The 144,179-nt window shown below is 29.6% G+C and overlaps 2 protein-coding genes and 1 long non-coding RNA gene across 4 annotated transcripts; 1 reads left to right on the forward strand and 2 right to left on the reverse strand.

Moving 5' to 3' along the window:
* Positions 1 to 2,587: 2,587 nt before the first annotated feature.
* LOC129989858 (uncharacterized) lies at positions 2,588 to 72,694 on the reverse strand. The gene is made up of 3 exons (XR_008785824.1): positions 72,564 to 72,694; positions 42,685 to 42,849; positions 2,588 to 2,693 (listed from the first exon to the last, which is right to left on the reverse strand). It is a non-coding gene; the product is annotated as an uncharacterized LOC129989858 (long non-coding RNA).
* A 4,862-nt stretch (positions 72,695 to 77,556) lies between these two features.
* Positions 77,557 to 88,676, reverse strand: LOC129959485 (glyoxylate reductase/hydroxypyruvate reductase-like). The gene is made up of 10 exons (XM_056072340.1): positions 88,642 to 88,676; positions 88,267 to 88,341; positions 87,951 to 88,081; positions 87,287 to 87,359; positions 84,003 to 84,119; positions 82,784 to 82,878; positions 80,438 to 80,515; positions 80,162 to 80,324; positions 79,049 to 79,179; positions 77,557 to 77,780 (listed from the first exon to the last, which is right to left on the reverse strand). The coding sequence occupies exons 2-10, from the start codon at positions 88,338 to 88,340 to the stop codon at positions 77,665 to 77,667; spliced, it is 978 nt and encodes a 325-aa protein (XP_055928315.1). The 5' UTR covers position 88,341; positions 88,642 to 88,676; the 3' UTR covers positions 77,557 to 77,664.
* Positions 88,677 to 88,734: 58 nt separating this feature from the next.
* On the forward strand, positions 88,735 to 102,349 carry LOC129959473 (glyoxylate reductase/hydroxypyruvate reductase-like). 2 transcript variants are annotated; one of them, XM_056072322.1, is made up of 10 exons: positions 88,735 to 89,022; positions 89,299 to 89,391; positions 89,587 to 89,717; positions 92,414 to 92,486; positions 94,162 to 94,278; positions 96,266 to 96,360; positions 98,605 to 98,682; positions 98,899 to 99,061; positions 99,562 to 99,692; positions 100,903 to 102,349. In XM_056072322.1, exons 1-10 carry the CDS (start codon positions 88,982 to 88,984, stop codon positions 101,016 to 101,018), a joined length of 1,038 nt encoding a protein of 345 aa, XP_055928297.1. In that variant the 5' UTR covers positions 88,735 to 88,981; the 3' UTR covers positions 101,019 to 102,349. The 2 variants fall into 2 exon arrangements, with proteins under 2 accessions (XP_055928297.1, XP_055928304.1); XM_056072329.1 differs by having other exon boundaries at positions 88,740 to 89,111.
* The last annotated feature ends 41,830 nt before the right edge of the window (positions 102,350 to 144,179 follow it).

A 144,179-nucleotide genomic window follows, 5' to 3' on the forward strand; every position in this document is an offset into this window, starting at 1 on the left:
GTGGAAACAGTTAACTCGTTAAGAGGAATATACAAGAAAAATTCTTCCAAATTTGTGCATGATTCGAATGAAGTCATTCTTATTTGGATGAATATTTTGACGAGAACTTTCTTTAGACAAACTAGATTAACAATTAATAAGTTCATTTGCTTATTTGCTTTTCTAAGAAAACCTGGAATAGCTATTTTAAATGAAAGATGATTTGCTCATACTTTTTGATATTGTAAAAAGAATTGGAACAGATTAAGATATTTTAGGTAGATTTCGCGTATTATCAACCCAAATTGATAATATATCAATTAAAATTTTGATATATTATCGATGAGGATCATATAAATTGATGAAGAGCAGGAATTAAAAGTATCAGTTCCAGAAAAATTGCCTGATATCACAATTTTTTTTTCTTTACATAGGCATTCTACAGAAAAGTTATAACAAAATTAAAAACTGTTTTACTTTTAGTCACTGCTTTCCCTTTATGCCTGTCTGTTCAATGCAATAACAAAAAATAAATAGGGAAAACTAAAGATAAATATGAAGCTTCACAGAACTATAATAAACAACAAAATAACGCAGAGAAATCGAACTTAGTCTTTGGCGTAATATTGTCTATCAAAATAAAAGCTTATAAAAAACAGATAATTGCTCAGATGCTCGAAAATTTCAATGGAATAAATTAATGTTGATATGAACGGAGCTAAAATTTGCAAAACATAAACCATTGTTCATTACGGAAATGGAATAAAAATGTGAAGTCACGTCATAATAAGACAATGTGCAACTAGATTACTTGCGCTACAACATTTGTCAGAAGTGTATAATTACTCAACCTTTAAAAGTAATAAAAAAAAAGCTATGATATTTCATTAATTGCCAAATACATTTTTTTAAACAAAATTCAGTAGAAAAATCTATGTCTCATTGATATTGTATTACAAAATAATGGAAGCAAATAATAAAATGAAAAATAATTTACATATATTTGTAAAAATTTTCGAAAAAACGAGCCATTTTCAATAATTATTTTATGAATGTTACGATTTGTGTTACGTAATCTACTTTCATTTTCTTCAACCTAATGCTATGAGATAATTATTTCTGACAAATACTTAAAGATATATGCTATCTACTTATTCAATAAAAAATGGAAAAATATACAGCAAGAACTCTTTTATCATATACACTGAGTGTAATTATTAACTCAAAGCACGCAACTATTATAATATATATATATATATACAAAAATTTATTAAATTACCTGCGAATTTTTCGGAAGTTATTTTATTTTATATGTATTAAACATTATATAATGCCTTTTTGTAATACAAAAATATTCAGTATGAAATAAAAGTATGAAAAATGATATTAAAATTACATAAAATATAATATTTGAATTCGTGCTCCCAAACCAATCTGAAATCATAAAATATCGTAAATTAAATTACATTAGACCTACTTTCGACCTAACTGCAATAGAAATAAAAAGCAATACTTTAACACACCTCAGGAAGTTATTATTTCAAATAAAATTACTAACTTCAGACAAAATGGTCACTTTAATAGCTTAAAGTTAAAGCGTCCAATAAAGACATTATTTTTATATAAACTTGTGCATATTTTATGCCAATAATCAATATAAAACATACAAAATATTCAGTAATTTTTTTTTTCTCTGTCTTAATTTCAAGTTATTAAAAGCAATTTAGTCGTAATATTATGCATAACTTCTGCAACTATATCAAGCATATATTATTAACAACCAAAAAAAAATACTTATAAAATTATTAAATAAAATATATTATATAAATTTCAGTTCAAAACAAATTCAAGGACTTATAGTAAATTAGTATAAAATGTTGCTAAACTGTCTCTTAAATGTTCAGAGCTACTTTGATCTATCATCTACAAACTGCCCCTTTAAAATTAAAAAATTGCCCCTTTTCTTACTCCAGATTGAAAAGATTTTAAAATTGCTAATTTAAACATTTAAAGAATTCTAACTTGCTTTTTATTAACAACGGGAGTAGAAAATATGTCAAGGCAAAAATTTAATATATGGCTGTAATATTTTGGAAACGCTCAGAATCGTTACATTACATCTCGCAAAAAATTGAAAGAAGAATTAATAGCAGTTAAACTTCCTCTACCCGAGTTGGGAGAAAATGTAATATTTCTAACTTCGACTTTAATAATAACATGAAAACAGTATAATAATTCTGAAACCATAAGAAATCACACTTTATGAACAATGAATTTTTCTAATTCAAAATTCAAATCCAAAGAACCAGTTTAAAGTAGAAACATATTTTAAAACTAGAATGTTCGACTGGAATGACTGCACATAAAAATAAACATGTGCATATTTTATGTGAATGATTAGCACATGACATTCACAATGTCAGTGAAATAAATAGGTCGCTTATTGACCCAATTAAAAATAAAGAATAAAAAAAAACTAATGCAACAAAACATAATTTAACATAAACAAGCAACCAAGCATACGAAACAACAACGAAAATCAAGATAGTAAAAAAAAGCAAAAAATGGGAGATAACTTACTTTTCAAATCATCAATTTCAAACCCCATCTCATCTCCGGGTCGTTCTCCTCATCCAGCGGAGAAGGCTTTCCTTGCCCATCCAGTGGCTATGCCGTGGAAACAACTTCATCATTGCTCGTACCCAGAGATCAATCTGAAAAACGAAAAAAAGGAGGTTCCGATTCGCTGAGAGAGTAACGGGGAGTGTCGCAACTGGAAATAGAAGGGGTTTTCAGATCGTTCGTACAGAAGATTGGAAGAGTTGAAAAGGAAAATGAAGTAAAGAGTGCGAAACGTAAAGCGGGGAACGGATGAAGCTCTCGCTCTCCGTACGAGGAGAACATTTTTTGTTGCGAGACGCCGTGGTTCCAGTGCCGATGGCGATAGCGCCATCTATCGGAAAGGCTACCGGACTTCAAAAGGGGCAAGTGGGTAGCAAAAACATTTTCATTTAACAAGGAGAAAGATTAAAGGTTATTCGAGAATTATATTATTTTTTGACAATGTTGACTCGCGGAATTTTCACAAGCGTAGCAAAAATTATTGCAATAATAAAAGTAACAAGTAATATTTCGATATTGTATGGCTATATGAATGTTACACATATTTATGAATTTCACGAATTTCAACTATTTTGTAAGATTTATTAATTTATTCTGCTATAATAAAAAATGGCATCAAAAACATTTTTAGAAAAAAAGAAAAAGAAATGATAGTATAAGCGATAACGTTAAATTTAAAAAAAAAAAAAAAAGGATCCAAAATAAATAATGCTTTTCATCAAACTTCAAAAGAGTATATAAGTTAATGCAATTTTCAAAATTATATGTTACTCGAATGTTTGGTATATTTTAAAGTCTCCATAAACAACTGTTCACGGGCCTTCATTTTTACCAGTCCAGTTGAATTTTTATAATCAATAATTAAATTTAAAAGTCATGCCACATGTCATCATGATTTTGAATACCTTTTTATTTAGCGTTTTTGAAAATAGACATGAATTACCATATAATGATTATAAGTAATTTCGAAATCTTACACAACATTTCAGAATATCTATATATAGACTTTATTTTACTAAATTTTAGTTACACACCTATGTAATATTCAAAAATTGATTACTGAATCTAGCAAGAAATACTGAGTTAATTGTGTATATATATATATATATATATATATATATATATATATATATATATATATATATATATATATATATATATATAGCAATAAAAACCAAGTTAATAGGAAAGAATCAAAATAAAAGCAAATAAAAAATGCTATGGTGCTTTTTCTGTTCCTTTTTTGGTTTTAGTTTGAATAAGAAATAATTTTTAGTTGCGATTCCGAACTTATTTAGTTTCGTTTCCAAAAAATTTTTTTAATTTTAGATATGGTTACTTATATATCATTTTTTTTTTTATTTTATCCTAATATTTCTAAGAAAACAACTGTTTCAATGAAATTGGAAACAGAACTCATCTGATTATTAGTTGACAAAAATAGGTTTCTATACATCAATTTTTTTCAGAAAAACATTTATTTATTTTTTTTAATTCTTCTTCATTTTCACATTTTCATACTTAGAACAATATTTGTCAGATCCGTTAAAGATTTCCAAAAATATTTAATTTACTAATTTTTATAAATTACTTTTCAGGACAATTGCAACCATTTTATTGCCAACATTTCACCTTAAAAATAAATATATATAGCAAATACCACACACACACAAACACACACAAAAAAAAAAAACTGCAGGTCCATATAAATGTTATGAAATATAGTATCAGTAAGTTACTACACGGAAAAAAAATCAATAAATTAGAATAAATTAGGCCGGAGGCTATACTTCTTCAGTGATTGTTTTGCAACAAAACAATCAGTTACTGAAATTTGTTAATGAGAGGCGTTCAACTTATTAAGTTTCAAAGATTACTTTCCCAAATAATGACAACAATTTATCTTCAATATTCCAACTTGGGAAAAAAAATCAAACCTATAGCAGGTAGGTTATATATATTTTACTGGAAACAAAAAATCAATTACTACAAGATCGTCATAAATATACAACTTATTGAAATTATAATGACGATCTATTGAACCGATTCACTGCCAATATTCTATAAAGGAAATATAGACAGCACACATCACATAACCAAATTCTATAAAGGAAATATAGACAGCACACATCACATAACCAAATTCTATCAATTACATAGACAGCATACAAATTTCATCAGTTACATATAGACAGCACATACCATAGTTGAAATGGATTTCCCAATGCTTCCTCGCATGTTTTCTAATAAATATGCAACGACCCCCCTCCTTCCTCCCCCGCATAAAAGCGGCGAATACCTTGCACGGTATTGGCAGACAATTTTTTCAAAATATTGAGCTTTCAGTAATTCTAGTATTTTTTTTACTGAATCTATATAGTAATTAATCCTTGGCATTCAAAAATACATACCAGAAGATAGAATTTGTGTTTGTTTCAAATTCATTCATTAATTCATTGTTTCAAATCAATTGAAATCAAAATGTGACAATTACAATTGTAGTCACAAAATCACATACTAATAATTGTATACAGATACTATATAATGTAGTCACTAATCATATACTAAATATTTAAATCAGCACATTTATGAATTATTATTGCATTTACATGCAGGCGAAAGTACAGAACAACAGACGGTCAGCACTATAACGAAAATGGCTCCAAATGTCAAAAGTATCTACATTTTAGATTCTAAATCTACGTATCAAATTTCATCTATCTAGCTCTTTTCGTCTTATATTCATCGAGTTAACTTATATTCAGATAACCGGATAAATTTTCTCCGAATGGATTTATTTAAAATTTGTCAGAAATCCACAAATTTGGTGTACAGACCATATGCCAAATTTCATCAATCTAGCTCAAAATGTTTTTGATTTATCTTTGTCACAAACAAATAAACGGATAGACACGCCAATGACGATATTTTCTCCATATTCCCTATACAAGAAAGTGTAAAATGTGTAGCTTTATACATATGACGTGAAATATCCTGACATAAAATATGGTATCAGTAAATTACAAGGGGGGAAAAAAAGCTAACAAACCAGGCCGATGGGTTATAAATTCTTCAATGATTATTTAACTACAATAAAAAAAAAATCTAAATCGAGGTCAGAAATCAGACGCCTCCGAGTATAAATGTGTGGTAGATGTCAGTAACATCATTCAAGACGCATAAAAAGATAAATGGCCAGCTCCATACAATTACATTGACTTGCTGGCAGAAGTAAAGCCAGTTACGTTAGAAAGATTAATGATAAAAGAAACGCAAGAGAGACTATAGGAATTTACTTCGCATTAAAAAAAAAAAAGAATGAAAGAAAGAAAGAATATAAATCTGACCACTGTATTGGAACGGATTTGCTCTTAAAATATCATCGGATTTAAGAAGTCAGTAACGTCGCAGCTCCGACGCATTAATCGAATTTCATTCGATTTTAGAAACGATAAAAGAAGATGGTGAGTTTAAAGAACATTTCTACTTTTGATCTACGCGATAAATTCAGTTGAATAAATAAAACGTTACATGAAATATTCTTTCGTAACATATGTTCTTTTCTGACTTTATTATCTTTAAGATCCCTTCAGAAATTAAGTCGGCAATATATATTTCAGATTTGTATTCTTTACATTTGTGAATGTGGTTGTCCAATTGGTTCCTATTTTGCTCCAAATCGTTGTATTTGAAACCGGCAGGAATCATTCTAGAATTTTTTTTCTCGTATTCTCAAACAAGAAATGACTAAACTAGCTTTGTGCATATTGTTATTAAAACATGGGAAGTCAACCAACTGACTCTCCGACCCGCCACGAAGGCACACGGATTTAAACCATATGGCTGAATGACCGGACAGCCGCAACAGCAACACTGGCGAGAACTGTGGTTGAGTCCTAAGGGCCATCACCAGTAACGGTACAACCCTCCCCGAAGGAAGTACGTCCCGTCATCGATGGGAGAAGTCAGATCCCCCCACCTATTTATGTACCCTCCAGGATGGCGAGATCCAACCACCATGCCGGATGCATCTCATCCTCATTTCGAGGTGCCCCCTCCCGGGAACAAAAGTCGTTTTCTATGAATTATCAACTTAGTGGAAAGGCTATACCTATTTTGGGTAGAAGTAATTACGCGCGAGAAATTCCAAAAAATTCGCTCCCTATACGAAGAGGGAATATTCACAAAAGATGTGTTAAATTATGTGATTAGGTTCATGTTTCCAATTACGTCTACAATTGGATTTCTCCCCATTCATTGATTTTGTCCGCAATTTGATGCAAATTCACAATTTAAGCAACAACTTTCATTTAACTGTATTTTTAATTTCTCGTATACATAATTTTAAAAAAGTATTGACATTGTTAAAAAAATTTTTCTCCAGATTTTAATGAATGTTCCCGAGTTAGGAAAACATTCTTAGCATTAAGTCTGTATGCCAATCCATCTGTGACGAAGATAAAAATGTTTTGAGCTAAAGGGATGAAATTTAGTAAAAAAAAAAAATGTGTGGATTTCTTCTATCAAATTTCGAGCAGAATTCAGACAAAGTCCGCCTGTTCGGGTATGGAATATAAGTTAACACGATAACAACAAAAAGAAGAGAGCTAGATAGATGAAATTTGGTACACAGATTTAACATTTATTACAGACACTTATCAAATTTTCAGCCAAATCCAGGAAGAAATTAAACGTCTGTCTGCCTGTATTTTCAGAAGCATGTAAATGCGATAACTCAAGAATGTAATGACTTAAATGTATCAAAATTGGCACAGGATTTTATGACAACAAGTGTAGTTCTATGTTAAGTTTTTGATTCGTCGGTTGAGAAAAATATATATAAAACTCGAAACTCAACTTTCGAATACAATTAACCGCCAGCCAAGCATTAATCGCCAAAAAACACTCGTCAAGAATCACACGATAGATTCGATAAAAATGCTAAAAGGTTAATATTTCATAACTATTGCATGTTAATGTCACGCCATGCCTTCTCTGGGATAAGACCTTTATTAAAGAAGTTTTGGGGAGGCCCCTCCAGCTGATTAAATAATCACTTTCACAGACACACGAACATACAAATAAATAGAACAAGAGGTTGTAGCGTGTTAATAAATCCCTCAACAAATTTGATCCATTATTTGAACTAATCTACAACTCTGGAGATAAAACGCAACTGCAAATCTCATTTATCCAACAAATTTCATTTTTGAATGACCTTATTCAAATGCATTCAAGGCGAAGAAAAAGAATGGATTTTCTTCACTTTGTTCTTCAGGCCTGTTCTATTTTATAATTATTATTATTAACGCATACACTGAGAAATAGGCATAATTATTTTTTAAAAAATCGGACTCGCAAGAGTTTAAAATGTAGAATATATCAAATCTCGAGAATGGATTTTTTATGATCACAATACTTTGTATATTCTGAATATGAATATACATTTGAGCTTATTCACGTGCATTCAAGATGAATAAAATGAATGAATATATAACAATAAAATAAAATAAAATAAATAAAAATTGATGTTAAGACTCAGATATCAAATTTCATTCATCAGGCTTCTTCCGTTTATTATTATTATTATTATTATTATTATTTAATACACTGAGAAATAGGCATAATTATTTTTTAAAAAATCGGACTCGCAAGAGTCTAAAATGTAGAATATATCAAATCTCGAGAATGGATTTTTTATGATCACAATACTTTGTATATTCTGAATATGAATATACATTTGAGCTTATTCACGTGCATTCAAGATGAATAAAATGAATGAATATATAACAATAAAATAAAATAAAATAAATAAAAATTGATGTTAAGACTCAGATATCAAATTTCATTCATCAGGCTTCTTCCGTTTATTATTATTATTATTATTATTATTTAATACACTGAGAAATAGGCATAATTATTTTTTTAAAAATCGGACTCGCAAGAGTCTAAAATGTAGAATATATCAAATCTCGAGAATGGATTTTTTATGATCACAATACTTTGTATATTCTGAATATGAATATACATTTGAGCTTATTCACGTGCATTCAAGATGAATAAAATGAATGAATATATAACAATAAAATAAAATAAAATAAAATAAAAATTGATGTTAAGACTCAGATATCAAATTTCATTCATCAGGCTTCTTCCGTTTATTATTATTATTATTATTATTATTATTTAATACACTGAGAAATAGGCATAATTATTTTTTAAAAAATCGGACTCGCAAGAGTCTAAAATGTAGAATATATCAAATCTCGAGAATGGATTTTTTATGATCACAATACTTTGTATATTCTGAATATGAATATACATTTGAGCTTATTCACGTGCATTCAAGATGAATAAAATGAATGAATATATAACAATAAAATAAAATAAAATAAATAAAAATTGATGTTAAGACTCAGATATCAAATTTCATTCATCAGGCTTCTTCCGTTTATTATTATTATTATTATTATTATTATTATTATTTAATACACTGAGAAATAGGCATAATTATTTTTTAAAAAATCGGACTCGCAAGAGTCTAAAATGTAGAATATATCAAATCTCGAGAATGGATTTTTTATGATCACAATACTTTGTATATTCTGAATATGAATATACATTTGAGCTTATTCACGTGCATTCAAGATGAATAAAATGAATGAATATATAACAATAAAATAAAATAAATAAAAACTGATGTTAAGACTCAGATATCAAATTTCATTCATCAGGCTTCTTACGTTTATTATTATTATTATTATTATTATTTAATACACTGAGAAATAGGCATAATTATTTTTTAAAAAATCGGACTCGCAAGAGTTTAAAATGTAGAATATATCAAATCTCGAGAATGGATTTTTTATGATCACAATACTTTGTATATTCTGAATATGAATATACATTTGAGCTTATTCACGTGCATTCAAGATGAATAAAATGAATGAATATATAACAATAAAATAAAATAAAATAAATAAAAATTGATGTTAAGACTCAGATATCAAATTTCATTCATCAGGCTTCTTCCGTTTATTATTATTATTATTATTTAATACACTGAGAAATAGGCATAATTATTTTTTTTAAAAATCGGACTCGCAAGAGTCTAAAATGTAGAATATATCAAATCTCGAGAATGGATTTTTTATGATCACAATACTTTGTATATTCTGAATATGAATATACAATTGAGCTTATTCACGTGCATTCAAGATGAATAAAATGAATGAATATATAACAATAAAATAAAATAAAATAAATAAAAATTGATGTTAAGACTCAGATATCAAATTTCATTCATCAGGCTTCTTCCGTTTATTATTATTATTATTATTTAATACACTAAGAAATAGGCATAATTATTTTTTTTAAAAAATCGGACTCGCAAGACTATTTAGAGTATTATCAAATTCTGAATATGAATATACACCTGAGCTTATTCATGTGCATTCAAGGCAAAGAAAATGAATGAATATATATCAACTAAATAAAATAAAAATGATGTTAAGACTCAGATACCAAATTTCATTCATCAAGCTTCTTCCGTTTATTATTATTATGGAGTACAAGGAGAAACAGGCACAATTATGAAAATGCTTTTTTTTTTTTCTTGTCGCACTTAGAAGATTCTAAAATGTATAATATAATGAAATCTCAAGATTGCCTTTCTTTTAATGAACACAATAATTTCTCTTTGTATATTCTGAATACGGAAAAATAATTATAATATTCAAATATACAAGCGATGGGACGGGAATGGGTAATTTTTTTTGATAATACTAATTGAAAAATCAGTTTGTTTTTATCACCTTTTATCTTTAGAAATAAACTATAGCAATCCAGAAAACAGCAAGATGATATAACTGCAGAAATTTATTTCGGTATCAACAAATAGCACTTCTTATTAAGAGTTACCAATCGTGAACTAAGCAAAAACAAATTACAGAAATGAAAATTACTGAGTAACAAAGACAATACTAAACTTCCTTTAAGCAAACAAATTGATGTAATAGAAAATTCATACTTTCATTATCTCGTGCTCTCTATAACAAATGAAATGAAATGAAATCTCCCCGGAAAGTCACTAGAAGCTATAAACGGTCGAGAAAACTCCAATGGGTAATGAAAAAAAATGAGTGCAATGCCATTTTTATAATGTTTCTGCATTGTCAAAAAATAATTCTATTTCTGCACTTCAAATTCTTTATAAAATCTTTAAATCACATTTCTTTTTAGTGCTTTCTTTTAGTTCTATTTATTGTTCTTTTTTTTTATTATTATTATTATTAACATTTTTGCAATTACATTTTATTATGTGAGTTTTATATATTCGATGGTAACAATAAAACTAAGCATGATAAGCCAGATATCGAAAATGATAAGCCAGACATAGGAAGAAGAAAATGAATGCTTTGTTACTCAATAAATTTTTCTTATTATATACTGGAGAAATAAAACACGTAAACAAAAGAAAGAAACATTCTTTTTAACACAAACATCCCATAAAAAATTTCGTAGTATTAGATAAAATAATATTTTCTTCGGCAGGAATGAACTTTTTCTCTCACAGCAGCACTTTCTACTAGAAAAATCAATCTTCTAGCAAATGCTAAGCGTTTTGATTATTTTTGAAAAGAGGAAAGGAACTATTCATTGAAAACAACAAACTCAAAGAAAATTTACAAATAAAGATTTTGAACTCAAATTGTTATTTTTGTTTTCAGTCATTTTTTAAATTTTGCAACGATTCTCGCTTTTATTAAAATATTTTTTCCCTTGGACTGAAAGAAATATTACAGAAAATACAGAGTGATTTTTTTTTTCTCTCCGATAGCAAGAGAATATTTCAATATGCACATTTTTATTCCTCGCATTGTCCACTTTTACGATTATTTGTATAATTTTTTTACCGCTATGATTGAAAAATTATGCACTTCGCTCCTCAATAAGACAGAAAAAGTGCCTCTATTTACAGTGGACTCTGGTATCACACATTCTAATAAACCGAGAATTCAAAGAAATCAACAAGAAAGAAAATTCTCGTCATTGAGATGAACAGTCTCATACTTCTCATATTACTCTCATTTTTAAAAAATCTGAATACAAGCTAATGCAAGTTGTAACTGAATTTACACAAATTCAGTCGACAGAAATTGTCCCGTATTACAAACTATAACGGGGAACGTATTACTGCGTTTTAAAGAGAATCCGCAGTGCAATTTATATTTCAAAAGTCAAAATACGATCACAAAGCATTTCTCTAGTCATATCGATATCTTAATCATTAACCGAAATAGGTCGATCACTTCTCTAGTCATATCGATATCTTAATCATTAATCGAAATAGGTCGATCACATATTTTGTACGATGAACACTTCTTAAAGCATTTCAAATGCTTTTGTAGCAGAAATTTCATTGCGAAAACAAAATTTAATGCATGTCCTTTGCTCAATATTTGGGAAAATGAATGAATGAAAAAGTGTGTGTGTGCGTGCGTGTGTGCGTGTGCGTGTGTGTGTGTGTGTGTGCGTGTGCGTGTGAGGGGAGGGTGGGGGCGTCTTATAAATTGTTTCTTTTTAATTATCTATTTTTTTAAAGGAATGTATACTTTCAAAATCCACTCCATGATAATAAGAGAGTTATAAAATGTATTTCATTTGCTAAATGAAAAGAAAACATTTTTTTTAAATTTATAATCTTCTTCTCAACAAAGAGAAAAAGATGCAGAATTTCTATATGCATGCTTAAATAATAAATATCTGTTTCAATTACAGCACAGGTTTACGCATATTTTGATACGGGGGATTTTTTAATTGATTTTAAGTGCATATCATAAAATATAATTTATGCATATGTCTGTAAAATCTAGTTTATAAGATATGACGGTAGTATAGTTTAAATTAACCGTATAAATTAAACTTAGGGTATAGGCTTAATAAAAAAATTTTCTTCATAATAAATTATGTAAAAGAATTAAACTGATTGAAAAAGCATAAGACTCTTGTAAATCAATAATAATTTAATTAAACTAGAGAGTTTCACCCTCTCCCCGCTCCACCCGTTCGTGATATAATTATATATTTCTGTTAGTAATAAGACATTAAAAATAGATTCGTTACTAAAAATACAATTAAATTATTTCTATAGCATGAATTTTTAACATTAATTTTTGGTCATTTAACTAAAAATTAAATCGTCGATTTCTAAAATCAAACTTTTATAATAGCTATCTGAGATATTTGTAAAAGCTACAAAGTAAAAATATATCATTCTAATATGCTTAAAAATCAAAATTGAATTAATTTTTTCTCTTATTTTGATTAGATGTATTTCACCAAAATTGGCCAATTTAATGTTAATAATATTGAAATACTCACCTAAGATGGCGAGTATTAATAAGATCAGCTTTGTCACGTCAATCGACTTTTATGAATTACATGGTATCACAAAAAGATACCATAATTTTTTAATCATTACTAGCCGCCTTTGGCGACCAGCCGGTTTGCCAATCTTAAGATTTGTTAAAATTTTAATGATTAAATATTTTAAGCAATTCCTATTTCTTAATTCAATATATTCATATATATTCAATAATAGCTCCTTCATCAAAATATTTTTTAAATTCAAATTTTGATAGTCATATAATTCACTCATAATATTATAAACGCCTTCAGTAATAACGTAATATGTATTTCTCTAATTTTCTGTTAGTTCCCGTAGAATTTATACTATAAATTAAAGTGGAAAGGATGAATCTGCAATTAATATAATAATATTTTTTTACTGAAACAAAGTATTTTTTTGTAATATGATTACTGAAAACAGTCACTGAGCGTTTAAACTTTATGGGCACTAAATAATATCTTTCCTAATTTATGTAATATTTCAAGAATTTGTCAACAAAATATTCTCAGATTCATCATGACCAGAACGATTAATTAACAATGTTTAATTTTAAATGCATCAAACACTAAGAAAATAAAACGAATCGTTTAAAATAATCGGTTGAAAACAGGTTTAAAAAAAACTAAGAAAGCGATGTACTTAAAACTATAAGCGTATACAAAAAATACATAACTAACATAAATACAATTTAATTACAAAAGCATGCAACTAACCTAAAAATAATTTAAATCAAAAATCATCCGTTGATAATATTGTCAACAATCAGAACACAATGCGCATGCGTGAATTTTCAACGCCAGTTACGGTAACGCAAATGCGTGAGTTTTTCTACGCCAGTTGGGGTAACGCTATGCAGATTAGAAATTTTTAATTTTCTTTATTCTGTTTTATTTTATTTCAAAAGTACTTCAGAATGAATCTGAAAGATCGATTCATTAACAATGTTTAATTTTAAATGTATCAAACATTACGAAAATAAATAGAATCGTTTCAAATAATCAGCCGAAAAATCTTAAGCCTAGTCTCATGACTGTTGGGGGAAAAAAACTGAAGCCGTACTCATTTGGCTGTGGGGAAAATGAAAAGATTTTTTTGGCGGGAAAGTTAGTTTTTAATTAATAATTAAAATTCTAATTAAAAATTCAAAAAAAGGGCTATCCTATCTTTTAAGTTAGATCAAACTGCACACGGTGTGCAAATTTGATTAAAATCGGTAAAGTAGTTTAGGAATCCATCGCGGACAAACAACGTGACACGTAATTTATATATATTAAGATAAGATTAAGCAACAATTATGAGCAATCTAAATGTTTATCTGTAAATCAAACTGACGAAATTAATTGGCGATGCTTCTGTAGCTCCGAAATTTCGCCAAGTACACCGAAACGCTTTATTTCTTTCATTCCAATTGAATTTTCTTATGATTGATTCTTAAACACTTTGATTTTCCTTAACTTCTCGGTTTGAACGATTTCAATTTATAATCAAAACTGCTCGACTTAAACTCGTTTTCCCGTAATATCCTGTTAAAAAAAATATCGCACTGTCTCTATACTGTCCGCCGAGGTAAGCCTGTAAACAATCCGAACGTGCGAGCTTTTGCCAAATGAAAGCTAACAAATTCGAACTGATTTTGTGTACACATAAATGTTCTATATTATATAAACATTGCTTTTTATTCGCTTTGTGACTATTAGATGGCGAGTTACCTGACCCATGGCATTTGTTGTTTGTTTTGTCAGCATTCTTTGAAATATTAAATGAAAATGATCCTTACGTCCTAATTAGTATTTATATTACACTTGACAGGGAAATGGTGTCAAAAGCTTTAAAGTAAAGCTTCATTTAATACCAAATCAAAAGCAAATTAATTTAAAACAATATTATTTATTAATTCTATTTTTATACATAGTGATTGGTGGAAACACTAATGAGTAGCTTTCCGGTGGGTTTATTTTTTTCGAATAACTGAAATTTTTTGTCTCGTTACTAGCAAAGGTCTGAATCTTAAGCAATAAATGTATCAACTCTGTGTTGTTTTTTAAAATATTAATGGAGCGTCCAGCGATATCAGATGAAGAAAAAATACGAAGAAAGGCCTAGGGAGAATCCGGCAATTTGAAAAAAAAGAAAAGCTGATCATGAAATTACTTATTTGGCGGCAAAATATAAAAAAAATTCATTTCCTTCCATCCTAAAAGAAAATATATTATCTATTACCTTGTTCACCTGTCAGTCTTTTTTTAACGGAGTTTAGTTTAGTTATATTAACGTCCCGTTTTTTTAAAGCAAATTAGGGCTATTTTGGGACGAACCTCGTCATTTTGAACTGCGGCCAGATGACGAGGACGACTCCTGAGCTGGTACCCCCCTCTCAACCTTCCACACCACACCACCGGGAGGACATTCAGCCCCGACGGATTTAGCGTGCACCAGATCCGCTTGCAAGACGGTTCTTCGATGGAATCGGGCCTCAAACCTGAAACCCACCGGTTTCGAATTCAAGACCGTACCACAAGCCACTGTGGCCTTTTTTTTTTTTTTTTTTTTTTAAATAGAAGTGATTGAAAGACTATAAAAATGACCAATAATAATCAATCCATTCTCTTTTCTTTACATAAAGTAGTAACATTTAATAATTAAATAATAACTATTTTAGTTACTATAATGGTTAATAATAACTTTTTCTCTCTGAAAAAGCATGTGTGCTTCATAACTTACTCTTCCATAACGATATATAATGCTTTCCTTAGGGTATTTAACGATAAATGTTTCCTAAAATGCATTTTATGTATTTCAAAATAAATATTTAAATATAATTAATAATTTTTAAGTAGATAAACACCAGACGAAAATATTTTTCTGTCGAGGGAATTAATTCACCTCCAACTTGGCATATTCCAGAAATGTTGTTTAATAATGCAAATAATAATTTTACGTCCCTCGTTCATTCAACAACTTGTATTTCCGATATTTAGTTGTGAAGCTTTGCTGATAAATTCGAATAAGAAGATTTCATTAGCAAATAAAATTCTTCATTCTCCATCTGCATTCTAAAAAAGCAAATGTTTACATTTGTATGCAAACATTTTCCTTATTTAGATGTCAAAATCAGAAAATCTATACTATGGGCTGTAGAAAAATTACAGTGAAATAATGTTCAGCCAAATATAGCAAATAAAGAGAATTTTCGGTTATTAAAAAATAATTATTTATATTCAAATGCTAGAGAGAATAACAATACAACGGTGAAGATTGGGAAGATTAAGAGACAATAAAACTTACCAAACACTATCAGAAGTAAATCTTGGATAAAGCACTGAAGCTAAAACATCTAAATAAAAACCGGAAGATACGATATTGCTCAACTCGAAGCTCACTAAAGGAAATTTTTAAAGGAATTGTCCATCCGTCACAATCACCAAACATTGAATGAGATTTTGTGGGCAATTGATTGGATGATTTTTTGAATCATCATTTTTTTTTAATTTATGTAAAACGTGAACTGCAGCAAGTATAATAAGAATTCTTCATAAATATGGCCATATATATTTAATAGTTCGAAGGAAAAAAATCGAATATCGAATTTAGTATTGTAATCATCAAAACATTCGAATTCAAGATGTTAACGAATTTTCTCGTTTCAGACCTCCCCAATTTCGAAATACACAGTCTATCTGTGAATACGAGAATTAAGACCTTCAGTTAAACACATGAAATTTGGTATATGACCCTCACATCAAATTTATAGATTACTAGCAAATTAAGTGCTAAATCCGTTCAGATGAAGTCTTCCTGTCCGGCTGTCCGATACGATAGATACAAAACGATAAGAGATAGATAAATTTGATGAATAAATTTACTATTTAAATTGTAAATACCAATCAAGGTTCAAGCTTAATTTGCCAAGGTGCAAATTAATTGACAGTCAACTGATGTGCATTTTCATAAGCATGTAAATGGGAAATTTCAAAAACACAGTAACTTAACTATATCAGAGAAGGTATGTGATTCTGTGACTTTAAGTATAGTTCTGCGTCAAATTTTTGATTCAATCGATTGGTAAAAACGCATCTAAAACAAAAGGTCGGTTACTGTTAACGCATGTCAAAGATTAATCGCTAATAAAGTCGCCAAGTATCAAGCAATAAATTCAGCAAAAATACGAAATTCAAGCTAAGATCAATATTTCGGAACTTTTGTCCAAATATTAACACAAGGTTCACAATTTTATCCCGGAGGAAAAAGGATAACGCCTTTATTAGAGAATAGGCAAAATGGTTCTGGGATTGCAACTCTGGCCGGTTAGGTAATTCATGTCCACAGACACACGAAAAGGCAGATACAATTTCAGTCAGTGGAAATTTCTCCCCTCCACTTCTTCATATTATTACATAATATGTCCTTGCCATACAGTAAAGAAAATTGAATATGTATTTGGGACCACTTGCCTATGACTAAATGGATCTAAAAATGTGCAAATCAATACAATCTCCCAAATTCCAATTCATCTTGCTTGCTGTACTTGTAAAATATTGAATTCAAATTCGCATAGATAGACTACCAAACAATCTGTCTATCCGTAGACCAACTTAATTCAAAATTAAATACAGATTTACAATATTAGTGAAAAAAAAAATCAGTTGCTTAAATTCACTAATCGTATTTGTTGCATTTTTAACTGATTGCGAATAACATAAATAGGCAACTCTTTCGCGTATTTAATCCAAAATTTAATGCACTTTAACAGTTTGACATATGTTGTCACGATTGCATTTGGCGAGAAATCACTCCAAATTTTTTTCAATTTTGGCGACTGTATTTTTTTTTTTTTTTTTTTTAGTCTAGCCATAATCTTTATGACTTGCCTACGGAAATTAATATTCATATCTTCCTAAATAATTATCATATAAAAATGCTCTTAGTGTCATCTTAAGATTATCATTTAGTATCATCTAAAAATTATCTTTTTAAAGGTATAAATTTCTCGGCCGTACAATTTTTCATTTAACTACAATAATATTTTTAATTCAATTTTATATATTATCTGAAACAATTTTTTTAAATGCTTTGATGGAATTCAAATTCTCCATCAAAACATCCAAGCACGCACTTTTGTCAATTACAGTACACTCCCGATTATCCGCGGAATTGGGTGGCGCGGCCGCGGCGGAAAACAGTCATTCCAACTTTGAAAAATCGTTTTATGTACAATAAAATGTAAAATAAAGAGCAGGAAATGTTTAACTAACGCTTAATATTTTAGTATATCACTCAAAACTAACCTAAAATGCATTTTGTTAATGAAAACAGAAAAGTGCTTTGTACTTACGAGAGGCGTCAAGGATACACAGAAAAATTAATAAATATGTACTGTTTTAATACAGTAATGTATTATGTAATTACAAAAGCGTAACTGTAAAACTGCACCTTTTTGCAGAAATCAGTCAAAAAAAAAAAAAACTTTGTGCGGCAGGCGCGGATAATCGGGAGTTTACTGTACTCAATCCATAGTAGAATTTTCACTTCTACTTTTATTTCGTAAAATTATATTCTGCTGTAAACAGTTTTAGCCGTATCAAATTAGTAGGTGAAGCATTTGAAAAGATGAAGCATTTGATAAAGAAATGCATCTTATATTAATAACTAACAGCTAAAAAAAAACAATAATCTTTGCGAACAAACTAGTCGCCAAAGGCGGCTAGCATTCACGAAAACACGGAGTAGCAAATCGACTTACTGTAGATGAATTTCATCCGATATTTGATAGAAATCTATAATTCCATTTTTAAGATCGAATACCAAATTTCATTCATATAGTTAATTTTAAGTGCTATTCAAAAGCAGATGGAAATAATAACAAATAGACTCGGGCATGTGTGAAATATAGAAATCCAGCGGAATCCTTCGATGGTTACAAAATCTTTATCTGCGCATACTTTGCAAAACAATACCGTGAAAACCAAAAACATAAAAAGGAATATCGTCATTTATTTACCGGTTCGAAAAAAGGGAGATTAAAAGCTGCACTTCCATTATCAACATTAAAAGCTTTCAGTCTAATAAACACGGTTGCTAAAGGATTAATCGCTTCCGCTCTTTAAGATCTAACGTCGAGCTTTCATTTTCTGAAAATTATAGAACGAATAAATGTAGAAAGAATGAATAATGCTTGGACAGCAAAGAGTCAGACAGAGGGAAAAATTATACAAAAATTAGCATTTTAAATAACTTTTTTTAAGGAAAGTAATCCAAATAATGAATATAATTTATGTTTAAAAAATTTACATGAATAAATCTTTATAAAAACTTAACTAGAGGCATTTCCTTGAGAATAATTAGAAAAAGGATAATAAGACGTATTGATTTTTCGTCACACAATAAAGTTTTTGTATATTAATAAAATAACTAGTTATCGAAGGAGACAGAATGTTAAATAAACTGCCACAAGCTACCATTAATTTTTGAAGCACAAGGAGAAAAAAAATTGTATTCTTTTCATATGCCAATAAGAACTTTTTTCGCCAAAAGAATTGGATAATCAAAATTAAATTTCATCATAAAAAGACTTTTAAGAAATGTGAGTATATTAGCGAGCTAAAATGTAGAATTATTTCTTTCATTTCATTTTTGGTTTTTGAACTTCAATTTATAGTTCATTATTATAAATTTGGCTTGAATTTACAAGGACTGAATCCATTACCTGATGGCGCTACGTGCATGGAATCAAAATTTAATTTAATTAATCAATTAGTTGATAACTAAGCTCTAAAGATATTAAAATCCGAATGATCAGCAAGAATACATAATATCGTAAAGCACAGTGCAACCTCACTTAATGAACATAATTCGATCCTAAATCTTACTCGTAATGCAAAACACTCATTAATCGAAATAATTTTCTTTTCCAACGGAATCAATGCATCCCATTTCGAAAAACAAAATCAAACAGATTTATAACAATAAACTTTATTATCTACAATGCATCCTTTATTTATTTATTACCAAGAAGTTATCTGTAAATATTTGACTTTGGCTACGCTTCAAAATTTGGTGAAAGGGGGATACAGCTTAGTTTAGTTTAATTTAGTTATATTAACGTCCTGTTTGAAGCAACACTAGGGCTATTTTGGAACGGACCTCGTAATTTTGAACCACGGTCAGATGACGAGGACGACAACTGAGCTGACACCCCCCTCTCCACACCACACCAGCGGAGGTCAGGGCGGATTAAACGTCCTCCCGCTGATACAGCATTATCGTTAAAAGAATTTGCAGAGCACATAGCAATGCCCGAATAGGGTGTTACATCTCAGCGCACGCTGAAATAATTTCCCATGTTTTCAGCAACTCCCTTATTTTACTGCAAGGTTGTTGCTGTACTGAGACTATTATCACCTCCTCTTATGAGCAAATCTTCTCCGCAATTTTTTTGCAGTGACTAAGAATACAGATGTATAAATTATTTAGTAGTTCTGGCTAAGTAGTTCCAACAGCTCATCGATGTCGTTGCTTCCACCATCAGTCTTATCATATTGGGCCGCGGTGGCCTGGTGGTAAGGTCTCGGCTTCGGAACCGGAGGGTTTCAGGTTCGAGACCCGATTCCACCGAAGAACCGTCGTGTAAGGGGGTCTGTTGCACGTTAAATCCGTCCTGACCAAACGTCCTCCCGTTGGTGTGGTGTGGTGTGGAGAGGGGGGTGCCAGCTCAGGTGTCGTCCTCGTCATCTGACCGCGGTTCAAAATTACGAGGTCCGTCCTAAAATAGCCCAAGTGTTGCTTCAAACGGGACATGAATATAACCAAACCCATCATATTGCCAGAGACACAATTCCGTCGATTTCAGGTTGCAGAGACGTTTGGTTAAAGCTCTGGCAAATGGCGTTTGACAACGCTATCCGTCCATACAGAAATCAACATTAAACAAGGATTCAGCACAGATTGGTACCCGAAATACAGACCAATCCAGCATGTGACATCCCTATATGTCATTGTTGTTCATTGAATGAATCAACGCTCGTTAACTTTTTTTTTCTTTATGCGAATCATTCATTATGAAAGGTACTTGTTAAGCCAGATATGACAGTACACCCCTATAAAATTTCCAGACTGTAGCACGTCATAAAAAGGGAGGAAAATCGATTTGAAAAATTATATTTGCACACACATGGAAAAAAACGAATTAAATAAAAGTATACGAAAAAAAATCAACGATTTGATAGAAAAGAAAATTCTTGCAAGAAGCGTACCAACAAAAAGGCATGCTTCATCGCGATCTTTTCATATTACAATATCTAAAATCAAGAATAAGCTGCGTCCTTGATACACCCACATGTACTTTATCTTTGTGGATATGAAAGTAGTTGTAGATGCATTTATGAGTTAATATACTTTTTATAAAATCAATTCCAACTATAATCCTATTTCCATGATTCTATTCTATTTTACCTCTGCGAATTTTATTGTTCCTAATATTTCCTTATCGAAGGTCCAATAAAGTTTATAAATATTTACGAATGATTAAACTTAAAATGATCTAATACGATAAATAAAGTATTAATTAGTTTAATAGCAATAATACTTGAAATAATGATATATATCACTTAGTGCAAATAAAAATTAATTTAAAAGAAGTCCCCTCCCCTTCCCACTCTGTGTTTCTTCGATTCAATTTGTGCCTTTCTATCAAGGCATTATTAAATCACTAAACAGATGGTCAAAGGATACAATTCCTTTAATTCCTTAATTAATTCCTTTAATTCTCCTTCTTTGTAAAAACCCTCTTTTGAGTTTGCTAAACCTTCCAGATAATCTGAGCGATTTCTTTTTCACTAATCCCATTACAAATAGAAAAGATCATTTAAAACGACACCAAAAGACTTTTTTGCGTATGTAGTATCTTAGGGTATACCTTGTGTGTTGTGATTGAAATTTCCTTTTAAGATGATCTTTAAAAAAAATCAATCCATATCTTTCAGATAATATTTCTTACACTCTGAACAATAAAAGTACTAAACGAATTTAAGTTCACTAAAGAGAAGAATTTGAACTAAACGAATTTAAGTTCAAACTAAGAGAGAGAAAAGAAATACTAAGCTGAAAGCCAATTCTTGCATTTTCTTTCACTATGTCTGCTGGTCGGTAGATTAGCAGGTGTCGGTCTACGAACATATCTCAAAAATGCAAAAAATGTTAACTAAGTTAAATTTATATACAAAATGAATAGCTCTAGAAAATTTTAAATACGATCATTTAACGGGAAAAGGCAGACTTGATTTTCTTTAAAAATTTAAGACGAAGCTAAACAAAAAATGCTCCATATTGTAAGAATATATAACAGAGGAAATCACACCCATTGTTTTTCTTAAACATTTAATAGATATTTATAAATTGAAGTGAATAAAGCGTGTGTGTGTGTGTGTGTGTGTGTGTGTGTGTGTGTGTGTGTGTGTGTGTGTGTGTGTGTGTGTGTGTGCGCGCGCGCGCTTGATTCTATAATGATTTGAGTGAATGTAAACAATTTATCAATTATGTATGTAGTTGTAATTAAGACGGAAGAAAATTTATTTTATTGATGAAATAATACTTCTTACCCAACAATTTTGATTTAATTTAAATAAGTGTAAAATCTATTTTAATTACAAGGAGTGAATTTTTTTTAAGAATACCTTTATCATAACTTAATGTAGGATTATGGTTTTATACAGTTTTATTTAATTTGACTTGTTTCAATCTTGAAATCGAATTTTCGCTCACTTCCTGAGTTTTGAAAGTTTGTACTGTCTTTTATGTTGCAGTAGTTGAAAGTAACAAATAGGTAATAGTAAATAATTCGTTCACAAGTTAGCTATTACTGAAATGTTCTGGAAGCTATTGCATGTGTAGTAAACTCCACTGAATATAATAAAGCTTGATTTTTAAATTATATTCTAATATTTACAACATATTTACAGATTCTTTAAAGAACAAAATTCGTAAGAGCGCAGTTAAAGTGATAAAAGTGTGGTTATGAAGAAAACAAAAGGTGGTTAAAGTATAAACATAAGTTACGTTAAGAGTGCGATAATTAAATTGCAAATAAGTTCGAAACTACTAAACATATTCTGGCAAATTTTTTGAAGTGTGAGATTAATTAATTAAAAATAAGAAACCAAACGATAAATTAGTAGCGCCATTTCACTTCACTGAAACGCCGAGCATGTATATAGTTGTATAATTTTGCTGACGATATATTATTTAAATATTTTTTTTAAATTTCATTACAAATCAATATATTATTTTGAAATATATATAAATTAATATATAAATTTTGTGTATAATTTATATATTAATTAAACATTTTATAAATTTTGTATATAAATTAATACAAAGTTTATACATTATTCATAATTAATATTATTAATATATAATTTTGATTATTTCGATGTATAAATTTTGTTTTTATACAAAAAACATTGTCTGGTTATTAAATTTAAAACGAATATGATAAGATTCCATAATATTGATATCATAAAATAAAGGTTAAAAAGTAGAAAATAATTAAAAATATTAATATAAAACATGCTTTTTATTAGAAAGAAAAAGAATTATATTATATATTTTTGCCTAAAATAATGTTCTGAGTTTCAAAACAAAAGCTCAAAAGGATGACAAGCTAAAACTATACAATAAGGATGCAATCAACAATCTAGGATAAATATCATAAGAAAAAAAATTCCTAGGCATTCATTAAAAATTAAAATATTATATCAATGTGATTAAAATTAAAATATACTCAGAGCTTTTCTATCAGTTTGTTATGCTTTTACATTCTTGTCCTGATTCTGAGAGTTTCTGATTAAAAAAACATAATTCGATTTCTTAGCAAACTAATAAAATCGTATTTTTATAATTTTTTTATAATTTTAGTTTTACTTAATAAAAACCAACAAGGATAAGATTTAAAAAGTAATTTAATCCAATTCTGCATAGCGAAGTAATAAAACAAATAAAATTTATACAGACCGAAATGTGCATATTCAATTTTCATAAAATTTAATGGATTTTTTTTCTCCCGCTGTTCTAAATGAGAAGAGATAGCAATTCTAAAGGGTCTACGCAACGTTCTCCTCTTCATGCTCCTATCAATTTTTATTTGTTCGAAATGTCTGAAGATAAAATCGATAGGAAAAAAACTACCAAATATAAGATCCTAGTAAAAATAAATAATACATTCCTGAATTAATTTAAATTCTAATAGTTGTAATATTGTTTTCACTCCGAGAAAAACAGGATGTAACTTAGTGAAGATAAATTTGTGAATATATTAATTTTAAAATCACATATTTGCTTCCAAAACCATGCTTTATTTACTGTTTTAACTGTTGAACGCCGTCTACATTTTTTTTCAACGGCCTATAAAATAAAGATTAGTTTTACACAATGGAAAAAGGAATACTAACCTAAAGTGTTACATGTTTTTGCATATGCTTTAAAAAAAATATTTATTCCATGGCATATAAACACACGATAAGGCCTTTTAATACAATAGTCTATCTTTTAATAAAATAGCCTATATAGGTCGGCATTTCAACATATTTTAAAACATGATATAATTTTTTTAAGTTTTTTATTTTAGTAAATTTCCGAGAATGCATATGCTATTATTTTTCAACGGCCTATAAAGAAAGATTAATTTTACACAATGGAAAAAAGAATACTAACCTAAAGTGTTACATGTTTTTGCATATGCTTTAAAAAAATATTTATTTCATGGCATATAAACACACGATAAGGCCTTTTAATACAATAGTCTATCTTTTAATAAAATAGCCTATATAGGTCGGCATTTCAACATATTTTAAAACATGATATAATTTTTTAAGTTTTTTATTTTAGTAAATTTCCGAGAATGCATATGCTATTATTAAAAACTAAGGAAACGGGGGAAAATAAAAAAAAATTAAGGAAGCATCGTAACAATCAAATGTTTAATAAAACATAATCAGCTTTTGAATATTTCAAGTACTTTTCAAATTATTTTTATTTAAAAGTAAATCCATACCTAATAATAATAATAAAAAAAAAGAAAAAGAAAACATTAAAAGCAGTTGCTCATCAGCATAAGAAAATTTCTGAAACAGGATAAAAGTTCTGAAGAACCTGGAAGAATATTCAAACTTCTTTTAACCCTTTAAAGGGCCATTTTTTTCTAGTCATATTATGTTAAAATATTTTTATGCTTGAAATTAGAATAATAAAAGGGATTCATTTAACTTATTAGATAAATTTAATGTGATTAATTAATTAATTTGGTTGATTAATAATTAAGTGACAAACCAAGACACATCATTTTGTGTGAGATAAAGAACTCAAGCATCTAAGTTTCTGTCTTTCTAAAAAAATTTATCAGAATCTATGCCAACCTACATAATTTCATACAAAGATTGATACATTTGGTGGGAAGCATACTTTCCACGGCCTTAAAAGGGTTAACTAAGCTCTTACATGAAAACTGAACTGCGTTTTTCAGTTTTACAAATAATGTTAAAGAATTTTTCAGAAAAAAAAATGTCAAAGTTGACATTAAATAACAAGGCTTAAGAAATATCGTTATAGGTGGTGTGTTTCTATAATTTAAAACTAAATAACTTGTATCAAACAAATACTGATAAAAGTTATTTTGAAAAAACAATTTTAACCCTTTGCACTGGGATGGTGCCTCTCATTCACCATTCAAGACGGTGCATTTTTTGACATTTTATCTATTTATTTTTCAATTCCAATTGTGAAAAACGACTCCATAATGATAATATAATGTAAATTAAATTTTCAAAGAAATTCGACATAAAAAAATAACGTATTTATTTTTCAGAGCAATAAACAAATCGTTGTATTAGGTGAATAATTATGCATCGAATTACTTTTCCGAGAGCAAAGGGTTAATCGAAGTCCCATTTTTAAGCACTTCAATAGTGAAATAGCAATGTCTATGCATTTTCATAATAGCAAATTGCTGTAAATGTCTCAGAAAATTAAAAAATTGTTAAGTGAGGAAAAATATTCTTTAGAAAGTCCTTAAAGAATCTTCGAGGAAATGCAAAGGAAATAAGTAACAGTACGCAAATATTCTTATCAGTGATTGATGTTTTAACTTTTCTTATCAGAAGTGGATCTTTTAAAGATCTTTCTAATAGCCACGCTCAAGAATTGCTCGAACAAAACCTCGACTAATACGTGATAATGCTTACGAAGTTATTTTTTGTAGTTCCGAATACACAATTTGAGAAAACTTCATTGAAAGAAAAAAAAGTTAATGATTAAAGATTTAATCTCAGTCAATCGAGCTTTTGATCATCTAAGGTGTTTACGGTTTTAACTAAATCAGATAATTGAGGTTATATTATATTTTATAAATCTAAATGCAACTTGAAAAAAAGTTATTTTCGAAACCTATATATATATATATATATATATATATAAAATAATTATATATTTTCAAAATATTTATAATATTTAAGATAAATCTCTAAACCAAAGAAACAGTTACCAAGCTCAAATCACTGGACAGATTTCGCCACTTTTTATTTTATGTGACTTCTAAATATCATCAATGGTTGATATCTAGCCATCCACATCACCATTTTTGTGAGAAATATTAATAACAATACTTCACTGAATATACTCCGTGACTAAAACTATTGCACATATTCTTACTCAATGTCCTAATTTTACTTCTGATCGTTTAACTCACTTTCATTCGCATACTTTAAATTTACAGGACCTGGTGGGTGAGAAACCTCACTTAAAACTTTTTGACTTTTTAAAAGCCATTGGTTTCTTTCATAGCATTTAAAATTTGAGATTTATTTTTATTTTTGTGCCAAATCATTATAAATCACTGACCTTTTAAACTTTTGACGTTTTACAATGTATCCTTGTTTTGTTTACACATTTTACACTTTTATGATGGAACTATTTAAATATCCTTGTGGATGACGCAGCTTGTCCTAAATTGGTCCTTGTTCCAGAAAACCTTAACTATACTATACCATACCATACCGTGACTAAAAACCGCGACAGAGTCTCCCTGTGCCAATCACAGTATGATTATAAGCTGGGAATATCTTCATCATCTTCGAGTTCATTCTGCCTAATCTGAAGCTCACACACATAAGGTTTCTAATGTTCTCTATTCTAAAGTATTAGCATGTCCCAAAAGTTTCTTTCTCATCGCGACCTTATCTGGCTCTGCTTGTGTAAACATACAGGCTTTTCTATTAGCCGTCTATGTCAACGAAGCTTAACGAAGTTGTCCCAAAGCTCTAACTGTCACAAAGCCGGGACTACACTCCAAAAAAGGTCTTTTATCCATTTGGTGACATTGGAAAGGTGTCATTTTCTACGAGCACCTTCCTCAAGGTGAAAGAATAAATTCTACGAAATACTGAGATCAACTGGCTCAACTGAAAGCTACCATAGCAAAAAAACGGCCAGAATTAATGAACTGACGAACCGTTGTTTTCCATCATGACAACGCGAGACTACATATTGCATTTGATGGAACTATTTAAATATCCTTGTGGATGACGCAGTTTGTCCTAAATTGGTCCTTGTTCCAGAAAACCTTAACTATACCATACCATACCATACCATACCATACCGTGACTAAAAACCACGACAGAGTCTCGCTGTGCCAATCACAGTATGATTATAAGCTGGGAATATCTTCATCATCTTCGAGTTCATTATGCCTAATCTGAAGCTCACACACATAAAGTTTCTAATGTTCTCTATTCTAAAGTATTAGCATGTCCCAAAAGTTTCTTTCTCATCGCGACCTTATCTGGCTCTGCTTGTGTAAACATACAGGCTTATCTATTAGCCGTCTATGTCAACGAAGCTTAACGAAGTTGTCCCAAAGCTCTAACTGTCACAAAGCCGGGACTACACTCCAAAAAAGCTCTTTTATCCATTTGGTGACATTGGAAAGGTGTCATTTTCTACGAGCACCTTCCTCAAGGTGAAAGAATAAATTCTACGAAATACTGAGATCAACTGGCTCAACTGAAAGCTACCATAGCAAAAAAACGGCCAGAATTAATGAACTGATGAACCGTTGTTTTCCATCATGACAACGCGAGACTACATATTGCATTTCATGGAACTATTTAAATATCCTTGTGGATGACGCAGTTTGTCCTAAATTGGTCCTTGTTCCAGAAAACCTTAACTATACCATACCATACCGTGACTAAAAACCACGACAGAGTCTCGCTGTGCCAATCACAGTATGATTATAAGCTGGAAATATCTTCATCTTCGAGTTCATTATGCCTAATCTGAAGCTCACACACATAAAGTTTCTAATGTTCTCTATTCTAAAGTATTAGCATGTCCAAAAGTTTCTTTCTCATCGTGGCCTTATCTGGCTCTGCTTGTGCAAACATACAGGCTTATCTATTAGCCGTCTATGTCAACGAAGCGTAACGAAGTTGTCCCAAAGTTCTAACTGTCACAAAGCCGGGACTACACTCCAAAAAAGCTCTTTTATCCATTTGGTGACATTGGAAAGGTGTCATTTTCTACGAGCACCTTCCTCAAGGTGAAAGAATAAATTCTACGAAATACTGAGATCAACTGGCTCAACTGAAAGCTACCATAGCAAAAAAACGGCCAGAATTAATGAACTGACGAACCGTTGTTTTCCATCATGACAACGCGAGACTACATATTGCATTTGATGGAACTATTTAAATATCCTTGTGGATGACGCAGTTTGTCCTAAATTGGTCCTTGTTCCAGAAAACCTTAACTATACCATACCATACCGTGACTAAAAACCACGACAGAGTCTCGCTGTGCCAATCACAGTATGATTATAAACTGGGAATATCTTCTTCATCTTCGAGTTCATTATGCCTAATCTGAAGCTCACACACATAAAGTTTCTAATGTTCTCTATTCTAAAGTATTAGCATGTCCAAAAGTTTCTTTCTCATCGTGGCCTTATCTGGCTCTGCTTGTGCAAACATACAGGCTTATCAATTAGCCGTCTATGTCAACGAAGCGTAACGAAGTTGTCCCAAAGCTCTAACTGTCACAAAGCCGGGACTACACTCCAAAAAAGCTCTTTTATCCATTTGGTGACATTGGAAAGGTGTCATTTTCTACGAGCACCTTCCTCAAGGTGAAAGAATAAATTCTACGAAATACTGTGATCAACTGGCTCAACTGAAAGCTACCATAGGGAAAAAACGGCCAGAATTAATGAAATGACGAACCGTTGTTTTCCATCATGACAACGCGAGACCACATATTGCATTGGTTTTAAGAGAAAAGCTTTTACAGGGCGTTTACTTTTTTTTTTTTTTTTTTTTTTTGATTGGGATGTTTTACCGCATTCTCTATACTCTCCAGATCTCGCTCCATCTGATTATTATTTCTTTCTACCTTTAAAAAATTATCTTCGTGATAAGCGCTTTAAACCCATCAGCGAAATAAAAGCGCACCTCGAGGATTATTTCTTGTCCAAAACACAACAATTTTGTAAAGAAGGCATAATGAGGCTTCCTGAGAGATGGAAGAAGGTAATAGAGCAAAAGGGGTTCTTATATAACAAAATAAATAATATCTTAAACAGTAATATTGTGTATTCATTTCATATTAGAAATAGGAAAGAAACTTATGGGACACCCTAATACATTGAACGTAATTACATTACTCCAGTTAATACAAGCTGCGTTTTCTCTTACGATTTTATCGAATATTGAGTTCAATAAAACGGGAAATGTGTTTATAAATTGAAAGAAAAGGCAGGAATGTAAGGACCATACTAGAGCTATACCCACTGAGTGCAAAGAAAAACATACAAGCGCTAGCAATTAAAAAAAAAACATTTTCTAATTAAAAAATAAAAATAATAAATTATTTTACGTTCAAGATTTATCATACGAAATTTATGTTTGTACGATCATTAGCTCTAGAGCGAATGGCTTATGACACGAAACGAGTGAAATACACGAGATAAATCCGAAAAGCAGACATGAAAACAAAACGCACAAGTCGACATAGATAAAAACTTCGCGTGACGACACTAGTAGCAGATTCAATTACCTGTCACGATAATGGATAAAATCGAGAAGGAAATCACTCATATGTCAAATTTGTGATTTCTTTAGTGATTTTCGTTGGATTTTTAGTATAAAAAATGGATTTAATTAAAATTTTAGTACATTTTTTTCAACATCTCCCTCACTAAAAATCTGCTAGTAGCCCAAAGTAATAAATGTTAATTGTTTTTAAACAATAGCTTTACAAATAAATTTATTTAGCTAGATTAATGTCTCGTTTTAAATTTATGCGAGCTTCATCGTTATTACTAATCATTTTCACATTCTAAAACCCTCCGCGTTTTTGCTCATGCGTCAGGATGATTTTATTTAGTCAAAAGAAGGGTGAGAGAAAAGGTGAAGTATAATTTAATTTAGTTATATTAACACCCTGTTTTAAAGAAGCACTAGGGCTATTTAGTGACGGACCTCGTAATTCTGAACCGCGGTCAGATGACGAGGAGGATACCTGAGCTGGAACCTCCTCTCCAAACTTCCACACGACACCAGCGGGAGGACGTTTGGTTCCAACGAATTTACTGTGACCCAGGCCCGCTTACACGACGATTTTTCGGTGAAATCGGGTCTCAAACCTGAAACCCTCTGGCTCCAAAGCCGAAACCGTGTCACAGCGGTCCAGGCAAGATGAAAAGAAGATATATTGTTCACGCATTAACAATAAAAGTGAACTCAGATTATACGCGGTCTTAGGAGACTCAAAAACTGCAGATAACTCATGATATTGTCAGTAAAAGATACTAACTCACAATAAAATACTTTAGAGCAATTTTTATTTACTGAGAGGGCTCTAAACATAACATTACGATAAATAAATAGAAGATTTCCGTTCATAAAATTTGGTAATTTACATTTTTACAAAGTAATTTATTTATTTTTTTAGGTTAAAACACTTTTTTATTTGTTCAGATTAACAACGTAAATAATAATTTCAGTTACATTTAATGATATTATATCAAATATATTCGTGCCACTTCTGAAATTTTTTTGATGAAAGTTTAAAATTAGCCACATAATCAATCAATACGCAATTCTGCATTACAGCAAAATAGTACCATCAGAAACGACAAGACACCCGCATATATGTAGAAAAAAGAAAAATGGATTCGAAAAATATCCAATAGGGCGGAATTCAAAGCCAAATAATGAAGAACTCCGGAAATGAATACATCCTTTAACATCTCACCCCTTAACGATGTAGAAACTTGCCTATACATCACCGAAATAACGTAAGCCAGACCCGCGTATATGGTGGACCTCTGGTGGAATCAATTTTTCCAAACCTCAAACCTTTCTTATATTATATTATAAATCTACAGTTTATATTCGATCTTAATGAAATTTGGATGCATACTCTTCAAGATCAGAGGAAAGTCACTGACATTTTTTTTTTCAGAATTCGAAATTTATTTAAATTATTAATGAACAAAGAATAAAGCAAATTTTCAGTGCTTGCAGAATTATCTTCGAAAAATAATAGCTCGCGCAAATTGATTTTTACACTGTCTCAAACTTTAAAAAAAAAAAAAAAAAAAAATGCCTATTTTATTTAAGCACAAATTTTCTCTAATTTTAACACAGTTTTAAATTTCGATTGATACACAATCTGTCACAATATTTTTAATGCTGTGATGAAATTCTACCGATTTCACTGTTTTATATAACCATTCGATCAAGTGCTTTAGCCAATGTTAAAATTAAGGTAAGAAAACGCATAATTTGACATTAACTATGAAAGAACATTCTCACTTTATTAATTTTGCAGAATATGCAGCTTTCAATTTGCATGTGCAATAATCTGTAGTATACTGATTCCTAACATTCATAATTTTCGATCTTGTCAAATAACAAGATTAAATTTCAAACACATGCATTCCGTGTTAATAATTTAACAGCCTGCAATGCAAAACTTGGGGCGAACAAACTAGTCTCCAAAGGCGACTAGTATCAAATAAATTTCATTAAAAAAAGAGTTAAGCGAAGCATACAAAGATTTTGCAAGCATTGAGATTTTATAGCAAAAGCATAAACTATAACAAATTTACTGGAAAAAGAAAAATTAAACGTAAATATATCTGAATTCCGTAGTAATTGTCTCATTGAAATTTTGCAGCATCAGTTCATCCTTAAATCAAGGAGAATAAACAATTCAAAGTATCAGTTAAAATTAATGTCCTTTTTTAAAGGTCATTCTGGGACAGACTGCTATTTGATCCTTAATCAGAAGGGGGAAAAACTTTAGTAGCACCTCTTTTTCCCCTTGAGCAGAGAGCGCCCCCTTGTGGCATTTTACAGAAGCCCCTTGTGCCGTTGACAGACAAGCAGTTGAACGGGAGACCTGCATCCCGAGGTCGATTTTTTTTTTCTATGCGCAATCCTTGCGCTAATGCCGAATGCTTTCGGTTGGAAACGGTGGAATCCCTCCACCATACTGTTTACTTTAACTTATTTGTTTATGTGTTTTTTTGTAAATTAGTGTAGCTGTAGCTGTGCTTGTGTAGATTAAAAATATTATATTTAAAACCGGGCGGTTCAGTAGAAAATCGCAACACTCACTATACTTTTCAAATTTTCTCATCACACCAGAAGAAGAAAGCTTAAATTTAATGAGCCTAAAATCCACTGGTAAAACATTAATGCAATTTGATTCTTAAAAAAATAAAAACCCTAGATTTTACAAAAGTTTTACACAGAAAATTGTATTGCAATATTTTATAAATCGAACTTCCATGCGGTTCAGCCAATAGCAAAGCCTTAGTTGTCAATCCTTTCCTCGGATATCTATACAAACGATTATCTATTGCCTTTTATCATTCTTATTATTTTAACATAATAATATTCTAAAAAAGCAGACGAAAGAAGTCCATACGATGAAACTGCGCCAAGACTGTAATCTTGCCCTTTGTCAAAAGCCAATAAATACTCATAAGATCAACATAAACTGATCATTTCTGACATTTGAACGAAATCACATAAAATCACTGATAACAAAAACACATTAACACTAACGGGAAATCGAAGCTATTAAGCACCATCCAAGCCAGTAAACAAGATAATGTTGCCTGTTGCCATGACACTTACAAAACAAGATATTTTATTTGCAAAACTACATAAATGCTTCACATTGTACATCAGATAAAATAGAAAATATGAAATGCAATTTATATGATTCATATATTTAATTGCAGTGAATATAGTTTATCCACGAAATATAAATTGATCAAACATATAATAAGACAAAGCGCGGGGGGGGGGGCATCTCCATTAAAAAGAAAATTTCAAGCCTAACTTTCTTTATCTTTTCTTGGCAATATTTTAGATTTAAAAGATTGGATTTTGATATCTATTTCCACAAAAAAAGATTGTTTTTCTTAATGCAGAAACTGTCGAAGATTGAGCTTTACGCTGAAACATGCTTGAGAAAAATCAATCCATCAGAAATTCTAACCTCCAGAAGGATTGCATCTGAAAAGAAAAACTGTTTTTTCTGTCGGAAGAAACGTACTGATCGTTTCTTTCATTCCATCATTTAAATTTCGGTGTGTTTCGTCCCCGACATCGTAATTCAATTCCCATTCTTTAGGAATAAAAGCAAATCGAAATCGTCTGGTCAAGAATTAGATGAAATCGTCCATGAAAAAGAATCGTATAACTAAACTATTAAATTTCTTTTAACCATAAAACATGGTTTGTCAAGTTATTTAGAAAGAAAAATAATAAAAAGAAAAAGTTGTAGTGATGTTTTTCAAACTGCAATATAATCAATCAAACAAAAGTTTCCGAATTCGTTAATGTTATGAAATAAATGTTTTATATAAGCATTATTTTATAAGAATTTCAAATTAGCTATGATTAAAAATAATTTTCCAATCACTTCGGTTCACAGTAATTTAACTTCGATGTTGCGCGGGTTTATTCATTTTTCCGCGGAATCAAAACGCTGATTCGACAGATTCCCTTCTAAAACTATACAAGTTCAGAATATTTTCTCACGGTGGCTCTTTTCTGTTTTCTGCCTTCTTATTCATTGCTCGCACCATGGTATCTACAAATACATATTGACCAAACATTAAAAAACGGATTATTCCTTTAATGTTATGAAAAATACAAAGCTGTGAGTGCGAGCAAGAGAGGTTGCATGCGTGTACATGGGGACAAAAGCGAAACACTTCTGTTCGCAGCAGAACCCAAGAGCGACAAAGTGAGAAAGTTTTCTCTTAATGCTTTTACTAAGAGATTCTTATAAAGATTTTTTTTTTTTTTTTTTTTTTTTTTTGAGATTTGCTGATTTAGGAAAGGGAATCCTTGGAAGTTACGCCGTGTATGTTAAGGATTTTAATCCCTTCTCTTGTAGCGTGAGAATTAGCAATTGTTTAGACCACGTATTAGAAATAATTAAATATAAAAGTGAGATTTCGATCAGGAAACTAAATATACATATAAAAATGGTTGAAATTTGAATGAAATTCAAATGATGAGAAATGCAAGATAAATGATTCCTTAATGAGCAGTCACTTATTATTTTTGGTATTTAAATCAATGATTGCTGCATGGTAATAAAGCATAGGACAGAGCATAGCTAAGCATGCATTATCCTGTAGAAAATAAGTGCGCAAAATAATATATCTGCAATTATTCAGAAAAATTGTTTTTCTTTGAAAAAGAAAGAAAATTTCATTTACTGTTAGAACGTTTTCAACTCTTCACGCTTTTTTTAACTCACTGAAACCCAATTTTATGATAAAAATGATTTATTCTCTTTCTTTTAATATATTAATAAAACTGCGCTTTCAAACACTTTTTATTTTTGTAATATCCAATTTTTTTTCTAATATATACCCTAATTTATTATCAAAATTACTATGAAATCTTACAATCAAAATCAAATTAAAATGAATCAGCTAATTGATAATTAAATTTTGAAACAATTGAAATATTGTATCATCATCGAAAACACACAACTGTACCAGTGTAAATTGAACCTTTAAAAACATGAAAGAAGCTAAATAAAAGTATGTAATAAATCGATTAATAAGCAAAAATATCGATTGTACGTTTAAAGAAAATGTATATCTTTCCTGTAAATAAATGTTTAATTCGACCGAATAACTAGAAGAGGCACTGATTCAAGTCGCATAGAAGGATAAGAGGCGCCAACAGAACTGAGGTTGGATGACAGCGTAGGACATTGCTTCCAATGTATGATTAATTTTCCATCTTTGGTCCTGAGACGCTATCAAACTCTCAAAACTGAGGACAGTTTAATCAAATAGAGTTAAGTAGTTGGCTCATAGTCAAATTAGTTATGCCTCAATATCATTTCGAATTTTGACACATATTTTTAGTTACAATAAATAATTGTGTTGATGATGTTTCACCGTGGAATTTGTGTAAGGTCACAAATACCTTACATCGTTTGTGTCTAGAAGTGCTGTTCTTGCATATGCCTCAACCGCTACCTGAGTTTTGTTTCCGCTACCTGAGTTTTCCGTTACCTGAGTTTTTGTTTTCCATGGAATAAACCGTCTTCATCCATCATCGAGCTATTCGGATTTCTTGCTTCATACACGTAATCGGCGATTTCTGTAGCAACATTTTCTTCTACAAATTAGTTATTAGCAAACGAAAAAATGGATTACCCAATTAGCAAATCAAACATATGACACAAAAATTTAATCTATTGAGGGTCAATTCTATTCCAAGAAATTAATCTATTTCTCCTCCTGTCTTATTAAACACATTGATATTCAAAGGAATCATAATTCGTGCGATGTCATAGTCATATGACAAACATAATAGCAATCTCATCTGTATAGGTAACTATATATTGCACTGTATGGCACAGTGAGATACATAGATGAAATCTAATGCAGGAGAAATTGAAATTCTTAGTATTCAAAAATTGTGTGTGTGTGTGTGTGTGTGTGTGTGTGTGTGTGTGTGTGTGTGTGTGTGTGTGTGTGTGTGTGTGTGTGTGTGTGTGTGTGTGTGTGCGTGCGTGCGTGTGTGTGTGTGCGTGCGTGTGCGTGCGTGCGTGCGCATAAGTTATTCAATCCAAAAAAAATACGACACTTTTCACACTTTTCAAATTATCACGCAAAAAGAAGACAATTGTTCTAGAAAAACGCTACTATTTAACTAGCATGCATTATAAGCAAATTTATTATTATTCTAAAAGTTCAGTTTATTATTATTCTTTTAAAAGGTAGAATTTCTCCATGTTAAATAATTTATGTTTTTTGGTTATTAATTATTATAAATAGTATGGAATCCCCAAGTTCGCTGTCTCTCGAAAATAGTGGATGAAAGCGGACAGGTGACAACTGATGACACTTCTAAATGTCATGAACTTTCAAATGAAATAAAATTCGACAAAACTGGTACAATTATTGAGGCCAGCAGACTTATAATGGGGAGGAATTTTATTAATTCGCGTTCTGTTCTGTGTCTTAGATACAAATTTTGAAATCAATTTTAAACTAACTTCCTGATGAACCTGAAACGTGAAACATAGTTCAGAACTGGATGGCAATGCATTATTAACTCGCTTTCTTGTCGTTTCTATCTGTTTATTGTTTGTTTAAAAATGTTCATCATCGACAGATGGCGCCATGCTAAATCGTTAATTCATCGGAAAGTTAGTTTAAAATCGAAAGGAATGTATACATATACACGCATCATGTTTTTAAAACAAACTAAAAAGTATTAAATAATTTCTCCTATTTCTATTACAATTTTTAACATCATACAGATTTCTAATCCATGCAAATTGTCCTGAAATTTTTTGAATTTTTAAAATTCATGGTCATAAATTTTAAAGACAGTCTGCATGGGGTTAGGAATTTGTATGGTGTTATAAACATATATATGGGGCTAGGAAAATTTTAAATGTTTAGTTCGTGGTATATCAATATATTTTTAAAACGTGGTGTGTGAAATAATTATTTAGATATTCTTTACGGAATACATTAAAAAAATTGTGTTTTTGAGATTTTTGTCAAAAATGGCAGGTCACAAATAATCAATGATGATTTTTCTAAGGATCATAAGTTTTCATTGAAATAAAAATTGGCAAAATCGGTATAGAGGTTGGGTAGAGGGACTAGTTCTTTGATTATTCTAATTAATTTATATATAGATCTGGTAGAAATAAAAAAAAAGTTGTTATTTCCCACTCATAAACACACTTAAGTGGTAATATGCAGCTTAATTTTTAACTGATTTCAATTGAAAAAATAATTTTATTATGGTTTTGCTTTAAAACTGATTTACTGGGTGCGTTTCTATTTCACACTGAGATGATTATTTGATTAATTAGCAGGTCTTAAGTTTGATCTTAGATACATCTATGAAAAGGGATTGAAAATCGTAACTGCTGATTTCATTACTTTGTTTTTGTTAAATAATTATTTTAATTGAATAGTCAGTGAGCCTAAGTATCTGAATAATAAATTTCTAGATAGAATGAAGCGTTATTTCCAACTTTATTCGACTCCTCTTCTTAATTAGAAATTCCTATTAAGTTGTTTCCAAGAGATCGCAATTCACCATACAAGTATTCCCCCAGTAAAAACAGAATAAAAGATAACATTTCTCAGATGCGATTTTCTAAGGCCCTAATGAGATAAAAATTCTTATCTTCATTAGAAGTCAAAGACAACAACACATTCCAATAATCGGTGTAACCACTCAAATCTGGTCGCTTCAATGAAACAAACAGAAATGCCGCGAATATTTCAAAGATTTCTTGAAAACTCCTCGCCTATCTTATTTTGAAACGGAATTAATTTGGAAAGAGAAAAACCCACGCAAAGCGAAACTAAATTACAAATTAATGCACACACGATGCATGTAGGCGTAAATTCGACATTCACACAAATTAAATCTCTAGATACCAAAAACAGCGAAAAGAATATTGATACTGAAAGACGATGTTTTTTAAATAAAGAAGAAGGGAATAAAATCATTTAAATGAGTTCACAATTCAATTAGTATATATATTTCAATTAATAGAAATATCCTTTCAGGTTGATAGGAGAAGATATGGGAGATTTATTTTCATAAAAAAATAAAATACTCTTTAATGAGTTTTTGATATTTGAACTACATAATAAGAATTCAAACTCAAACAATTTACGACAATACGATAAAAGACAAGAACAATTTTTACTATTAGGCTTGTTTGTGGGACCTTTTAAATAAACCTGTTAATATATATGCAAATTAAAAGAGATTTACATAAAAGCATATAAAAAATATTGAACTGGTTTACCTTTTTCAGATGATTTGTAAATGTTGTTTTCTAGCTTTGAAATACAAAAATGATAATGGGATAAATTTATGTGACAATATCAGATGACGAATCTAATTGAATGCGTCGTCTAAATATGAAATTGCGTCGCTTAAAGAGGTTATGTCAGTGATTTGCATTTCAATTTTTGTATGCATTTTGAGCAACCTTTTTCAGAAGAAAAATATTGGATTATGTTCAATCTTTGGCTATAATGATGGCTATAATATTATATATATATATATACCAAACGTACCATGGAAAAAATTTTAAAAGTAAGATCTCATCTCTCTCAATAGATTGAGAACTATGCACGCACGTTTCGTGGCAAACGATTATCCTTTATGCTAAAATTTGTCAAAAAAATTGATGCCAAATATAGTTCGCCATTATAATTTTTTTGTATATTTATAAAGAATTTAATAACATAATAAACAATTGTTAAAATTGAAATGCTTTATCTGATGACTGCATCAAAACCAGCCAAACCAGTGATATGCATAATTATTAAATAGCTTATTAACAAGTAATATAAAACAAAATTTTTAAGCCAATTCCTACTTCCGCAAGAACTGAACTCGCATTCTTCCCCTTCATGTAAAAAATACTGAAATCATTGCATTTTACCGATTGAGCTACTGCCTGTTGATTTCAATTTTCATTGCAAACTGCTAAAACTCTTTTTAAAGTATTAAAAATTAGTTAAATTTAATAATTAATGAATTAATATTTGAAAAAATTGTATAAACGTCACGTGTCATCCACTACAAGTTTTAAAAAAATTATTTGAATTTGAGTAGATGAATAAAAAGTATTTTATTATCGATTGAAAATTTGAACTAGATATATAAATATGTATAGGGAGAGTGTGAACTAATAGTAGGAATTGAAAAATAAAAAAATAATAAATAAAATCTTACTTAATCTATTATAAATCCTAAAAGGAGATCAATATATTTTAAGAAAGTATTTTTAACAATACAAAAATAATCTTAATGTAAAAAGATAAACAATATTTAGTAAATTAAATAGAAAGAAAAAACAAAAAATACTATGTGCTAAATTTAAATCGAAAATTTGCAAATTGGAATTACATTACTGAAGAAAATATAAAGCAAATAAATAAAAAGCAATTATTTCAATCACAATCGTGTATCTGAAATGGAGGGAATCATTTTACGTTTATAATGTAAACATGAATTGATCCTATTCACATATTAAAAGTATTCTTCATACTTAATATCCCATATAGTCATGTTGGAGTCATGTTGCTTTTCATTAAACCAGATAGTCTGCCTTCAATCTGTTAACTAGGAATTCTAACCGATTCATTAATATGAATCCAACAAATATATAATAAATAAAAAAAAAAATTTCGAAAAGTCGTAAAATAAGATTTCAGGAGGAATCATGAATAGGATTAATTCACGACTTAATTGCACCGATTATTGCATGACGTGGAAAATTATTTTCGCCTCACGCAGTTAAAGAAAAAATAACAATCCAAAAAAAAAAAACATTCACTAAAAAAGCAATTTTTTTTATTTAAATTGTGTTAATATTTTATTAAAACTGTCACAAATTTAAAATTCTTGTGCAATTACGCCCATCTGATTTTGAAAGTTTCTTTTTTCTTTTTTTTTTTTTTTTTTTTTTTTTTCAGCTATATGTTATTTGCAAAAACTTAGTTTCAACTACAATAAAGGTAATGCCAAGCAAAAAAAAATTATATATAAATAAAATAAAAAATATTTTATAAAATATTTTTAGTTAATAGAAAGTGGGAAAAAATTATACGTTAATAAAACTGCTAATCAATGAAAAGGAACTTTTTTAAATGATTTTTGAACAATAATACATTTTGAAGTTCTTGAGGGAAAACGCTAACATTTTCAATTAATTTTTAGACAAAAAAAATCTAATAAATTAACTTCTCCAATAATTGAGAAGACAATCATTGAGACTCTCCAATAATTGAGACTCTTCTCTAATAAATTGAGAATCTACTACTACGAATCAAATTTGATAGCTCCATAACTAACAGATTGGCCTATAGAATATTTTGAAAGATTTTTGCATCACAGATCGCATGATGCAAGTCACCAATATACCTGCTATATTATATTATCCTGTTAAAATATCATAATTTCAATACGGTATTTATCTCAGCCTTAATAATATATAAAACTATTTTCAACTTCATTACAAACCATCTACAGCAAATGATCCTACAGACCATTTTTACCATTCGGAACTATAAACTTAAACTAACACAAATACCATAAATACTTCGAGGCCCTCCTGAAAACTCCACGAGCCAGCGATATTAATTTAGAAGGGAAATGTGACACAAGAAAACAAAATTGAATTCCGCTCTAATACCTAGCACAAATACACAACAAACATGTACGGTGTAAACTCTACGCGTACCCAAATAGGCTCTCCAAATAAATAAACATAAAAAAAAAATTGAGAGCAGCAGCGTCTATTGAAAATGGAAGAAAGGGCTGCTTCAAATATTTGTAAAGGAATGGCACAGCGCGCAATTTGTGAGGCGTATAACATGCATCCAATTCCTCAGATAGCATTAACAAAGGCAAGAGATGAGAAATTGATATGATGAATTCCAAGACCATTTTCCCGAAATAAGAATCTAAAAATGGAAGTGAGCACGCTCGTTTGAAGAATGAGTTCTGTATGAGATACGTCTGCCGCTTGAATCAGCACGATCTCGGTGAGGGCAGATAGGGCTCTTCTGGGATAGGGCACGTTCCACTTTTTTGTGGAACAGACACTTGTGATTGCTGTCCCTAGCAATAAAAAGGGCACTTCGATGACAAGTTTTTACTCTCTTTCCGATGAAATAGTCTTTAAGGTTCCTTTTATTAAGCGAACTAATAACAGAAGTGCCGAATACTTAAAATAATGAGAAAGAAGGGAATTCGACAATTCGGAAACCGAGTACTGCATTTTATATGTAATGACTTTCGGTTTGATCTCTTCATTTTTAAAAAAAAAACTGTTGGGAGATATGTCTCAATGGAATTTAAACATAGATGTTAACTAATTAGGAATTAAAAATCATTGATTTTTGTTTAATTATGAATGGGTCATTATTAATTTAAGAAAATGTAATCTATATTTCTGCTTTGTTTGTTTAAATTGTGTTTTTTATAATTTGTTTGTCTATTTTAATGTATTCTGTTCTTTTTTTGTTTTTGTTTTTGTTCGTATACCTCGTAAGGTTTCTTTTTTTATATATTATCTATTAAATTATTTAGAGATTTATGATACTTTAAGGGTGAAAAATAATTGCTTTATTTTATATCAAAAGCATCTCTACTTTAGAATTGACAAATCTTCACTGTCTTGATTTTTTGATTTTTCAATAAATGTTAATCTATGGGGCGCTTCTTCCCATCGAAAATCCCATAGCTCTATAATGGTGAGCTGGTCCATAGAGTCTTAAATTTTTTAAAGATTATGGATCATCTTCCAAAAGTGGTTATAATAAAAGTGGCTAAATAAGTCTGAATATTTCTGAATATTTTAATATGATTATGTTTATAGGCAAGCAAACTATCTGCAAATTATGTTACATCATGTTACGTTAATTAATATGACAGACATTATGAAAAAACAATTCGAATTATACAAAACAGACCGTGGGGCCTAGAACACCAAACTGGCACGAAGTTCCTTTTTAAATACACTCTTAACGAAAGATTTCTGAAAATTTTAATTAAAAATCAATTAATTAAATAGTTCAAATTAGTTAATTTAACAAATCAATTAGTTCATTTAATTCAAAAATTCTTCGTTTGTCGTTAGCAACTTCGAGGCATATAACAATACAAATGTCATTTTTATATTAATTTAAAATTTTTAAAAATTATCTTTTCAGAGATAATATTATTTCCGAACAATTTTTTTTACTAATTTTAATAAATGATTTAGAGAGTTTCAATTACGTGTGTGTGCGTACGTGCATGTGTGTAATGTGCGTTCATGTATGTGTGTGAGATTTAAAACATTAACATGCTACGATATTTCAGATTAGATGATTGAATCTCCTGAAATTTTCAAATAACGAATTCAAACTTTTTAATTTTTCATGCCAATAAAAAGCTAAAGATTCTAAATTATAAGTTCGCACTAAAGTAGCAAAGAAAAGTTTTTGAGTTTTATCCTTTTATAAGGATTGAATTTTTCATTTAATATGTTAGCAAGGTAAATTAACTATTTTGCTTTTAAAAAGAAATAAATGCAATTACCTGCTTTCCTCCGTACAGGACTCATTAAATTTTCACCAGATCCTTCTTATCCCTTGGAGCTTTGTCACTGTAACATTACTAATCCAACAGTCTCAAACAGATGTTAAAGTACGGAACATAGATGATGAAAAATGAAGTGACTTTCAAATTCAAGTTCAGAACAACCTATAAAGAAAAAGCAGTTTCCACGCTTTAAAAAAAGACAGCGCTAAGCAAAAACACATTTCAAATATTTTTGGAAAAAGAAAAATTGCTGGAATGAGACAAGCCGTTTCGCCGCGTGGAGAATGGGGGTCAGTCGTGTGTTAAAAATTCTGTTATAAAAACTCACTGCACTTCTCCGATTGAAAGTAATGTGAAAGCTAAATAATAATAATAATAATAATAACTTCAGAAAAAAAAGAGATGAGTTAATCATCTAAGTTTAAGCCTCCATCAATACAGACTTCACTTCTAACACCACTGCATGCCCCTGATAAAGAATCATGAAGATTCCCAATCAGTGGGAAAACTGACTCCACTAACATTTCTGATACTCCACTTCTTCAAGTGAAAGGTATATTAACACATTGCATACCGGTGACGAGACTTCTCGTTTTTAGCAGGTCGGATGTTGTAACCGGCTCACGAGATATCTCGTTTTTAGCAGGTCGGATGTTGTAACCGGCTCACGAGATATCTCGTTTTCATGTTTTTTTCAGCTAAATCAATGCATAACCAACCAGATGCAAATAGTTAACACATTAAGGACTACAAAGAAATCTGTAAGGCGTACGCATTGTTTGTGTTACTTACGTTCTTATATCATATATATTGATTTTTTATAAGGTAAATTCCTATTTCATAAATTAGATTTGATTTTTAAACAAAAAAGTGGACAATTATTATATCAACTGCAGAGAACACAATAAAAATAAATTATACTTTATCCAACTGAATAACAGTATAATAAAGCAAATGAAAATTCTAATGATTCTAGCAAAAAGAAAAATGCATAATTAAAATTACAATGAATTTTTGTTAATCGCATATTTAAACCGAACTATAAAAAGATCTGGAATCTTACAAAAATGCTTCCAAAGACAATATTTGAAATTCGAAAATGATTTCTTACATGAAATTAAAATCATTGAATATTTCTTGTTTTTTAATACCGACATTTTTAAAATTCCAGTTATTTCGCCGCTCCTTTTAAAAACATTCAAATCTAAAGGAAGGAAAATAAAATATTTTAAGCACTGAATATTTAGCCACAAAAAAGAAATATATATATATATTCGAATTCGTTCTACCTAATTATCTACTTTCAATGGACCTCAACGTTTTTGTTAAGATTTTACTGGAGCATTTCTCAGCAAAACTATTTTTTAAGCAATTAAATCGAATTCCATTTAGCCGCAACAAAGAAAAACAAGTGAAATATTATGTCTGAAAGTATCTTGTCGAAACATTTATTCTAAACGCAAATGAAAGATGAAAAAGTATCACAAAAGATTTTGAAAGGTGTCCAAATGTTTTTATGCACGATTTTACATCTGTAAATTACATTCCTTATTATTGAGCTGTCTGGAACTAAATGGACCGTATCAGCTACTGTCTATTATGCATTTCATTTACTGAGTTTATTAATTTTAATAAGTTCCTTTATTTATTTTTATTTTTTCAAATACACGTATGTGCATTGAAGCAAATGGAAATGTGATTATATAGTTTTTGAATAACTTCTTATTTTTGAAAATATAGCAATGCATTGAATGGTGGTCATACGAGAGTAAAAGAAAGGAGGAAAATATGGAGATAAATAAATAATAAAAATTGCTTTGAAAGGAATGCAAGTATATGACTTCTTTTTCGTTCTATTGGTACTTAAAGCATTTACGTCAAAACCAGAACAAATATACATTAGTTAAATCGACAAACCAAATAAAAAAGACGTTTAAAAAAATGAGTAGAATTATATTTAATTGATTTAAACCGATAGAAAAATAATGTTTTGAATACCTGAATGAGGAAAGACTTCAAAACTCAGTTTCAGATATGAATTTCATTCATAACTTCTTGGCGAAGAGAGAGTTTGCATTTCAGTTCTTTCATAATTTTGCAGAATAGGTAATAAGACATTGACATCCAAATTAATTACACTACGCTATTGTATGAGAGAGAGAGAGAGAGAGAGTGTGTATATATATATATATATATATATAACATATTTTAACAGTTAAGTGGCCGAGAAGAAAAAACTTTTGAAATTTCAAAATTTCGTTTCATTTCATTACGGAGAGCATATCACGTACAAAGAAGAAGCGTTCAGTTACGTCAGTCTACATTGCGACACATGAGCAGAAGAGACCGAAATTTTCCCTTCAGTGGATTTTACTATCAGATTCAGTTCAGTTAATAGGACTAAATTAAGATAAAAATTAGAAAAATAATTAGGATTTAAATTAGATTAAGAGATATCATTGCATGCATATTATATATATATATACATATATTAATCTAGTTTAAATCTTAGTTAAGTTCTTAATTTTTATCTTAAATAAGTCCATGTTACTTTATTTTTAATTTTTCTTTTATTTCTTGGTCCAAATTTCTTGAACTTATTTCCTGATCCTTTTTTTTATTATTATTATTATTTAATTATTTCTAAAACGCGCTCCAGGAAAAAAAAATTTCCAATTTGTCAGGCTCCAAACGAAGGGATAAAAATTCCTAACACCTAAGCATTCCTTTCAGAGATATTTCAGATTCCCTTTACTAAGTTTACGCATGACAAAGAAATTCCTGTCAGAATATCATAGCGAAATGACTAAGGCGAAAATTGTCTGTCACTACTTTTGCATCGCGATGTAAACTGACTCATCTCTTTATCATCGATTTTCTTCTTCGTGTACAAATTATGTCTCCTGTGTAAAATAAATTGAATTTTACTCAAAAGTTTCTTCTTTTCGCCCATGGATCTGCAAAATCATGCTTACAGTCCCTTAATCCCTTTCAGCACAAAAGTATTTGGAACCATTTACATATGGCATTTAAATAACGATTAAATAGAACCAAACGCAGAAGATTTAAAATAATGAATTGTAATCATTTAATTTAAAATTTTATTTAAAGAAAAATATTATTTGCAAATAATGTTCTAAAAAAACACGTTATTTGCAGATGCTGTATCTATGGATAAAATGATATTTGCAGATAATGTGCCTATGGATAGAACGCTATTTGAAGTTACTTATCAAATTAAAAATTGTTTACTTAAGAGTTCTGAATTTTTCCTTTTGTGTGAGATAATTAATGAGATTATTAAATAAACATGCGTCACAAAATATGTTGCAGGGTTTTTTTCGTTCGATTTCTATAGTTTCCATTAAATTAATTTTTGAATTCTAGAGTCCAATTCAAGCAACGGCTTACGAAGGCATCAACATTTCCTTCCTAAGCAAATTATCGATAATAATTTCGATTATTTGTAGGTTATCTATTTTTGCGCAACTACAATTTGAATTTTTTCTTACAGATTACTGATTTATATTTTCAGTTGGATTAAATATTAGGGTTCTAAAGGAAATACGAATAATATATAGTAGAACAGATTTTATATCCACGAGATATACTGTGAAAATATCTGTTAGTGGCTATCATTTTAAATTATTTAGATTTACAGATTATTCATTTATATTTTCGTTCAGATTAAATATTAGAGTTATAAAGGAAATGCGAATAATACGTAGTAGAATAGATTTTATATTCACGAGCTATATTGTGAAGATGTCTGTTAATCGCTATTTTAACCCTTTCTAGGGCCGGGGTAAGTATGCTTCCCACCAAATTTATCAATCTTTGTATGAAATTATGTAGGTTGGCATAAGTTCTGACAAATTTTTTTAGTAAAACAGAAACTAAGATGCTTCAGTTCTTTATCTCACACAAAATGATGTCTTGATTTGTCACTTAATTATTAATTGGCCAAATTAATTAATTAATCAAAGTAAATTTATCTAATAAACTGCATGAATCTCTTTTCTTATTCTAATTTCAAGCCTAAAAGTATTTTAACATAATTTAACTAGAAAAAAAATGGCTCTTTAAAGGGTTAAAATGAAATTAGCAGACATACCATGGCGGCTAACAGATAGTCATGGTATGTCTGCAATTCCACTGCAAGAAGCGTTTTCTAAGAAAGATAAAAATTCTAAACTTAAAGAGTTACAACAAAATTCAACTATCACGTGCTCTCGTATCTTGAATATCAAATTTACATAAACTAAAATAAATTCTGCTCTCAAATGTAGTAGTAAATTAGCCTTCTAAATGCAGAAATACAAACTGACATGCTTGAGATGCAAAGAGTTTTCAAAGCTTAAATTCGATCTTCGTATAAAGGAAAGAATTTCGTTAGACACATAAAAGTGCATCACCGTACTCAGCGGAAATAGACAAGTTGTAATCCGAGGTTTGGAACGGGTAGAAATGGATTACAACTTTTTGTTTGGTTAAACAAACGTTGTAGCAATTTAAAAGAAAGAAAGAAAAAAAACGTGGATTTGTCTTAACCAGTGGGAAAATCGTGCGTTGTCGTTATGGGAGTGTTGTAATTTATAGTGATGGTTTCTGCAACGTTAAATTACATATTTTTAATTAATTTTCAGTTAATTGGTAATTAATTTACAAAAATTATTACCATATTTTCATAAAGAAAATAATGATTATTATTATATTTTCATGGATAATATATCTACTATAATGTAGGAAATCGGTAAAATTTTAAATAAAGAAATTTTAATTAAACTGTTACTTATCTACAATTAGTTTTAATTACGAATTTAACTTTACTACCAGTTTTCTCTATTATTTTTGCTGCCTTTATTAACCGTTGTTCACGATAATGCAGACAATTTTGGATGACCATTCATGAACTGCAAAGTGAAAATAAATATGCTTGTAGAGATAAAAATATTATTTGTTAATAATAATAAAGTATCTAAAAAATAAAATCTATTTCGAATGAAAAAAAAAATAAATAACATATAAATATCAAATCACACTAAAATGCACACGAAGAAACAGACAGGCTTGTTCTTAAACAATTTAAATATATTTCGTCAAAAATGTCATACAAATTCACAATATTTATACACATTTTTTTTTAGATAGGGACATTTAATTATAGCCAACTATCCAGTTACCACAGAACTTAGCCATATAATCGGGATTTATTGTGACTAACTGTTAGTATATTCAGTATCTGTCTATGCCGGCGGCTAATGCTCTAGCCTGACAATCTCTCTGGAGATGTCGGACCCCTTACCCTTCTCCATATAGACACACTATGTCGAAATAATCCTGTGCTCGAAGTCACTAATCTCTAATAGCCACTTTCTTGTTTGTGGAGGCTAACCCAGCCACAAGCGTCATGCATAACCCGACTTCATCTCCTTGACTACTAGCATCCCGGAGAACCGAGACTCAGGCCCTGCTTATCTTCTATTTATTTACGTCGTAGGGTAGATGTTCCCAGTAATTAACTTACTCAAACCAGTTATAACATTTTTTGGCTTAATTATCCAAATCATTAAACTCATCAAACAAAACTGTCTTAAATTTCACCTTTTTCAGTTATCTCGTTTTACCCACCTTGTTTGGTGGGTAAAACGAGTTTGTTTTCTCAATTTTACCCTACCTATTGAAGTACAGGGCTCTTACTTCTTATCGCCCTCACCACCCACAACTTTCAACACTGCTTTACACAAGAAACTCACACCAAAGTTGAAACCAACCTTTTAATTCCCTTTCCACTTAAGTGGCAAAAATATTCCTTACCTATCGTCATAGGTCTTTGCATCCTTTTCTCTGTGGATGTACTTACTACTTTACCAGAAAGATCACAAGCTTCAAGCAACATTCCTTACTGTCGCAGCAATATATAACTTTCTTTCTGACTCGTAGAGCTATAATACACCTTTTGTTCCAAAGCTAGAATCAAACTTGGCACTCATCACCCATTCCAAACTTCCCGTAGTTATACCATACCGAGGACCTACAATATACTTCACACCTTAGTACATGGCCGGAATTCACCTTCCCCATTAATATGAGCCTTTAGAATATTTTCGAAAGGGTGGCTCTTACCCAAACACCATCCAAAATAGAGAAGGAGAAGAAAAAAAAAGACAATAGTATTCTTTTTTATAAAACTCGATTACTGATAAGACTTATGAATTTCAGAATGACTAGGAAATACGAGTAATACAGAAAACAGTGTCTAGTAACGGAAATGCCAGTAGACAAAAATAATTACACCAAGAAAGAAAATGAAATTTGGCAAGAGATGACCCACCCTATCTTAATCATTCATCAAACATAATTAGAATCGACGAAGTGCTATCAATTATGCAAAGAAATGCACGTTCAGTCGCAAAGTAATAAATATGCAGACAGAGTAATAAGGAAGGCGATTTTCATGATGCACAGCTTCGTTTTTGTTATTTTCCTCTTCTAAACAGTATCTCTACATCGGAATTACGCTCTTCGACTCAAGAGATTACATAGAATACAAACCAGAGTGGTAGAAATTTTTACAGCACCATTTCAAGAAACCTATCAAGACCTTTTTAAAAATTTAATCAATGTTTCTATTTAAAATACGTTTTTATAAATATCAAAACTATGAAAGACATTGAAACAAAATACTAAAAAATAGTTATTCATCAGAATCGGCCAATTCTCGGCAACTGCTCGATATAAATCAAACGATAAAATCGGCATATAAAATAAATAATTATTTATAACTCATTTTTTTTTCACTTTCAAACCTAAGTTTAGTTTAATTACATTAACGTCCAGTTTAAAGCAACAGTAGGGCTATTTTGGGATGGACCTCTTAATTTTGAACCACGGTCAGAAGACGAAGACGACACCTGAGGTGGCACCCCCTCTCCACACCACACCAAAGGGAGGACGTTTGGCCCTGACGGAATTATCGCGCAACAGACCCCCTTACAGGACGGTTCTTCGGTGGAATGGGGTCTCGAACTTGAAACCCTACGACTCACAAGCCGAGACCTTACCACCAGACCACCACGGGCCCCTTTCCAACCTAAAAATTGTTAAATATATTTTGAAAAAGATGTTTAACACATAAAATTCATTATTCAATCTTGCTATTAACCAATTAGTTCTTCGAATTTACATTGTAAGCCTAATAATTTCTGGAAGTTACAGTGCTTTGTCAGTCATCAATGACTGACACAGAACTTTCCGTTCAGGCAGCATCAGTCATTGGTGACTGACAATGTCCTTTCATTTTGTACCTCATCAGATACTGGTGACTGATTTTGTACTTTGCGTTCAAGTCACATCAGTCACTGTTATCTGATGGTATAATTTTCGATCAAACTGTGTTAGTCACTGTTGTCTGATAGTATAATTTTCAATCTAACTGTGTTAGTCACTGTTGTCTGATAGTATAATTTTCGATCAAACTGTGTTAGTCACTGTTATCTGATAGTATAATTTTCGATCAAACTGTGTTAGTCACTGTTGTCTGATAGTATAATTTTCGATCAAACTGTGTTAGTCACTGTTGACTGATAGTACACATTTTTAAAAAATGGTGTTCCCTCGAAGAATGTTAATCTGGAGATCACAAAATAATACGCCTAATTGGACGCAATCTTATCACAGATCTCTGATCGTCAGCATATAAAAAAAAATCGTACATCGCAGGCTGGATGGAAACGACGCTTGGTGCTTAATGTGTCAAGAAAAATCAAATTCAAGCATTTCATTTAAATCCCAGCACAACATCCATGTCCCAATCTTTACAGATAAACTGAAATATAAAAGACCGTAACTAAACACTAGCATAATTGATTCAAAGAAAATATTCAGTTGAAATCAGTGAACAACGAAGTGAATTTTCTTAAATGCCAGAAATATGAAATTAAGAAGATTAGCCCTTTGTACAAAAGCGGTTCTTCTCAACGGCCATTCTAGTCTAGAAACCATTTTGACATTTTTTTATTTTGGTATTTAAAAATAATATCTACATACATTAAGAAGCAACTAATCAATTTTTCCGAGAAAAATAATTAATAGAATTTATTTTTTAAGTCTCACAACAATAGAATGGACCTTTGTATGCTGTGAATAATAATGCATCCAATTATTATACATCCGAATGCAAAGGGTTAAAACGCTAATTTATCATAGAAAAGAAAACAAAGATAAAATTCATTTTGTAAAAATCGGTATCCTTATCCTAAAGCCTAATAGCAGTCATATTAACCCGCTAACATAATGGTCGCTCGAAGATCTACAGAATTATTTTCGCATAGCTCCTTCGGCATTGGTTGTGTGAAAATTAAATAGTTCTTTCAACCACGGCAGAGACACTTTAAGCCGCCATAAAAGTGGTATTGAAAATCAACTTGATGTATATTTATAAGAAATTATATCCTCATATAGGAAATAACTTCGAATAATTCAGAATGATAATGCAATGAGCATGTAATGAATTTATAAAATATTGTAAAGCTTGTTCCATCAATATTTTTTTTTCCGATGAATGATTCGATTTAATACCTTAAATCAAATTATTGTTTTTGTTTTTTCTTCTCGATTTCGTGGCATCCTGCTCCAGGATAATATCGCCAACTTAAAGTTAGCTTTATATTTATTATTCCCGATTTTAATATGAAACAATAAATTAGTGGGTGGTTCCTACATACACTATCTAATCTATATATCATAAGTTAAGTACTCAAAGTATGGAATCGATTTGTGTCGCAGAAACAATGTCAGTTGTACAGAACAATGTATCACTTAATGTACTTCGAAAGTAATCAACATCTTTCACGAAAATTAATGTCTCACTCTCTAAGTCGTTTCACTTTAGAGTGAGACGAGTTAAAAGCATTCATCATAACTAGTAATCCGAATGACACTCAACTGTCTTCATTATACTAGTTAAACATCGTAACTGGTTCTAATTTACATTAAAATATTAAAATTTAAAAGCATTCTTTTTTAATTTACAATACTAAATGTTTGTATTAATTTCCTGCCAATATGTCTCTTATCGTAATAAATTTCTTTTAAAAAAACCATGCTTATTTTTTTTTTCTTTTTCTTTTTTGCTGTACAGTAGACTCCCGATTATCCGCGCCTGCCGCACAAAGTTTTTTTTTTTTTTTTTTGACTGATTTTTTCAAAAAGGTGTAGTTTTACAGTTATGCTTTTGTAATTACATAATACATTACAGTATTAAAACAGTACATATGTATTAATTTTTCTGTGTATCCTTGACGCCTCTCGTAAGTACAAAGCACTTTTCTGTTTTCACTCACAAAATGTATTTTAGGTTAGTTTTGAGTGATATATTAAAATATTAAGCGTTAGTTAAACATTTCCTGCTGTTTATTTTACGTTTTATTGTACATAAAACAATTTTTCAAAGTTGGAATGACTGTTTTCTTTTTTGCTATACCCGTTTTTAGCTTTTTTCGGATTATCCGCGATTTATGTTATCCGCGGCGGCCGCGCCACCCAATTCCGCGGATAATCGGGAGTGTACTGTAGTTGGATAGAAACATTTTTTCCTCCACCAGATGGCAGTCAAATAATAGTATGTAGTTTCACATTATATTGTTCCGAAAATTAAATTTTATATCCATTTATTATTAAAATTCTGAAAATACTCGTTTAAAAAAAAAGTAAACAATTGCAATGTATGTAATGTTTAAGTGGACGCAAAATCAGGGCCGAATTAGTTAATCGCCTTTTGACAACAGCTCGTAAATTCGTAGAGTTTAAGTGCTTGCCTTGGCGGAAATCTGAGAAAAAAGCTATTTCTTTGGAATTGGATAGTACAAAAAAACGAGTTTAATCGAGCAATTTTCGATTCGTGCTATAGTGGTTCAGTCCAGGATGTCAAGCATTTGATATCTGAATGCACCAAGTTTATTCCGGAAAGACGTAAACTCAAGAACTGCCTTCGAAAGAACAATATAGCTTGGCCTCCTCATTTATCTGCCTTTGTACAGTGTAAATCATCTTTCATTTCCTTTTGTACATATATCAATAGTATTTTTCCACGTATGATTTAAACTTTACTCCAGTGTGTTTGCCTACATATATTTGCATATATACTTATGTATTTTTATTTTGAATATTTTATTTGATCATGCTTCTTCAATTGTTTTATATCATTTACTGTATGTTTCTGTTACTATGTGAGCAATTTTGTTTCATTTTGCTTTCGTTTGTGTATCTACTTGTTTTCCCCTTTTTTTTCTTTCTTCTTTTTTTGCATTTGTGCCTGCGACCTTATATTTGAAATTTATTTTACTGTCAATTGTGTACTGACTTACATCTGTAAGCCTTGTGGTATACTTGTTGGCACACAAGGAGTTTATACAAAGAGAACAAAAAAAAAAAAAAAAAAAAAATTCGATAAAAAATTACAAGCTTCGAAACTGAGAAGTTGGTGCAAATGAAAATGTTAAAGAATCATTCATAAAGAGATCCGGTCGGAATGAATAAAATGTGTAAAACATTTTGTATATGGAATGATGCTTTCATATACAAAACATTGCCAATTTTTGTCCCCAATTATTTTCGCCACTTAGAAGAGTAGCTAACCATTCAGAATGCCCTATCATTAATGCCCAATGATAATTCAAAATAATATATATATATATATATATATATATATACTTTTTGTGATAAAATGTAGTTCATAAATGCTGAAAGATATGACTCATTTTTATTATTAAACGTTGTCTTTTGCGATTATTTCAATGTTATTAACATTATGTCGGCGTAAATTGATATTCTAAGTTGAAATTCATTTTATCGAAACAGGGGAAAAGAGCTGAATTCAGCACTGATTTTTAAACATCTTAGAATGCTATATTTTCGCTTTCTAAAATTAACATTTTTATCTCTTTGCTACTAAAAGCATTTAATTTTGGAAATTGATAATTTAGTTTCTAGTATAAATGATAAATTAATGTTACCAACTGATGCATTTAAATAATTTAGCTTAACTTATAGTAATGAAATTATTTATAATTTCTCAATACAAGCAGAAATGCATATATGGCGAATGAACGAAGCAAGCTGGAATTACGTAGTGATCCCAAAAGAACGTGATTCTTGGGGGCTGCTGAACAAAGCAAACGGATTTATAACCTCCTAGCGAAGAATATTGCATTTATTACATTACATACTATATAGTGTTACTGTTTATAGTTACTGAGTGCTCCTACTCCGAATTAACAAGATAAAAATAGAGCAAAATTGTCTATAACTAGTTGTTGGTGTCTGTCTTCTGTATATTTAGTTTAATTTACAATAAATAAATTGATATTCTAACTTGAATTTACATGAAGATATGTCGGAATGAAACGCATAATTTAAATTCATAGTCATATGACGGGGACGATACAAAACATTTCCCTTTTCAAACTTGCATACCACACTAAAACCAGTGTGAGGATATATGTTCCCAACGAATTTAGCCGGCACTGCATCAGCAATTTGGAAGCAGGTTTTTCATATCTTAAAACCGAGTCTTGAGGTTCAGAGCAGGAAAGAAGGATTTTCTGCATTAAAATCTTGATAACTTTTGTATTCAAGCAAAGAATTCTGTTTATCCTGAAATTAAAGTGTTGCTATTAGCGATAGGCGAGGATCGAACTCGCAATCTTATGGTTCGTAGCCGAGTAACATGACCACAAGACAAAAGAAATTTCTCATGTCTCGTAGCTGTTATCAGGCTTATAAAGCGACACCACATTACTCCCCCTTCAGTTCGTCGGAGGTGAGACGAACGAGTTTTTGTCCTGTTTTTGCTGTTATTAGTGGTGACATATTGGCTGTTGCGCCTTATCCATTTTTTTTTATTGGCTGATTATTTATCAGCTTCATTTATTTATTGGCTGATTATTTATCAGCTTCATTTTATTTATTGGCCGATTGTTTATCAACTTCATTTTTTTTTATTGGCTGATTATTTATCAGCTTTGATTTTATTTATTTCTGGTAGAGGGCGCCACAACAGTTGTATGAAGTTTGCGTATTTTCGTCATCGGGTCACCAATGTTGCTGTTGGCGATAAGCGAGGATCGAACTCGCAACCTTTGGATTCGTAGCCGAGTAGCAAGACCACTAGACAAAAGAAATTTCTCATGTCTCGTAGCTGTTATCTGGCTTATAAAGCGTCACCACGTTACTTCCCCCTTCCGTGCGTCGGAGGCGAGACGAACGATTTTTTGTCCTGTTTTTGCTTAAAGCGACACCACAAAAGAATTCCCGACCGGAACTATATTTATGCATTCGGTATGGCCAAGTCGATAATTTTCCAAACATCAGCTCCGGAGAAAGCAAAAACAAAATGATAATATCTGCTTTAAAAAAAAACTATACAGAATTATTTTAATCAATCTCAAAAAAGCTTAAGTATTTTCCCCCCTTTCTCTAGAATAGGAATATATTAAATCTCCAAATTACATGTCACGTCTTTATTTTGGATGTTCACTGCAATTGCAATCCAAATAAGACATAAAGAGCAACTAAGACATCTAAGCAACTGCAAGTGATTTTTATTGTTTCAAATAAGAACAACTTTGACTTAATTACATTTTTACACTAAAATTTTGATTTAAAAAATTAAGAAAATTTATAACTGTAATTCGAAGCATGAATTAGAGAAATTGCACGCGAAGGAATAACTGAAAGATCTGTGAAATACAAGATAATTGAGAATTATTGAATTTATTACGTTATTACGTAAAAAAGAAGATAGAATATTGGTAAGTATTAATAATGTTGCTTCCCACCGTAGGAAGTTTCCTAGAAAAGAACAGAGTTTTACAGGTAGCTCCAACGGAAGTTAAATGGATGTCGGGTCAATGAGCCCTGAGCCCGACAGTCATTTGGCAACTTGACAACGAATTTGGCTGTTTTGGTGACAAAAACAAAAGTTCGAGAAACTGTTTGAATTTTAGTGATATATTGATTAGAAGCAAAGTTACAAAATCTTTCTAGAAGCTTCTTAGTCATGTCAAACTAAAAGGCAGGGAGAAAGCACCGAGAATCAAGCAGTAGTGTAGAGAAATAGTTGAAGCGAATAGTTTGAATGAATTTTCTCTGAGTGATTTGTGCTGCTGCTGCTGCTGCGGTTGTTTATTACCCATTTGCTGCTAGTATGTTACTGTTTATTACAAGTCTTGATCTTGTGCATTTTATTATTTTTGTTGCAGTGTGTTTGTGTTCAAACTTACGTGTAGAATAAAGCATCCTTATTTGTTGTTAAACCTATTCGCCTTTGTTCCGTACACCCAAACAAAGGATTTTAGAAAATTTTAGAAACAAAATAAAGAATAGAAATGCCTTTGCAAACTTACGATACAATTCCTAAAGTTAATAAATTCCGATCTCAGATTTTTCGGGTGTGGGTATAGATTAAATAATAACTGTAATACGCTACTTGGGTCCAAGCTCAATTCTAGAAATCGTATAAGTGAAATGTAGCCCCATAATAACGTTTTTTTTCTTAGTTGTTACATTTCTAACGTATCAAACAATTCTCAGATACCATGCAGAATAAGCTCCAAATTACTGTCGAATTTAAATGCAAGTAAATTTTCCAGGTTAAAAGTTTAGTTTAGTATATTAACGTCTCGTTTAAAAGCAAAACTAGGACTATTTGAGGATGGGACGGACCTCATAATTTTGAACAGCAGTCAAATGACGAGAACGACACCTGAGCTGGCACCCCTCTCTCCACACCACACCAGCGGGAGGATGTTTGTCCCGGACATTTAACGTGTACCAAACCCGCTTACGCGACGGTTCTTCGGTGGAATAGGGTCTCGAACCTAAAACCCTCCGGTTTCGAAGCCGAGACCTTACCACCCGGTCACCACGGCCCTCAGATTAAAAGAAAAAATAAAAGACATATAAATAGAACAGAAATTGTTCTTTCAAATAAAGTATACATTTTGTGATTGCAAATATATATATATATAGTTTACAAAAATCACAATTTTGATAAATGCAGTGACAGGTTATTTGAGACATGTTGAAATGAAAGATTAATGTTCAATCAATCGTCCATATAATTCCCTTTATTTACAATAAAAAATATTCCAAAAATATTGATAATGTTTTGTTAAACAAGTAAGTAAGTATGTTTTTGTAAAAGTGATAATAAAAGAAAAGTTTATTATCCTTCTAATCAAAACATCTTTTGAAAGCTTAGTTACTTAAGATGTATTTTAGTGATAATGATGATCACTATTCTGGAAAGGGGGTGCTTAACTTGACGATTGTTTTTATAACTACCGAATAGAATCAACGAAATTTTTGTTCTAGAAACATAAAGTATAAATAAGATAAACTTACAATATCAGTGAAAGATTTTCATCTTTTTATAACAGAAAAACCTAATCATCTATTCAACACCAGTTTAAAATTCATAGAAACAAACACGAGAATACTGAAATTCGAAAAAAGAAGTACTAATTTCTTTTAATTCATGCAGTTAATTAATAAGTAAAAATGTGCTTAAGACTTAAGCAAAAAATGTTATTCATTCTAATTAACCTTGTAAATATAAATTTAAAGCATGGCTGGAATAACTTAATTTGCCTCTAATTGCGAAAAGTGTATGTAAGCACTTTTACGTCTACGTACATTTTTCTTTCTTTATGTATGCATTTTTTGCAGAAAAAGTTACTTTTAAAAAATGTCAGTAAATTCCAAGAATTGCTATCTCCGAAGAATTCTTTTTGCCACATTAACTACATCCCAATAATAGCATGCTGAAATATAATGTTTTGCTTTTTTTCCATTTGTACATCGTGTTTTAATGATGCTATTCATCACTATTTTCGTTTGTTTTTTTTAAGAACTATTTTTCTTCCGTATCTTAATTATTCTTAATTCTATCCACATTTAATAATTTATAATTCCATAGAATAAAAATAAGAAATTATTAAGTTTCCAAAGGCATAATTACGGTACAAAAATTTAATTAATAAAGAAAAAAAATTCACGAATTTCCAACTTTTATAAATAGTTTTATCAATTCTTAAATTTAAATGTAATAATAAATAACTTCAAAGAATAAAGAAATAAATGAACCAAATGTTCACTTGTTTCACACAATGTGATATTTACACATCTAAATAAATATCTTTCATTTGCAAATATATTGTAAGATTTTAATAGATCTAATCTTTTGCATAAAACTTTTTGAATAATATTTCCATGAAAATCTAATAGTTCATTTTAACAAAAATCTACCCAGTATAGTCAGAAGATAACAGTTTAAAATTGGTTATGATTATTATTTTTCTTATTAAAAAAGTTCGTATATTATATTATATTATATATATATATATATATATATATATATATATATATATATATATATATATATATATATATATATATATATATATATATATATATACACAGGGTAATTTTTTACAAACAGATTATTTAGAGCCTTCTTTAGCTCGATCTAACAACAGAAATGGCACCAAAACAAACTAAACTAATAAAAATAATATGGAAAATAGAATTCCTTGAAAAAAATTTCAGTTCCATAAAGCTCACTAGTGATATTTATAGTGCTGTACAATTTAAAAAATGCTATAAGAAAAGAAAAAATATTAACAGATGCAAAATTACACTGAAATGTTAAGCTTTATTCACAACTATTTTATCGTCGAGAAATTCAACCAAACTCAATATGAGTGCCGTTCTAGGAAACTACACCGTGAATTCTCTGCTTAGCATTCTCTACGATAGTATGCAACATATCACAAGGAATATTCCGCATTGTCTGTGATATGTTATCCTTTAAGAAATTCAAGTTTGTTATTCCACCAATATATACTTTTGATTTTAGCTGATCCTAGAGACAAAAGTCCTATGGAGTTAGATCAGGGGAATGAGGCGACCATGCAACTGTAAAATTACGACTGATGACTTTTCCATCAGTAAAGTAATGACGCAAACCCTGTACTTTAACATCAATGTTTAGTGGTGTAACATCCGGCATAAAGATTGCCTGACTAAGACATTTCTTTGTTGCAATTGTGAAATCGCAAACTCAGTCACCACGTTGTGATATGTTACGGTATACGCAACTGGTCCTGTAGGAGTGTTGGTCTCAAAAAAATAATGGCTAATGATGAATTCGGTTGTGAAGTCACGTAAAACGGTGATTTTTGGTAAATGCAGAGGAATTTCTTGCACAATGTGGGGTTGTTCACACTATGAAGAAACCAAATTCAACTATTTTCTGTGTTCTCATTCAGATGAAAATAGATTTAATCCCCCATAGAATTGACATGGGGAATCATCGTCAGCTTCCATCCCGGCATGAAAGGATAGAACAAATGCTAATTGTTTTATCATAATCACTGTGTTTTTCTTGCAAACGGCTGGTTTTGTATGGATAATAGTGGAGAATTCGCCTCACAACTGTCCATACTGTGGAAAAATTCATATCCAATTGTCGCCCTATACCCTGGGACTACTACCACCTGTGATCTATCGACGGCAGTTACATCTGTTATCACCTCTTCTGGCATAGATTTATAGCGTCTGCCCGAGTAAATTGTCAATGACCCAATTTCCAGGAACTTCTTAATCATTCCCTTCAAAGCATTAAGGGATAAACGCCGGTAAGTAGATTCTGTCGGTTTCGAAACTCAACAAGAGCTGTGGATGCATTGCACTGATTAAGTTAATGTAACAGCTTCACCAATAATGCTCGTTCTGGTAATGTGAGTAGCATATTCAGTAGAGCTGACTCACTTTAGCTGAGAATAATTTTTGGAAACTGTCTACATGTTTCCATACCCCAAATTACTAGCGCTGTTGTCGCATACGAAAGCATACATCAGCATATTGTTTTGATACTAGTATTTTATCCAAATTCCCAGTTCAGTAAGCTAAAACAGCGCCATAAATATCTCTATCTGCTAAATGAATCTACTTATCTAAAGTTTCAACCACCGAGTAAGCTGTTATTTAATTAGTGATTTGCTGTCCGCTGTGTCTTGTTAGTTACCACTAATGATGCTCTAGCCGTGTTTTTGTTACCTGTATTTCGTGTTTTCTGGAATACTGAGTCGTTTTTCACAATCGAGCATCTTCGCCTTCATTCACTGTATACGCATTGGAAGAGTTCCGTAACCATATACCCAAAAGAGCCCCCGCTGATAGACAAGAGCTCAATTAATTTATTCACAATTCAATGAATCATAACAATATTTTGATATACGCCTATTTTCGCAAAGCGAATTAAAAAACGATTCTATTCTGCAGTGTCTCCTGAAATAATTGCTGCATTTTTTTAATTCCGTTTAAGTTTCCGTTGTTATAATTTAAAGCGAGCGTTTCCAAAGCATTAGTAATAGAACTATTCCAGAGATTCTTAAAGAGAAAGATCTCTAAAACCGAACCATCAACAAATTCAGTTTCAAATACTCTACGACTTCCATACCGTTGGAAACAAGTTGTAGGCAATGCTGGTAACAATACATCGAAGGACTATACACCTTTCAATCTTTATCAATACTATGCCAGCGGTAATTATATATCTGCCAATGTTACATTTTTAATTTTCCAATCTATGCAATACATTTTCATAATGTAGTTTTTCAAACCCACAGCATAACTGCCTAAATAGGTTCATTTGAAATTTAGTAAAAAAAGACAACATCCAAAAAACTGATGCTTTCTTTTACCGCCATTGACAAACATCTTAATGAGTAGAGGTACTTCATCGAAGAATTTTTTTCGACAACCGCGTGGAATGAATTGAAACAGTTCATTCTCGACAACACTGAAAACACATACGTATTATGGAAAAATAAGAACTGAAGAGAGTTCTGAAAAAGGATAATTCTGCTTCTAGGATAATGTTAAATTGCATGTAGTCAAGAAGACATTCAATACGTTAACAAAATTTTGAAGGAGAGCCCTCAGACATCTTGAGGGGACAATCGCAATATCTTCCCATGTGATTCCACATACCCATTGGGAGAAGAAACAGCTTTTCGCTGAGAAGTTACCTATGACGTCTATGACAATGATCTGTGCAGATGATCGTAGAAAATTGTATCCATCAGCATTTCAGGAGTTTCTGCGATGAAATACTTTTTTCCGATGTGCTAGGATCAGCACATTACTAACAGCAATAATGTGTAGATGTCAAGTTACACGTGACTTGCAATTAAAACGTTCTGTGGTTGGAATGGTGATTTTTTTTTATATGGGCAAACTTTATCCAATTTAATTCATAATAAAATTATTCATTGATTTCTTCAGAAAAATACTTCCTTCGATTATTTCATATACTTTTAAATGTTGCATATAACAGAAGCCAATAAAGAAGTGGCTATGTTTCATAAAAAACATTTTCAATCAGCTTCCATAAGAACAACCTTAATGTAATCAAAATTACATTTACTACTGAAAATGTGTTTTGATGTAATACTTGACAATAACTTTATTCGAAAAAAACTTATAATTCATTTTTTTAATTTAATATATCTGTTCAATAAAGTCAGTGTGATTACCATGCTTTTTACTTTCGCGTATGCGAAATGTAAAGAAAGTATTATAATCGTCAAAAAATTCGAACTCGAAATTTTGACGAACTTCCCCGTTTCAGACCATCCCGAGTTCGAAAAACACATTTTTGTCATTATATTCGTCTGTCTGTCCGTCCATGTACTTGTGACAAAGATAACTCAAAAACGCTTCGAGCTAGACAAGTAAACTTGGTATACTGTCTTAATATCAAATTCGTAAATTTCTGTCAAATGTTGAGCAAAATCCATTCAGGGGAAGTTTATCTGTCTGGCTGTCCGAATATATGTTAACAGAGTAACTATAAAATTTAGAGGGCCATACAGATAAAATTCGGTACATATATTTAACATCTATAGTTTCGAATTTTATTAAATCACTCCCCTTGGTTTTTTTTTTTTTTTTTTTTTTTTTTTTCATCCTATTAGTTTCACAATTTAAGCTATTTAATTTAAGTTTCACAATTTTAAATTACAAATAGTTTTTTTTAAAGAATTATTTTTAAAACGGAAAAAAAGAACAAAATCACATAACAGACACTTTGTAATGAACATTTTAATGGCAATCGTGAAAAAAATAACATATAGAGAAGATAATTTTATAGTTTTGATGCCACTTCATTATTATCAATTTCATAGAATAGAAGGGGGAAGTAAGCACTCTTATAAACCACTGAGTAAAAAAAAAAAGCATCGGAGCAATATAATAGTAATTTATAACAAAACTCAATAAAAAAAAATTTTAACACTAATATCATGAATGAAACTGTGACTGCAAATGGAATAGAATTTCGATTTAACCCTTTCTAGGGCCGTGTGATGTATGCTTCCCACCAAATTTATCAATCTTTGTATGAAATTATGTAGGTTGGCATAAGTTCAGACAAATTTTTTTAGTAAGTCAGAAACTTAGATGCTTCAGTTCTTTATCTCAGACAAAATGAAGTGCCTTGATTTGTTACTTAATTATTAATTAACCAAATTAAATTTATCTAATAAGCTAAATGAATCCCTTTTCTTATTCTAATTTCAAGCCTAAAAATATTTTAACATAATATGACTAGAAAAAAAATGGCCCTTTAAAGGGTTAAATATCCGAAGAAGATATATGCTAGATAATAAAATTCTATATTTAAAGTAGATGTTTAATTTCCTGGAATTTTTTAGAGCAGTAAAACACATATTAAAAACTTATCAGATTATTCACGTGATCCTAGGTAGCGATCTATCATAACTTTATAAATGATGTTGCCACTTAAAAACAAAATATAAATTAATAATCAAATTTCCATTTTTTTCCCATTATTGTAATGTATACACTGATTAAACTTTATATGCACATATCTCAGGAGACTTCGACAAAAACAGGAAGGGAAAAGATTTTGTCTTCTATATTTGTTTAGAATCCGTTTCTTCGTGGTTAGGATCTCAAGTGATAAGTCTGTAATCCTACAGTTTCTATGGCAACAGGAAGACAATCTGATGGAAGAAAAACACGCTGCGCGAATGAAATAGAAACATTCTTCTGTTTGCTTCCAAGTGAATCAAATTCATTTAATCTTATTACAAAAAACTCCTGAAGTTACCTACTTTCAATTCGATTTATCTCTTTCAGGTCGCATTACTTTAATCAAAAAATTCAGCTAATTTTTTTTAAACTACAGAATCTTTTATATATCAAATTTAAAGATTCCAAAGCTGAGAAAGTTCGATAAACAAAATCTTCAATATGTAAAAATATATACTGAAGTTTTCTTCTTTTTTTTATTAAAAACAATTATAAATAAATTATTTTTTTCAGTTAAAAAATATTACACTATCAAAGGGATTTATTTTTAAAAATCTACAAAAAATAACGATTTTCAAAATTGTTGATACTATAATGTTCGAAATCTCCTTCTTATTTGACGGGTCTTAATTTTTAATCGCACTTTCGACTCTTTTATTAAAATAAACTTTCATCTAAATTACGATGTATTTTCTTTCAGAAATTTCCATTTAAGAACGACACTGATTAAAAAAAGATTGAAAGCTAAACTGAATTTCGAGAAAAAAAGAAATCTCAATCCAAGACCGAGAAGGGATTCATAGCATAGATTCTAATACTAATAAAGAAATACTCAACAAGAAATGTTTCTTTTTCGTAAACAATTTCCGATCTTCCGAAAATTTTTATAGCAGGAAGAATCGGTGCAACAGTTTTTAAAAGAAAGATTCCTTCTTATGAGCAAAATCAGTAATCCCTCTTCATTTTATTGCAATAGATAAAAACAATTCTTTTTTTTTTTTTTTTTTTGCAAAATTTTTTTGTTCGGAATGTAAAAATTTTATTCGATATTTAAAAAAAAAAAAGCGTTTTTAAATGGGAAATCGAAGATTCTGAAAGAAAAATCGATCTATAAAGATTTTCTATGTATGGAAGTTTGATATGTAGAGGTCAGATCATAATTCAAAAACCCAAATATCTGTTTTTCCTCAACTTTCAGGTATATTATATGGCGCTTGCTTGAGCAACTATACAGATGGAATGGTCTCCCCAAAACTTTCTCGCATACTCTCTAATAAACTTGTCATGCCAAAGAACGCCTTACACGGCACTGGCGAACAATAGTTACGAAATATTAACTTTTGGCATGAATTAAACATTTTTACTGCACCTGGATGGTGAGTTATTTGGCGATTAATCCCTGGCATGCGTTAATAGTGGATCAAATTTATGTTTTAGACTAGCTTTTCTCGTTTTATAATTATCGCATTAATTTATATTCGAACAGCCAAACAGACGAACTTCTTTTGAATAGATTTTACTCAAAATTTGATAGAAATCCGCAAATTTAGTGTAAATACCATATACCAAATTTCAATCGTCTATTTATCTTTATCTCAGACAGAAAGATAGACAGACGGACATTTTCTAAAAATGCGTTTATCAAACTGAGGAAGGTTTAAAACATGGAGATTTCATCAAAGTATCGAGTTCAAATTTTTCGATTATTACTACACTTTCTCTATACTACGTATTTGAGAAAGCGTGTATTTTCAAGAAGTAACTTTTACCATTGATGAATTGGGCCGCGGTGGCCTGGTGGTAAGGTCTCGGCTTCGGAACCGGAGGGTTTCAGGTTCGTGACCCGATTCCATCGAAGAACCGTCGTGTAAGGGGGTCTGTTGCACGTTAAATCCGTCATGACCAAACGTCCTCAAGCTGTTGTGGTGTGGTGTGGTGTGGTGCGAAGAGGGGGTGCCAGCTCAGGTGTTGTCCTCGTCATCTGACCGTGGTTCAAAATGACGAGGTCCGTCCCAAAATAGCCCTAGTGTTGCTTCAAACGGGACGTTAATATAACCAAACCATTGATGAATGTTGTCCAAAATTAATCAATAGAAAATTTCTCACAATTTTGGTCTAATAATTATCTTTGTTATATTTTTAATTATTGCATTCATTCACATATGCTTGCATAGATAGGCATACAAATTACCAAGCAGATGAATATTGTTCAAAATTTGCTATAACAGTACAATTTCAGTACTGTTATTTGAAATTATTAATCTATATTCTCTATAAAGTCTATTTAATCTATAAAGCTCATTGTATGAGAATAATCATGTTAGAACTTACAAATCTGTTATAGCTAAAATAATATAAAATTACTTGAAGTAACCATCAACGATGTTTACTTACATTTTCAAGCCATTTAATATCCACCTCCAAATAAGTTTTGTTACGAAATATTAATATTTCAGTAACGCATTTAGCATTATCTTCCGTTCCATTTTTATTAAGAACGGAAAAATAATATCCCTTTATGAGGACTTTATTATTATTATTAACAACAACAAAAACCCAGGGATACCATTATTTTTCTTGGCCTTTACATTTTTTTTTATGTTTTTTCCCTCCGAATAAAGTTCTATGAAAAATTGTTTATTCTTGCATGGACTGTCTGTGTTTACTATTTTTTCTTCCAACGTTTTAAAAGAGCTCAATATACTTGAGTTTCAATCAGTTTGAATAAAATATAAAAACATTGAATTTCTCTTAAAAATGGGGTCATTTAAACTTTTTCCTTGAAAGGTACAAAAGCTTTATACTTCTTCTTTTTCTTTTATAGCATTTATCTATACAGTAATTAACATTGGAAACTATTTTGTTACTATAGCGGCGATGACAAATAATAAATGCTTTAATATTTGATGGACCAAAGGAAAAGGTCAAGAAACTTCAGGAGTGATTTAAACCAGCGGGGGTGGTCTGTCCAAAACTTTCTCACATACTCTCTAATAAAGGAGCTATCCCAAAGAATGTCTTGTGAAACATTAACGCACCATAGTTATGAAATATTAACCTCTGGCGTAAATTTAGCATTTTTTACTGAATCTGTGGTGAAAGCTTATAAGCCAGTTAACAGCTACGCTACCCGAGCAATTGCTTTTGTATTGTGGTCATGTTACTGTCTTGCGAACCACAAGGTCCCAGGTTCTATCCTCCCTCATATCAATCCGCCACAAATCTATCGAGTGATGCTTGGAGGGTCTGTTGGAGATTAATCCTTAGCATGCGGTTAACAGTATCCTAAAGCCGAATTTGCGTTTTTCCCAACCGAGTGAGAAAAAAAATAACACAAAAATTTTTAATCCTAAACTCCCATACCAGATTTGGTATATGCAAGTCCATTGCATTTTTGTTATCATATTTATGCTTCTGAAAGTATAGAAAGTATGACAGACGGTACACCACTTGTAGGATTTGGCTCAGAATTTGGTAAGTATCTACACTCTAGATAAGAAATCTGTGCACCGAATTTTATATAACTACCTCTCTTCGCTTTGTAGTTATCGTGTTGTGTTATATTTTAACAGCCGGACAGACAGACAGACTTTCTTTAAATGGATTCTTCTCAAAATGTGATTGAAACCTACAAATTTAATGCAAAGCCCGCATGACAAATTTCATCTATCTAGCTCAAAGTGTTTTTGAGTTATCTTTGTTACGCGCCGATGGATGGAGTAATAGACAGATATAAAGTCAAAATGGTGTTTTTCGGACGCAGGAAGAACTGAAACGTGGAGATTGGTCAAAATCTCCATTTCGATTTTTTTTTTTTTTTTTTTTTTTTTTTTTTTTAGTTACAGTTACAATTATTTCTCTATATTTCGTATATGAGAAATTAAAAGTACCAAATCGACCAATCCACTGTCTCTTTATACAATTAACCTTCAAGTTCCTTTTGCAGCGAATTATTACAATAAATTAGCATAATATCTAAATTCTTAAGCAGAAAAACAAAAAAAAATAGAAACAAAATGTTAACACTGTTTCTACCTTTGTCAATTAGAAAGGAGCCTTTAATTAATAATTATACATTTATATCATTTCAATGTTGTTGTTTTTTTGAATTACTGTCTATTATCGTCTTGAAATTCGTACTCTTAATAATTTTAATACTAAACCCTGTTAATACAGTAAGTTAATTCACAAACTTTGCTGTTGTACCTTATTTTTCATTGCAATCAAGTAAGTATATTGAATACAGAGCAGCTGAGCATACCGATTTCTAAAGCGGAACTTTCATGTGATTAATATGTCTCTGCTGCAAATGTCGAGAAATGGTACGAAGTTAAAGCACTTAACTCCGTTAACTCATGCAAGGGGCTGGAAAAGAGATCATTCATATCTGTCATGAAATCAAATGTTAATTATTAAGTGAAACGATGACACGCATCACAAGCAAGGGGAAGAGTAAATGACATTCTTGTAACAAATATTATAGAATTTTTATGAAAAAAAATCACTTTAAAAAGTAGAATTTTCAGAAAGTTTCTAAAAAAACTGAAATAAACAATTAATGTCGATCTCCTCGGTTTTTATCACATAAAATACAGATATTTTTGAAATAAATATTAAAATTAATGATCATTATATATATATATATATATATTATTTTATGTGAAGCAGAATGCAGTTTGAAGACAGTGAAGAGACTTTCGATTTCGTGACGTCATTTTATTTCATTTTGGAGAAGCAGGCATTATCTACAAGCGACGAGCACACACACAACACAGAATGACACAGAAAGATATGTGGGAAAAGCTCTTGAACATTTTATCCCTGGTCTTATATAACCGGAGATATATTGATAGGGAAAATATTTCTCCATAGTGCTTATATACAATGAGATTTCAATAGGGATTTTCACTACACGCGCCGATCTTTAAAAAAAGAATTTGTCTCGTCAGCGGTATTTTGTCCCTTCACTCGGAGTGTGGAAAATTTAGGCTTTTAACCGAGTTAGCAATTTTACAAAGCTTCTCTTGAATTAATTAAGTAGAGACAGTGGAATAGGATCAGGAAATAAGAGAATATTTTAGAATGAAGTTACTATGGGCTAAATTAAGATAAAACCTTGGAAATTAATTAAACTGAAATTAGAGTCTAAAATATTATTATATATATATATATATATATATATATATATAGTTTTAATTATTCAACGCATGGCTAATTAATGGAGTTGCAAAATATTATTAGAAATGTTCTGGAGAGAATTCACCATATCACCAAAAACTTCATTCAATCAGAGGAACAAAGATGTAAAAGAAATCAAGAAACAGGCATGAAACGAAAAGTTTAATCTGCCGTGAAAAGAAGTTTAACCAAATATATAATCGCTACGTCTTACCTATAGTAATTGATGACAATGGCTTTTACATTATCTTGAAACTTAAAAAATTAACTTCATAATTACATAAATTTAATTTATGTACCTTTTTATATTTTTAATAAAATATTTCAATTCATTGCACAATGTCTGTCTAACTATCTTTTAAGTAATGAATTCATTTAAAGAGAATTCAACATTTCGTAAATGTCTTTAAATACAAGAAAGAATAATATTTTTGTACGTCGACATAAATAATTGTGCCTCTGTTGAATTATGGGACATTTAAGAATCTAACTGCAATAAACATTATAATCGAAGTTACAGAATCGTGAATTTTACGTTTAATTTGCATCTTTTTAGGCTGTATGTAATAAAAAATAATAATAATTAAAATCTGCTAATATTTTCTTACGGCATTACTTTTATTTTTTTTATTTGGCACTACATTTCCGCGGAAGCATGGTCCTCAGCATTTCCAGGATCGATTTTATCATTATTTGTTCAAATTTATTCATTTTATTGTTCATCTAACTATATTTTACCTATCGAAGTTTATGTTTGAAAAAATTCAATACACAAAAGACGTTCAGCTTTTTTCGTTCCAAATCAGATTTCTTTCTATTAGTAGATCACATTTTTTTTCAAACCGATGTTAGCAATTTTTTTATTTGTGCATACGTGAGCATTATGGATAACACCTCCCCCCCCCCCTCCTGTGAGGAGACAAAACTTTCAATATTACTACATATTTAGATCTAAATTCTTGTAGTGCTTTAGACAGATTATTTAGACAGACAGATTACAGATTTATTTTTATGCCTTAAGCGCTCTAACTGTTGAGATTTGCAGAAACAAACTGTTTCCCTTTCTCCTAATAAAGCTTTTAAAAGTAAAAATAATCAGACATCTAAATTGAGAGCAACTTCGTTCTATACATTTATTTTGACTCTGATTTTTACATGTTGCCACTTTCAAGAAGTGAAAGTACCGCAAGAAAGTAAGACAATGTTTCGTTCCTGGTTTTATCAGTTCAGTCTCTTTTAACACTAACAATTTGTAAGAGATTTTCTATTATGACTTTCGTTGGTTAATTTGTAATATATAATCGTATCGTAATACATAATCGTATCGTTAATTTATAATATTAATCAATATCTCGGATATAATCGTATCCGAGATATTGTTAACCCTTTAACTGTTTTATTTTCTTTACTATCTAATAAGATGACACCTTCTATTTTGGGAATATTTTCTTATTTTGATTCAAACGGAAATCCATTGAATACTTGACATCTATGTGTTCAAAGTAATTTTAATATTTAATTACAATCGTTATGAATTGTTTATTTTTTTGCTTACAACTATCAAAATTCGATAAATCGATGCACGTATGGCATACGAGCTAAACAGTTAAGCGGTTAAAAGGATAACAGACGAGCATATTTTCTAGTTAGCTAATAATTCTTTTGATCTAAAAAATGCATGCAGAGTATTCTACAAATATGTAGGCTTTCTAGGTACTACAGAATACATATTACAAAATTATGTAAAAAAATGTAGCAGGATAGTAATAAAATGCCTGTACAAATTTATATTCCATATAGCATAACAACTGGGCTGGTAGGACAGGCAAAATGCTAGAAACTTACACTCTTATGAAGTCACGAGCCTAGGAGTTAAAATTAAATAGGCACATAGAAACTCTTATAACATATGCTATATGATTTAAGAATTAGCTCTAAATTAAATAGTTCCTATGCAAACCATACTCAATTACACCTAATGGCATATTTAGACATCCTGTTATTCTCAGAAATGAACATTATATGAACCCTCTTTTAAAAATTGGTTAATTTAGTTAATGTCTTTTCAATTTGTGTTTGTCAAAAACTTCTTTTTCTATGCCTTTTCAACATATATATACGTCTTTAGTTTATGTCTTTTCAACTTAACAACATATTAGTGATTTATTTTAGTAGATTATTTTTATTTTAGTTCATAAAAAATATACTAAAAAATAAAATTCTAGAAAATTATAATTATTATCTAACAGTATTTAATTTACTTACAAATATAAATCTTTAATTATTACGAAACATTCTTAAAAAAATAATAAATTACAAACAATTTAACATTAAAAAATTATTATTTTACAAAACTAATCAAATAGAATATAACACAATCAGTTAAAGAATAACTAATATTTCAAAAAGCATTCTCTAATACTTTATTTAACAATTTTAATAATGAAATGTAGATACACTCTCTGAACCTTATATATTATCATTCAAAAACTTTTTGTTCCTTATAGATTTATTTATTTGACAACTAGGCAATTTCATAACATGTCTTAGTAAATATTGGCGAAGTAATGGAATAAATAGCAATAGTGATTCCTTGCTTCAGGTATAAAGCTTGATAAATAAAATCTTGCAAAAAATAGCACATGAAAAATTCTATTTCGAGGTAAATACAGAGGACAAGGAGACAACGAACAAGTCTCCATAACTCAGTATACCTACAATTCTCAAAAAAAACCACATCCAACTTATCTCTTCATTTTTGAAAATAATCCATGAAGAAAACCAAAATCTATAAAGTATCTATATTATTTTACAGTATATCCAATGAATCTCAAACCTGATATTATCACATGAAAATAACTTAATTTTTGATATAATAAATAGATTATAACCAAAAACAATGAAAAATGGAAGAAATAGTTTTTGAATAAAAGTGACCACAAAACACGATCATAAAGTCAGTGAAACCAGTGACAGATACAGATACAGTTATAAAGATGCCATGAACTGTATCATGAAACTTGGATTTATAAAGATTATTTTAGAGAAATTTTTAGGATAGCATACTAATTTCCAACTATCTCTAAAAAATAATAACATCAAATATAGATTTGAATCTCAAATTTTTATAAATACATTAGACATCAAAAAAATGCAAAATTATAAAAAATTGTAAGCTTTTTATATCATTCTAATTAAACAACATGAACAAAAATAAGTACATGTAATCATTAAAAACAATAAAATCTCTTATTAAAGTCGTCCGTATAATTAAAATACTTCTTTCAAAAAATGTCACAGCACGAGATATTGAATATGTAAATGTATTAAATTAAAATCAAAAAATATAAAAATGTCAACAATGAAAAAAAAACATGCAATTTGAAAAAAAAAAAAATTAAACATTGAAAAAGCATGTTTTACACCTAAGAATCTGAAAAAAAAAAATACTTCAAACTAGTCAATTACAAAACACGAAAAATGATATGAATGTATTGTTTAAAAAAATTTACATATGAAAAATGTTTATCTCCATAGTAATAAATAATTAATAGATCCACAAGATTTTTAAATAGTATGTTATACAATAATTGAACTTATATTAATGTTAATAATTTGATTTTGTTTTCTTAGAAATTCATCATAACATAATTTGCTTTAATGATTTAATCCAAGCATTCATTAAGATTTTGAAGTACATTTAATATAAATAATATATTTTTAATATAATGCTGATGTATGTTGCAAAACAATTTAAATTCTTACTCAGAATATATACATATGGTTAAACAATTCAATAGAAGTTAATAACTGTCTCAAATATCAAAATCAATAGAACAAAATAAAATATAATGTAATTAAGAATTCTAAAAAATTTTATTTGCATATAGTAAAATTATTAAATTAATCATTCAATTAATAACTGAAATATCACTTTTAATCATTAATGACAGTGATTTCAAAAAAATTGTGTGGGAAATAAATCTTAATGGCAATAAGTGTTCAAGAGTATACTTTATAAATTTTATCAAGCCGCGACTGAGGATCAATTAATGATATGTATAAAAAATGCACATGATTGAAGAATATTAAAGATAATAATGAATAACATTATAAATTAAAACAAATTAAGAAATTTAGCTTTTTTCAGTCAGATTTTATAGCAAGAATTCATAATTTCAGATAGATTTTATTAATACAAAATTAATTAACACAAAATATTTTGTATACAATGCTGAAATTTTATGAAAAAAAAATTTGATATATTTTATCTTCATGTGCAAGAATGAAAAACAGAAAAATTTCTTTAATTTTTCATACAAAGAAAAATTTCAATTAGAAATGTTTCTAAAATATCCAGCAAGGTATGATAATCTCTATGGTGAAAGTCAGCAATATTAATGTTACAATAAGGTATTTAATAATAAAAATTTATAATTTACATAGAAATTTCTGAACCATGTATAATATATTTTGAAGCATACTTAAATTATAATATTAAAAACAAGCTTTAAATAAATCATTCAATTTTTGCTAGCATTATTCGCTAGCATACAAAATCTTGACAGTTCATGAACATATACTTTTAATAGCTTTTTAGTCAATTTTTTTTTCTTTACTTCTAAAATTCCTTTACTATATAAATAAAGTTTATTTTTCTTCTAAAAATTTTATTTGATTTGTTGAAATTAAGAAGTATAAACTTCTATCAAATATACCAGTCATTGAATTCTAACGACATATGAAGAAAAATATTTTTTCTTTAAAGTAAAACAAATAAAGATTTAAATACTTACCTAAAAAAAATATATGAACACTTATAAAGTATTAGTGAAATATCGCACACGAAAAAAGTTCCTTAAATTTAAAAACTACACGCACAATGAATTTTGACAGATGCCTAAGCATATAAGACACATCTAGCGACGAGCCAGCGGAAGCAAGTGTTAACAAAACAAAACTATGACCGCTGTATACAAACAAATCGACTATCGATTCTTTTATCAATGGATGAGGATGTGTTTGTTTATTTTCGTATATAGCACTTCCGTGTATAAGCTTTACTTCCGGTTTAATGCTTCTCAAAGAGAGTCTGTAAAATTTTAGTACTTTGCTTGAACATACTTCATTTTTGTTAATTGTTTTTAAATTATTATAGCTTGAGAATGCTTTGAAAATGTGAAACGATAGTTAAATCAGTTTTAATTCAAAGTACTTACTTTAAATAAGTTTTGTCTATTTCGGAAATATTTTACCGCAAAATCTTCCATCAGAATTTCCAAGCAAAATTTACAGACTAATCCTTCATGAGTATATTACTGCAACAAAATTTTAGGAGAACATCACATGAACTGCGTGAAAAACATCTTATGGAATTTAATGCTTTTAACTTAGTTATGTTTCTGTTCGGTTTTGAAGTAATATAAATGTTGTCTGAAATAAACTTCGGTCGAAGTTTGGCACACTCCAACCCCACTCCCCCAAACCTTATTTTTAAAAATATTAAAATTTGAGGGGGGATTAGATCTCAGAACTGAAATATTGTCCTTGACAATCTTTTTCAATATAATTATTTTCAGATGGTATAAAAAGCAATTTTTAGTTACAATATTTCCTGACATGATGGTTCAAGAAAGTCCAAATTTCGCTTATTTTAATGAATTAAAATTATAATTTCAACAGAAAACCGTTCCGAGGAATATATTCCAACAATTCAAAGCATATTCCTATAAACGTTGGTAGCTCTCAGTCTACAGGTATACACTACAGATATCAATAACACAACAATATTGTATAATATTTGAAAAATATTAAACAGTACTGAATACCGAGTAATATTGAATACCGTATGAACAATATTGTTCAATATATAACATTATTTCAACAGCAATGAAATTTTTAAAAACTATGAGACAGTAAAATTCTTGCATAAAAATATTAATTACTGCTTAATAATTTATTTAACCTGAGATTTCATTCCAAAGTATTAACTAGAATAATTCTTCATTAAAAAGGGAATATCGTATAGTACAATAATGTGAAATGAATATTGAAAATTCTACTTTGAACAAAATTGAAAAAAGTATATTGTAAGTTCTACATTTATCAAAATTGTGATGATACTACTGTAAATCATGAGTTTAAAAATTTAATATTATTCTTGTGTTAGTATTATTAATTTTTATGTGTTTTACTTGCAGTGATCAGAACAGCATGATACATTTTTAAATACCTTGTAATTTATTTATTATTTAAAGTACAATAAATTAATATTATAAAATGAGAGAAAAGTAAATAAACATATTACAAGAAACAAAAAAAAATTATTACGTATTAAAATTTCTTTCATCCAATTCTTCCTATAAATAGAAAATGCCAAAATTTTTATGTTTTCGCAAACTACTGGGAAATGTAGAGAGTAGCCTTTATTTCACAAAGAACTTTATTTATTTATTCCTTAATTTCGAAATTTTAATTTTCATAAACAGAAAAATGGTAAAAAGTTACGAAATCATTCCTTTTATGTATCATATATTTAAAAATTATATTAGAATTCAACGTCCATTATCTGTTCTAATAGTAAATCTTAGCTACAAGCGAAATCATTTATTATTCGCTTTCTAAACGCATTTTTAATTTGAAATTCCAAAATAATTATTAAATTAAAAGGGCCAGCCAAAATTAAATATAAAATTACATGATTTTCCCATCGAGCCTAACACTCAATTACAATAATCGGCACTCTAAATGCAAGGCTTCGCTGTCTCACAAGGGGAGGGCTCTTGAAGGAATTTGACTTGAAGGAATAGTAATTTGTACCCTAGGGATATTAGTAATTTGTACATACCTTAGGGAGTGCTGGTCACCCATGATGTGGAAAAGGAATTTTAAAAAAATGCTCACATTTTTAGTTTTTTTTTTTTTTTTTTTTTTTTGGAAACCTATACGACTTAACGACAGTTTACTGATCTCAACATTCTCGCTTTTCAGAAAGTTTAATACATAAAATGAAATTACTCAGAGTAAAAAAAGCGATTTAAGATTCCAACTATTACATATACTCGTTGTGAAATATTCATTACTTAACTATCCAGTTTATTAAATTATAAATGTGAATATCGATGACATGAATACAATGATACTGATGAAACATAATTTCATATCATGAGAGAAAAGCTTCACAATTTTATCTTTGTGACTACTTGTGAAAATCGAATGGAAACAGGGCAAGCAGTCTCCCTTGAATTGTTACAGTTCATTCAAAATTATAGGCTGTTTAATACTATAATTTTAAGAAGAAAATTTTTATGGCTGTCACAATTTGTCAGCGAAGTTTTCGAAATAAAAACTAATTGAAAATTTTCTAAGTAAATTGATAAGTAACTAGAGGTTAAAGAATTCTGTAGTGTTATCTATCGTAAGTAGCTAGTGAGATATATAAATCAATAATCATTATTATTTTATTATAAAATAATTAATACTATACAAAATCATTTCAATGACAAAATTATAATTATTCGAGAATATTCAAAAGAGTATCTTCCAGCTTGGATTCCACAATACATTTTAATAATCCGAATGGCCTATATAAATTAATTTATTTTCAGTGCCTCTACTCTTTTGGGTTTGAAGTTCTGTTCATAAATTTCGGTAGATGCACAGTCCACAGAACATCGATCTAGATCACGTCTGAATCTATTCAAAGCCATTAGGTGAATATTTCCACATAATTCTATATCTACTGAAATCTCTCACGAGTCTCTACAATTATCTACCTAATAAAAAACTGTTTCAATTGCAACTCATTGTCATGTAACAAATCTACTTTCATCGTCAAAAATGTGTCTTGGAAAATTCATGCTCTCATAAAAGTCAATATGAATTATAAAACAATACAAAGAGAAAGAATTTCACATATAACTAAAGAGAAGCAAACTGTAAAATAGATATTCTAAATGTAACTTCTTCAAATATTTCTTGATATAGAATAATACTAGGTTAAAAGCAATAAAAGAAATTACAGCACTAAATGGTGACTAAAAAAAAAAAAAAAAAACTTTGCAGTAAGACTTAAAAATGAATACTAAGAAATATTAAAATATTATTTTTGAAATGGTGATAAAAGAAGTAATAATAAATAAATAAATAAAGTAAAATTTTAAGAATACAGAAAACTATATTGAAAGACTTTTTTCTTGCTTTTGAATTTATTGTAAATTAATGCATTTATGCAACAACAATTTTACAATTATGCATGCAACAATTTTTGCATATTAATTTTTTTAATTTTACCATTTTTTTATTGCTTTCAAATGTATCTAGAATCTTTGACAGTCTATTTTTTTATATGTGATAATTTTCATTGTTGGCGTGCTATCCGAGTACAATTTCATTTCGGCAGATTTTACAAATTACGATTATTTATATAAAATGTAAAAAAAAAAAAAAAAAAAAACATACAGGAAATATTGTTTTTGGATTGAAAAAAGACAAGTATAACGAATACTTAACGCCAAAAAAATATAGTGTTACGAAATTTCCGGGGTTCGTTTGGATAGTGGGAGTTTATATGGCGTGGAGAACGCTCAATCAGCAGGCGGCAGTAGAAAAAGAATCAACGATGTTTATTTACACGAAGACGCACAGGGCAGCACAAAGACAACTATATACAGCATAGAAGACGATTATCTTCAGCCGAGACGTGCAGCATACAACAGCAGCAAACAACAAAACTCTACTGCAGACAGTAGCGCACAGCTTAGTTCAGTACTAGCTTGACTCCGTCGCTGCTCTGCTAATCCCTGGAAGACCAGTTCTTCACTGTCGATTCCGACTACGACCACTCTGGCAGCTGCGGCTGCCCCTTTTATAGGTCTCAGGGGGGGGGGGCTAGAAGCCTTTCATCCAATCAGGAACGTTCGAGGCGTAATTCAGTTACTACTGGACGGATCGGGAAAAATCTCGATGTTTTGGGTATAATCTATTTTGGAGCCAAAGTCGTCAAGCTCTGGGACCTCCTATGGAACCAACTAAGTTGGGAAGCCGCATCACAGATTCGTAACAATAGCTTTTTTTTATGTAAAAGTACATCAAGATGCAAAATTGGTTGTAGAAAAGTTCACTAAAACTACAAAGTCACCTCATATACTCTCTAGGGAATGTACGAAAAGGCAGCATTGGTCACTGGCCTATATTTTCAAATAGATTGATGTTTAAAATTTTACAATGTAAGGGTACCAGTGGTTATGTAGCAAATACAATGTTCCTTTCAGATTAATTGCTCAAAAAAATTGTTTCGTGAATTTTCATGTTTTGTAATGTAATTGAGAGGTATCATTTATGTTTGAAATATTATATTATATGCAGAAGATTTGAACAACTCAAGGAGTGATTGTTCGTGATAAATACATAAATATGTGTTTTCAAAAATTGAAATTCCCCATTGATTTCAAAATTTATTTATGAAAAATAAAAATTCATGCTTTTAAGAGTTAAATATTGTCAATTAGCATATTTTTTTTTTTTTAATCCACTAATCTGGTCTGATACCTGCCAGATTAATAAGAGAATTATTGTATGTGGACATAATCTTAATCTAATCTACAAATCTTAATACAATCTACAGATAAACTACACCAAAACTGAGACAGAATTTTAAAACTATAAAAAATTAATCTCATAGGAACAGTGGCTAACTAAGATTCTTCACTATTTATTTATTTATTAAAAAAATCTAACACAAATATCCTCTTTATTAAGAAATGTAGAAACAATAACAAAGACACAACATATGAATATAAAATTTTAATTAGCCAACATTATAAAAAATTTAAAAATAAACAACAGATACAAATTGTAAAAAAATATCTATATCAAATTTAACAAACAGAATATTATTTACAATGGACAGGGTAAAGGCTTTCCCTCCAATCCAGCAAGAATATTTTCAGCTGTTAAACGAGCCATGGTATTTCTGGTTTCTACAGTAGCACTTCCAATATGTGGCAGCAAAACTGAAATTATATATTAGAAATAAGAAAATGCCCCAAGGCTTTAAAATAAAAAATTTCATATCAGCAAGTACATTCTTTGCTTGACTTTTTCTTGTCCTTTTCTTGACTATGTGTCTAATATTACAAGTTCATTGCCCAAAACTGAGTATGGGTTTTGAATGCTTTTCCCTTACATCAATTGGATATAAGAATGACAGAATATTAATGATAACATCACAAGCTAAATTTTACTTGCCTAAATCATAGCATTTTTTAGTTATGTTCATACAAACAAGCAACTATACGGACTGGATGATCATCCCTTCGATGGATTAAGTTCAGCATCTGATGCAGATCTACAATACTAATGATAATTCTATAAACTTAACTTCATCAATCTATTTACTAATATTGTCGTGTTCATATGAACATCAGTAGATGAATAGATAGAATTCCTACAGAATTTTTTTAACGTAGGGAATCTGAAATGTCAAGATCATTTAAAAACCTCAAAGTGAACTTTTTGATGAATACATTAGTTTCTCCCCCCTCCCTTTTTTTTTTTTTTTTGTATATGAGAAAGTAGAAAACACACATTATTCTTAAATATAAGGACAGAACAATCTTTATAAGTAAGATAAATATACATCTATTACAAATTAGCTTATATAAATATAAGAAAATGTAAGAAAATATTTTAAAATGATTAAAATAAAATAGCTGATATAAAGACTTCATAAAAATATATAGAATATTAATAATTTGTTGCAATTTCTTAAAAATAATATAAATTGAAAATAATTTAATATGCTCTTTTTATACAAGAATACATTTTCTAGTGCCAGATTTCCTGAACCTTATTAAAGCAATATTAGCGAATGAAATTTTAATAATAATGAAGCATATTCATAAAGTAAAAAAAAATTCAATAGGATTTTGCATATGTTCCTAATTAAAGACTGCAATAGGTCATTAAGCTTTATGTGTATTGGTTTATCTTTTTCCAATTAATTTTCAAATAAAAAAAATACTCTTCTCATTAAATGTACATTTGTTATTTCTCTTTTCTTAAAACAAAAAGATATATTTATTAATCAATATATATTTTGTTACAGCAAATTTCACACTCAGAATGTTTTAAAAAAATTGGTAACATTACAAAACTGAATAAATTAAATTTACAGCACTTCTTTTTATGGTAACAAATAATTAATGAATAATAAATGGAAAATTGAAGATGTCTCATTGAACAGATTTTGGATAAGCATTAAGAAAGAATGTACACCCACCACAATTTGAAAGTTTTGTCAATTTGTGATCATCAGGAAGTGGCTCAGGGTCCATAACATCCAAACCAGCAGCTTTAATCAATCCAGTTGTCAAAGCAATATATAAGTCTTCATGATTAACAAGACCACCACTGAAACAAACAAACAAAAAAAGCTAAAATTATTAATCATCTACAAAAATATCAAAAGAATTTATATTTTTACTATGAAACTAAACATTTCATTATATTACAATTTCAAATTCGAACATTAGATTTGCAAAAGAGGTTAATGGATTTTAAGTATCCAAAAATTATTATATATTAATTTATGTTTGGAAATTAAAAGTATTTCCATTATTTAAATTAAAGAAATAATGGAAATGCCTTATTTAAATTAAAGAACTGGATTCAAACTTGATGCAAAATCAATGAAAATACATTGAAAAACTCATAAATTGATATAAATAAAATACTTGAACAACAAAATTGAAAGAAATAAATAACAGTGATTTTATTATTAAGAATGTATTTTCCCTTGATATCACATTAAATCAACATATTTTTTTAAAAACTTAATTGAAGACCCCCACCCCCTAAAAGAATGATAGAATTGATTTGTATTTTCTTAAAAATGATCTGAGGAGTGTTTAATTGAAATCTAAAGATATAAACTACATTGAACTCATGATTAATCTTCTCTCCTTTTATGAAGAATTTATACATTATCCTAAAGATGTTCACCAAAGAACAGCCTATGAAATGATTAATTAAAGCAAATAATATGAATATTCTTTAAACATTACAGGGATTTTTTTTAACAAAAAATTAAAGTTATTTGATTAAAACATTATCAAAAATATAAACAAATGGACACAAGTAGTAATTTGTTACAAGTTTTATTATCTCATGTGTCATTTCTCTATAAAGATAGGAATTTTAACTCGCAGTTTAGATATAAATATTCTTTGAAATGTATATGAATGATTATATCAATTGAAAAATTTAAAGTAATTTTTTTTCTGTACAGCTTTTTTTTTATTTCACAAATAGATTTATTAAAATTTTTCAATCAAAAAATATATTATAAATAAACAAATGTCAATAAACAAAGATTAGGGAATAACATACTAACCGACTAACATTGATAAATATAGCATTTCTTTTCATTTTTTTAAATGACTCCAAGTTGAATATTCCCCTAGTGTTAGAATTGAGAGAAGCACACACAATCACAAAATCTGACTGTTTGAGTAACTCATCAAATGAGACAAACTTAGCATTCAAGTTTTCTGTAGCTATGATGAGGTAGGGAAAAAAAAAAAAAAAAATTAGAAAGCAAACAATCTAAAAATAAATTTAAAAAAAAATTTAACATTAACTTTGACTGTTGTTATAAAAAAAATCATACCTTCAGGTTTTGGTTGATTTCCTGAATATAATATATTTTTTAATTCAAAACATTTCAGACGCTTAGCAACTCCAAAACCTGCAAAATGAAAAAATAAAGACATTTCATTATGAAAGTTGTATCTTGCTTTATGAAGCATATACATAATATTTGATATTGAAAACAAATATCTTACAATTTTTTTAAAAATTAAATTAACTATAAACTTTTAAATAATGTTTTATTTTTTTTAGATCACTACCTTGGTTTGAAATATTGAAAGGATTACTTCAGACATGGTCTTGAGAACAGATGACAAAATAGTTACCATTCTACAGCTTAACTACATTAACATATTACAACCTTAATTACACCACAATATGGTTTTTTTTTTTGCAATTTATCATATTTAAATTATAAAATGGCAGGATTTCAATATAACCCATAGCTCTTTTTTAATAAAGCATGTTTTCTTCTTTAGCTTTCTTAGTCATACAGTTTTCTCGAAATTATATCGATAAAAATGAATATTTTATTCCATTTTTCTTTTTTTATTCAGTTCATCTTCTGAAACATTGAAAATAAAATCTCTTATTTTATTCCTCATCCTTAATACTTGCATATATTTCAAATTTAAAAATATACAAATATTTGCTTTGAAATCTTTAAAGTTACATCTATAGAAAAAGATTTAACCAAACAGAAAATAAAAAACTTATAAAGTTTTATCCAAAAGATACAGTATTTAAGAAGTCCCATTATCCAAAAGATATAGCATCTACAAATTACATTACAGAAAAGTACATAATTTTTCCATGCCAATTTTTAACAATAAATTTAAGACAAATAATTAAATAGTAGATATTATGGAAATAGTTAGAATCAAAGCCCAACATAAAGAAATGATTGAAAATATTTTTAAATTATTAATAGTAGGAGATAAAAATAGCGCCTTTATTTATTTTTAACCCTTTCAAGACCAGCACATGAAGAATGAAGCAATCTCTAAAACCGAATGCTCCAAAGTGGGGGTTCACTACAAGTTCACACAATTAAGCCTAATTTTACAAAAAAATTCATATAAAATCATCATTTTAATGTAATGTCTAGAATTTTACAAGTAACATTTGTAATATTATTACTTAATATGTATTAATATAAAGACTATAACTTTAATAGAAATGAATGAAATAAGCAAAACTCTCAATTTTTAACTATACCATCAAAAACAAATGAAAATTAAGTTATAAATAAAAAAAATGTATAATATTTCACTCTCAACCCAAGCAACAGTCAAATGAATGCATTTTCCCATATTCTCCTAACACACACACACACACACACACACACACACACACACACACACACACACACACACACACACACACACACACACACACACACACACACACACACACACACACACACACACACACACACACACACACACACACACACACACACACACACACACACACACACACACACACACACACAAACCAATTAACAAGAATACCAGAGTCCCTTTAAAGAAATCTGTAAATGGAAAATCAAGTGATCACTTATATGTGATCATGGTCCTGAATGGGTTAAATTGAAAGCAATGTTTTATGTGCAAGTATTGTATCTCTAATGATTAATCATACTCTAAAGTAAACAATTTAGGTTTGTAAGTTAAATAGTACATTAACAGCATGCATTAATTAAATGTAATTGGTAACCAAACAGAGACATCTGCATACTGCTTAATGCAGTGACAAGACGAAAATGACCTTCATTGTACTGTCTTGTGATAACATTCAATTCATAGTTATTACACATCTAAATAATGCTACTCATTTTTTAAAAAAAATCTCTTGAATATTGGTGTAATGGAAAAAAAAATTATTGAGACAGAGAAAACAATCCTATTTTTATAATAGGATTGTTTTGGTCAGTGTTAAAACATATGCTATATGCATAAGTTTTAACACTGACCATTCTCGCCTGTTTTTAATGAAGAAATTCCTTGTATAAAAGAATATCAAAAGCACATATTAGGGAAAAATTGTCAAGAGTTTAATTTCATATTTACATAGTATATAAAATCAAATCATTATAATACCACTCACAATGTAAAAATTAAAATTAAAATTTCATTTGAATGAAATCCTCTAATCATTATCTCTTAATATTGAGAATGAATGAAAAAAATACAAGAAGACTACTGGTTAGTGCATTATAACCAAACTCAATTATTAATGTATGACAGTTTGGTGTGAACAATGATGCATGGTTTGATTCTTGAGGAGGATACAGAATTTAAAATACTATCTTAATAAAAAGTCAGGTGAAAGATAAAAATGCATTTATAAAACAGAAAATTACCTATGCGACCAAGGCCCATTATACCAACAGTACTGTTAACTAGATTTGTGCCACACATCCAGAGAGGTCCAAACTTACTATTTGCCCAACCACCACTATGAAAACATTCAAAGAAAAGGATTATCTATTTATAAGCTAGAAGAAATGATCAAGTTTTAGAAATACGTCAAATAAAATCACATATAAAAATTCAAGATGAAAGGTTTAAAATTTCCTTTTACCAAGAGTAGAACATTTCAGGTAAATAAGAGAAAATTTCTAGGTTAGGAAAAATTTTTTTATGAAAAAGAAAAATCTTCAATAAATATAGCATTTTTCTGAATGACTTTTTTTTTTCGCTTTTTGCTTCTTATTATACAAAAGGAAAATATTAAAAATCGGTTATATAATTATAAGTGATAGTTCCAATTCAATATAATTTTGTGTGAAAATACTAATAAATATTGTAAAAAAAAATTAAACAAACAAATCAATAAGGATGTAAGAATTAAAATGCAATGTCATCATAATTATTTAGAGCAAATATGTTTATAACATGGTTTTTTTCTTCAAATGTATTCGATCTCTCAATATTGGACACCACTTCTTACTTTATGAAAGATAGTAGCATAGTTAATACCTACATAGCTAATTGAGCATTATAACATTTTAATGAATGAAATAAAGCAATTCTTTCGTTCTTTAGATTTTGTCAAGTTTTGATAGTTTTACTTACAAAACATAAATCTGTTAGTATCAATAAAAAAAAATCTCTTTTTGATAAGAAACTCTTTGGCAAATATCACTTTTATTATTAAAGAAACAATCATATCATTTGCTCTTATATTTGGAGATGATGCTTCATTTAAAATATCCCAAGAAAGAGCAAAAATCCATTGACTCAAATTTCTTTCCAAGCAAAATGAAAATTCATTATCCACAGTTTTATTTTTTCCATTCTACAGAATTATGATAACTTGACTGAAAGGTAGCTATCAAATTTTATTCATTATTTACTTCTCCTAAGAATGATTAATACTTAGTTTTTGTCCTTTAAGACAAATTGCACCAACATTTCATCAGTTCCGAGTTTTGAACAATATTATGATGTATTTTTGACTTAGTTACGAAACTAAAACATTAACCTTTTATTCCTGGTTATAGTAGCAAATAAAATTTCATAATAAATTCAAAGAAATATCAGTAAATTTACAATTTCTTAAAATTCAAACAAGCATACTTTGTGATTTGTTTATTAGCTTCCATGAGTCTCCTTGAAGTTGCTAAAAGAAGTCCAACAGTCAATTCTGCAACAGCATCCGTAAGCACATTAGGAGTATAACCAACAAGAATGCCTCTAAAAATTATAAAATATTTCTTATAATAAATATATTTAAAATCACATATTTAGTAATAAAACGTTTTTTTTATAAAAACAAACATATTTTGAGATATATGAATTTTTTTTTCTTTTCTGAAAACAAATGAGAAATAATGACACGACAAATGATACAACCAAGATACAGGTTTCATACAATAGGAAACTATGACCACATTACAGAGCAAAAATAATTTGAGATCAAAATTCAAAATAAAAGCATAATTAATGTATCTAATGGCAGGGACTAATAAAATAAATCTTTACAAAAACTGTGACTTTTTATCTAAAAAGATAGAAAATAAATATTTAATAATGAAATGTTTGGAGAAAAACACGGTACATTTTCTTACATGATTACATGAAAAAATATAACTGATAAGTATATATTGTAAATCAAATATTTCCCCATCTCATATCAGCATGAATACAATATTCATTTTTTAAAATCAGTTTAACCAAACCCTCTTCATATATAAGGAATCTAATAATTGTTATATGGTAAAAGTTAGATTAATCCAAGATAAATTTTGTAAACACCAATTTATTATAACAAAATTTATTCAATCAACTGCAAGCTAACTTCAGAGCAGAAGGCCCTGAAAGCAAACAAATAATCTAACATAACAAAAAATTAAACAGAAACAACAACAACAACAACAAAAAATCTTATATATAAATAGTAAAATTTTCTAGATTTAAATAGGAAGTAAATTTAAATTTAATAATTCACAATATATAGTAAGGTAAAAATGAATAAAATCATATGCCTAATTAAATTTGCTTGTAAAATATGTTATATATATTTATATATATAAAATACTATATAGCAAAAAGATCCTGATTATACATTTGGGTGGAACAAAAAAATCATATTTTGATTTTTAATTTGTGATAGCACGGAAAAGTTGCCTTTTGGAGTAGATAAAATAAATTCTAAATATGAAAAATATAGGAGTAGGTCTTAAGGTGCTGCAAAAATGTTAAAGTTAAATAAAAATGATATTTTTGCTGCATTTTAAAGTTTTTTTTTTATGAAATAATCAACTTTTGGTATAGATAAAATAAATAAATATATTAGAGTATATCTTGAGGTGCTACAAGGACTTGCAAGTTTCATAATATACACGCTTTTTGAAACTTTTTAAGAATTTTTGCTTGTCTCGATTATAAAATAAAAAGCTTTCGTTAGGCATTGTCATTTGAATAAAAGTTTAAAAACAGTTTTATTATTGCACTGGCATGGCAATGAGTCATCTCCGGAGCGGTTGTTATCGAGGTAAGATGGAGATTTCTCTGCAGATAGTGACAAAGACAGAGCTAGTTTCAAATCAGTAGCTTTGCCGAATTGAGTTGAATCTATTCCTTCTATTGTGTAAGTGATTTGTTAGTTTGTGTGCTTAGCCGTGAGTAAAAATGGCTAAGTCTAAATTAGAGAAGACAAGACAAATATTGGAGTTTTCTATTTTTGGGAAATTTAGTGATTTGCTTGAAGTTGAACACACTACTGACGAATCTAGTGTTACTGTTATATTAGATATTAACCTCAAAATTGCTTCAGAGAAGGATCCTTTTGTAAACAAAATATGTAACATTTTAGTTCCCATAATAGAACAAATATGGTTAAGAGCTTCTATTCCTATTGCTTCTAGCAAAAGAATTTTGCAATTGATAAAAATAAAGGAATTTATTAAAATCTAAAAGCAGAAATGTTAAAATAAATTTAATTACAACCTCGCAGAATTTAGAGAAGAAGCTAGACATTTATTTGATATGTATGTTATGTTGCTGACTTGTCTAAAAAAGAAGTGCCAGTTATAGAATAAAAGTTTCTAAACAATTAATGCTCTAACAAAATAATGGTTATAGGTAATATTGATATTGCCACCACAAGCACTTTAAAGAAGAAAGAAGCAAGAAAGAGTAAAGATCTACAGAGAATAGTCAAGTTTAATCAAGAATGGGCAAAAAAATACTAGTGCATCAGAAACAATTATTGGCAAAAATGACAACGCTGGGAAAAAAAAAAAAAAAAAAAAAAAACAGTGTTCCTTACAAAAAAGAGGCAAGTCAACCAGATTCATCAAATAGACAAGAAGTTATAAAACTACCGAGTGCCTGTATGGTTTAATATTAAGTTAAAACTTTATACAGAAGGCATCTGAAGCTGAACCAAATATTTTAGGTGATTCGGTTATTGACTCTCTGTGGTTTCCTTGTCACATGCAAACAGTGGAAAGAGCTGCAAGACTGGTTTCCGAATCGGCTCAAAATAACTGTGGTTCAATCGCAAGAGAAGGTTACATAAGAGCAAAAATTGACTTGTGCGTGAATATGCCAAAATTTAATTAAAAAAACAGTATAATGTGGCAATGAAGTAGAAACAAACATTATGCAGCTATATCTTTTGTAATCATTAAGGATACAGAGGTAAGAAATGCAAAATTGAACATAATTTTTTTTATTATTATTACACTTTGTAATTAATAATTTTTTCCAATTGCAATGCTTATATATGTATTTAACCCTTATGTTCATTTTGTATAGTATACCATACATACAACTTTATAAACATTTTTTATATTTAATATTGCATAATTAACCCTTATGTTCATTTTTTATAGTATACCATACATACAACTTTATAAGCATTTTTTTTTTTTGCTTTTCTTCAAAAAAGCAATCTCGCCACGATAAGGGTTAAAATCATCCTTTGTAACATTATATAAACGAAAAATTCACGAAATTACTTTATTGAAGTTTATAATTTTTCAAACTTTAAATTCATTGCGGCACCTCGGAATATTATTGTACTACAACCAGAATTTTAAATTCTTTTTTAACCTAAATGCTAACTTTTCATCACTATTGCGAAACTAAAACCTAAGAAAAATTTTGAAAGGCCTTTTTAAAAATTTGTAGCTTTTTGCAGTACCTCAAGATAATGTAATATTGCAACTAGATTTTTAAATATTGTTTTTGAACCTAAAAGGCAACTTTTCTGCACTATTACCAAACTAAAATCTAAAAAAAAAATAAATAAACTTTAAAGCCATTTTTGTACCACCCTATTATAGATTGACATTTTAGGCAAGACTTTATTGATCTGAAATATATTATCAAAATGTTTTAAACAAAATTTTCACCTTTTTCTGCATTCTTCTAAATCAATATGATCATAACCAACTGAAAATGTTCCAATAACTTTAAGATTAGGACCTGAAAAAAAAAGTATATATATCTATGGCGAAAAAAAGATGCTTCTCTAGTTTATTTATTTAAAATAATACTATTATTCATATATTTTCAAATTCTAATTTATTTGCAAATTTCAGCAATGAAGAATTATAATTTCATTAACTGACCAGAACAAATTAGAAAGGAATCTAAATATTTTATAAATAACTACATGTAAAAAAAGAAATATGTCAAGCTTAAATCTCAAAAATTATCAAGTGCTTTTAACCAAAATAATTTTTTTTACAAGTAATCCTTAAGTAAAACACAAATATATCATACTAAAAAAAAAAAAAGAGCATGCCCAATATGAGTAACAATATTCTTCATACCTTATTAAATTAAAGCATTAAAACTACATTCAATTTTTATAAAATAAATTACTAGCATCAAGCCATTATCCTTTCCTTTAATATAATGGGCTGCATAATATTAAGTAAAAAGTGAATTTATATGCTTTATACATAACAGAAGAAATAAAAAAAATCAAACTATGATGACTGAAATCTTTTAATGATATTTTACAGAAGGACATTAATTTTACCATCGAAAAAAGAAACAAAAGATAATTACCTGCAGCATCTAAAAGTTCTGCATTTATTTTTTCAGTTACATGACAATATAGTCCATTTTTTCCTTTTATATGTCTCAACAGTTCTTCTCTTGGAATAGGTCTAGATTCATTATATATTTCAACCTTGCACCTGTTAATCAAAATGCAAATACAGAGTTGCGTTTTAAATATTTAATACGAATTAAGAATGGTATAGTAAACTGCAGAAAAATATTACTTTTAATCTTCACTATACAATATAATTTTGAAATATTAATCGTACACTTTTTTTTCTACGATAAAATCAACATTGTAGAGAAAATGAAATATACAAACTTGCTTCGGAGAAGAATTAACCCCTCTACAGGAATATCATTTCGGGTTATGAAGACACTCGCTGAAGAATCCATGCTGGTTTGTTTAAGGCAATCAAAATAAATTATTAAAAATAAATAATTTTAACAAAATTTTGATATTTGAAGCAATATAAAAAGAGATGTCAAATGATATGGAATTACAAAGACGTCAGAAGAAAATAAGATATAAAAAATAATTATATATTTTAAAAATAAAATTATAATTTATCTGGTTTAGAATTTCTATTCAAGCTAGGAAGTCAAAGGTAAAGAGGATGATTAGATATGTCAATTTTCAAGACAAAAATCCATTCATAAAAACTTTAATCTTAAACTGATAAGTGAACGAACATACACTTCTTACGTAAGTTCAAAGCGAAACAAAAACAATAGCAGTTGAATTCCCCGCCACCCCCACCTCCTCAAAGGATTAAGCGCAATTTAGTTGTATCACTTATATATTTCAACTTGACTATTATTTCATTAGTGAATTTCTATTTACAAAAGTTTTTAAAAATTGATCCCATTGTATATCATTTCATAAATTTTTCATTTACTGTAACATTTTGCACTTCATTAAAAACTGTTTTAAATAATGTCATCTTCAGAACAACTCACCTCTGATACAATAGGAGGAAAATTCGTCTGTTACCGCTAAGTTTTGTTTTTAACATTGGTAAATTTGTAAGATATACATGTTTTTGATAAAATTTATCAATATTAGCCGAAAATCTGTGTAAGTGTATCTTTGCCTTGAAGATTTTAGCTCCGCAAACCTCTCCCATATTTTTTTGACTTCCTAACTTGAATAAATTTCCTTTATAGGTAAACTATGTATTCAGTTTGTGAATATTGTACCATTATCTTTGACGATTCTCTTATGTATATATATAAAAATATATATATAGCTTTAAAAGCCTTGTATTCCTGCTATTTTTTTTTCTTATTCTTGAATGCATTTCACAAAAAACTTTTATTTTTGAATGTAACTTTTGTAAACCTTTATCCGTAGCAATCTGCGGAAATATAGCATGGCATCATTACCAAGTGTTCTGATTACCCGAAATGATATTCCCAAGGAGAGTGTTATGCTCCTACAAAGTAGGTATGTTTGCATCTTCAAAGTGACATTATCGGTATTTTGTGTCTAAATTACATAAATTGGTGCTGTGCGAAATTTTCCATTGTTATTTATTGAAACAATCCTGAATTATAGCACATTTGATTTCATGTTTTTTAGTTATTATTTATTTTTTGCATTTTATTAGACATGCCTATACTTGGAATTATTATGTTTTAGGTGTAAAGTTGAAATATGGGATAAATCCAGTCCCATTCCAAGAGATGAACTTTTAAAGCTTGTAAAGGGAAAAAATGGATTATACTGTCTCTTAACTGAAAAAATAAATGCTGAGGTTCTGGAGGCTGCAGGTCAATATATATATATATATATATATATATATATATTTGTGTGTGTGTGAAATTTCATTTTATTAAAACTGATTTTAATTTTTATTTTTCTGTAATTGTAAAATTTTATTGCTTCTATATTGTTAGTATTGAAAGAACATTTGTAACATTTGTCTTATATATTGTAAGTATTCTGTTGACTTATTTTATTTCTACATAATTTACTAAAGCTGATTTCCCTTCTGACTCATGTTGTATTCATTAAATGAAAATGATTTTTTTCTTATAATAAGCAGTAAAACCTATTCATATAATATTTTCTTAAAATTTCAGTAAATATATATATATATATGTCAAAGAAGAAATTAAAACAAATCTTGTAGTGCATATTTAAAAAACTACTTTATTTTAGCATCTTATAAATGTTTCAGCAGTTTTTTAATTAAAAGTAAACAAAATAATAATTTGAAAAAAGCCAACAAAATTGATAATTCTTCATTGTCGATCTCTTCATTAGAAACAAAATTAAGAAGGGTTGGATTTGATTTTTGAAGTGACTTTTAATAATACTTCTAAATAACATTGTTTTGGTTTTTATTATAATTATATCAGTTTTTATTTGTAAATCTAAAGCTATTTAATTAACTATCAAATGATTCATATCTAATTAACTATGGAAATTTTAGATGGTGCAAATATATGTTATTGTGTAATTGAGATTTGAAATTTATAGCATTCCTTAATTTTACCACATGATTTGCCTGTATGTGAATTGATCAGGAATAAGAGTTCCGTTGTTACATTTTACTGAACAATAATAAAATAATACTAAATATGTACCCTCAGAAATTAAACTTGGGTGTAATGTAGAAGGTGAAGTAGCTAGTTTATACCACCCTATTTGTGTGATCACAGTTCAAAATTATTTGTTCTATCCCAAAACAATTCTTCTGTAATTTCAGAAGATGGAAATGTAATTGCAATTGAAATTGGAATCAATAATTGTTTACTGTGATACATTCGATTGGTTTATGATCTTATTTTTCCTGTATGGAGTAGGATGTCTGATTGATTCATCTTCACAAAGAGCATTTAATGCATGTTTCTAAGCATTTGATATTTAGAGAAAAAGCTTCCATGTGTCACACATGTCATATGAATTTAAATGTTAACTATATTTTGATTGTATGCTCTAATTTTATTTCCTATTGTAAATACATTTTTGCTTCAGCATCTTTTACCTTGCAAGACATGGAGGGTGTGAAAAACATCACTGAATATTTTTTCGAAGATTTATTAGCTTTTTCCATGCATTTGACATTTGTTAAATTTTGTTTGGATTCTTTTTCTTATAATGTTTATTCTATTTTCATGTAATTATACCAATTTACTATTTTTAGATACAGTTCTATTAGCTGTACATACAGATACAATTAGATATAATTTTATTAGTTAATAAATATAGCTGCTTTTGATTTAAATTTTTTTTCTTATTTTGCTGAATTTATTTTTAGCCATGTGTATTTAAAAATTAATAAATAGTGGCTCTTGTACCAATGAAACCCAAAACCAAACTTCAAAATAAGAAATTGTGATTTCCTATTCTATTAATCTATATAAACTGGAAATCAGTTTCTTGTATTTATTGGAAAGTATCTTTGCTTAGATCATGAAGATTTCTAGGTGTAAATCATATTGATTCCTATGCAATTATATCTTTAAAAATTAAAGATGTAATTCTGTAGAAAGATATAATTGAAAGTTTTGCTTTACAACTTGCCAGATTTTTTAAAAAATTGATCCCCCCAAATGACTTTTTTCATAGAATTTTATTTATTAATGCTTATTTTTTGTATTATTCTCTTCTATCACATCTTTTAAATGATTCCTATTTATATAACTGGCTGAGACATAATGCCAATATCTTTCAAACATCTCATTATTTATTTATATGATATAAATTTTTCATTTTTTTGTTTTTTTTAAAGCTATCTAATAATGATATATGCATTCTTCTTTGGTAAAAAGTATAATTTTTTTTAATAGGAAGTTTTTTAAATTATCTTACAATCAATCCTTTTCCTTGAAAAATGTGATTTATTATTTTATAGCTATATGAAGGGTGTTTAAAGCTTAACTGATCTTATAAATTTGAAATTTCATGTTATTTTTATATATATTTTGGATTCTTTGATAATTTAAATGTTTCTCTGACCAAGCAGCAGTTTATAAATATAATGTAGAACAACATATTGGACTCTTTTACTGTTTAAGGGTAAATAAGGGTTTTCCCTTCTTCTATACCTACATTATGTTTGTATGTATTCTTTAAATATACATATCTAAAATGTTTGAGAAAAGTTATTCTAAACTTAAATTTTGTATAGTATAACCTTGGTTTTTGAAAGATTTTTTATTACTGGAATTTATTTTTTTGGCTCATGAAATATTTTGGGTAAATTTTTATATTAATGCTTTAAAAATTAATAAATTTTATTTGTAAAATTAAATAAAACAATTTCTCAAGGTTTTTCGATTCAATTTATTATTAAAAACATCTCTAGATAGTTAAATTTTTAAAATAAGGAAGTATCATTTGCAGTTAAATTACTTGATTAGAATTATTACAAAATCTTCATTTTCATTATTTGGATTTATACTAAAAATAATAGTAATGTGATTCTTATATATCTTGTTTATTATCCTGTATTTTTCAGGTCCTGGTCTTAAAGTTATTGGAACAATGTCAGTTGGCTATGATCATATTGATCTTGTAGAATGTAGAAAAAGGTGAATTGAAATTTTGCTATTTTTGATGAATTTGATTTCTATTTAGGGAGTAAGAACATTTAATTTTAATATTACGAGAGATTATATTAGTAAAGGAAGGTTTGAATTTTTATCATTTCATGCGTTAAGCATCTGAATATTCCTGCTAAGCATTTTGTTACTTTGTTCTGTTTTAATAACCTTTTTGTAATAATGTTAATGTATGCTTCCAGCACTTTTTATTTTTGGATTTTTAAAAAGTAATTTTAATTTAATCATTTTTAATCCTTAACTGGGGACTTGCGGTCTGTGAGACCACTAGCGATGGATTTTCAGTCACTCCTATTCCATTTTTAGCTCAATTGAATGGATTGACCCTCTAGCTTCCTGTTTTGTGACCTTCAATACACGTGTACTAGTACATCGCTGTGAGACCACTAGCGATGGATTTTCAGTCACTCCTATTCCATTTTTAGCTCAATTGAATGGATTGACCCTCTAGCTTCCTGTTTTGTGACCTTCAATACACGTGTACTTTTTCAGCTGATTTCAGTGGATGCTTTTTAAAATAATTCAGTTATTTCTTTGAGCACGGTCTCTAAGAACTGCACCTCCCTGTTAGCGTCTCAGTGATAAACAAGATTTAGCAGATGGTGCTAAAACTTGGAGCCCGAAATATCATCCAATTTACTGATCCTATTACAAAGCAGTCCTCCAGACATTTTTAAATAAAGCAGAAAGGGATTTTAGTGATAAGGATAATTGTACAGAAGAGTTTTTCGATGAAAGTTTGCATTCAACTGATTCTGATATGTATGGTGAAACATAATTAATTTTTCTAGTGATAATGTGTTTTGAAAAATAAATAAAATATATTAATATACCAAGTTTATAAAATATATTAATATAACAAGAGATATATATACAGAATTTATATGTTGATTTTTATACTAGTTCTTAACCTGTATGTTTAAAATGCCCTAGAAAACCGTGCTGTGAAAGTCACACAAGCCAATAAAAAAAGGTCCAATTTTATTCACTGTCAATTTTATTTTTCATATAACTGTTGAATTTTACATTATATTGTCTTCTATATACCTTCATATATTGTAAAAATAAATATGATTTAAAAAGTAATATGTTTTTTCAAGAATATTACTTATTGTAACATGTAATTTGAGGAGAAAATCTATGTTCCAACATTTCCATGAGGTTTACTTTTTTCACTCATAATATATTTTGAAAAATTTCTAAAACATATTTATATGTCAAGAAAAATATCTGCAAAATATATTGGTAGTTTTTTATACTAATACATTCATTAGAAAATTTAATTTGAGTGTAAATGAAATGCAGTCTCATTGACCGCACCTCCCCAGTTACGTCCTTCAAATTTCACCTCCCCAGTTAAGGGTTAATAATCAAACAAGAAACATTAAAATTTTTATGTAATTTAATTTCAACTTATGATAATTCATTTGAAAATATTATTTCTGCCAGTTTTACAATTTTATTTTTTTCCTCAAATTGATTTTTTTTCATATTAATGATATTTTTTAATTGATACAGATATCATGATCTATTTACTTAGTAATAATGTTTTAAAATTAGTTTAGTTACCTATATTCTTTTTCTGAATTTTTCTAGTTACACAATATTCTTACCATTATCATATTTGGATTCTTCACCAATTTAGAGGTATTGTTGTGGGAAACACTCCTGATGTGCTTACTGATGCTGTTGCAGAGTTAACCATTGGACTTCTTCTAGCAACATCTAGGAGACTTATGGAAGCTACTAAAGAAGTTACAAAGTATGATTTAATTTTGAATTGAAATATCAAATTAAATCATACTTCTCAAATTAAAAAACAAATCCCCATTTTTTTTTACATTGTATGGCACTCTACTTCAAATACAAACCCATGAAATACAGATGACTTCCTTATATATTTTATTTATGTATGCATTTTTGAAATTTTTAGACTGAGCATAAGCTTAGCATGCAATCCAATCTCTTTCACAGTCAGTGCTTGGAGATATATGGGTTTAGAATCAGTTAGGTGTAGCTGGTTCTAAAAAACGGCACACAGATTGAAATATAACTGATTAAACAAAATGAATGTGTAATAAATATTTATTACAAAATAATTTTTCTATAATTGCTTATCTTTAATTTTTATGCTGTTTTTAAGGTGCAGTGCTATTTATGAATTTCAAAGTAATTTGTTTATGATTGGAAAAGAAATTTACACTAAAAGAAGAGTTTTAGGATAATTTATTTGTTTTAACTGTGCCAAGGACTTTTAGTACATATTTACACCTGTACTGTGTATTATTTTCTTTCTTGCATATTAGTAAAAAGATTATACTTAATTTGGATTTTCTGCATTGGTGTTCTTTTACATGAACCATATTAGTTATATACATTTTCTAACAGTTGATCATTGTATTAATATAAATATAAATTAGTAACTCTAATTAACCATTTAACAGTTTCTTTTTCTACAATATGGCATAAAGATGGCATTGCAATATGGCATTGCTTTAAAAACAATTATGTATTCAAGTATTCTGTATTCTAATTCTCATTTAAAACTATTATAAACATTGAATTAATGAAGTTATGCTAATTTTTATATATAGTGCAAAAAAAAAAAAAAAGACTTAGATAGATGGACTTTTTGGAAAATTAAAAAGCAAGGGAAGAGCATTTTACAAAAATGGGTATTAGAAAGGAAAAAATATTTTTCTTTTACTTGCAATAAATATTCTTTTAAAATTCAGCTATTGAGGTAATTTTTTAACTAGGGAAACAAGTATAGTCCGAACTTGCAATCATGACAAAAATACCTTGTTTTATTTGTCATTCATTTTCCAAAATCATTTCTTTTTGCACAATGACACAGCACTGCCTTGTTGATTTCATTCTTGTTGATGGGAACAGTCACTTCTAAAATGCGTCTTCTAGTCAGACTACCTTCATGTAGCTTATTTTAACTCCAAATTGAAAAGAAACAGTATTGGCAACATACTATACACCATGCTAGGGAAAGCAAAATATACATCTTTTCTGACCTTAAAAAAAGCAATAATATTTAATCAAAAACTGGTTTATACCAGCTTAGCTGTATCTTTACCATTAGAGTCATCTACTAGAAACATTTCAAGTTAATGAATAGTTAGGAATGGATTAGAGTAGAAATATAAGTTGCTCATGCGCCCCTCAGGTAGATGAAGGAAGTTCCACTTCTAAGCATCTGAATGATATTCGGGCAAAACTGTGTATTGGTTAAAATATGTCTTTATATGTTGGTTAAGTGGTTGGTTGTTAAATGAGGTGAATTTATTCTTTAAACTACAGATTTATTTCTCTTCACTGTCAGATGAAAAATTTCAGCCTTGAGATAATTTTACAGTTATTTAGGGTTCTCACAATCCTTGGAAACTCCTTGATTTCATTTTGTTAAATATAATTATTTCCACAAAGCACTATTTTAAGAAGGGGAAAGCACTTCTGAGTTTTTCTCACTGAAGGTCTGCATTTAGAGTAATTTTTGCAAGTTTGGTTCCCCAAATCTAAAATTAACTACAGCAATAAAGAAACAAATTTGCAATTGTAAAATTTGTTTACAGTTGTTATGTCATGCATTTTTTTGCTTTCTTTATACATAAAATCTTGTAGGATTTTTTTTTTGTTTAAGACCTGTTTAATGAAAGAATAAAATCTGCTATATTTTATAAAAATAAATAAATTTAGAAAATTGAAAAAATTGGTAAAACGCATGTATTTTTGTGTAGTGGTGGATGGGCAAATTGTGCTTGGGGACCTCTTTGGATGTGTGGTACCTCCTTAGCTGGAAGCACAATTGGAATTGTAGGACTTGGTCGTATTGGTAAGATTGAATTAAATAGCAATGCCATTCTTTTAACTTAAAAAAAATATCTCCTACCTTTAATGTAAGAAATTTTCTTGAAATTCATATTTAATATTATAAACATTTCATGCCTTTTTCAAAATTTATTTTAAAAATCATGTTTTTTTATTATGTTTCATATAATGGAATAAGTGTTAGATTAATACTTATTATCTTTTTATATATATTTGTAAACTCTATAAATACTTTTTTCTGTTATTTTATCTGTTAATATTTGGATTTAAAGGAAATTTCCATGTAATGCTTTTCAAACCATTCAGTGACTGGAATAGTTAGAGATAAGAGGATGTGCAGTATTCTGTTCTCTCTTATATATATTTAAACTTGAGTGCTTATTCGTATTCTACTTTGGCCTTGCATTTATGGAAAATATTTTTCATCAAACTGAGATTATTAATGAAGCTTCTTATTTGAAATCAACTTGAACATTATAGTGTATAACAATTATAGGATTTAATCCTGCAAGTTAATAAATGTAGGTTTATTAAAAAATAATTTAAGAAAATTTTATAAGTTAAGATTTTTTTGAGTGATTGATAATTTTTATTATTATGCTAAATATTTCTGTTGAATCAAAATATATGTTGGAATTTTACAGTTTATAATTTCTTTTTTGTATTGTACAATTGTTTTGCCAAATTAAAGGTTTTTATATGTGAAAATGGAAGCAAAATGCTGATAGAAAGGAAAGTGAATTTAATTCAGAATATGGATTGTAAAATTGATGCTTTCACTTACATAAATTCTACAAAATTGCGTAGAGTACAAGGGTGTAAAATTAAGAAAATGCAAAGGTTGATCCCATATATATTCTCCACCATATGGTATTGTAGGTACTCCAGTTATAAATATGGAATTGACTTAAACTTTAATGCATGCATGTTAAAAATGATATCAACTTATATGGAATTATTACCTCTTTTAACCAGAAAAATTTTGAAGTAACTGCAATCAGATAGAAAATTTCTTAGAATTTCAGCATTTTTCAAAATTAAAATTTTAGTCTAAGATGTGAAGAAGCAGGAGGAACCACTGCATATTACTGAGTTTTAAGAGTTGTTATTGTAGTAGTAATTCTTTGAATCTAGTTAATAGGTTAGCATCATAAAAAGTCCCCCCCCCAACAACATGAAGTTGATGGTTTGTAGGCAATCAGTTACCAGTAATTTAAAATTGTAATTACATGGAACATAAACATAATGAAGTATGCAATGTGTCAAGATAAAACTTTTTTTTTTTATTCTTTCTCCTTCCTTTTATTATTCCTTCAAATTAATTGATTTGTAAATTTTTCTTGTCAACAATTTGGAGTCTAATTTTTAAAAAAAAGTATCCATTGTTTTCTGAATTTGAAATTATGAAAATGTACAAAAACTACACATATTGATCTTATATTACATATTAAGCCTAATAAAAAATATCCTAGTAATAGGTACCATTTTTGACGCCAATGTAAAATCTCAAAAGTTTGCTAAAAATAATTGACTGCTTCATTCCAAACTATCTATTGGAGTTATTCCAAACTATCTATCTATCTACTAAACTAATTAAATGGTAATAATTTTGTTAGTCTTGTTTTTGAAATTCTTTTCATAGAATTTTCACCTTCATTTATTCATTTTTGGTTGCTTTTCTGATATTAACAAAGCTGCAAGTAATTTCATTAAGTTAATGATTACTTACAGCTTAACATAAAATTCATTATACAATTCTGCTTATAAATGTGATTTATATGCAAATATGGAACTTCTGTAGGTTATTTGCTTTTATAATAAAATTCCATCTCAGTTTGTGTGTGTGAAAAACATTGCAATTTTTTATCAGAGGATGAAATTTTTCCAAAATATTCTCTAAATATGGAATATTGTTTATTATTTGAAAAAGTATTCTTATTGATTTTAATGAGAATATGATATTATTTTAGTAATGATAGAAGTTTACATGACCTGTGTAAGAAACAATATTATCTTTAACAGAATGTTGAATTTTCCCCCCTAAAAGTCTGATACAATTTTGCATGTGATAACCTGATTGCTTGGATATAAAATTATTTTTGAATGTTTTTATAAGCTAGTGATCTATAGTAATCTTTTTTACTGAAATTTAAAAACTTGAAATTGAAAGCAAAACATTTGAATAAAAGGAAGTGATATTCAGTTTTTCTTTTCATTTAAAATTTATACTTCTTATTTAACATTGTAGGTTTTGCAGTTGCAGAGCGTCTCAAATCTTTCAAATTAAAAAATATATTATATTCTGGAAATAAGGCAAAAATTGAAGGTATGAACTGTTTAACTAATAATGCATAATCTGATTTTTATATAGTTTAATTAAAATCTTATATGTCCTAATTAATGTATCCAAAAAATTATCAATTTTGGAAAACAATAATATTACTATACATATATAAACTTAAACTGTGTACTTTCATTAAATTTTATCAATTTTCTATGTCATTTTTATGATGATATTATGATTCTTTTCTTTTTCCCATAGCTACAGAAAAACTGAATGCCAAATTTGTTCCTTTTGAAGAATTACTCAGACAGTCAGATTTTGTAATTACTTGTGCTTCTCTCAACTCTTCTACTCGAGGAATATTTAATTTAGAAGCTTTTAAGAAAATGAAGAATAGTGCCATATTTATCAACACTAGTCGGTTGGTATAAATGTTTATTTATGAGTGCTAATGTATGCTAATTCTTCAATAGTTCTTAAATATATTAATTGTTAATTATTTTGCTTCTAGATTATTTATGTCTAGTTTCTATGATAATATACATGAATCAGAATTATGATGATGATATAATTTTGATAGTAACAAAATAAAATTTTGTTTGAATGATTTTTGGTTCTATTGTTTGCAAAAAGGAAATATTAGGTAAAAAAATATTTTCAAGGTTTTTATTGGCATAGAAAGAAGTATGATAATGTTTAATTGTAAAAGTTTGTTTATAGGAAACAAGTGAATAAATAAGGTTTTAGCATTTGGAAAAGAAATACCTCTTATCCTTGTTTATTATTCATGAGTAGCTTATTGTTTGATTATTTTTTGCTGTATATATTGTTTATTGTACTGTTGGTTTTATTGGTCTTCTATTGTACTGTCTGTCTTGTGTACTATTTAAACAGAAATTTTGATGATGATTTTTTTTTTAGAGGTGGTCTTGTTAATCACGAAGACTTGTATACAGCCTTGACTACTGGATTAATTAAAGCTGCTGGCTTAGATGTTATGGAACCTGAACCCTTACCAATAGATCATAAATTGACAAAACTTTCTAACTGTGGTATTATAATGTTTTTTCTCTGCAAGATCTTTCCATAGTCATTCTAAGTTAATTTTTATATTGTAATTTCTACTAATGATAATTTTAATTTGGAATAGGAAATTATTTGCTCCTAAATTCCCAGTATAAAATCTATTATAGTAAAATATACATGGATCTCTAAAATTCTATTTTTCACTTCAGTACCTTTCCATTTTTTTTTTTTTTTCATTAAATGACAATGTTAGAAACTCAGTTTGCAAAGGGATGTGTGTGTGTGCGTAATATGATAAATACAATTAAGAATCATTTACTTTTTCACAATTTTTTGAAGAATATTTTTTTTTATGAATTTTGAACAATATATTTTGATGATTTTTTCCCGCTTTAATTTCCATAAGTTAATCTGAATTCCCATATACATTTGGTTCTAAACTTTACATGCATTTTTTATGTCTTTTAAATGTGATGAAATTAAAAATGCTTGGAAGATGTCTGACTAAAAATAATATAAAATAATTCTTATCTGAGTGTTCTCTTCCATTATTATGTAATTGTGAAAGATTAGTTTTGTGTATAGGAATAGTTTTTATATTTATTTTATTATAGTAATATATTGCAGTAGTTTCAAATGTTAAATTTTAATAATCATTATTTTAATATCAACAATTGAAATATGTTTCATTACGTTTAATTTACAAATTTTAATGCATAAAAGTAAGATGTATCTCAATTATTAAAGTTTAAAATTATATTTGATCACATTCTTGTCAATTTTGTTGTATATATTACTGATAATTTTTTGCAGATTTTATGCTTAAAATTCTTAATTCTGTATATTCACTAAAACGTTGACAGGAGATTAATTATAACCTCAGCATTATAAAAGAAAATAAAAACTTAATATAATAACTTTTTCTATGTTCTATGCTATTAAATTCAGCATTTTCATGTCTTAAGTAGCAAATTCTGTCCATAATCATCAATCATATAAAATGTCGAATCAAATATCGTAAATCATACAAAACCATACATAATTATTTTATGCTTTTATTTTATCTCTTATTCAGTTAGTTTTAATTCAATAGGATGTGTTCTAATGAGAGTTGGTATTCTGTTATTTTATGTTATTTATAATAATTCAAATTGTAAGAGATTGAATTTTATTTTGAACTAAAGGAATCAATTGCTAGATATATATTTTTAATTATGATGAATTGTATTGTTTCAGTGTTGTTGCCACATATAGGAAGTGCTACTGTGGAAACACGAACTACTATGGCTCTACTAACAGCAAAAAACATCCTTTCTGGTTTGGATGGAAAACCTTTACTTTGTCCTCTATGAGCATTTTATTTTTAACCTAGATTCTTGAATCAATATATTTAATTATAATTTTGAATTAATTGCTTCTATACTTAAATATACATTTCTATTTAAATTTCTGAAATAAAGTCAAATAATCTTGAAAATAAAACATTGATTTCAATTTGCTGACCTAAAATGTCTGTGTTGTATTTTTTTCTGGTTTTATTTTATTACAAAAGTATATCGGTTTCCTTTAAAGGATTCTACAGAAAGAAGCTTAATTCATTTCATTACCTTAAGTAATAAAGTCAGCATATTAAGAGTTTTGACTAATAAATCATTCAGTGCTAAAGCAAAGAAGGAACAATGATGTTTAATATTTAGGGCTCTAATTTGGCAGGAGGTACTGCAAGTAGAAAAATGAAAGCATTTTAAATGCGAAAAATATAAGAGAGGACAGATGAAGTTGTTATTTATTAAATGCCTACTGACTCAATATTTGCTAATTGGCACTAGGGCCAAACTTTAAACTTTCACCATCTTCTATTTAGTATTATTTACAATCTCAAATGTGGGAGTGGATTTTACTCAACTGTGCTTTGCCATAGGGAATAAAAAAACACTGTATTTCGATAAAAAAAGAATAGAGATATATACAAATATAGAACATTTAAAAATTATATTTTTCCAAAATAAATAAATGCTTGCATTTTATTCAAGTATAAATATCATTTCCTTGATTTTTAAAAACCCTTTTCATTGCAAATTTATTTTCTTAATTTAAATTTTTTATTGCAGTTTTTAAATTGTGAATAATCTATTAAAGCTTAAATTTGTTTCTGTATTTTATAATATTTCCATTTTTTGCTGATTGTATTTATTTGTTTGTCCAACAGTGCAATTCATTGAAAACATTATCAATTGTTCCATTTTTGGTGCTGCAGACTTGCTGTATTCCTTTCAATTTTGTGTTATTCCTCCTAATATTTGGCATTTCTCACTTAATACAAATTCAGTTATCTTTAATGATTAATATTAAAATTCTTGTGTATGCTAATGTATTACTTTTTTTTCTGAATTCTAATGCTGAAAAGGGCACTTTGATTTGTTTTTTGCACAACTTAGAACTATCTCAAAATTGCTTAATGAGCATGGAAAAATGATGTATAAAGGAGAAATATAATAATTTATGCATCTAATAAGACTGTCGCCCTTTCAGTGCAACTTTGATTATAGCAAAAAAAAAAAAAAAAAAAGTAATCAGTTCTTAAGTTTTTGTTACTGTTCTTCCTAACATTGCAATATTCAAGAAAACTGTGTCTGCATATTGGAATTTTTTGTGTGTGCTTCCCTTGTTAAAAATAAATCATTCAGATACATATAAATTGCTTTTACTCTTGTATTTAAATTTTTATTTTTTGTTTGTAAAATTGGAATTTTGTATATTTGTGTGTTCTCTATGGCAATAAACAGTTTAAATGTTTTTGGAAAGTTATTAGTTAATTGATTAATTATAAGTCATTTACATAAGTTTGGTGATATTTTGTAGTAAATTTGAGAAGAAAAATGATTATACTATTTTAAAGTATTTATAATTCTGATACATTTTACTTTTTGCTTATTTACAAATGAAAGATCGGAAAAGAAAAGCAAAGTATGAAAGTATGGTTTTAAAAAGTATTTTTATTAAGTTTATTGCGAGTTGAAATTAAGCATAATATTCAAATTTAATTAGTGCTTTTATGTTAATTGAGAATAGAATGATTTATTGACATATAAATCCTGCATAAATTTCATATGAATAAAATTTTGGAAATTTATCACTTGGTACTGAAGGGATAAATTTTGGTTTAATAGAAGTTGAAATGTGTTTAGAAAACATGCTTCTTGTAACACTGCTTCTTTCAGAATTGATTTCATTGCCATTGTGTTATTCGCATTGTATATATTGTTATAGACATTCCACAAAGTCTTTAAAATCAACAGATCTGGTGTAGTGAATGTATGGTGAAACAGCCCAGTAAGCTCAATCTCAAGTAAGGGCATTTATTCAACATGAAGACACGAATACAGAGATAGCAAAACAGCTGACAGGTATTTTTATTGTTAGTACTAAGCACAATAACGGTACTAATACTATGCAAAAGCACACAATCAGTAGTAAACAAGAATAGCTGGACAAAACAGTTTGATTAAACTCTTTAGATATGTGTTATTCTGTCTACTCACTTGTGTTATACTCAGTTGTTGACTCGCTACTAAGTAATACTAGACTTAACATTGCCTGGTTACTTGATACTCGATTCAATGCCAATCAACTGCAAGACTTGGTGCACAACTAAATACACGTTTCTCAGAATACTTAAGCCCATTTCATTTAACTCATCGATTGCACTCCACTCAACTGATTTAACTTACTGACTCTAGCTTGGTCTCTCAGCTTTTTACAGCTTCTGAAGCAGGGCATAGAAACTTCTAAAATGATCTTTATTAATTTGTCATCTGTTTATCAAAATTAATTTGTTATATGTTCAGCATCCATCCGATCTATGTAAAATTGTCTTTCTTACAAAGGAACTAAGTACGTACGTATAATTATGAATATTACAAATTCATAATGTATACATATACTTGAACATCAATGAGTCAAAATGGTGAATTTGATAAAGAAAATAAGTGTTGCCAATTTGGAAATTTTGGGTTTTTCTCCCATATTTTAATGTAAAGAAGATTTCTTATGAAATTAAAGAAGACCATAAGATAACAGTTTATTAATTTCTTTCAAATGATACTATCTATCCGATTGTTTGATTAACAATGTTTGCTGATTAAAGCTGAGTGGTTCCTTTTTTCTCTCGCGACTGTTCTCAATAAACAGTACTTGTTAACACTAACAACACAAGTAGACAGCAAATCATTAATTAAATAATAACAAACATGCTCAGCGACCAAAGCTTCAAGTTCGCTTTCCAGCTTCAGGGTAGCGGTGGCCTGGTGATAAGGTCTCGGGTTCGGAACTGGACGGTTTTAGGTTCGAGACCCGATTCCACCGAAGAATCGTCGTGTAAGTGGGTCTGGTGCATGTTAAATCCGTCGGGGCCAAACGTCCTCTCGCTGTATGGTGTGGAAATTTGGAGAGTGGAGTTATCATCTGATCTCGGTTTAGAATTATGAGATCCGTCCCAAAATAGTTCTTGTGTTGCTTTAAAATCGGACGTTAATATAACTAAACTGCTACCTCAACTTTAGAGATTCATTTCGCTTCAAACTGATGATTTATATAGATTTTCTGTTAGAATATGATGTCGCATGAAATTCTTTAAAAGATGCTCCATTTCTCGGTCCGCAATAGAAATACGGCCGTAATTCTTGTGTTTTCTAGTCTCTTCAGTTTTGTTGCCAAAATTGATGCCTAGTCGCCAAATCTTTGTCGCTATGATCGTGGTGGTCATTGTTTTGGTATGCATTCAGCAATTATTAAGAATCTCTTTAAATGTCATTCTGGTGATGAGAATATCTTGGTAGGCAAGCGGAATAATAAATTTGTAACAATATTATGTAATACTGGGCTTTTAATAAAAAGTTAAAGTTCCAGATAATTTTTAATTTTTTGAAATAACATTTTAACTAAAATTAATTAAAAAACTTGGACTAATATTTTTGTACCAGAGTTTTATGACAATGATGCTTTAAAAAGGGTAATCGATTAACTTTAGAAAACGATAGATATCTCATACATTATTTTTAAGAGGTGGATTTTGATGAGGGAAAAAATGGAAAATGCCTTACCTCTTTCTTTTATTTGAAAAGCTGTATCTTTCTTATCTATAGTTTGCTTGTCGTTTCTGTATTCTTGCCTTCCTTCATTAGCCATAAACATAGTGATTAGACATGCAGTACTGCAATCGGACAGAAGAATAAAACTACATGTAGGAGAACGTTAGAAACCCAATTGATTAGCAACGTGAAGGAGTGAAACTGTAATGACTTAATGATTTAAATAATGTAGCAGACTATGCAAGAAAAACTGAACCTATTACAGTCTTAATAATATATTTATGGAAAGTGTTTAGATTTATTTTTATTTTCTTTACTAAGTACATTGACGGATTTCCGATTAAGTAGTTGCCTGGGGCTGCTAGGTTTAAAAGTTCCAGTAAGCGCCTGAATTAAAGAACTGTTTTTTCTTGGTCTCAAATAAAAAAAGCTTGTGAAAAGTACAAATCCTATGAACTATAAAATATTAGAATAATGGCAGCACTTTATCGCATGCAATTGATTTGGTTCATATATGATTCTATAAGTTCAATTAGTTATTAGAATATTTGTAAACGCTGAAAGTTTGTCTCAGTGCTATTGTGAACAAATGTGAATGCCGGTAATCTTATATTCATATAGGAAATAAAAACAAATGCCCCAAATAATATGAAATTTAGCTGATCAATTTATTAAGAGGAAGGGCTTGTATTGTCTGCTATCGGGAGTGCAGAATAAATGGCCGGGATAGCCTGGTTGGTAAGGCGTTGGACTCGCATCACTTAGATTGTCAGTTCGAACCCCGCCGGCCGAAGATTCTCCGTGTGTGTGGTGGCTGGCGCACGTATAAATCTGTCATGGACAGAAAGTCCATGTCGAGAGTAATACCACTGGGGGTACTGGTTCAGAGGTGATAGTTCTCAGATTCAGGTCTAAATACGATCTATGGATGAGTGAATGAATGAAGTCCGCCCCGTAAAAAGGATTGTGACTCGCGAGTAGCTAAGTCGTATTCTTGGCCCTAGTTGGCGCTACTGAAAAAACAAGAGACGCTCACTCGGCTTAAATCGCTGACAGATAACTGTTAGCGGGCTTGTAAAGTGCCATAAATCACAACACACAACAGCAAAATAAATAAATCCGGCATTTACAAGAGTATACTAGTATAATTACAAAGTCTAATAATCTAAAAAACATTGAAATTCGTGATAAATTTTTTTTCCGAGTAAAAAAAAAAATAAAACAGTCTGTACAATATATCAAACGAAGTTAGGTTGGCCAATGCAATTTAATATATATTCTTACAATTCAGATATCTGTCTAAATCGGAATTCTTGGGGAAATATATCGATTGGTGTGCCTAGAAACACAACAGTGTAAGAACTTAATGAGCTAGATAAATGAAATTTTTTATGTGGTCTATATTCTTAGATCTGTATACCTGTAATTTTAGTTCTACCTAGTTGGTCAACGGAACATTCCAAAATGCATTGTCGATTCTTTTCATAAGACTACGTAAACAAGCACGCTGAATTTTACAAGCCTATTTGAAAGTTGAGCGGACATATTGTTTTCCTAGTTTAATGTATACTTTACGAGTATGTGGTGAAAAGCTTATAAGCCAGCTAACAGCTATGAAACACGGGCAGTTGTTTTTGTCTTGTGGTCTTGTTACTCGGCCGCGAACCATACGGTCTCAGGTTCTATCCTCGATCATTACAATCCGCACAAGCTGGATAGTCCTAGATTTAATTCAATTCTCATTGTTTATGTAATGAGACCCACAAAAAATACAGGTTAATTTTATAAAAATTATATTTAGAAAGATTACATCTATGTTAAGCCTTTAGTTATTGCTTTGGAAATAATATCACGGTAGAGGGAAGTTTGATTCGTGTTGCCATACATTTAATGCATTGAATTCTTGCTGATTGGAATGCTTTTTTATCAGTTTAATTGTGTGTTTGTCTTACAGAAGGAAGGATGATTTAAAATTTGCAGCACAACAGCAGATTGCAGTTAAATATCGAATGTAATAAAAACATGTCATATAGTCACGTAACTATGATGACTAAAATATGATGAATTAATTCTATTGTAATTAAAAATAACATTCATTTTAAGTAAGCGAAGAAAAATTTCGAATTAAGACTCATTATTAATATAGATACTATTTTTCAAATTTGCCTGTAAACTTGGCGCTTTGGGAATTAAATGCAGTGAGAGAAAAATTAGAATATTAATACAGTTAGCGTAGCATGAAAAAACTTAATGCATTCAAGCCGAAACCTTTTCACAGGATTTATCTCAAAATATTTATTCGAGAAAATTTTACGCTGGAAAGAAAATTAATTTGTGGTAGAAATATAAGTAAAAAATAATAATAAAATAAAAATCGATTAATTTCAGAGGACATTGAACTGAAATAAATGAAGAACAGATCAACAGAATTTCCTTCCATTTTATATTTCAGGACTTATTAATAGAAAGATGCTTTTGATTTAAATAAACAGATAATGGTTTTTAGCATATCAATGAAAGTTTGAATATCGGTTACATAATTTTCAAATAAATATTAATGATATTTATAGGAGAGTTGCGAAATTATATATATATATATATATGTGTGTGTGTGTGTGTAATGATATTTTAAACTCTTAATTTAACCCATAGTAACTTCATTCTAAAATATTCTCTTATTTCGTGATCCAATTCCACTTTAGGTTTAATTAATTCCCTTGTAAAAATAATGCGCCATCAGTACTACGTATCAAATGAAAGCGATCCTTTCGGTGCCCTTGAAAAGGTATCAAAGGTCACCACTTGTATTGAATTGGCGCGTGGCCGGAAATCCCATGTGATACAAGACTAGTGATCATTTGTTACGTCCCTTCTTTCTTACTGCTGCTTTTGTGCCGCAATGCGCCTTCTTGTAAATTATCATGCCTGTCACTCGAAATAGAATAAAACGAAATTAAAAATACAACGTCTCGTCTGTGTCTTCAAATCTGCATTCTACTTTTCAAAAAAATCTTTACACACACACACACTCTCTCTCTCTCTCTCTCACACACACACACACTCACTCTCTCTCTCTCTCTCTCTCTCTCACACACACACACACACTCACTCTCTCTCTCTCTCACACACACACACACACTCACTCTCTCTCTCTCTCACACACACACACACACTCTCTCTCTCTCTCACACACACACGCACACACACACTCTCTCTTTCTCACACACACACACACTCTCTCTCTCACATATATATATTATCATAAATGTTTATCAAAAGATTTTAGCAAGGATTTTGATGGAAAAATTTCGAGGAACTGGGATTTGTTGTTTTTCATGAATTAATTATATAGTTGCAATGAATGGTGCATTTCATAAATTAAGGGGTATAATAACGCTCACATTTCTAATTTTAATAGACAATAAGCTATGATAGTAAAAAAAATCATTTAATTTCTTTCAGATTTGGTAGCAAATAAATTTTAAAATAAGTGGAATTCAGAATAATTTTCAGAAATTGAAACTGTGGTGAGAAAACTGTGTGTAAAATGCTATAAACTAATAAGGGTTAATTTAACAAGTAATTGTCTATGTCTTGTGCATTAATAATCACAAACTGACTACTAAGACCCGCCTGAAGGCACACGAAAAAACTGGAATGACAGAACCGCCTCGACAGCAACATTGTCGGGAACTGGGGTTGAGTTCTAAAAGCCCTTCCCTAAGGAAGTAAGTCCCGTCATCAATGGAAGGAGCCAGACCTTCACCTTTTCGTGTACCTACAAGGGTGGCGAGAATCAACCACCATGCCAGAAGCTTCTTATCCTCAATTGCGAGCCTCCCCCCATGTGACTGCGCATTAATAATACAAGGGTTCTATTAATGGATTGGAAATTTAAAGGGTTATCAAGAAGCATTAAAAGGAATCAAGATTACGAAGGAGTATGGTGTCACAAACTATGTTCAAAGGGTGGAAAACGTATGCACGCTCCGCGTCCAGATAGTATTAAACAACATACATAATATATACATATTGGTGATAAATAATCACAAAGTAGAGTGAAAAACTTAATGGGAATGTGTGGACAGGACTCCTCGATGATTATCTCTTCAGACTTACCATCTGAACGGCTCAATGGAGCAACACGTACTTTGTTTTGTTGAAACACATCCTTCTAGAAATCTCGCAGCACGCACGCGCAGACACATACAAGTACAAAAGCGCAACGTCGGCAGTAAAACAAAACTGAAATATACAAGAAAACAGCATTTGCCGAAACAAAATTAATAGACAAACGAAAGCCGAATCAACCGAGGGGACAAGCATGGCCACCATTTGGAGACTAGATGCCGAATTTTGGCGATAAAATTGAAGATGCTAAAAAACACAAAATTATGACCCTATTTCTATTTTTATTGTTAATACCAGAGAACCAATTGATGGTTAAAAAGTTACAGAATCAGTACGTCATTCATTGGTTGTGACTGGGGAACTTTGTCAATTTTTTAACCCTGCAGAGAATGTAGAGTGAAATAATGATTTTGATTTTTCTTTCAGAAATAAACAGTGATTGAGAAAAGTACACCAATGATTCCATATTTGAATCTAATATTTTAAGATCAATATTACATTATCTTGATTTCAGAAACTTGTTTTTAATTAAATAGCAAAAGTTCTAATAAGATAATTATAAATGTAAATAAATATATTGCATTAAGGCAATACGTTGACTCTCTCTCTTCTAAGTATTCTCGCTAAAAGAAAACGGGATTAAAAAAATATTCTTTTAAAAGAGTAAATTCGTTCTTTTGTTTTTCTGTATCTAGTGTCAAATTTTTGTCACTAGTTAAAATTTCATCATAAATGCACAGAAATATAACTTCAAAAAAGGGGACAGTTCATATCTGTACATAGTCTGAAATGAAGTCTCTTGAAAGCGTCTGTTGAAACCCTAAAAACTCGAGAAATACTTAACTAATTTTGGAGATATTTGTACCATTTTGTAGGGCATTTATTGGGGAAGGTTTTAGTATATTGTCATATCAAGTCATATCAAAATAAAAAAAAAGGAGTTTTATAATTGCGATTTTAATTATTTTCTTACTACGATTCGCGCATGTGTAAAACAGCTTTATTTGTGCTTTGCACTTATCCGCGTGTGAGCAGAAATCTCAAACTTCGCATGTGCAAATAGCAAGAGCTGTGGTATTCATATGCGATATATTTCTTTGTTTACGTCTGATTTTAAACAGCGATTCAAATCTCATTATCCCCAAAAGAAGGCCCCCCTTGGCCGGAACACATTAAATGGCAAAATGCTTCGTTTGTTACGCGATAATGGAAATGAAGTGGAAAGAAACGTTAGGTTAGCGAATATCAAAGAAAGAATGTCCACACTTTCTTCAAAGGAGAATCTTCTGCTTAGTGAAGTAATCGTCTCTCTTTAAATCGCATTACAGAGACAGAGACAGAATGAATCTGCTGACAGAGAAAGACATTTAAATTTGAGACACAGGAAAAGAAGGGAAAGAATAAACGTTTCTGATATTTGGTCTGAAAAGGAGTATACAGCTCTGAATTTCGATCCATGCATGGATTACAGAAATAATGCCTCGGTTTCAATTGGAACAATGTCTGTATTTTGTCCATATTGGTCAGCTTTAGGAACAGCTTTGATATACAGTCATTTTCGCCAAAAAATAATTTATCGCCAAATTTTAGCGAAATGGCCGATTGTGGCGAGAACGGCAGTAATAGCGTTTCCAATCTAAAGGTTCCGAGGAACGCTGCAGCAAATTAACGGAAATATAGAAAAAAAAGTCGGGTGAAGTGAAGAATAGTGTGCCCCAAGTTTGTCGCCAATATGGCAACCTATCGGAAAGCTCTTCTAGCAACCCTAATGCTATTTTGTTTATTACTTTTTGCAATGGTTGAGTTGTACAGGAACTACAATTATATTATGAAAAATGTTAAATTAAAAATTAAAAAAATATATCGATTACAGATTTTAATTTTGTTCTTTATTATAATTAAAAGTTTATTAAATAAAGAAAATTAAGCTTATAATTAAAAGTTATTTTCTTCTTTCTTTCTTTTTTTTTAATGTGAATACGAACAGAAAATATTTATTCCTTTGCAATTTTTAACTGTCAGTATGCGCTTTAAAAAATCGTCTGAATTCATAATTTACGAAATCGTCTGCATTCTCACTTTAAAAGACAGCTGCAATGGAATTCTTCGCAGTTCTCGTAATTCTTTTGGTGCTCTAGCGGTTGGTTTCCTTGATAACTTGTTATGTCGGCAATTGTGCAAGAATGGATGTCGGGTAAATGGGATGAAAAACAGTATTTCGAACCTGCAGAATGGATGAAAGGTGAGTAGAATATTTTTTTTACCAGTTGATGAAGTTAGGAGAGGATGTTTGTTTGAAATTTTGTATGGAGAACGGTTTGATTGCATCTAAGTGTGTATGTCCGGTACATTATTTCTTTTCAATTGATTATGTACTGTTCCTGTTATTCACAAAGTCTTTATGTTCAATGTGCTAGCGAAGCCGTAGGATGTTTTTTTTTTTTTTTTTTTTTTTTTTTTTTTTTTTTTTTTAAGTTAAAAAATTCTGCCCGGTCTGAAAAAAACACACACACAATATTATTAATAATAAGTCCTAATTATATGGCAGAAAATGGTAACCGTAACTGCTCCGTGGAAGTATTTGTTTATTTTGTCCGCCATCTTTATTGGCGACGTGGCATCGTTGGCGCTACAAGGGACACACTAAAATTAGCTTTTACCAAAAAGTCAATGAATGAAGTAAAATGAAATGCATGCAAAAAAATTTAATCGAAAATAATGAAAGTAAGCAGAAGTATGTGCATGAACAGGAAAGATCAAAATACAGTAGCATACAGTAACATAAAAAAAAAAAAATCCCAAACAAAGAGCCACCGAAAAATTGCCTACCTCGCAAGGCGCCAAATGACGGAATATCAAAGCTTAGCCCTAAATATTTCTGAATATGTGCTATAAAAATAGTTTTGTAGTTATTTTTGGTGATTTCTAAATATATTTTTATGTTTGATGTTGTGTGACATGACCATGTCATATCAGGTGGAGGCTGGACTTAAGTCTAAAACTAATTTTTCCTCTTAGATGTTATGCCACGTGCGGCACAAAAGCAGAAGTCGGGAAGAAGAGAGAGCTAAATTATCCCTCGTTTTATATAACCTGAGATTTTGATAAGGAAAATATTTCTCCACAGTGCTAATATATTAATAAGATTCTGACGGGGATTTCTGACGCATCTCAATCACAAGTAAGGGAAACACAGGGATCTTTTAAAAAGAATGTGTTTACTGGACATTTTCCTATCCCTTCAAGCGGAGCGTGAGAATGTGTCGGTGTTTAGCCGATTCAGCAATTTTATAAAGCTTCTCTTGAATTTATTAAATAGAGAAAGTGGAATTGGATCAAGAAATAAGAGAATGAACTTATTATGGACTAAATTAAGATAAAATCTTGGAAATGAATTAAATTGAAATCAAGAGTTTAAAATATCATTATATATATAATTGTTTTAAGTTGAATTTCTCCGAAAAATTAATCTACATATTTTATTGCTCTGTAGGCATTTTTAACATTAAAAAAAATTTAATTAAATATCAAAGCGATGTACTGTCTTGAATGGTGATTGAGAGGAACCATTCGAGTGCAAAGGGTTAAAAATGCATGCAGTATTCCCTAATGACATTGTTGTTTCAAAGAATTTTCTGACAAATTTTGTTGATTGAAAATACACGTAGAACACTTGCTTAATAATTAGTTCGCAACCTTTTAAAATATCAACTCATATTTTGCAATAACTTTATTTCATTAAATTTCACAGCTTTTGAAAAAAATCTACCACTTCTTTGTTAAGACACTTGGGGATTTGTGGATGCCTTATTTAATCCCTTCGTATACAATGGCAAATCTGATTCACGCATCGAGTTATTAAATTTTTAATTTTAAATCTGCAATTAAGTGAAAGCATTCAGTAATTTAAACTTCAAAAAATACTTAGAAATGTTTTGTTATATCAAATGAATTTTATATTATTATAAGGATTAAAAAAAAAATAAATACCCTAAATAAGATATGTCTTCTAATTAATAAGTAAAGTAAATTCGTAGGTCTAAAGTTAATGAAGGTAAAAATTATGCTTTGAGCCTCAATTCAATAATTCAAACATTATAAGATAATGTAGGTACACATTTTGGATATGTTTTCAAGGCGCATTTAGTTCTAAATTAATTTTTGGAAACTCCTATACTAGATTAACAGAAATCATTAATTTTAAAATTCTATCTCGAGATCTTATTGGATTTCCTCTTTTTAATCTGTAATTTTTTAAAAAAATGAAGTTTATTCGGCTCATTGACTATTGAAAATGGAATTAGCTAAATGAATGTCATATGCCTCCTATGCTCTCCTCTTCTCCTGTGCTAGATTTTCATGTAATTTAAGAATCATGGTGACCTTGTGGTAAAGTTTGGACTTCAGGGCCGTAGGGCTCAAAGTTTGAAACTTGATTCCACTAATGATCCGTCGTGCATGCGGGCTTGATACATGTTAAATCTGACGTAGTGGACCATATATTTTCTCTTCGGTGCCGTGTTAAGTTTGGAGAGTGGAATACCAGCGCAGTGTCATCTTCTCATCTAAACAGGGTTCAAAATTACGAGAACCGTCTCAAAATAGCCTTTATATTCTGACATTACTATAACTAAACTAAACTAAATCTATATATATTGTTGCGAACCTGTGATGCGGCTTCCCAGCATAGCTGGTTCCATAGGAGGTCCCAGAGCTTGGCGACAAACTTGGCGACTTTGGCGCCAAAATAGATTATACTCGAAACATAGAGAATTTTCCCGATCCGTCCAGTAGGAACCGAGTTATGCATCGAACGTTCCTGATTGGTTGAGAGGCTTCTAGCCCCGCCTCCTGATGCCTATAAACTGAAGCAGTCCTGCCGCTGCCGAGTGGTGGTAAACCGGTGATGAATTGAGTCGTGGACCAGTGGAGTCGAAGAGTAGTCGGAAGCGACGGTGAAGAACTCGTCTTCCAGTGACTAGCGGAGCAGTGACGGAGTAGAACTGCTGTGTATACTGTTGTATGCTGCTGTGTATGCTGCACGCCTCGGCTGAAGATAATCGTTTTCTGTGCTGTATATAGTTGTCGTCTTTGTGCTGTCCTGTGTGTCTTCGTGTAAATAAACGTCGTTGTTTTATTTTCTACTGCCGCCTGCTGATTGAGTGTTCTCCACACCATATAACTCCCACTATCCAAACGAACCCCGATAGATTTCGTAACAATATTAAGCCTATTTTGGAATAGACCTCGTAATTAATCAAGGACAGATGATGAGAGCGACATCTGAGTTGACGCCATCCATTCCAAAATATGGTATTTGATTGATGGATTTGACATGCATACAAAGTGCTTTCTCAGTGGTTTTTTAGGTTTTGAATTTAAAACCCTCCGGTTTCGAAAACGTTACTCCAGGCCATCGAGGCCCAAGTTGGTTTCATCTTCTGCTTTCTATATGACTGAGAAAACAATAACTCAAATGTGTAACAAGCTAGATAAATGGGACTTAGTGAATAATTTAATCATTAGAAAAAAATATCTGCATCAGATTTTGAACTATACTTATTAGTTGCTGGTGAGCTAAAAGGCAGAGCCTATAAATCCTTCTAAGGACATAAGGTAAAAGATGTCTTGGGGCTCCCCCTTTCTTTTCCCATTTTCCAAAACCATTTTAATGAAAAACTCATCTTATCCAAAATCCTTCTAATAAAACCAAATCCTTCCAAATTCCAAAATCCTTCAAATAATATTTTTTTTTTTATTGATTTTAATTTTAAGCCCTCTACAAGCGATTTTAAGAGGAAAATTTTAACTGACTGAAATAAAATATTTAATTTCGGGTCACTTTTAAAAAAAAACGACCTTGTCCATAAAAATGATAAGTAATTTTGAGCAATAAATAAATACAACACTTTTTGATGTAATGAAAAAGGAGTTGGATTAAACATAAAAATTCATGTAAATAATTAAACCAAATTATTTAATTATAAAAATTATAAATTAAAATTTATAATATGTATATATAAAATTATAAAGCAGTATAATATAAAACTTTCAGGTGATTAATGAAAACGACTATGAACCATTCCGAAATTATTTTTATGCATAAAAAAGTGAAAAGTAATTTTGACCAAAATAAACAAATAACTAAAATTCTTTTTGATACAATGAAAAAGGAATTTAATTAAGTATAAAAAGATTCATGTAAATAATTAAATCAAATTGTTTAATTATAAAATAATTATAAATTAAAATTTATATTATAGGCTTTAAAAAGTTATAAAGAAATATAATATAAAACTTTGAGAAGTTTTTCGATATGAATGCTATTAGAATAATGTTTCAAAGCTTTAATGATACTTGATTTTATTCAAATAAGTTGTAGTGCGTAATTCTCATAATCTTCATTTATTAAACTCTGAAACTAAAGAAAAAAAAATAACGAAACTTTGGGACTTTTAGACAGTTGTCTGTTAATGAATTAATTCGGTTTTGATTATTGGCCTGTCTGTTAATGTGTATATGAATTAGATAACTGAAAGAAAGCAAAGAATTAGACGCTCTAAAATTTTAGTTTTAGAATTTGATCTTGACTCTGAAACTACAGATCTACTACCAATTGCTTCAAACAGTTATTAAAAAAAAGAAATTGAAAATAAAAGCTCGTTCTTTTCGCTGCTTTACAATACTAAATTCAAACAGTGCAATATTATGACAGCATACAGAAAGGCTATTAGCAGAAACAAAAAAATATTCTGGCTATTAGCAGAAATTTTAAAAGATTTATTATCTCAACGCATTTGTAATGCAGCGAAAAACTAATGCAAATTTCTGAAATTGAAATCAAAATTACTTACTGAATGATGAAATATGAATAATTCTTCAGAGTTAATTGCTTAATCTGTCCTCGGAACAGCAATGCAAAAGGCGATTGTTTGAATTACTTTTAAGGAGCGGCGATTTGCAATTAACGGAGTCACAAAGATTTCTCTGTGAGCCTGCACAATGGCATGAAAGAGCGCTATTTATAGAAGAGATAAATCACTTTTCTTGAAAGGAATATTTCATATCTACTAACTCGATGCTCAGATTTGTGATGTGTGTTGTTTGCCTTTGTTATACGAAGCGAAAAGGGTCGAAAATCTTTGGCCGCCTTCAGTGGCTTAATTTGCGCCAAACAATGGCGGAAAAAGTCGTGATTTAGTTTGCAGATATAGATTCTTCAGTTAAAAGTTACGCTGGAAACGAGACATGTTGTTTCGTAGACTAAAGAAAGACTGATGTAATTTAATTTTGTCAATGCTTTCTCATGCTTTTATTAAACTTGATCTCTGTTGTGCATGGAGAGAATGAATTTTGCTATCGATTTTTCCATTACTTCTTGATGCATTCTAATTCTGTCGTTCTCTTCATTTCTTAGTTCCCTGGCACAGCTTGGCGACCGTTGGCCTTTTAGCCATAAAAATCAATCAATCATCTTAGTTCACATTGTTAGTAAAATAATTAAATATTTCCAGTATTTAACCCTTTAAAGGGCCATTTTTTTCTAGTCATATGATGTTAAAATATTTTTAGGCTTGAATAAGAAAACGGATTCATTTAGCTTATTAGATAAATTTAATGTGATTAATTAATTAATTTGGTTAATTGTTAATTAAGTATCAAATCAAGACACATCATTTTGTGTAAAATCAAGAACTAAAGCATCTAAGTTTTTGTCTTTCTAAAAAAAATTTGTCAGAACTTATGTCAACCTACATAATTTCATAGAAAGATTGATAAATTTGGTGGGAAGCATACTTCCCACGGCCCTAGAAAGGGTTCATTATCAATCAATCGTTTAATTTTAATTTGATTTCCAACTGAAGGCACCATCTGTCGACGAATTTGAAAAAATCCGGTCACAAAATTCTACACTACTTGTAGTAATAAATTATAAAAAAATATTAATATGAAAAAGAGGAACAGATGATAAAAATAAAAATGTCTTTAAAAATATGTTTATGTTAGAGTGTTAAGCAACATAGTTCATTATTTTTATCTAATATTTGGAGGACAAAAAAAAGTATATAATTGTTAAGACTCCAAAAACTTTAAAACAAGAAAGACAAAAACACAGTATTATCATAAAGAAGAATATTCCTAAATATTTATAAAAAAATATAAAAATATATATAATGCAATCAAAATTCGAATTTGCTTATAGATTTAAATACTATACGCAAATCTTACATCTACGATTCACAGATCTACGATATTTGTTTTAATAAATAGAATTATTTTGAACGTTTTAATAACAAATCCCAGGCTTATTTCTAAGATCGTTTTTATAACTATCATATTTTTTCATTAAAAACTACGAATGAAATTTTTATTGCTAATAATCAGATTTTATAGGAATATATATATATATATATATATATATATATATATGCGTACACATTAACTGAAAAATGCAGGAAGCTAGAAAAATAAAATATAGTTCATGGTTTTATTATCAAAATATACATATCAACTTTTGATCCATTTCTGGAAACAGGATCCGATGTCTGTCGGTCCATCTATTCTCTTGTATATGAAAGCTGTAACTTAAAATTGTAATGGCTTGAATAAATGGTATTTAGTATATCGTATTGTGAAGTGTAAATATATATCAAATTTTAAACTAAAATCTTCGAAATGAAAAAAAGTTTTTTTGATGCATTCAGTGGTGAATTTGGATGTTTTGAGATCTTTGGCTAAAGGTAGATTTGATCTCTTATATGCTATCATATAATATTCACAAATGTGCGTGTTAAACATTATAGATAGAAAAACGCCGAGTCTAGACTTTCTATTGCGTAAAAATTGTACGTGTACTATGGTGAAGTTCAAAAATGATCTTTAAAAGAATATTTGTTCAGAATAAAAACAATAAATGTGAGGAATTTGCCTTTCATTTACCAATGAATAGTAATCCATATATTTAAATATCGCTTCTCGGCCTTTCAGCCCAGATTAATGTTCGTGATTTCTGTTGAAAATGGTATTTTTATCCGTAAAACACCCATCCTACGCAAATTGTTAATTTGAGTATTTTAATTTCAATTATGATATCTATAGCTTAGAATCAAAATGCAATCTTCTGAAATCTATTAAAGATATGAGGAAATTTGAGAGAGGAATAAAAAAGTTTAGAGGCTGAAATTCTAACGATTCTATCATTTTCTTTAATACAATCTCTAGTTTAAATATTTTCCCCAAAACTGATTGTTTAAAATAGAACAATTTTAAAACTTGATAAGCCTTGAATTTAATTCAGATAAAAGCATTACAAAATTATTTGCTAGAAAGTTTACAATAATATATTTTGTATTTAAATCGCTAAGTTCGGGTTAATATCGCAATTACTCCAAAGAATTCTTCGAAACTAGGATTTCAGCTGGAATAGAATGGTTAATAAGTATCTTTCTTCAATGAGTAACTGCCTTTCCCCACTTCAAAGACACTTGTTTTAGTCTTATCTTCTTCCGATCATTTTCCCAAGAAGTTTAATTAAATCCGGAATATTTTAGTAAAATTTTAATTGCGAGATGATTTTTTAATTGCTGGATTCAAACATAATTTCGTAAATAAAACACCCCAAGATTTGAATTTCGAATGGTTTCTCTAAAACAACCTACTTAATTCTTGTATCAGTTGGTTTTAATTGGTTCATTTTGAATTGCCATCGTTGTTTAAGTCTTTAATTTTTGCAGTCATCCGTTTCATTTGAATTTAAAGTTTCCATGAAATGTCCGTTTAATTTGTTACCGAATGTTTCAGTAAGTCTAGCTCAAAAATTGAATTGATTAATTTTTTGAGAGGCGCTTTAATTACATAATGTCTTTCCTATGCATAGAATAAATGTTTGATATTTAGCAGCTATATTTTAGTTTCATTGATGTTTTTCTAGTCTGTTTTACTCAAACATTAAAAAAACTATCACAATTTTACAGCAATTTTCAAAAAAAGAAAAATTAATCTCGAACGTAGTCACATATTTTAAAATTCCACAAATGTCTTCCACATTATAATAAAATCTTCATGCCAAAATTAATCTTAAGCATTAACTATAGGAATTCGAATATGCACTACTTCAAGGATAAAAAGAAACTGGATTCTATCTGAAATTCTGGACCCTTTTAAAATTTAATTCGCAAATTGACACAAAAATCCATACAATCGATATGTTACGGTCAATGTGCATAATTCGTCATTATTAATACTAACCAAATAAGCCAGTTGAAGTGAATTATTTATGAGCATTTATCACATTAACCGGTTATTATCTTAATATATATAAATTACGTGTCACGTTGTTTGTCCGCGATGGACTCCTAAACTACTTAACCGATTTTAATCAAATTTGCACACCGTGTGCAGTTTGATCTAACTTAAAAGATAGGATAGCCCTTTTTTTGAATTTTTAATTAGAATTTTAATTATTAATTAAAAACTAACTTTACCGCCAAAAAAAATCTTTTCATTTTCCCCACCGCCAAAAAAACTAACTTTCCCGCCAAAAAAAAAATCTTTTCATTTTCCCCACCGCCAAATAAGTACCACCAACGATGTGCTTCGTGCACGGTGTAGGGGTGGAACGCCTCCAAATAAGTACGGCTTCAGTTTTTTTCCCCAACAGTCATGAGGCTAGGCTTACGATTTTTCGGCTGATTATTTGAAACGATTCTATTTATTTTCTTAATGTTTGATGCATTTAAAATGAAACATTGTTAATTAATCTTTCTGGTCATGATGAATCTGAGAATATTTTGTTGACAAATTTTTGAGATATTACATAAATTAAGAAAGATATTCTTTAGTGCCCATAAAGTTTAAACGCTCAGTGACTCTGTTATCAGTAATCATATTAAAAAAATGCTTTGTTTCAGCAAAAAATATTATTATATTAATTGCACATTAATTCTTTCCACTTTAATTTAAAGCATAAATTCTACGAGAGCTAACAGAAAATTAGAGAGATACATATTACGTTATGACTGAAGGCCTTTATATTATTATGAGTGATGACTGAAGACCTTTATAATATTATGAGTGAATTATATGACTATCAAAATTTGAAGTTTTAAAATATTTTGATAAAGAATCTATTAAAGTAGGAATTGCGTAAAATATTTAATTATTAAAATTTAAACGAACATTAAGATTGGCGAACTGACTGGTCGCCAAAGGCGGCTAGTTAATAATAACCAATGAAGTTTGGTCAATGTCAGTTTCTTGCGTTTTTTATGTATTGGCAACAGCTAGATAATATTAATTAATTGTTTATTTTATAAGTTAGTAAAATAAGCAATCATATATCTGTACCGCGGACCTCTAAAATCCATGGACCGTGGAACCTCCGAAAAAAAAAATTAAAGGGAACATTGATTGATCCCCCCCCCAAAAAAAAATTATAATCTACTATATCCGCCATTAAATCCATCCGTTTTTTAAAAATGCTACAAAATATCTTTTTGTCTTCTTTAGCAGATATATATTGTGATTGTTCAATGACTTATCCCCCCCCCCAAAAAAAAAGATGGAGACTAATTAATTATGAAATAAAGAAAACAACGAAGTTAGAAAAAAATATCATAGAAAAATTCCATAGCAAGTTTAAAAAATATATGCAAGGGGGCACACCCATGTCACAATCCTATATAAACCGCTTAATCACACTGACCAAATTTCATTGGGAATTATTACTAATAACAGGTTAAAATGAATAATTTGCGATATTTCTCACTTTGACCAAAAGAAGCGGTTATTATTAACAATGACCGGTTAGTATTAATAATAACAAATTATTCACATTAATTGTAACTGATATATGTCGATATTTTAAATATAAAACTGTAAAATGCTAGAAAATTTGGGATTAATTTAAAATCAGTCCAACAGAAATATTTTTAGCTTGAAATCTTTTACTCCCGTAATTAAAAATCTTTCGATTAGATTTTCCTAGTATTGCTTATAATCATATAATGATACGTTTAATATATTGAATGGACATTTTAATTAATTCCACGAAAACATTTCTTAATTTCCATAATTTTAATGAGATAATTTTATCCCTTGCATTCAAACTATAAGAATTGATAATCATTTGAAGAGGCAAAACTCAAATTTGTTTGCTCTAATTATTTAGCGATCTATCAAATGAATCGAATTAACCAAAGAACTCTTAAAACCGTTATTTTCGTAATGTATTGAATCTTAACGGCTATGACGTTTCAAAAACGAATAAATTTTTTTTGCTAAAAACCAATGCAATTTTCCACCTAAAATATGTGAACCAGACAAGCTCGCTATCATTTTTAATTGAATTCTAATCTAATTTATAGAAATATGAACTCTAGGCATCTTCGTGTTAAAAATTTTATAATTAAATCTTGTCATTTTAAATCTTCTGGTTGCATGACTACGATCTTAAGAAACCGAAAATAAATCGATAAAATTCCGTAAGGTGAATCACCTTTCCCCTTTAACTAAAGCTTACCTAACGTTTCGCCGTTAAATTAACAGATCCGCTTTCTGCTTCTAAGTAATGAAACATTTTAATAGTGATACTTAGCCAATATCAGATCAAAATATTTCAAACAAAATGAATTAATGGAATCTATCTTTTCAGCAAAAGTTTGAAATAGTTTAACTGTCAATTACCTTTAATCATCTTATATTTTGAAATGCAAAATTAGGAAAATACTCGAAATATCTTAATTCCAATGTAATTGTTTATTTTGGTAAGTCGGACAAATTCATGTTCCGGTCCTCATTAATTCTGAGATTTATTGACCTGTTAATTGCGCAATTAACTTGTATTCAACTCGCTTCGCGTTGAAACATTTCGTCATACCTAGTTAAGAGGTTAAATACTTAAAGATTTTAGTAAACCATAATTTTAGCTAATCTCTAGTTGGTGTGATGCTTGCTGTTCAATGGTGTGTCTTATTTGGTTAATATTTATGGGTATAGTTTAATTTAGTCTTGTTTTTAAAACAACACTAGGGCTATTTTGGGTAGGACCTCGTAAGTTTGAACCGTGGTCAGATGACGAGGACAACACCTGAGATGGCACTCTCCTCTCCAAACTTCCGCACCACCGGTATTAATATTTATGGGATAGAATCTTTAAAATTTCTTAAGATCTATAAGCATTTCTCATATCTCATCGTAGTAATTCTAATTCTTCTGTAGCAACATACATTTGGCAAGAAATTCTGACAATTTACCTCGTATCTGAGAAAATAACTTTCCCACAACATAAAAGTATGCTTTACTTGTAGCTTTATTTCAAAACTTCTCTGAGAATTGGCAGGTTTTTTGTACTTTTAGATTGGCAGAAATTATTGAAAGAAATTCTTAAATTTGTACATTCCGAATAAGACCAGTCAATTGATGTAACAGCAATTTCTGTTGCTGAACGTAAAGTACTTCATTTAAATGAGGTTAAAATTCAATCTTAAAAATCGTAGTGTACTCAGATTTTTAGTTTCTCTTGTAGTGAAGTGTTAACCCTTTGCATTCTGATATTTTCTCTTTCATTGCTCACTGATGCACCTCGTTCAAGACGGTGCATCATTTTGACGTTTTATTTATTTACTAGCCGCCTTTGGCGACCAATTCGCTCCACTATATTATTGAGTTTTTAGGCTGTCAGTTATTAATATGGGGTGAATTTCTTTAAAAAACATTTCCCTGCATAATTTGATACAATTAAAACTCATGAATTCAATTAAAGTAATTTATTGCAAATTACAAAGCGTATATATATCGTTGTGAAATATAACAGTGAAAAACCTGAATTCATTTTATTTAGAATATGAGATTTATATTCCTTATTCGTTTTACCATTCCTAAAAAGAGAATATACCGTTCATTTTCAGATTTGGAAACCCACCGGGCTTTTTGCGCATGCGTCAAAGAGTGTTTATTTAGTCGAAAAGGGGGTATGAGGAAAGATGAAAGGAAGAGATGTTTACATTTAGCAACAAGGGGAATTCAGATTATTTGTGGAATTAGGAACCGTAATAACTGTTTCTCTTTCTGCGAACCATTCCTTAGCAAAGTACAATCATCGAAAAGTGCTAGTCTCAGTGCCCTGAAATGAACACTACTAATCTGTTAACACATGATATTCACATTTTATTAAATTTAGTGCAACTTTAGATTGTGTCGAAGGATATTTTGTGATACTGTATCTTGTGTTCTTGCAAAGGATATCTTAAATTAGATCTACAGAGAAAAAAGTAAATGAGAACATATATATATATATATAAATAAAATGAACCTAAGAAAAATTATTGATTTGCACTAGACATTACTTTAAAACTTTGTTGGAAAAAGTAATAACTTATAACATGATTTTGGCATATTTATGTCTTTAGTAGATCTTTTCCAATATTTTATCATAAAATATTTATGATAAGGAATTATAATGTCCGATATCTCTGGCCAAATTATGAAATAAAGGAAAATGTACCCTAATCATTTGAGGAAATAAGTTTTCGTTCGAAAAATTATAACTACTGATAAAAAATATTTTCCTACTCTAAGAAAAGTCTCCGAGAAGCAATAGATTTTCGAATAGAATTTCTAGGAAGAGTTGATTTGGTTTGATACTACAATATGAAAGAAACTAGCGGTAAATTAGCAATAAGAGTTAGAAATTTTACCCTCTCCCACAGGTAAATGAATTTTTCTTACATGAACGAAAGTAAATTTAACTCGATCATTTGTTGAATCTTTTTTGTGAGTAAGGAGATATTGTTTTTTGAAGGTATCCATTGCCAGGCAAAGATATTTTGAGAAAAATGCTTTGAATTATTAACCACTCTGAAGGCTAAAATTAAATGCTTTCAACATTGGAGGTTAAAATTATGTATTGTCATCAAGAACATGCCAGTGTGCAAAATTTCACAACTCCAGCGCATGGGAACGCTTCCGGAATTTTATCGATAGCAACATAAAACAAGATTTATCAGATAAAAGCGTGTCAAAATAAAGTTAGCAGACCTCTTTTAATTGGCAGTTTAAGCAAAGAGGTCACATGAAAAAAGATTCTGCCGTATGCTTGCGATAAAGGATTTACTCAGGAAAAGGCTATATCGGGTAATTTGATCTATTTCAGTTGCAGAATACGCAAAAACCAGCAAAAATATAATCATACTGATAATAATTAAGGCTTTTTCTTATCTTGGTAGTAATAAGAGAGGAAACTCTTTTTGGGTGATACTAATTATCCTGCCCTACTTGTGAAATTCTTTCAGAAGTTTATAAAAAGCTCTTTTTCTTGCTTTTAATGAGAGGTCTCGAAAGAGAGCTCAAATAAGCTTTTTTTTCTGAAGCTCTAAGTCAATGAACCTTAAGCCTTGTTCGTCTAAAAATTTTAGATGCTATAAGAACATGGCCAGAGTGAGTGAAAACTGATATATTTGAGAAACCGATAAAGTTAAAAATTATAGTAGCCCCTCTGAGCTCGAAAAAATAATCATTTGTAATAATTATAATTCGTTTATCATAATTACTCATTCGATTGTCTCGAGACCTAAAAAATTAAATTTTCCAGGAAGGTTTTTTTTTTTTTTTTTTTCAAAATATTAATCGGCGATATCGTATATTTCTGTAAGAATGTAAGAAGTAACAGGTTAATGTTCTGAAAAGAAGAAGTGTCAAAATGATGTATTATTTAGAACGGTGTCAGATAAAAGCATTCCAAAAGTAAAGGGTTAATTTTCTCCTAAAGTTTGAATAGGAGGCATTTTGACAATAACGATGGAATTTTAAGATACTTTTGAAAAACAAAAGATAGTTTTTGTTAAAAAGAAACAATTAAAAGTAAGGATTTAAACGAATGATTTCCATCCCACTTTAGGGCCGCGGTGGCCTGGTGGTAAGATCTCGGCTTCGGAACCGCTTGGTTTCAGGTTCGAGGCAGATTTCACAGAAAAAAAATCGTCGTGTAAGCAGGTTTGGTGCGCGCTCTATGCATTGGGGCCAAACGTCCTCCTGCAGGTGTGGTGTGGAAATTTGGAGAGGGAGAAGGGTGCCAGCTCAAGTGTCGTCCTCGTCATCTGACCGCGGTTTAGAATTACGAGGTCCGTCCCTAGTGTTGCGTTAAAACGGGATTTTAATGTAACTAAGCAGAGCTAACCCATCCTACTTTAAAATCTTTACCTAAAGATTAGATCTATCAGGCTTATTAAATCCAACAAGTGTTTTCATAAATTATTTTTGAAATCGTATTCGTAAATATATTCGATTTTATGACATTTCCCTTAATTATTATTAAATTTCGAAAAATGTTTTAGTAATAAGAACATAAATCTTTGAAAATTTCTTGACCTACATATATGACTAATATATTAAATTCAGAACTTCAAAACAAACACAGTAATTCGGAATTTCCGACTTTAAAACACTTAGATCCAAAGATTTATCAGATTCGACAACACTCACAGCTTGCACAGAATGGCGCCAAGTATACCAATTTTCAATTTTAACTTCTAATATAAGTTTTCAATGAATGGGGAAGCTTACTACGACATACAAACACGTGTTATCACTTAAGTCTCAAACATACGAGCTGCTCAATAAAACTGCTAATTCTTCGTAACAATCTTGTAAATATTTCTCGGTTAGTAGAATTCTGTGAAACACTTAAGTTTTGCACAGGAAAGAAAAGAGTATCATCAATTATAGGATATTTTGAGATGTATCGAGTAACCTTGGCGACAGATGCCATCAAAGCTTTCCTCAGATCTTTAGAGATGAGTTTTACGAGAGGTTTATTGCACCGCTAGTAAACAGAAGCAAGTGCTTGTGGCACTGACAGATATCGGTATCTTTTTCTATGTGGCATTCTTCACATTTGCGTCGTAAATATAAACCTTGTTATCGGACTGACGCGTGTTCATCATTTTCATCCAATTTGAAATGAGAATAATTGTTGAAGGGATATGTTGCTCTTGTTTTATGTAATGCAGGAAACATGATACCGGATTTAATTTGAAGTGCTATTACTGCAAAGGCTATTATATAATTAATGCTAAAAATATATTTCGGGTAATATGAAAGAAATATGAAATAACAGAGCAGAACTTATAATTTGTGATGGATGTTTAAAAGAATTTGAAAATATGTTACTTAGAGAGTCTTGTCATGTCCTTTAACTTTTGAAGGAAATATCATTGATATAATGTAGGAATCTGATTCCCAATTTAAGATTAATTATTTTAAAAGTGCTGTGATATTTTATGATCACAAAAAAAAAAAAAAAAAAAAAAAGTGGAACAAAGATAATGTAGTTAGTAGAAACAAGCTCTGTGTAAATGATTTTTTTCTAAAAAAAAGCAATTTACAATAGCAATTACTTACTTCCACAATTTGTTGATAAAATATTATGCTAATATTGTTTCAGCATTGAATTTCTGTTTTTGTTTTGGTTTGGTTTAATTCAGAGTATTAATCTCGTTTCTCGAAAATATTTGTATTATAAAAAAAACAAAAAAAAAAACAGCTCTAATAATTTTTTTTCGGGATGCTCCGAAGGCTGGAGTAGCCTTGTGTGTAAGGTCTCGGTTTCTGAAAAGGGAAAGTTGAGGTTCGATACCTAATTCCATCGAAGAACCGTCGTGTAAATGGATCCAGTGTACATTAAATTTGTGAGGGCCAAATGTCTTCCCTCTGGTGTGAAGCTAAGAGAAGGTGGTGCCAGCTTAGGTATCGTCCGTTTCATCTGACCATCGTTCAAAATTACGAAGTCCGCCCCCAAATAGTCCTAGTATTGCATTAAAAACGGGCTTTAATGTAACTGAACTGTTACATTAACGTGGTGCATCAGGGAATCTATACTTTTCTTGTCCCAGAATCTCTATGATACTGGTTTAGCTCACTTTTAAAGGAATCCAGTTTGACTCATAAATTTTGTGAAGCTCCCTGCTGATATTAGATACCAAATTATACACAGAAGACGTTTTTTTTGCCCGAATTCCATATCATGTTACCAGCAATGCATGCACACACATGAATTCTATAGAATACCTAGTCACTTTATAGAATGCAGGATGTTTTTTGTCAATGTATGAAAGATGAATAATATTATATTACTTTCCCCAGGCATTGTATATAATGAAAATGATATTTAGACACAGCATAAAAAAATCATGAAAATACTATATTTTAAACAGTATATTAGTTTAGAGTGTGCAAATTATCATTTTTATCATCTTTACTACCATGGGCAGGGAACATATGAATTTTTTTATGACATTTTGAGTAAATTTGTGCATTATTGGTTTTCGGCTTCAACAAGTGGCAGAAACGAAAATGTCTTCGGTAAGCACGTTATTATTGAGTTGGTTTAATCCGTCATCGAATGTAATATCGTCCATGCTTTTTTGAAGCCCTTTCTTTCTTTCTTTTTTTTTCTTCTTTTTTTTATTTTTTATTGAAGATGCGTTTTATGTGTAACCAGTTTGATTTCAGGCATTCCATAAAATGCTTAGAAAATGTGTGAAATATTTAATCGCCTCATATATTATCGGCCAGTTTTCTGCATTCGATAAAATGCCTAAGTGTTCTATAGAATATTGCTTTCACACATTGACGGTACCATATGTTATACAAAGCATAAGTAAGAAATAGATGCTTTCTTGCACCACTGAAATCTCAATTGTAATTTAATTGATACAAATTTGTTTTGATTTCATGCGCTGTATTACACGCCACATGATTAAGTACAAGTGTGCAATAAGCTTCAAAATTCAGATTGCCCATTGTTAATGTCGTTATTTTTTGTGAAATGTCTTCCCAACGAATGTGAATTGTTTTCATACCAATGATTTCATCTCGCAAAACTTGATGTAGCATTATTAATGGAATAAATATTAATGCCTTTTAACATATTATTTTTCTGTTAGTATGATTTCTGTATTACTGGATGCAATGTGACGCGGAAAGAATATAGAAAGAGATGCAAATGCAGGATACAGAGTGCAATGTGACGTTACCTCTCTAGACGGCAGGCATTTATAGGGGTACAGAGCTACCAAATTAGACATGCAGCTATTCCTTGGGTAGTAACTGTTTAATAACAATACATTTTTCAAATTTTTAGTTACATTTTTATTTAGATAAAAATTTAGCCAGAAGTTAAAGTCAAAATAATATCTAAGAATTATATTATTCGAATGCCCCCACCCCAAATACCCCCCTTATTTTTAACACCACTTTAAAATTAAAAAAAATTGACTGTCAGTATTACCCGTTTTAATAACATGTGATTATTTCCCAAATTTTAATTTTGAATGCACATTGTAATTATGTTTTTGATTATAAAGGAAACATATATAGTTAGATTGTTAATTATAAAGAAAAAATATAATTTGATATTTAATTATGAAGAGAAAATATGTAATATGATTGTAAATTATAAAAGAAAAATACCCAATTTGATTTTTAATTATAAAGGAAAAAAATATGTAGAAATTGTAAAAAAATTTAAATAATCGCAGAATCTAATCTAAAAAAGGGAGTTAATTTCTCTGATAAGATCTTTAATTTTAAAATCTTTCAACTCAAAAGACTGTTGCGCAGTTTTAACGGTAAAATATAATTATTATTGATTTGAATTTTATAAAAATATATTTTTTTGCATTCCCTTAGACACTTGAGGGAATGTAGAATACTATATTATAAAAATATTTATTTATTGAAAAAAAAAACACTTCCAAATTCGATTGCGATATAAAAAAAAAGACATATTTAAACTTCTAAAAAAGAACAAGAAATTTGAAACTTTGGTTAAAGAAAACGAAGAAACCTTTAGAAAAGTATTTTTTGTTGCATTTGGTGTTGTTTAATATGAAAATTGAAACACAAGGAGAGATGGACAAAATGCAAGAGATGATCCTCCATGTAATGAAAATTATATTTCAATGCTAATATTTAAAGATGAAATATCATTTCTTAACCTACACATACAGAAAACAGTAGAGTTTAACCAAGACAAGGCAATAAAACATATTCACTCCCATTTTTATATTATTGGAAAATGAAAAGAAACAGGAATCAATCCAATATCTTTTATTTATATTTCTGCAAATTCAATTCTTCCAGACAACTTTTCTATGCGTATAGACTATATATATATATATATATATATATATATATATATATATATATATATATATAGAGAGAGAGAGAGAGAGAGAGAGAGAGAGAGAAGGGGAGACAGAAAAACTATCTGTATTAATTTCTAAAATGATATTATCATGGATATTAACGAAGTAAGAGAAAATTGATAGATGAGAACTGATAATTCAGAATAGAACACCGAAGATCTGAATTCCCAATAGTTTATGTAAATTCCTGTTTCCAAAATCGTTTAAAAAAAGAATATGTAGATATTTTTTGTACATTTTTCCAACGATTGAATTTTTTTCTTTTTTGTCGATTTTTCTTATTCGAGTGATTAGGGAACTGAATGATTTTACGCAAATCTTACTTAACCCTTTCGCGACGGGGATATCATAAATGCATCACCAGTGGATGTCTCGCACAGCCGGGCGTACCACCCGTGGATTTCTGGATATCGAACTCATTGGACGGTGATGCATACGTGCATTTTAAACTGGAATATTTTTTAATCGTGACTAGATGGCTTCCTGAGTCCATTGCTTTTGAAATAAATATAGTTTTAGCATCCTGACCTTCAATTTGCTCATATTCAACCTGACTTTGGTTTTTTACTCATCAGCTGCTGCGGTGGAGTAGGGTAAGAGTAATGTAAAGAAACAGAGTGGGTTGTGTAACTTCCCTCTAGATAGAATCATTCGCGTTTCTTCTTTTTCTTTCTTCTTCTTTTTTTTTTTTTTTTTTTTTTTTTTTGCTATTACTGTGTAACTGTAGTCTTTTCGGGATTTACAGTCAGTTCTGTTATATTTTGAGTAGTTTTTGAATACATTTCGCACACTTCTCTTTTTATTACTGAAAGCTTTGGTTTCAATTTATTATGGCAAAAAAAAGCGATTTGTTATAGGAAGAATGTGCTCATATTATGAATGAACTAATAACAAAAGGGTAGAAAAATAACGACTTTAGGACTTAAACTTTATTTTTTGTGATTTTTTTTCAAAGTTAGGCTTAGCGACGCCAAACCTCCCCCTCCTGTGGGATGATTCCTTTCGCGTATGCTCCGTCCCGTACGTGCGTCTAGGATAGAGGCCACCCGTCCTGAAAGGGTTAATCTCCAAAATCCGAAATTCGGTTAGCTTGTAGGGCAGTAAAAACTTCTACAGGCTTAATGATAGGTAAAGAACTTTGTGCTACATGAAAACATGAATACACAGATAATTAAACACAACCGAACCCTATATAAGAATAATACTTTCAATAAACAGCAGCACACATGCAGCAAATCGGTAATAAACAACTGTAACAGTACAAAGAGCTCAGAGTGAACTTGCAAAAGAGAGTTGCTCATATACTCGCATCTCTTGAATCGTTTATTGCTCTCAGCTGACTATTTGCTTCAGCCAAATTAAATGTTGATTCATTACTTTCTGACTTCAGCCCTGCCTCTCATCGTTTTATAATTGTCTTGATAAGGCAAAGAAGCTTCTAGAAATATCTTCAAAACTCAAGTTCCTATGGATCTACCGCTATGATTCTTGTAGTTTCTGGAATCTTCGATTTTATAGCCAAAATCGCTAAATTTGTCACCAAGGCTGTGAATCATTAACTTGGCATCCTTCAGAGCTATGTGAAATTATTTTATTTACCAACAGAATTAATGCGTTGGAAGCAATAATACAAACTCATTACAATTGATTCTATATATCTTGTTATGCATATCCATTTGGAATTAAACGAATAACTTCTCTTTATTTTCATTTCTTTTTAAAACATTTATTATTTTTATTCTTCAGTATTTGAGGAATTACTGTATTAAGCTATTCCGAAAATTATTCTCTTATGAATTACTTTTTTGATCGTTAATATAAAGACCACATTTAAGTTATACAAGAAACGTAACTTTAAATATAATTCTATCGATATCAAAATCAAGATTTTGTCTGAAATTCCATGATTGCTGAATTTAATTTCCGAATACCAGAGGTAGAATCGGCTATTGCAAATTCTCATTGAAACTTTTAATAATCGGAATTATCCTTTATCGTCTTCTGAACGAGAGTCGCAGTTATTACTTCCTACATCATGTTGTTTACAAACTTACCCTATCATTAGGATTCATCTATTTATTGACAAAAACGTCTAAAGCTCTTTCAATCTTTTTCAAGTGTTTTAATTGTGTACACTCTGTTATCAGATTTGATAGCAGTTTTTAGAACAAAGAGTGTCTTTGTAAAAATCGAGAGTCATTACCTAACAAAGGTCACGGCTGGGTTATTTTGATTATTCTTGAGGAATGCATATATGCTGCTAAAAGTTTTATGAATATCCGGGGAAAATCACGTTTTGAAGCAGTGTGGATTTTAAAATTCTTTTGAGATTTTAATGCATTAAGTAATACTACAATAAAGAGATGTTTCCATTAATCAAGTTACGCCGTTTTATTTCATACGAAGAACGTGACAATACTATACATTTGATGCAGTTAAGTTTTCATCTATTCAATATTTGATGCTAATTAGGAGAGAAGAAATGTTAATTATAATAAGATAAGGGAATGTTGAAGTAATATATAAAACCACTTTATGAAGCTTATTTCAGAATATGAATGTTCATAAAATAAATGTTATAAATAGTTTAATCTTCACTAATAACCAAAGTCATTTTCCTCCCTTTGTTTGAACCTTTTTATTACTCCTACACAATTAAAATTTCAATTATATGGAATAATTATATGTATTTTGTCCAAAAATTAAATTGTAATTTTTATTAAAATTCATACGTTAAGAAAATTAAAATATATTAAATTAAACTAGGATACTACAAAATAATAAAGGAAAAAAATTGATAAACTTTTTTGTTATTTCATTTCTTTAAATATTTTACGTTCTATAGCCAATTAATTTTGAAAAAAAATGGAGAATCTTGATTATTCATATATAAGTTCCTAAAGCTGATAAAATTAAATGTTCCCGCAGAAGTTTGGAGAAAGAGATGTCGATTCAAGAGTAGACCTTTTCATCCGACTATGGCTCTAAATTATACTATTCTTTGGAAAATAGATGCTATATTGCTTCAAATATGGGACACTGATCTACCTGAGCTAAACAAAATTGTTCACAATGCTGCAATTTTTAATAATTTTTGTATAACAATTTTAAGTAATTTAGAAGTCTCAACTTAGATTAAAAAAACATCTATTCAAATCTAAGCTGTGGATTTTCAATTACTTGGAATCTTAAGAAAAGTATTTTTTCCCCCGACTTATAGTTTTCACTGAAAGACAGATTATTGCCACAAAAACACTTTTGACTCAGACAGGACTGAAATACTATTATTCAATATAACTCAAGATCAAACCCCTTTCAGATTATAAAATTTTCTTAATGTATGAGAATTAAGGGGATGCCAGTATTAATGAAATGACCATTTTAGGTTTAATAATTAACATTTAATTTAAAAAATTACACACATAAGCAAAAAGACAATCCTGAGAAACAGATAAGTCTAAGAGTTCGTATTCAATTTCTACGAGATTGTGCCTATCTTTAAACAATAATTCACAATTTAAAGAAAATGTTTTGAATATGTAGAATTTTAAGCTACTTCACAATCATTATTAATAAATTAAATTTTTGTAAACATTCCTAATAAATGAATGAACTATTTAAAAGAAGATGTTAATGAAATGTACCTATTTTCTGTTTGTTAGGACGTACAACCATGGTATATCAATATTATTCCTAATAAATAACATCGGGCGTACATATTTTTATAGATACCAAGAAATGATTTATTCTGTTTGTACGGACTATTATTTGCCCAAAAGACCCATTTCCTTTCTCTCACCTTCTTATCGCCTCGTCACTTTCTTAGCCTCTTCACATACTAGGGTGATGAGGCCAATATCTGCAGGATGAAGGCAGTACAAATCCTAAGGGAGTGACTATCAAATCGAACAAGTAGCTAAATCAAAAGAGAAAGAGCTGCAAGTGCACATTTCTCCTTCAATGGACATGGTCTTTCTTTCAACTTGAATGATTTTTATCGAGAATAAAAGAAAATAAAGTCCAAAGAGTAAGATCCTCCATTTTGCACGTTCTTTTATAGGCGGATGAAATATTTCTTTGAATCACATTCTGAATTGTCGGTTGAGGAAGAAGAAATAATTTTTGAGGGCTTCAAGTTTTTCACTTTTTTCATTTCTGCATGCCTTTTCATTAATAAGAGGAAGTATTATCGAAATATTCGGAATAAAACATATCTCGTGCATTTTCACAAGCATTTTTTAACAAGCTTATCATACATAGTAAAAAATTGCGATTTCGGAAATTGTACAGACTAAGTCTATGGCAAAGGATACCGACGTGTTCTGATTGGTTTAAGCCTTGGCATCTTTTTGACAATGTTTTGCCAAAAAGATGCCATACCGAAATTTAATTTTATAAAAATAAATAAAATGTGTGAATCCCTCCTCCCCCCCTTTTTTTTACGGTTTACATGCAATATTAACCTAGAACACATATACAGCAGAAAAGATCAAATCATGAAACCTAAATTCAGGAAATATAAAAATTACAATTTTTTAAAAATATTTTTTATCTGCGTTTTTTTTAATATTATTTTGATATAACTAAAAAATTAGCTACTAAATCGCATATTCCGTTAAAGCTTACATATTTATATGTTTTGGGCATAAAGTAATCATCTCTCCATACATAGTTGATGGGAAAGTAACAAACTTTTAGCAACAAGTTTCAATGACTGCATAAATTATCTAATATAAGCACGAAAATAATAGAAAAATAAGAATTATTTAATTGCTGCATTCATATGTTGAGTAATTACTTCCATATAGTTTTTATTCTTCTGTGCATAAACAATATTAGTTACTTGTATTACTAGTATTATTATTTATTATTAATAATTAGTATTAACAGTATTACTAGTAATATTTAGAGAAAACAATTATATTAATAAAAATTAGATCGTGTTGATATTCACTCGTATCTTCCATAAAACAAATGAAAGGCACAATGTTTGAGCCAAATAAGCGAAAACTACACTATTATGAGCGCAAAACTTTGCCAAAAAGATGCCAAGGCTTAAACTAATCAGAGCACGTCGGTATCCTTTGCCATAGACTTAGTCTGTACAATTTGCGAACTCGCGTAAAAATTGATTTAGTTCAGATATTATACAAGTAAATTTTCTCAGTTAATTTTTAAAGAAATTCTCTAAAAAAACTTTTATTTTTCATTAATACTTTATTATTGTTATTTCTATATGCCACTCAATGTTTTCTGAAAACTATTTCTAGAGGAAATTAATATGAATGCCATTCTGAAATTAAGAAAATTATCTACTGCGGAAATCGATTTGATCGGTGAACCATTTTATTACTATAATTTTCAAAAGTATCTTGAATTGTTGCCAGGATAATTACACGGCAATAATTCTCTTTGTTATCTGATGGAGCAGTTGAAGTGGTCCCATGAGTATTGGTCTCATAGATAGTTATTCATGCTGGTAATCGCAATATCTAAATAAAAAGAGCTAAAATTAAAGAAACTAATAAAAATGACCATTTTTATCATATTTCTCTCTCTCTCTTTCACACATTCACTCTTTTTCAGATGTGTATTTATAAATCGACAATTATAGGTAACTACTATTTGTTTCATGTTGTATTATTCGCAAATAATATTTAATTTGCAATATGTCTGCTATTTAATTTTGAGACGGTAATATCTGAATTATGTTTATAGCAGGGATTTCATACATTATGTATATTATCATATTTAAAAGCCTTTAGTGTCAATAGTCTAGGCGCGTTTAGCAATGGATTCTTATGAACATTTTATCTCAGCAGAACCTGAAATAAAATAAGTACTAACCAAAGTTAGCGGTCTCCTCAAAACGCTCTCGCATGCACTCAAAATATAATGTAATCACAGAGAACACCTTGCACAACATAGGCGCACAGTAGTTACAAAATACTAACATTTGGCATGGATTTAGCGTTTATACTAAATCTGTCGAGCGATCCTTGGCGAGGTTTTTGGCGGTTAATCCGAAGTATTTGGTTAAAAGTATCCGAAAATATAATTTGTGTTTTAGACCAATTTTTTCCAACCGACTGAAGCCAAAATTTAATACAAAACTACACATACGATCACAAAATACCATACCAAATTTGATATTTTTAAGTTTTCGAGTTTACTTGCTTCTGAATGTACAGACTGATGTTAATTTAAATTTTAAATGTTTTATTAATTTAATAATAAATTTAATTTAAAATATAAATGTTTAAGCGTTTGCTAATTTAAAATTTAAAACAAGGACTTTAAAACACTTTTTTTCTTCTTTTTGAAATTAAAATAAATGAATTTTCTCTTCGCAATCTAAAAATAATAACTGAAGGAACAATGCTTACTAATTAAAATATAATTGAAATAATAACTGAAGGAACAATGCTTATAAATTAAAATATAAATGAAATTAAATACTATCAATTCTCCTGGTGAACAAGCAGGTTGTTTTGACAATACAGAAAATGTGTGATTAACTAACTGATCACCAACAGTTTTATAAAAATTTTTCAATTCAACGAGTAACCAGTTTCTCAAAGAAAGATAAATGACCTTTAGAAGTCAAAAGAATTTATTGATTGGCGATTTTATTGGCGCACTAAGGGTGCGAGAAACTTCTCCCACCAGAAGTATCTGAATTTTCAAAAGTATCTGATTTACCTCCGGGTTAAAATCTTTCACCTTCCCATTAACCACTTAAAATGCAGGTGTTTCGCGCCTTCATGAAATTGTTAAGATGCTCTCATAGCTAGCTGGTCTTTCAGTAGCGATATTTCTAGAAAGGAAAATGCCATTCTTCGGATCAGCAAAAAAATATTTACTCGACATCTCTACACGTCAGCAAAATTAAATTGAATTGAAAAGATTAGAGGGGTGTTTAATAAGTGCTTTTCCCGTTTAAATTCGGAATAATTCGTACAATTTCTCTTTTTTTTTAATACGTGAAATACATTTTGGAGATGTGGTTGAATTAATATACAACTGAAGTATTGAAGCGTTATGATTAGTGTAATACAATGTCAAGGTATTATTTTACACCAAATTTAATCAAGACTGAAAACAAAATTGAAAAATTGTGAACTTAATTTTTATTGCCAACATGTAATCAAGCTGTTATGCCAGAAGAATTTGGAAGAAGAAACAGGGAAATTGATATACTCAAAACTTTCTCGCATATTCTATCATAAAGATGTCATTCCACAGAATCCCTTGCATGGCTCTAGCGTACAATTTAAAATTTTTGCTAAATCTGTCTTATGATATTTGGCGAGAGTTTGGCGATTAATCCGCGGTAATGTGGTTAATTGCATTCGAAAATAGAATTTATGTTTTAGACTTTTCCCCAACCGATAAAAACTAAAATTTGACGCAATTGCAATGTTTGTCTGTGGCAAAGAAAACTCCAAAATGTTTTGAGCTGGAAGAATGAAATTTGGTATACCGTATTAACTCCAAAGTGTTAGATTTCTGTCAGATTTTAAGCAAACTCCATTCAGTGCAAGCCTCTTTGTCCAACTATTCGAATATAAGTTAACACAATAACTACAAAGCGAAGAAAGCTAGATGAATAAAATTTGGTACATAAATTTAATATTTGTATTATAGTCACTTATCAAATTTTGAGCGAAGTGGGGGTTAACATTCTGTCGGTCTGTACTTTCAGAAACATGTAAACGCGATAACTCAAAAAAGTAATGGCTTAAATGCATCAAATTTGGTACAAATTTTGTGACTATAAGTTTAGTTTTATGTCATATTTTTATCTCGATTGGTTGGAAAGATCGAGTCTAAAACACAAATTCGATTTTTGGATACTTTTGTTCGCATTCCAGGGATTAATCGCCAAATATAACTTTTCAAGGGTCAAACGATAAAAAATGCTAAATTCATAAAAATGCTAAATTCACGAGAAAAGTTAATATTTTGTAACTGGTGTACGCCAATGCCATGTAAGACGTTCTTTGTCATGACAAGTTTATTACAGAGTATGCGAGAAAGTTTTGGGGAAACCATACCCGCTGGTTTAAAATACATATGGTGGAGAAGAAAATTAAAAATATGAAGTTCACGTCACGAAGATTCACCAGTAAGATTAAAAATCATGTAAATCAAATGTTTTTTGGAAACATGAAAAAAAAAAAATTCTTCGAAGAGAGTTAATAAATTTCTATTGGTAGTAGAATAATAGTATATTAAAAAAATGGAAGTACTTTATACTTATTTGAAGGGATGCAAACATTTGCAATAATCCATTAATTTTCACATAACCAGAAGTGAACATCCAATGCATGGCATAATTAGGAGAATTCATACTCATATCTTTATTGCTTCAGTGAAAAATATGCCGAATACAAAGTCAGAAAATACGTTAACTGCAATCTTTTTAGTAGGGTGCATATAGATTTTTCTTAAAAAAACAAGTAATATATATAAAAAAATAATTAACTACTTAGGTCAAAAAAGACCTAAGTAGGGAACTAAGTATACTTTTTATTAAATAATTATGAAAAAATTATTAAGTATAAAAAAATAAGTATCAAAAAATTATTAAGTATAAAAAAAATAAGTATCAAAAAATTATTAAGTATAAAAAAAATAAGTATCAAAAAATTATTAAGTATAAAAAAATAAGTATCAAAAAATTATTAAGTATAAAAAAATAAGTATCAAAAATTATTAAGTATAAAAAAATAAACATCAAAAAATTATTGATTTTTGCAAAAATTTAACTCACTTTCTTCACCTTCACGTGAAAAATACTGAAATGCTTGCATTTTACCGATTGAGCTACTGTCTGTTGATTTCAAATTTCATTACAAACTACTAAAACTCTATTTAAATTATTAAAAATTAATTAAATTTAATTAATGATTGATATATTGATATTTGAAAAAACTGTATTAACATCAAGTGTCATCCACTATAAGTTAAAAAAATGTATTTGAACTTGAGTGAATGAATAAAAAGTATTCAATTAACGATTGAACATTTGAACAAGATATATAAATATGTATAGGGAGAGTGTGAACTAATAGTAGGAGCTGAATAAGAAAGGATTATTTTTATTTACGCAATAATTTTTGTCCCCTGAAATATGTAAATTTTACCAAATAATTTGTAATGTTTCAGTCGACCATAAGAGGATTGACCCCAGCAGGAGTAGTCTGTCCGACACTGTCTCGGTTACTGTCTAATAAAAAAAGTATCATCCCCTTTCCCCCGTACAAAATCAAGGAGCGTGGGTAAGACTGCGAATGCATTACATGCATTGGTGGAAAATAATTATTAAATAAATATCTTTGGCATGAATCTAGCATTTTTACTGAATCTATCATGCGAATGTAAATTTTGGATGCTTACTTTTTAAGAGATTGAAGTCAAAATTTGTCATGGAACTACAGTTCTAGGATAACACGATCACTTACCGAACTTCATTGATTTAGATCATTGCTTTTATTTGCATGCGAAAGTGCAAATCGATAGGCGTTTAACTTTTTGATGGATTTGGTTCAAAATTTGATGCAAATATTTTAAATGCTAAACATTTGAACTAAATTTTGTTTATACTGTTCTTTATGGTTTATAGCTATTGTAATGTCTTGATCTAGACTGATCAAATAAGAAGCACAATTTCCAGACAATTCTTTATTTTACAGCCCTATATATACAAAAGAACAACTTGTTCTACACTTGGTTAAATAAATAGTTATTTACACCTGTAGTAAGAGACACAACAGTCGAAATCGAAGGTTTATCTTGAAACTCAGTTGGTTCTCGGACTCCGAACTCGTGGGCTTAGTCCAACAGTCTGCCTACAATTCGTTTCCTCTCCTTTCCTAAAAAAATCTTCGCACTTTATTGCAGCGACAATCTCTGCCTCTTAATTTACACTGGTCATTTGAGTCTCTTTCGACCAATCGGGGTTGAGCAATAAGGTCTCTCAGTGGCACCAGTTTGTCGTGGGAAGGTCCTTTGTGTGATTCACCTTTCATAACTGACTATTCTGGAACACGGAGTTATCATAGTCCTTTCACAATGAGAAACATTTAGCATCCAGATGTTTGGACACTCCTTTATCTTTGAAGGTACTCTCAATATCTCTTGGACGAGGAATTCCCACATGTGGTCCTTCACTGTAGTCGCTAATGAACAGATGCGAGACCACCCAGGTGAAAAGATCCACCATCTGGCTGTCTCGAGGAGTTTAGTAAGTAACAGCGACGACACAGCTGGCTGTAAATATCTTATCAGTACTGGGAAACGGGGAATGTTACACTATCCTGCTCATTTGGACAAATGGATAAACAGGCTTTCTCGGAATGGATTTCGTTCAATATTTGACGAAAATCTATAAATTTGATGTACAGTCCATATATCAAATTATATCCATCTAGCTGAAAACATTTTTGACTTATCGTGGAATTGAAATTTTTATAACAAATTTTCGGTCTCAGAGACATCTGAAACGTGCGATTTGTCACAATCTCAAGTTCTCGAAATTATATTCGAACAGCCATACAGACAGATTTCATCTGAGCTGATTTTGTTCAAAATTTGAGAGAAATCTACAAAGTTGGTATAAAGACCGTATATTAAGTTTTTGAGTAATCATTATAATAGACAAACAGATATTTTCCAAAAATGTGTTTTTTGAACTCAGAGAGTTTAAAACGTGGAGATTAGTTAAGATATCAAATTCAAATTTATACAAATTTACTGATTACTATACTTCCACTTTGCATACATCATATACTAAAAAGTAAATAAAATACGTCACACAATTTTTTAAAAAATAATTATTCTATTAAAGACTAATTATCCTCACGTATTTTCAGAAAACTAACACGAAAAAATTTCAGAATTCAAATAAGATAATTTTGGTTTAATTTAAGGAAAATGTTTCAAATGTTAGTAACTTTTCAAGCATTCATTTATTTTTGTATTATTATCTTTCATTGCTGTTCAAATAATTTTTTTTTTGCATTTTGTGTCAATGTTTGATTATCGAGTTGTTTAAAAAGTTTCCACTACCTCTTACGTTGATTACATTGGAATGATCAAGCTTTGACGGCAGATTATTTTCTAAATGACTCTGTTTTATAGCTAATATTTGTGTCGATCTACAATCAACATTTGGTTACTGTTTGTTTATGTGCAGTGTAAACGTTGGGAATAAAAAAAAAAAGGCATTTTTTGGCATTTATTATTTTTTTTAAACATGAAAGACAGATGCTTTGATGTCGTCAAAAAATATATGATGTTTATCATGATAATATTTGCTATGCGAGGGTGAATACTGCATGGAAGGTTTGAGAAATTCAGCCGAGCTGAATATCACAAATAAGATTTAAAAACCAGCAGAAATGATCTCCCTAAAGCTTTCTCACACAATCTTTGATTAAGGTGTTATCCCAGAAAACGCCTTGCATGCAATGGTATTCAATAGTCACGAAATATCAACCTTTGGCGCAAATTTAGCAATTTACTGAATGTATCGTGGCTTCCTTGGCGAATCTTTTCGCGACTACTCCTTGACATGCAGTTAATAGTACCCGAAAACCGAATTTGTGTTCTAAACGCGTTTCTCTGAACCGATTGAAAACATAATTTGACATATAATTATACTTGCAGTCGTAAAATCCTATACTAAATTTGATATATTTAAATCATTAATGTTTTTTTTTTAATTTTCGCGTTTACATGTTTCTGAGGGTACAAACAGACAAACAGTCAGGCCTTTTTTGTATTTCGTTTAAACGTTGATTCATGTCTACACTATAGATAATGAATCTATATACCAAATTTTATCTATCTAGCTCTCTTCGTATTGCAGTTATCGTGTTAACTTTTATTTGAACAGCCGGACAGAGTTCCTATGAATGGATTTTGCTTAAAATTTTGTAGAAATCGACCAATTTGGGGAAAAGACTAGCTGGTCTCTATAAAGTATATGAGTGCAGGATGTAAAGACCATTTACTAAATTTCATCTCTCTAACTTCAAGCATCTTTGAGTCATATTTGCCACAGACACACGAACGGACATTTTCTAAAAATGTGTTTTTTAAATGTGGAATCCTAAAATGTAAAGATTCATCAAAATTTCGAGTTCGAATTTTTTGACGATTACTCACTCTACTTTCTCTATACTACGTATATGAGAAAATAAAAGTAAGCACATTGGTAGGAACATATTCCCATTTCCAGAAAATTATGCTTTGTCGTTGGTGGACTACAGGGTTACTGTCTATTACGAGCTGCTACCATTGCTTAGTAATTTATTCGGTTATAGTAGCCAGATAATAGCAAATAGCCCCAGCAAATAGAAACGCTCATAATCAGTCAATATCAAAAAGATGATCTTTCACCTGCATAAAGACAAATGCATTTATGCCATCAAGTAGAAGTTGGGTATAATAGGCATACAATAGATATACTGCTGATACCTTCAAATTGTTTCCTTTTCCGCTCTTTGAAAAGATCTTTACAGAGAAAATATTCAAATAAAAAAAATACGGGGGAGGAGATTCCAGCATTTTAACGAAATCTAACATATGATCCTTGGCAAATTATTTAATTATTTTTTTCGATTACATCCTGGCTTGCGGTTAATGGTATTCAAAAGTAGAATTTGTGAATTAGACGCGATTTTCTCTAAGGGCTAACATCAGAATTCGATACAGAATAAATTTTATTTTAAAAAATCACGTATCAAATTTGATATATTTCAGTCATTATGATTTTCAGTAATGGTATTTATATATTTCTAAAAGTACAGAAAAATCGATCAGTCCTTCATTTAATTTCGCTAAAAATTTGATTGTTTTATACATCATAAATTTTAAATCGATATACAGAATTTTATATATCTAGATCTCTTTTTGTATTGATCGCATTAATTTAAATTCGAACAATAGAACACAATTGATTTCTGCGAATGGATTTTGTTCAAAATTTGATAGAAATCTACGAATTTAAAATCTACGAAATCTACGTAGAAGCATATAGAAATTTCATCTGTTTAGCTCAAAGTATTTTCGAGTTATCTATGTCACAGACAACCAGACTTAATGCCAAAAATGTATTTTTGGAACTAAGGGAGATACAAAACTTGAGGATTCGGCAAAATCTTGATTCCGAATTCTTCGACGATTACGATACTTTCTGTATAATTCAAATACAAGAAAGTAAAAACATTCATATCTTATAACGGCTCTTAACCATAAAATTCTATAATACAGCCATGTTTTTCATGGTGCAATTTTTAAATACAGAACTCGAATTCAAAAACAGATAAATGAATTTTTCAAGGTGCAAAAAATAATCATATATACAGTAGACTCCCGATTATCCGCGGGCGGGTTATCCGCACCTGCCACACTGTTTTTTTTTTTTTTTTTTTTTTTTTTTTTGCTTCCAAGAAAAGAGAAAATGTTTCCAAAGCAAGAAGCAAACACAAATGACTGATTTCTTCAAAAAGGTGTAGTTTTACAGTTATGCTTTTGTAATTACATAATACATTACAGTATTAAAACAGTACATATGTATTAATTTTTCTGTGTATCCTTGACGCCTCTCGTAAGTACAAAGCACTTTTCTGTTTTCATTAACAAAATGCATTTTAGGTTAGTTTTGAGTGATATACTAAAATAGTAAGCATTAGTTAAACATTTCCTGCTGTTTATTTTACGTTTTATTGTTCATAAAACGATGTTTCAAAGTTGGAATGACTGTTTTGTCTTTTGCTATACCCGTTTTTAGCTTTTTTCGGATTATCCGCGATTTTTGTTATCCGCGGCGGCCGCGCCACCCAATTCCGCGGATAATCGGGAGAGTGTACTGTACATTAAATTTCAGAATAATATATTAAAGAATAGTTTACTAATAGAATTTAATTTAATTCGCATAATCGAACAATTTAGATGATAATTTTTGTTGTTCTTATATATTATATTTTATATCAAGAACAAAATTGTTTCATGATATAAAATATAAAATGGATATTCAAGACAGATTTCGGAAATTATCTTAATACTAAAAAGTCGAGTATACTAAAGAAATCACCCTAACCACTAACTTCTCATATTTAAAATTATTAGAAAGAAAAATTGTTGAGACAATTGCTTTATTTTTAAAGTAAAAAAAATCTTGTCAGCATGAATATATTTATTCACAATTTAAATTGCCTTCCATTTGAAGACATTTATTTAAAATTTAGAATACATGTTTTCCAGTTTATTTCAAAATTATTGAAGATTATTTAGCTGTCTTTATGTATGCAGAAACAGTACGTGGAATCGTACATGGAAATAACTCACCATGAGTGAAGGACACCACATTGAGTTCAGTTAAACATACCAAATGTCAAAGTAGACATCTTGACACTTTTCAATCGATGAAAGCCAAACGAAAAAGACAGTGTGTAACTTCATATTAATTCGGGAGGAAATAAAGTTGATGTTCTATCTCTTCCATAAAGATGCATAACAGGATTTCCGGTCAATACGGTTGTTCCCTTTCAGAAGCAACATTTTGGTACAACTCTTATGTATAGAAATTCATAGTAGATGTTTAAGTATTTCTTGATATTTATCACTTTCCTGGAGAATTTAAAGTCACGAAACGGTGCATTTATAATTTAGTTTAATCTTCAAGAATCGTACTTAATATCTTCATTAATGAAAACTGACAGTGATGTGATGAAGTTCTTCCATTTGATGGAAAGCAGATTTCTCTACTCCTTTGTCACAACTCTGAAATTAATTTGCTTTAAGGTTTGTTCTCTAAAAGTTTGCGTTTTAGAAATTGATATTTGTGTTGCAACTAACAGATAAATGTTATTAGCACTGATTTTCTATCTCTGGCATATAAATATCCCGAGGAGGTCGGCAGGATGAATAGATCGGTAGACATCAGAGGACATTCTTCGACTTGATGGAAAGCAGATTTCTTTTATTCTTCTGCCGCAAGCTTCAAATATATTTGTTTTGGGGCTCACTCGCTGAAAGGGCGAGTCTCAGAAATTGTTATCTGGATTACAACAACAGA

Source organism: Argiope bruennichi, chromosome 2, assembly GCF_947563725.1.
Source record: "Argiope bruennichi chromosome 2, qqArgBrue1.1, whole genome shotgun sequence".
NCBI classification, from domain to species: Eukaryota; Metazoa; Arthropoda; class Arachnida; order Araneae; family Araneidae; genus Argiope; species Argiope bruennichi.

What these genes read in the sequence shown, in the direction of transcription:
- LOC129959473 (XM_056072322.1), top strand. Translation starts at nt 88,982, where the DNA reads ATGTTTTTGATAAAATTTATCAATATTAGCCGAAAATCTGT. An exon ending in AATATTAGCCGAAAATCTGT is followed by an intron (nt 89,023 to 89,298) that starts GTAAGTGTATCT and finishes CTTTATCCGTAG; the next exon opens with CAATCTGCGGAAATATAGCA. An exon ending in TGAGGTTCTGGAGGCTGCAG is followed by an intron (nt 89,718 to 92,413) that starts GTCAATATATAT and finishes TGTATTTTTCAG; the next exon opens with GTCCTGGTCTTAAAGTTATT.
- LOC129959485 (XM_056072340.1), bottom strand. Translation starts at nt 88,340, where the DNA reads ATGGATTCTTCAGCGAGTGTCTTCATAACCCGAAATGATATTCCTGTA. An exon ending in AATGGGCCTTGGTCGCATAG is followed by an intron (nt 80,516 to 82,783) that starts GTAATTTTCTGT and finishes TTCATTTTGCAG; the next exon opens with GTTTTGGAGTTGCTAAGCGT. An exon ending in ATATTTATCAATGTTAGTCG is followed by an intron (nt 79,180 to 80,161) that starts GTTAGTATGTTA and finishes TGTTTGTTTCAG; the next exon opens with TGGTGGTCTTGTTAATCATG.